Source organism: Coptis chinensis, chromosome 7, assembly GCF_015680905.1.
Source record: "Coptis chinensis isolate HL-2020 chromosome 7, ASM1568090v1, whole genome shotgun sequence".
NCBI classification, from domain to species: domain Eukaryota; kingdom Viridiplantae; phylum Streptophyta; class Magnoliopsida; order Ranunculales; family Ranunculaceae; genus Coptis; species Coptis chinensis.
The window spans coordinates 76,288,697-76,432,875 of NC_141462.1; the positions used below are offsets into that span (position 1 = coordinate 76,288,697).

General features: G+C 37.6%; 7 protein-coding genes, 1 long non-coding RNA gene, 2 other non-coding genes and 4 pseudogenes across 14 annotated transcripts in view; 6 read left to right on the forward strand and 8 right to left on the reverse strand.

The window, feature by feature from the left end:
* The window catches only part of LOC147488960 (cation/H(+) antiporter 15-like), a 2,947-nt gene extending 542 nt beyond the window's left edge, over window positions 1-2,405 (reverse strand). The window contains exons 1-3 of the mRNA XM_086570501.1: window positions 2,055-2,405; window positions 955-1,953; window positions 1-834 (exon numbers count right to left, since the gene is read on the reverse strand). The exon at window positions 1-834 is cut by the window's left edge and continues 542 nt beyond it. Coding sequence (XP_086426627.1) covers window positions 1-834; window positions 955-1,953; window positions 2,055-2,276 — 2,055 coding nt within the window. The 5' untranslated portion in view covers window positions 2,277-2,405. The remainder of the gene's footprint in view (window positions 835-954; window positions 1,954-2,054) is intronic.
* A 678-nt stretch (window positions 2,406-3,083) lies between these two features.
* LOC147488961 (U1 spliceosomal RNA) lies at window positions 3,084-3,240 on the forward strand. The gene has a single exon (XR_015203384.1). It is a non-coding gene; the product is annotated as a U1 spliceosomal RNA (small nuclear RNA).
* A 6,594-nt stretch (window positions 3,241-9,834) lies between these two features.
* LOC147488962 (Protein phosphatase 2C family protein) lies at window positions 9,835-13,470 on the reverse strand. Its single transcript, XM_086570505.1, has 5 exons — window positions 12,826-13,470; window positions 11,098-11,442; window positions 10,897-11,014; window positions 10,548-10,771; window positions 9,835-10,339 (listed from the first exon to the last, which is right to left on the reverse strand). Exons 1-5 carry the CDS (start codon window positions 13,024-13,026, stop codon window positions 9,917-9,919), a joined length of 1,311 nt encoding a protein of 436 aa, XP_086426631.1. The 5' UTR covers window positions 13,027-13,470; the 3' UTR covers window positions 9,835-9,916.
* Window positions 13,471-25,076: 11,606 nt separating this feature from the next.
* LOC147488963 (heat shock protein 90-3 pseudogene) lies at window positions 25,077-26,019 on the reverse strand (annotated as a pseudogene).
* Window positions 26,020-30,145: 4,126 nt separating this feature from the next.
* On the reverse strand, window positions 30,146-34,478 carry LOC147488964 (uncharacterized; annotated as a pseudogene).
* A 3,284-nt stretch (window positions 34,479-37,762) lies between these two features.
* LOC147488965 (immune-associated nucleotide-binding protein 9 pseudogene) lies at window positions 37,763-38,989 on the reverse strand (annotated as a pseudogene).
* A 5,046-nt stretch (window positions 38,990-44,035) lies between these two features.
* LOC147488966 (cation/H(+) antiporter 15-like) lies at window positions 44,036-47,316 on the reverse strand. The gene is made up of 3 exons (XM_086570502.1): window positions 46,976-47,316; window positions 45,476-46,477; window positions 44,036-45,387 (listed from the first exon to the last, which is right to left on the reverse strand). Exons 1-3 carry the CDS (start codon window positions 47,174-47,176, stop codon window positions 44,254-44,256), a joined length of 2,337 nt encoding a protein of 778 aa, XP_086426628.1. The 5' UTR covers window positions 47,177-47,316; the 3' UTR covers window positions 44,036-44,253.
* A 2,251-nt stretch (window positions 47,317-49,567) lies between these two features.
* Window positions 49,568-51,763, reverse strand: LOC147488967 (methyltransferase). Its single transcript, XM_086570504.1, has one exon. It carries the CDS (start codon window positions 51,367-51,369, stop codon window positions 49,843-49,845), a length of 1,527 nt encoding a protein of 508 aa, XP_086426630.1. The 5' UTR covers window positions 51,370-51,763; the 3' UTR covers window positions 49,568-49,842.
* Window positions 51,764-62,320: 10,557 nt separating this feature from the next.
* Window positions 62,321-62,477, forward strand: LOC147488968 (U1 spliceosomal RNA). The gene has a single exon (XR_015203369.1). It is a non-coding gene; the product is annotated as a U1 spliceosomal RNA (small nuclear RNA).
* Window positions 62,478-65,281: 2,804 nt separating this feature from the next.
* LOC147488969 (uncharacterized) lies at window positions 65,282-69,323 on the forward strand. Of its 4 annotated transcripts, none has more exons than XR_015202405.1 (5): window positions 65,282-65,524; window positions 67,136-67,228; window positions 67,371-67,443; window positions 68,102-68,173; window positions 68,299-69,323. It is a non-coding gene; the product is annotated as an uncharacterized LOC147488969 (long non-coding RNA). The 4 variants fall into 4 exon arrangements; XR_015202404.1 differs by having other exon boundaries at window positions 67,371-67,485; window positions 68,283-69,312; XR_015202403.1 differs by having other exon boundaries at window positions 67,371-67,485; window positions 68,299-69,312.
* Window positions 69,324-75,670: 6,347 nt separating this feature from the next.
* LOC147488970 (CASP-like protein 4B1) lies at window positions 75,671-78,316 on the forward strand. The gene is made up of 3 exons (XM_086572623.1): window positions 75,671-76,301; window positions 76,378-76,516; window positions 77,946-78,316. Exons 1-3 carry the CDS (start codon window positions 76,054-76,056, stop codon window positions 78,135-78,137), a joined length of 579 nt encoding a protein of 192 aa, XP_086428749.1. The 5' UTR covers window positions 75,671-76,053; the 3' UTR covers window positions 78,138-78,316.
* Window positions 78,317-91,721: 13,405 nt separating this feature from the next.
* On the reverse strand, window positions 91,722-95,529 carry LOC147488971 (uncharacterized; annotated as a pseudogene).
* Window positions 95,530-125,359: 29,830 nt separating this feature from the next.
* Window positions 125,360-128,458, forward strand: LOC147488972 (uncharacterized). Of its 2 annotated transcripts, none has more exons than XM_086572618.1 (5): window positions 125,360-125,655; window positions 125,742-125,843; window positions 125,933-126,007; window positions 126,092-126,341; window positions 127,951-128,458. In XM_086572618.1, the coding sequence occupies exons 1-4, from the start codon at window positions 125,593-125,595 to the stop codon at window positions 126,254-126,256; spliced, it is 405 nt and encodes a 134-aa protein (XP_086428744.1). In that variant the 5' UTR covers window positions 125,360-125,592; the 3' UTR covers window positions 126,257-126,341; window positions 127,951-128,458. The 2 variants fall into 2 exon arrangements, with proteins under 2 accessions (XP_086428744.1, XP_086428746.1); XM_086572620.1 differs by having other exon boundaries at window positions 127,954-128,458.
* Window positions 128,459-135,708: 7,250 nt separating this feature from the next.
* LOC147488973 (uncharacterized) lies at window positions 135,709-137,802 on the forward strand. Its single transcript, XM_086574536.1, has 3 exons — window positions 135,709-136,176; window positions 136,270-136,980; window positions 137,089-137,802. Exons 1-3 carry the CDS (start codon window positions 135,709-135,711, stop codon window positions 137,800-137,802), a joined length of 1,893 nt encoding a protein of 630 aa, XP_086430662.1.
* Window positions 137,803-144,179: the final 6,377 nt, after the last annotated feature.

The window sequence follows — 144,179 nt, forward strand, 5'->3', positions numbered from 1 at the left end:
GAATTCGTCTATAAGATCATTGTCCAGTTTCCTATTCCTTGCATTGTCACAACCAAAAGCAAGGAACCGAAGTATTGTGAGGTTTACTTGTGGATGTTCAACCATGCGTATGCCGTAGGCTAGTGCTTCTACATCATCAATCCCACCCATGAAGATAACTGCAACACGATAAAATGAACGACTTGCAAGTACTGACAGCGATCCATTTAGTATAGTTCGGTCAACAAAGATTCCTACAGAGCAAGGTGCCTTCTCTAGGATGTTGCGATTCATTGTTCTAATGGAACGATTTTCTGACCCGATCTTACCATCAATAGCCCATTCCTTGTGAAATGGGGTGATAACAAAGTTCACCTTCTTATCAATTGCAAGGTTGCAGATATCATCGTGCATGGTCGCCAAATGTGCAATTGCTGTGTAGGGTTCAACACTGGTTAGCCCTTGATTCTGCATCTCAAATTGTCTGAAAGCATTGACAACGTTCTGAGTGCGGGAACTGCCAATCATAAAATTATGTTGGGGTTGGTGGGACATGAGCATTGGTGCAGAACGACCAACAAGCTTGACGAGTTGGAGTACAACAACACCAATGGGAGTCTCTACCGAGGGATGAGAGATTTCAAGAATATTGATGATACTGGGGACATTTTCTTGTTTGTGAACGCAGACTAGTATGCGAAGTTCTGCATTGCGTTTGGCATGTTGTATGGTGTTCTTCTTTGAGGATACAAATCTTTTTGAAGGATCATAAAGGATTCTCATCAATGGTGATATGATTGCTGTCAGAAACAACACTGACAAAACTGTGAGGGAAAACTCTTGCTCCTTCAAAACCTGTCGCCACAAGTAACAACAAATATGAGTTCGTATATACTGCAAGTTTGTAATGTGGTGTCAGAAAAGAGTGATAAATACATCAATGAAGTAGGTTTAGAGTTATCAAAGTGTCTGTACCCCAGTATCCTTCCAGATGTTATATAGGAGAAGCTCAACTATTCCTTTCGTGTTTAGCGTGAGGCCAAGAACAAAAGATTCACGCCAAGGCATGTTGGTATAAAGACAAGGTAACATAGCGGCCACAACCTTCACTACAAAAGCGAAAAATACAACAACAGCCAAGATCCAGGAAGACTTTAATTCTATAGAAAACATGTCGGTCTTCAACCCGCTGACAGCAAGGTAAACTGGGAAAAGCACAAAAGAAACAAGAGAGTCGAGCTTCTCTACTAATTCTGCTCCTAATGGCGGACCATCCGGCAAGGCTAATCCTAACACTAACGGGCCCAAGACAAAATGTTGTCCTATGGACTCGCTCATGAACCCAAATACTAGGATTCCTACGAAAAGCACAAAGATATGAATCTCTTTCACAGGCTCTCCTACCGGAGTAAGTTTAATCATCAACAGTGCCAATGGTCGGACAACATATACTATAAATCCGACCATTGCTATAACTGTTACTATTCCTAGCACCGCATCAAGAGGGTCAATTCTGCCTTGTTGTAAGGCTAGAGAAACTGCGGTTAAGGAAATACCCAGTACGTCGCCGATCATTGATGAAGATACTGCTAGACGACCAAGATCAGTATTGATGATCTTGAGCTCAGTCAGGTGACAAGCTATAACAATGAACCCTGTTAGGGACTGCGAGGCAGCGATCATAGGAAGAGCGTCTGATAGACTTTTGTCCATGGTGACAAAAGCCTTTAGGATAAATGCCATTGATGTTGCAAAAGCCAATGGAAGTAAAAACACTAAAACACCTATAACTATGCTCTTTTTCCCACATTGCTTTATCATGCCTGGATCTGTCTTTACTCCAACTTGAAATAGAAAAAACATGACACCAAATGTTGCGATTGTTTCTAGTGTGCTGTGGCTTCCTCTTGGGAATAGGTGTGATGTGAAGACGTCACTTTGGCCTAAAACGGATGGTCCAAGAATTATACCTGCCTAGTTCCATGAATAATCAATTTAAAACAAATCATTAGCATCTGTATTTACAAAAGGGACGGCGAAAAAACGTACACAAAGTTAATGAGAAACAAACTCACAAGGATTTGTGAAACGACTGAAGATTGTCCCAAGGGCTTGAGGCAGAAATTAGTAGCATGGGTGATTAAGGAGACAATAGACATCTGTAACATGATGAGAGGTGCCGAGTAGAGCAGTGGGTTATCACCCAAGAACACACCCCTAGAACTCACGGAGATGATCTCACCCGGATACTGGCATACATACGTCGAATTTCCGATTGAATAACTTGGCTTGCTCATGTTTGCGATTACAGAAACATACAAAAGCAACAAAGAGTTGGTGGATGAGAAAGAAAGCAGGAGTGAAGAAGAGAATGGAAATGAGATAACGTCAAGAGACTTGGCTTAGGGAATGGATGGGAAAACGAAACGAGAAATATGGGGAGAACTTATATTAAGCTTAACAACTGCTATTGGAATTGACCTTGGACCAAGGTCCTCAGGTAGTGAGGCGTGAAAGTAGGATCGAGTGTGAATCTCTACATAGCCGGATATTTAGGAGAAAAATTTCTCAACCGAACTGTGTATTTGTAATCTCTCTATTTTATGATTTTAGAACCACCTCCCTTAATTATTCTAATTAGTTTCCTCTTTTTAAATAATTTACCAAAAACTCTCTCACTTTATTGAAATTAGAATTAGCTTTATATTATTTAAAATAATTTACAAAACCTTATTCACGTCACTCAAATTATATTCAACCTCTCTTAATGTTTTATATTATTTTTTAGATTATAACTAGAATTCAAAAAATCATACTATCATAGAGATGTTAGAGCGACATGTTTAAAGATTTGAAAAAACACCGATGCCTAGCACGGTTCGCATACTCGTTTTTATTAATGGACCATATATGCCGAACACCGCCTTACTAATCAATGAACATTACTGGTTGATTTGATCTGCCAGATTGAACAACTGAAGTGATGCAGTCTGAGTGTCTTAGAATGTTATTCGGCTCTTAATGACTTAGTCCCACATAGAAGAGGTGTGATATTTGTAAGGCATAGGTGGATGTACTAAAGGTAATGCCAAATATTGAGATACATACTTACCTGGACTGGGTCAATGGGCGATCAGGAAGGTCTATGGCCTAGGTTAGTGACCTCCATTGCACTCAGGAGGGGCGCTGGCCTAAGATATCTCCAAGTGGGGTAATCTACGTCATAATTTGTGGGGCACTGTTTTTCTTGAACTGGCAGTCTAAGGTGCGTGCCGAAAATGATGTTACTAATCTTAGTATTTGTTTACACGGAACGCGTTCTAGCTGCAAATATGATTTAAAGCATGTCTTTAAAGTAGATATATATCTGAATCAAGCTATGTGAGTTAAAGGTTAAACATCGATGATCTGGCTGCAGCTTGAGAACTGCTCTTTCGAAGGCGCACTAAAAGAAGTCCCGCTGGAATATTTGTACTTGGCTTATTAAATCCATCATGAAAGTGATGAAACAGTTACTCGAAATCATTGAAGTCTATGTCAAATTTATACATTTACTGATCAAAAAGTCAAAAATTGATACATTTTGAAACCAACAAAAGGCCAGGCAGGTTTTAGCTCGGCCTTTCACTATGTTAATAGGAATCAGTCTTGAATCTTGTAAATGCGCTGTTTGGTTCATTATTCCTGAAATTAATTTCAATTTTGAAATATTATTAGCCTAACCTTACAGAGATTAACTAAAACCCCTCCAGATGGGAGTATGGGACTGATGATTAGTACTTAGTTGTGCACAATGAACAGAAAGAGCCGATAGAGTGAACATGGTGTAGTACTTGGAGGATAATATATACCTCCTACCTCCTACCTTGACAAAAAGTTCAAAGTTCAGATATATGAGGAGCTGCTAGGAACTAGCTAGTCTGTGGGTTAATCTTGTAAAGAGTTAGTTGACCAAGTAACTAAAACAGAAATTGTAAGCATCCATTTTTCCCGTGCGCCAAAATTCCAGTAAAATGGTCACTCAAGTGAGGAAGACCTAGTTTGCATTCTCCATTGTCCAGGTCAACGACAGCGAGAGAATGTAATTAGCGTTTAAGAAATTTGAGTCAATGTCTTGAAAACTTTTAATTTCTTTAGTTTTACTGTTCCAAGGAAGTTTAGAGGCTAAATTACCGGCCATTACAGTCATGGCTGTAAAGGCTCGATTTGGTATGTGTTGCAACCAACGCAGAAGCTATCAACAACAAACTACAAACAAAGTATTCAACAACTCTCTAAGCAACAACCCAAATCAACACAATATCAACAACATGATATATAAATATAATCAATAGTAGAGAATAAGATAAAAAATGCACTCACACACAAGACTAGATATACGTGGTTCGACAATGTGCCTACATCCATATGATGAGATCGATAGTTCAACTAGATGAAGAAGAAAATTATAAGAGGAGTTGTTTTGATTGTACACAACAATCAACTCTCAATCACTCACAAAGAATGCTCTCAACAAATTTTCTCTCTTTCTCACTCTTTAGAAAACACTAGAAAAAAGTTCTCTCAACAATCTCACAAAGAAATTGTTAGTTAGGTCAAAACCCTAACTCTTCTTTTATAGTGGGCTGAAATTTCAGTATAGAAAACACAATCTCGATTTACTGGCGAAAGCTTAGAACCTGGTGTGTAGAGGCTAGGGAGCGTGCATGCCTTGGGCCAGGCATATTGGAGCGCACACACGCCTTCTTCTTGACCAACTTCCAGTACTATTGTTTAGCGAAAACTAGAAAAAAAAACTAACTTCTTTTTCTTGGCATGGGCGCGTGCGCCCCTTGGGCAGGGTATATTTGAGCGCGTGCGGACCTTCTTCTCTCAAACGAACCAGTACTGACAGCCAAAACAACATTCTCCTCCTCGATGAGGTTTTAATACATAAAACCGAGCCGATTACTATCCACTATCCACCAAGAATCATTAGTATTCAAATCACATCTCGAACTCGCCGTCAACTACCCCGAAGGACCTTGCCCACAAAGAGTCTTGCCTACGAAGAGCCACCCACAAAGTGTCATGCCCACAAAGGGCTATCTTCACAGAGAGTCATGCTCACAAAGAGCAATAATGCCTACAAAGGGCCATGCCTACGAAGGGTATCAATCAACAATATAAGTAGAGTGACTCCACCTAATGGTGGAACTCAACTGCATAGAGAACCTTCTACAACCCAAATCCCCCAACCCAAATTCCTCTTGCCCTTAGGTAATGAAACAAATTCCCAAGTACAAAACTTGCCATCAGCAATAATGACCATCTCTAACAACTTCTTTGAAGTCGTTTGGTTCATCATCCTCAATATTCAGTGCGTAGGCAACCGAGTCCGGTCGACCATAATGCTTCACTGGCTTATCATGCCCATACTTCGTAACTTGTTTCACACTTCTCTTTGGCTTTGATCTAGCCAAAGCTTGCTGCTCAGGTTGTTGTAGCTCTACTTCTTATTGAATAGTGTATGTATGACTACATTCTTACCCCTACAAACGGTCATCATTGGGTACCAAAGGTTGCACACTAGCACCGCCTACGAATGCGACCGACTCGCATTGCCCACTAAGCAAGCCTATTTTTATTGCCAACGGAGTTGCCTAACTAAACTGGCCTACTTTTATTGCCAACCAAGCTGGCTAACTAAACTGGCCTATTGTTATAGCCAACTAAGTTGGCCGACTTTTTACTGCCCTCTTGTATGGCTAGCATAATCGGCCCACTCATCCTGATATGGCAAATTTTGGTATATACACAAACAAGGCAAGATGTCTTTCTATAAAAAGATCTTAATAAAATTTTAAGGAGATAAACCCACCTATAAATATCTCATTTTTATTTCCAAATGAACTACGCACATTAATACTTGATTCTATAAAATACTCTGGATACGTAGGCAGCCATCAACATGGTTTAGTCTCTCCTCCACTACAATTAACACCTTTTACGACTTCATTAGTGTGTTTAGGTGAAGCATTGCCCAAACAAATAGTTCTTTTATTAAGAATCTTACTCTCTATAGCATCCTCTGACACTTCCATCTCAATTACTTGAGATTCTATAGAATCACCACTATCTCCAGCCTTCTTCACCCTGCTAAAATGTAGCACTGAAGTCTCATCAAAGGTAAACTCACTGCTGACCAGGAACTTGTGGTTCTCAAGACACCACAATCCGTATCTCTTTCCTCCCTTTGCATAGCCCAAGAATATAGCTTTCTTAGCTTTAGAATCAAGCTTACTATCCTTCATGTGGTAGTAAGCAAGATCCAAACACATGCAAAATATCATAATCAGCTGGTTTCCATGTCCACACCTCATAAGGTGTCTTGCAATCTATTGTCGGAACTGGTGATCTATTATACAAGTAATACGCCATGGCCACTACATCTGCCCAGAACTTTTTGCCAAGATTGACATTGGAAAGCAAACACCTAGCTTTCTCAGGCAATGTGCGATTCATTCTTTCTGCTAACCCATTCTCGCTTCTGGCGTGCCCTCAGCATCGATTAATAGCAATACCACATTTATTTTAACTCTTTTGAAAGGATCATATGTATACTCAGTACCATTATCATACCTCAAAGTCTTCACCTTTCTTTCTGTGTGATTCTCAACCATTGTTTTCCACCTTTTAAATGTCTCAAAAAATTCATCCTTGGATTTCAAGATATATACCCACACATAGCGTGTGTAATCATCGATAAAAGAGACATAATACCGGTTACCTCCCTTAGAAGCCACTCTAGAAGGGTCCCCACACATCCGAATGCACATAATCCAAGATGTCTCTTGTCTTGTGCTTGCTTGTACCGAACTTGACTCTGCACTGTTTGTCATAGACACAATGCTCACAAAATTCCATACTTGGTTTCTCCAAGTCTTTCAGTAGCCCTCGATTGTACAACTCAAACAATCCCTTTTGGCTCATATGCCCAAGGCACATATGCCACAATTTTGTGCACTCAAAAATTATCACCACATGTACCCACTGCTACATCGCCTATCACTGTACTACCTAACAAAGTATACAAGTTTCCATATATTTGACCCTTCATAATGACTAAAGATCCAATAATGATCTTTAGGACTCCACCATTTCCCATAAACTTGTGGCCTTTAAAATCCAAGGTACCAAGAGAAATGAGGTTCTTTTTTAATTCGGGAACATGCCTCACATCGGTTAAAGTCCTCACCACACCATCATGCATCTTGGCTTGTAAAGTTCCAATCCCTACCGTCTTACAAGCAACGTCATTACCCATCAAAATGGAACCTCCACTCAAGTTCACATAGGTAGCAAATCACTTCCTATTTGGACACATGTGGTAGGAACACCCAGAATCAAGAATCCACTTATCGGTCATGTGGTCGTCTTGTGTAGACACCGAAAGACTTACATCATCCCTATCGAAACCAGAACGAAGACTTGCTTCACTAACGTCCTCATTCTCTAACTTACTACTCATCTTGTTACTCTTTTTCGGGCTAGGGCAATCACTTAGATAATGCCCCTTTTCCTTGCAATTGTAGCACCGTACATGTTTTTAAAGCTTCTTAGAATAACCCTTCCACTTGCTTGTGGAAGTCTTATCATTCGACCTCACTCTTGTCGTCAATGCTTGTGCTTCTTTCTCAACCTTCTCTACTTCAAACCTTGCATTTGACATCTTGGGAGCTATTTCTACAAGTCACACTAAGCAACCCACAAGAAAACTCACTCAGGAATTTTATCGAACACCTTGTTTACACAAATTTTGAGCACTATGGTTCTTCACCATAAATTAAAATCCTAGGTCAAAAACCTTGCTCTGATACCAATTGTTGGGACTATCGCGGAAGCTATCAACAACAAACTACCAACAAAGTATTCAACAACTCTCAAAGCAACAACCCAAATTAAATCAACACAATATTAACAACATGATAAACATAATCAATAGTAGAGAATAAGGTAAAGAATGCACTCACACACAAGACTAGATATACGTGGTTCGGCAATGGGCCTACGTCCACACGACGAGATTGATAGTTCAACTAGATGAAGAGGAAAGTTACAAGAAGAGTTGTTTTGATTGTACACAACAATCAACTCTCAATCACTTACAAGAATGAATCTCACAAAGAATGCTCTCAACAAGTTTTCTCTCTTTCTGACTCTTTAGAAAACACTAGAAAAAAGTTCTCTTAACAATCTCACAAAGAAATTGTTAGTTAGGTCAAAACCCTAACTCTTCTTTTATAGTGGGCCAAAATTTTAGTGTAGAAAAGACAATTTCGATTTACTGGTGAAATCTCAGAACCTGGTGTGTAGAGGCTAGGGTGCGTGCGCGCCTTGGGCCAGCCATATTGGAGCGCGCGCGCTCCCTCTTCTTGACCAACTTCCAATGCTGTTGTTTCACGAAAACTAGAAAAAAAAAAACTAACTTCTTTTTTTCCGAATGGTATGGTAGGCGCAAGCCCTTGGGGTATATTTGGCGTCGTGTCGTCCTCTTCTCTCAAAAGAAAACAAGATCTTGGCACCAAACCAACAATATGAATCTTTATAAGTCTTGATTGGAGAGGGGAATGTTGATTGTATTTGATTTTGACTGAGTTCGGTTAGATGCGAACTACCTACGTATCAAGTTCTTCTGCTAAACTTGAATCAAGTCAGACGTAGTTCATATTCTTTTATATAGGCAAGATGCCCGCGCTTCCTCCTCTCCCGCGTCAGGTCAAGTTCAGGACTTGATGTTATTTAATGAGCCATGATGGCGAGTTGTAGTGGAGTAATGGAGTGCGCATCTAGAGTTCTAGTCTTGATGGAGACAACTGTGGCATCTGTTACTATTCATTATTCATGAGCGATGGTGGACCTTCTGGAGGTTGCTGTAATAGTCGAACCGGTAAGACGATCTCTATGAAGAGATCGTGCTTTTGGTTCGAGTTGTTACGAAGCGATCTGGATGTACGTGGTGTAATGAAGCGACCTGAAAGAGTGCTTGGTGGAAATCGGCTAGTGGCTTCACTTGTATGTGCTAGACACGTGTATAATATCCAAAAGATGTGGATATTAGTCCCTCACAATGGCAATGGCATGCAAGCTCCATGTTGAGTTCAGTACCTAGCAAGCTCCATATGTAGCGGATGCACGTACAGAAGAAACTGCTAGAAAAGTAGAGAAAAATGCATTTCAACCAATGCTTCAACCTTGTGTTAAAAAAACTAGTAGCAACGATCATACTGCCATTTCCTATCCTCTTCCTGTTAGTTGAATTTGTTTATGATACTTTGCGCTTTTGATTATATTCAACTCATTTGTTTCTCCTTATTCCAATTGATCAATGGCCTAAACAATAGTTGGTAATTTCCTACATTTCCATCTGCTTCTAAACTGTTATGCAATATTAATGAATATTCTGTCTCCATGTTTCAGTCTACAGAATAAGTTTGTGGACAGGCAACTGTTTGTTGTTCACAAGACCTCAGCTGCTGATTGGTGGAGTGGCTGCCCGAAAAAACTGTTTTCTTGCCCAAAAATGGATTTGACCAATAGAAAGGTGTTGTTTTGTAGACAAGTCTGTCCACAAATTCGTTTTCTTCATTCTATGATGCAATTTTCGTTTTGGGTACGTTCTTGACTGCACATTGGTTTTTAATAACTACATATCACCAAAACAAGAAATGGAGCAAAATGCCTTTGGTTTGACATTGCTGGGATTAAGATTGCCTGATTGGCAATGTAAGTGAGAACTGATTGAAGATGGTTGCAAGGCATAGTTTGATTACAAATTGAACAAATGTTGATAGGAAGGCCTTTAAAATCATCCACTGGCAACAAGAATAATTTCTTCCCTTTATTTTTCTGAATATGTGTATCTTCAAATTCAAATTGTGTCTCTAATTGCACAGAACTATGTACCTACTTGAACATTCAGAACCAAATTCTCTTCTTTCTTCTCAGATTTTTCTCTTCGGCTATCACAATTAGAAAATCGAGGAACATTCAACACAGTATTCACTCTACTGACACCTCCAAGAGCACTCCATTCTTCCTTTAAGTCATCAGTCGCTCTCGTCTCTTGAGCTGTATTAATAATGTCGAAACCCGTATCTGTATGTACACTACCATCCTTCAAAACTGAGTTGGCATTTACTATTGATGAGGGACACTTCAGGAATAAGCATACGACTGCACAATCATCATTCTTGCAATTTGGATATTTAGTTTTCCAGGCTTGAACTGCATGCTCAACCAACAACCTAGCCGCCATAGAACGCTTTCTTGCTGAGGCAACTATCTTTACCACAGCCTTGTTCGATAACACGTCCCACACCTGAAATTTACAATGTCAGTACGTTCATGATGTATTTTCTTTGTCTTTTTAACCTTTAATTTAGTTGTTTAAACCCTCTCCGGTCAATGCACCATCTAAGGTTGTTTTTTTGCCTGCAGGCTCAACACCCTCCCTTGCAGAGAAAAAAATATCCCCCCCGCCCGCATACTAAATACCTAGCAACAAAATGGATTTATTTCGTTCTTACCCCGTCAGTTGCTAGGACCACAAATTCATCCATGCTGCTGATTTTTCTGTAACAAAGTTTTGGGGTAGAAATTAAGCCGAAATCTTTGAGGCAGAAATCTCCAAAAGCTCTAGCCATGGCAAGGCCAGGACTATCTTCATCAGGCAACCATAATCTATACACGTTAGGCTCATCATCCATTGCGAAAACTCTACCATTGCAGCTCCTAATTCTTTCAGCTTCACCTGATCAAATTTAAGAGAACGAAAGAAAGAAGAAGAGGGGGAAATTGAACCAATTAAAGCGGTTAGAAAGATCACTGTCATACTACTAATTTAAAACGATGAAGAGATAGAAATTAGTCACCAACATGGAAGGTTTGGCTTTAAGTCGACTGTGAGTTGGACGGGAACGAGTTTGTTTTTCTTGTTTCTAGTACATAAAATTGCACGGGAATCCCCCAAGTTGGCGATCATCAAGTGCTCCGCCTGAGAAAATATGAACTAGTTGAAACTTCACTGTGTACTGGTGTATATCCGTCAACCAACAGATACGCTTCAAGAGACTATACCTGTCTAAGTATGGCTACCGCTGTACTACCACTACAATATGCATCAATGGTGGGATCAACGCTGAGGTCTTTATCAATCTCTTCAAAAGCCTTAACAAAACTCTTTGCCCATGAAGAAATGGGTGGATGAACAATTCCAACCTTATCACAGTTACACTCTTTACTGGTGCTTTTGTCAATGTTATGATCACCTTCAGTATTATGATCGCCATGTTCTGATGATCTCATTCTTAAGGACAGCTTTGATGGCAATACTTCCCGAATGTGGTTTGCAACTGTATGACCAGAGGAACCATGACCATCAAACACACCGCAGAAGATCATATCTGGCTCACCATTGAAGTCCTAAGGATTGAAATTGGAAAAGGAGAAATTGCATTTTCATCATTAGGTCATTAGTTGATGTCATGCTATCGTGTCAATCTAACATGATACTCCAGAAATTATGATAAGTCTATAAGAAATTACAAAAAAAATAGACGAGCCCTCTAAGTGAAAATGTACCAACTCTTTATAGAATTCATTAAAAAATAAAGTATAACATGGAAGGGACAACGCTAATCAAAGCGCCTTGATGAACATCATCTTTGAGACAATGGATCGGTAAAATAAGTGTTGAAAGTGAATTCTTCATTCAGAATCCTACAAATACTTTTTGTGAATCAGATGCTTCAGTCTGAGTTCAATTCAAGCATTTGAACCTCTACTTACCTCTGTAACTGCAGGCAAGCTCTGTACATAAACAGAGTTATGCATAACTAAAACTCTATTGCTAGTTGCTTGCGCAAACATAGTCATTGCTCTTTTTTTATAAAGATCATGGTTAAAACAATTAATTGCTTTGCACATATGGAGAAGTTCTTGATCATCTGTGGCCTTCCGATATGTTAGTTTACATACTTTATCGTAATGGTCTTTCATATATTGAATGATGAGTACCGGGTTATTACACGCCCTTTATGAAGATGAATTGCGCGCTCCTATATAAGTTAAGAAGGTATAGCTCTTAATTCAACTTGTTTGTTTCATCTCTGCAACCTTTGGTATACAAATTTGAACCGAATAATTAGAGTAGCAAGTATTTTGTAGATTAGTTATTTTATGATTATGAAAATATTACATTGATTCAGAGAATATCATATTTCTGAGATACTAATATAGTTATAATATGTTTTATGGGAGGTGGTCAGCTGCTGTTAAACATTGTTTACTAGGATTCTGCTTTCCTAGCATTTTTCGTGTTACATTGCAAGACAAAATAGTAGGAAAATAAGAGAACCTTGATTATCTTAATTTTCAACTTTTTATTGTACTTCAATTTGGTGTAGTTCTTATTTGGCGTATGATGAGACCCCTCACCATTTATTTGTTTGGGAATCACTCGGCAACATTTACAAATGAATAACAGTCAAAATTGAAAGATCGAAACTACAAAGTTTTAATTCTTCCTAAACAAAGTTACGCCAAAAACTTAATTGTAACTCACATGAAAGAAGAACCAAATATGACCTTTTTTTGCAGGCAAAATGTGAATATATTATATATAATAATAAGATTACAAACTAGGGGTTAAGCACCACCCGGGTTGGATTAAGTTCCCACTTTTAAACCCAAAAAATAGATTCCATGAAGGTGATAAATCCTTCATTCTATTGTCTAAACCAAATATGACCTGTCTTAATAAAGATCATGAAAACAGAACATAAACAACATTGATATTTTTCATACCTGCCAAATGGTCATGGCATCTTGATTACATCCTTTTCTTCCTTGTTGAGTGAACATGGATGCTAAGTTACATGACCCTTTCAATCTCACACGCGCTCCCCAATCTCCTGCACACGTTTCCTCTTCTTCCTCATATTCTTCTACTTCTTGTACCTCTTTTAATCCTTCAAACATCACATATTTACTACAACAACCTCCCATATCTAAAATTCCCTCTAACACACCTTAATATATCATAAAAACAAACTTAGAAAAACACTAAGTCATCGGTTTTCGACAATAGCCATCCAAGGAACAAAAGAAGGCGCAATCTGGCAGAAAAACTGTTTTCTGGCCCAGATCTGCCTATACCATATGGTTAGAGACAAAGAAAGAGACTGCAGCAAGATTATCGGTTTGACATAAAGAGCCTGAAAAGAGCATTTATTTGCTATATATGGTCCGCTTTATATTTTTATCATAGAACATGAAGCCCTTCACGATGCATGTCTTGCAAGAATGAGAATTAAAAAAGGATTGTGTTGTTGTTACCTTGTTTGTATCATTGATTCTTTATGTGAGTTGACGAGGTATAGAAAGTTTACTTAATTTTCTCTCAAAAAATAACCATATTAAGTCAAAGCAATATGAGCACATTCCAGCGCTAAAACTTTCAAATGGTTGAAAATGCCTTTAATTCCAGACTTGCTAATTCCCATGATAATTATATGACATATATACCCTCTCTGCAATCGTAATGTGAACTTCGACGCTCCTTATCTTTTACCAAAAGAAAATAGGAAAATCGCCCAGAAAATGAGGATGCTAATAAGGGACATCATTAAAGAGATGCAAAGCTGCCACGCACTCCGATTAACAAACAAATACCAAGGCCATACTTCATTTGAGTAAATTTACTAGAAATAAAATATTGTCGTATGTTGCTCGATCTACGGTTGGCCTCGGGTTGAGGCTCTTTTAACTATCGGATATTCGGATGTTAAGGCATTTTTCAAATGTATCAAATGGTCATAAATGATCATGTAGAACAGTTTATGTTTGTTGTTACATTTTCAATAAAACTAACCAAATGAATGGAGTCCATTTCTAAAATCGATCTACTTGGATAGATTTGAACTCGTAGAACAGTGAAAAAAAAGTGCAAAAGTGCGCACGGTATATTTGTCTGAATGATTGGTGCGGCACTACAGCTTATGCTATAATATATGTATTAACATTCATTTTGCAATTTTGTGATATATGTTGAGTTTTTAGAGATCAAAATTGTATCAAGTGTGACATTTTTAGTTGAGGACTCTAAAAATACTACATATAGTTCTCATTATTCATTAAGGGCAACAGTGTCATTATACGTGACCAAATGGGCTTTGTGGTGAGGTTGAAAGAGGAAAAAATAAAGAAAGAAATAGATAAGATAGCGACAAGAAAGGGAGTTAAAAATGGACAGTGGTGAGAGTTAAATTTAGGGTGTTTTGAGGTTTGGACGTTTGGTTTAGTTGAAGAAACACGCCCCTTCACTTTTTCATCCGTCCATTCTTCGGGTTTTCCGTTTTAATGGGCATCGGTCATGGGTCCCACTCGTCACCACATCTCGTTTCAAACATAACGCCCAACAAAATTTGGTTTTTGGTACATTCCCTTTGTCACACACCTAATACATGGTCCTATTACTGCCGGACCCCAATTTATGTTTGGCGGACTCCCACAAAAAAAAACAATTATTACAAATATGCTATTGATTTCGAAAAAAAAAAAAAAAACAACAACAACAATTATTAAGTATGTTATTGGTCCCTCCAAAAAATTGAATTCGAAACCCCAAACTTAAAGGGACCATTTTGGTCGTTTGGATTTAATTCAAAAACGACTTGGCCACACCGTTGGAGTTATTCCAAATGACCCGCCACACCGGTCAAGAAAGAAAAAAATAGAACTTTGAATTTTTTTTGAAGTTCAATCCTTAACGATATGGCCACATCGTTTTGACTAAGTCCAAACGGTGTGACCATATCGTTGGAGACTTAGTCTAAAACAATGTGGCCATATCGTTGGAGATTTTTCTAAGTCCAAACGGTGTGGCCATTTTTATAAGTCTAAATCCCAAACGACATACGTGGCTACATCGTTTTGGACTCGGTCGCACGGTGTGGCCATGTATCGTTTGGATTTGAACTTTGAAAAAATTCAAAATTCGTTTTTGGGATCTTGACCGGTGTGGCGGTCGTTTGGACTAAGTCCCAACGGTGTGGCCAAGTCGTTTGGGACTTAGTCCAAACGACCTAGCCAGGTCATTTAAGTTTGGGGTTTCGAATTCAATTTTTTGGGAATCAATGACATATTTGTAATAATTGTTTTTTTTTGGATTTTTTAAAACCAATGGCACACTTGTAATAATCATTTTTTTGTGGGAGTCCGCCCAATACAAATTGGGGTCCGGCAGTAACAAATACCTAATACATTTATGCATCCGGTTAAGTTATAATATTTGTCTAAATTATACCAGCAGCAAAGAGTCTCTAGTGTTTGTCTAGTGTTTGTTGTCACATACATAATACATATTACAAAATATTGCAATATATTGCGATAAATATCGAGATTTCAATAAAAGATATATAAATATCATGATATGTTTAGAAATATATAAAACTATAAATATCGGTAATATTTTCAACGATATTTGAAAATATTTAGCGATATTTGGGGATATTTTGTGTAGATTACAATTTTATTCAATGGAGAGTAAGTTCCGTTTATAACACTTTTTATATAACGTTTTATACAATACCCCTTGAAAATATGAATTAAGCATTGATTCTTTGTTGATATGATCTTCACACCATGGAGATCATCTCCACAAAAATTCAGCTCATTTGAAAACTCCTAACTATGAGAAAAATTGCTCTCAACCTATGAATTTTTATCAACGGTCCAAAACTACCGATTTTGTAATTCTTTTTTGGCAAACGTAGAAATGTTCAAAAGACCCGATTTTTTGTGGAGATTATATCCATAGTGAGAACATCTTATCCACAAAAAATTAGCCTTTAAAACATCTTGAAGGGTCCGGTGGGGGGTATTGTATAAAACGTTATATAAAAAGTGTTGTAAACGGAACCTATCTCTTATTTAATATTTACCATTATATTTCAAATAAATATAAATTATATATCATGATATATCAAGAAATATTCACAATATCTACGATATTTATCGATATTTTAGATATATTCACGATATTTGCATATGAAACAATGTCAAATATCTCCAAAGATAGGAATATATCCACAATACATATCCATAAATTAGGAGTCGATATTTTATTATATCCTGATATTTTGTACTATGGTCACATAGCCACATGCAAGCCAAGCCCTTAAACCATGATGTCCTCAGCAGGTCTAGGAAAGAAACTTGTGACAAAATAGAAAAACTCCACATTTCATTGTTAGATTCCTATCAATGCACAGTGTATTGTGAAGATGAAAACATCTACCTTGTACATGTATACCTTGGCTTCTTGCAGTGACTGGAGCATGTCCGTAGCAGTTGATTGCATACCCCGAAGATGGTGTAACCTTTGCTTTGTACTGTGTTCCCTTCTCGTCTGTCTATATTGTATAAAAGTCAAATGCTAATATTTCAAGTCGCGTATGAATGTCAAACACAGTATGCCAGTATGAGAGCCGAACACTACTGCAAACCACGTATGGGACTTGAACATTGTTGCTTCTACCTAAACTATGAGAAACGCATAATTTTCTGAAGTTTTACATGGATTACACATGTTTATTGAAATCTGCCGAGATGTTCTGATTTTTAAGGTGAAATCTAGTATAGATTATATCTGCAGCCAGATTTAAAACCCAAATTTATCAAAAAAATATATAAAAATAACAAGAAATAAGCCAAAAGACTCAATTTCCAATTTTAATCATAGTCTAGGTATAACACCCCGTGTTTTTATTCTTTTATTTTCCTAATAATGAATAATAGATAAAATAATATAGGATAACTATCAGCTTAGGGATAAAAGTCCCGTAAGTAATAGATAAGTGTTGTCCTTGTTTTTCGGTGAGTTTTCTCACGTAAAGTTTTTGAGGGAAAAACACAACGAGAGTTTTAGAAAAAAAAAATGAGTTTTACTGAAAAGATTTTGAACGAGGAAGATCGTCTTTTCGCGCGACAGTCGACGTCGGTCTTTCGGGGTTTTCGCGTTCGGAAAGCTGTTCGGTTTATAAACTGTGGAAGGCAGTAGAACCGCGGCGTTTGATTTGGATTTGTTTCTGGAGCAGTCCGGGAGTTTATTTTAATAGGTCTGATCTTTTTGGAAGTATGTAATAACGTAGTTTCCTATTCATATGACATGAGAATACGATGTTGAGGACCTATTATTCTTAGAATGTTATATTAATGATTTTTGGATGAGAGATAGACTTTTATAAAGTAATAAAGAGAATTTTTGGAGATTATTTTTGCAGTTTACGTTGATTCTTTTATGACATGGTTGTTAGGGTTTTGTATGTATAGTATCCCCCGTCATAGTCTGGGTTTTTAAACAAGTGAACATAGTGATGTTTGAGATATTTATATTTTAAATATTCACTTTGTATTGTTTAGAAATTCGGGCTGTGACATTTTGGTATCGGAGCTTAGGTTAGCCTAGATTTGGAAGGTCTAAGTGATCCTCGGAAAGTGGTGATTGGATGTGCTTGAGTTTAAGATGTTTGGAGTACTAATAGAAGTCCGTTTTATTTTAAGGTGATGGCTGGAGATGACACTGGCGTTACTGGTACTGGAAGTAATACCATATCTGCTGATTTGGGAGCAATATTAACTCAGTTGGTGCAAACTATTCAGAGGGGTCAACATGCTAATCTAGGGGATCCTTTTACTAGGAGAAACAAGGATTTTGCAACTTTAGGAGGTCAGAAGTTCAAGGGAGAGAAAGGGGTCATTGATGCTGAGAAATGGGTTACTATGTGTGAGTCCGTGTTTGCTAAGATGCAACTCACTGAGGTGCAGAAGCAAGAGTTGGCTTCTCACCAGTTGGAGGGGTCAGCTTTATTTTGGTGGAGGTCTATCAAGAATAATGTGGATGTGGGAACTATGACTTGGGAGGATTTCCAGGTAAGATTTGAGGGAAGGTTTGTTCCTAATGCTGTGAAGGAGCAGTTAACTGAGAAATTATTTAATCTGACCCAAGGAGGGAAAACTGTTACGGAGTACGTGACTAAGTTCAATGAACTATCAAGGTATGCTCCTTATCTAGTGGATACCCAAGTAAAGAAGAACCAGAAGTTCATCCGTGGATTAGAGCCATATCTATCGAGTTATTTGATACCCTTTGATTCAGAAACTTTCGATCGCATGTTAGATTTGGCATTAAGATATGAACAATTAGATAATAAACCCAGAGATGAGAAGATTAAAGAGAATGCCCCAAAACAAGCCAGCTTACACCTTATTTCTAGTCAGCCACGTTAAGGGCAGAGAAAAAGTCGGCATCACCCATATAATAGGCAAACAAGTAAGCATGTGAAGAAGGACGCGAGTGCTTCGCTAAAGAGATTTGATGGTAATTGTTTGAACTGTGGGGAAATTGGGCATACTATTCGAAGATGTCCTAAACCAAATGAACTAGTAGGCAAGTGTTATAAATGTGGACAGTTGGGACACTATGCTAAGAACTGCACTGGTTAATGTTAGGTATGTTTGAATTTGTTGTTTACTAGTCCCTTTATTGGTACTTAGCATGTAAGAAATTATCGTATGATTATGAAAATAAAATGCTGGTTGTTTTAACGGTTAGTTTCTTATGAAATTTATAATTGAAATTGTTCAGCATGTTACAGTGTTGTTTTCCTAACGGAGTTTTCTATTTTAAGTAAGTATTGGCTAAAGAAGAAATTGTTATTTTAAAATTTCCATATTTTAGTAATTTGGAAATTTACCCAAGGAATAAAGAAAACCCTTTTGATAAAGGTTGGATTTAAAAGTTTTTTTTATATATTGTCCAAGTTATGTATATCGTTGGTGTGTGATCTAATATACATAACATCTCCTTGTATGCATCGTTGGAGTTTGATCCAGTGTATACATGTACACCGTTGGAGTGTGATCCAGTGTGCATACCACACATTGTTGGTGTTTGATCCTATGTGATGGTAGAGAGTTAGTATGCATCGTTGGTGTGTGAACTAGTGTATACTTACATATCGTTGGTGTGTGAGCCAGTGTGCATGCATCACATTGTAGGTGTTTGATCCTATGTGATAGTGGACATAGTATAAGTCGTTGATGATATGAATCTGTTGAACTGTGAAAGAATGATTTTAATTAAGTGTTGGCAATTGAAGAAAACTAATTACGTTTATTCATTTTAAGGTGTGTATACTTGCGTATACACGTATGTCTCATTTTATATGGGTGTACTATAATTATTGGGTGCAAGCTGTAAATGATGTGTTTAATTTAATCTTCCCTGCTAACATGTTCTACATTATTAAAGTTTAGTTGTGGGGATATAATCTATTAACTTTATACTCTATAAAGATTTATTGTTTGACGTACTGTTGTTTGGTTAATCTACACTCTACCTTGAATCTCGGGACGAGATCCTTTTAAGGTGTGTATATTATAACACCCTGTGTTTTTATTCTTTTATTTTCCTAATAATAATAATAATGAATAATAGATAAAATAATATAGGATAACTATCAACTTAGGGATAAAAGTCCCGTAAGTAATAGATAAGTGTTGTCCTTGTTTTTCGGTGAGTTTTCTCACGTAGAGTTTTTGAGAGAAAAACACAACGAGAGTTTTAGAGAAAAAAAAAGGAGTTTTATTGAAAAGGTTTTGAACGAGGAAGATCGTCTTTTCGCGCGACAGTCGACGTCGGTCTCTCGGGGTTTTCGCGTTCGGAAAGCTGTTCGGTTTATAAACTGTGGAAGGCAGTAGAACCGCGGCGTTTGATTTGGATTTGTTTCTGGAGCAGTCCGGGAGTTTATTTTAATAGGTCTGATCTTTTTGGAAGTATGTAATAACGTAGTTTCCTATTCATATGACATGAGAATACGATGTTGAGGACCTATTATTCTTAGAATGTTATATTGATGATTTTTGGATGGGAGATAGACTTTTATAAAGTAATAAAGATAATTTTTGGAGATTATTTTTGCAGTTTACGTTGATTCTTTTATGACATGGTTGTTAGGGTTTTGTATGTATAGTATCCCCCGTCATAGTCTGGGTTTTTAAACAAGTGAACATAGTGATGTTTGAGATATTTATATTTCAAATATTCACTTTGTTATTGTTTAGAAATTCGGGCTGTGACACTAGGACAGCTAAGTTTTGAAACCATTGATAAGGATATTTTTTGGCTTATAACTCCTAGAAAACCTAGATTTCACATTTTAATTATTGAGGGCATCTAGGGTGCATCACGATGTATGTGTGTGTAGGAATGAGAGCCGTTGATAGTACTTCTTTGTTGCAATACACACGAATCCCCTGCCTATATGAGTGGCCCAGATGCCTGCAGATGGGTACACCCTGTGCACACTAGCTTTTCGGTTAATTATTAATAAGGACAAATTTGACTTTTTTTATTTTTTACTCTTTCCAATTTTACCTTTATATGTTTGGTATGCACTGACATCTGTACATACTTCGCATACCAAGAAGTGGTATGCACTGACACTTGTACATACCATTTTCTTTGTGATGTTTGGTATGCACTGACGTCTGTGCATACCTCGCATACCAAGAGGTGGTATGCACTGACAATTGTGCATACCATTTTCTTTGTGATGCTTGGTATGCACTGACATCTATGCATACCTCGCATACCAAGAGGTAGTATGTACTGACACTTATACATACTATTTTCTATGTGATATTTGGTATGCACATACATCTATGCATACCTCGCATACCAAGAGGTGGTATGCACCGACACCTGTGCATACCAGGGTACTATTATCTTTTTCAGACAAAAGTCAACTATTATCCTTGAGAGTGTTTTTGAAATGAGGGTGGATTTTTCGGTTCGTTATTTCGGAATTTTATACTTTTCAGTTTTGTACCTTAAAAATAAAGCCCAACTAAATCATACTGGAAAAAAGGGTTTAATCTAATTCCAATTTTGCCTAGGTCCTGAGTTGTCTTGACCTGCCGCCCTTCAACAGTAGTTGTCTAGGCAGAAAGCGAAGGGGTGGTTATAGGGGTATAACTGTTAGGGAAAACGATACCAATCGATCCCCTATAAGATAGCTTGAATGAACACTCTATACTCCCATCGAAAAATCTGAACTTTCACTACAACCAACCTAACAAGCCTAACTCTATCAATAACTATCACAAACCAGTAATAATAATGCAAAGAAAGTAAAATGTATCACAACACAAGATGTAACGTGGTTTGGCCAATGATACCTAATCCACAAGAGCAAATCCTTTATAAGATTGGGAAGAAAGATTATAATCATTCTTCACAAGTCTCTCCAACACTTACTAGATCTCTCTTCTACATATCTCTCTCCTTACAAGTTTTATCTCTTTGCAAGGGTTTTTTCTCAATTTTGGTTTATTTCAAAATTGGTTTTCTCTCACTTCTATATTATACTAACATATGAGAGTATTTATAGACTCCCAAGTTCCAATTTTGGTTTCCAAAAAGAATTAGAAACCCAAGTCCAATAGGCAACTCTAATTGGTTTCCAAAACGAAACCAGTTTCCAATACTTCACGAGGTAAGGGACTCAACAATCTCCCCCTCCCAAACCATGAGGGGGGATACCTCCACGCATTTCCAAATCAATAGGAGGAGTCTGCTACCATTCCGGCAGCACAACAAACATCAAACTTACCTTTCGGTAAAACTTTGGTCATCATATCCGACCCGTTCTTGTCAATATGGATCTTCTCTATGCATAATTGCTTCTCTTCAAGAACTTCTCTAATCCAATGATAACGCACATGTATATGCTTGGATCTAGAATGAAAACTAGGATTCTTGCTCAAATGGATGGTGCTCTGACTGTCACATAGAACTACAAAATGTTTCTGTTTTAGCCCTAGTTCATTGAATAACCTCTTCATCCATAGCATCTCTTTGCAACACTCAGTGACTGTAATATACTCGGCTTCTGTAGTGGAGAGGACAACACACTTTTCCAACTTCGATTGCCAAGAAATTGCTCCCCCTGCAAATATAAACAGGTAACCGGAAGTAGACTTCATCGAGTCAACATCACCTACCATGTCTGCATCTGTATAACTTTCAAGCAAGGTTTTACTCCCACTAAAACACAAACATGCCTTGGAAGTGCGCTTGAGATATCTCAATATCCACTTAACACCTTCCTAATGTTCTTTACCCTGATGTTCTTTACCCGAATTTGACAGAAATCGGGTTACAACACCAACGGCGAAAGCAATATCTGGTCTTGTACACACCATTGCATACATCAAGCTACCCACTGTGGATGCATAAGAAATATTTTCCATTTTATTCTACTCATGCTCACTTTTTGGACACATATCTTTGGTTATGTGGAACTGGACACCAAGCGGACAACTGACTAGCTTCGCTTGATCCATGTTGAATCTCTTCAACACCTTCTCAATGTAGCTTTCTTGAGAAAGCCACAACTTCCCACTCTTTCTGTCATGAGTGATCCGCATCCCAAGTATCTGCTTTGCTTGACCCAAATCCTTCATCTCAAAGGACTTACTCAAGTCTTTCTTTAGCTTGATATTTTGTTGATGTTCTGGCCAACTATCAATATATCATCCACATACAACAAGAGCACTATGAAATCCCCATCCAGAAATTTCTGAACAAACACACAATGGTCGGAAGTGGACTTCATGTAGCCATGCTTCACCATAAAGGAATCAAACATTATGTACCACTGTCTCGGTGCCTGCTTCAACCCATACAAGCTCTTTTTCAGCTTGCATACCAGGTGCTCCTTGCTTTTGACCTCAAACCCTTCAGGCTGGTCCATATAAACATCTTATTCAAGATCTCCATGAAGAAAAGCTATCTTGACATCTAGTTGCTCAACCTCTAGGTTCATACCTGCGCCCAAACCCAATACCACCCTGATAAAAGTCATCTTAACTACAGGAGAGAAAATTTCATCAAAGTCAATACCTTTCCTTTGATTGAATCCCTTCACCACAAGGCGAGCTTTGTGCCTTGGATGTGGATTATTCTCCTCATGCTTGACTTTGAAGATCAACTTATTTTTGAGAACTTTTCTTCCTTTCAGTTTCTCAACTAAGTCATAAGTGTGATTCTTATGTAACGAACCCATCTCATCTTGTATGGCCTTCAACCACTTCTCTTTGTTTGTACCTTCAAGAGCCTCTTGATAGTACATAGGTTCTCCATTATCAGATAGTAAAACATACGTATATGGTGGATACCTGGTTGAAGCTTGTCTCTCTCTATCTCTCTTTTGGATCTTCTTACCATATCTTCTTGTGGATCAGGAGGATGCATTTCTTCTTGCTCAGGTGGTGGTTCATGCACTTCATCTGCATCTTATATATCAATAGGTTATATCCCATCATGAGCAATAGGATCATCATCATGAGCTTCAAACTCATGGTTCTCTGCATTCTCAATGCCTTCTACACGTTCCACAGTAGGAACTTCTAGTTCTAAGTAACAAGATCATCAATAAAAGTTTCTAGCTTCTTACCATTCTCAAAGTCTGCTATAGTTTGGTCTTCCAAGAACACAACATCTCAACTTCGGATTACTTTCTTGTTGATCGGATCATAAAGTTTGTAACCAAACTTCTCATCCCCATAACCCAAAAAAATCACTGCTTGGCTTTATCATCAAGCTTGGATCTCTCATCCTTGGGAATATGAACAAATGCCTTGCACCTAAATTTCTTCAAATATCCATAATCAACATCTCTGCTTGACCATACTCTCTCTGGATAATCACTATTCAGACGCTTCGAAGGCAATAAGTTGATCACATGTACGGTTGTACGCATTACTTCTACCTACACTACAACAAATGAGTCTTTTTGCGACGTTTATAAGCGTAGCAATAGAAATCCAAAGCGTTGCAAAAGCTTATTAGCAACGGTTTATAAAGCGTCGATGTGTAGTTGCAATTGATGCGGACGCAGATGATAACCAACGACAAATAAAAGCGTAGCAAAAAGAATATGCTTCAACTACGTATTGAAGCGTTGCTAATGTAATAAAAGCGTCGCTGATTATTTTCTTTTCTTATTTTGATGATTTATATTAATTAATTTGTCCCGACGCTTTTAAGGGTTGCAAAAGGTTCCATATCTGCAACGTTTTCGTAACCGTTGTTAATTGTCTATTTTGGCTACGGTTTACAAGCGTTGGTGATGGGTTCCTATTTGATACGCTTTAGTACCGTTGGTGAATAACTATTTTTTGTACTATTTGCATATGTTGATATTATTCTTTAAATAGTATTAGCAACGCTTGTAAGGGTTGTAAAAGGACCATTTGCATGTAAAATGAGTTATGTATTTACAACACTTTTCAAAAGCGTAGCAATTACACTTTTATATTTGCAACCATTTGCCTGTGTTGGAGAGATCTTTTTTCTGGATATGATTTCCTAATTTACAATTTTCATACAGGGCCTAAAGAAAACTTTACACACTCAAAAACATTTAACTAACAAAATATTTAATTTCATAAGCTCCAAATGTAGAAAAGTGTCACAATATCCAAAATAATTTCCACATAGCCTCGCTAGTATGTTTACAATAATCACATATCCTTCCTAAGCTTGCAAAAAAATATATATATATCATTCAAAATTCTGGGGATAAGTATTGCATTTATGATCGTCTTCGATCATTTTCAACCCCAACAGTCCATCTTTGCAAAGTACTCACGAAGTTGAACCATTATGCAATTCCAAAAAAGAAAATTAGTTATATATGAGGGCACCAAGAAATGGCAAGTAGCGTTTAAGTGACAAAATATACGCTTAAAAATGATTTTCAATTCCACACAACTAATAACTAATAACCAATATTCTATTTAGTCATTTCGAGAAAAACTCGCTAAGAACCTGTGTTGATTTCTAACTATGAAACTAGCTTCCAAAGTTTTTTTTTTCACTAAGCAGACCATCCAAAATCACTGACATTGAGACTATTGTTTCAACACTCCAACAGAAAGAAAGAAAACTACCAAATATCCAAAAAATACTAAATGTCAAGTACAAGAATGAGATAGGTGAAGACTTAATCAACTTCCTCGATCTTGCTTCCCTCGGCATCAACATCCTCCAATGGTGGCATGTCGTGTCGAACCGACAAGATCGGGCCATTTGTCCTCGTCAATGCTCGGACCCAACTTAAGCATCCTGTGAATCCGGTTGCGAAAGTATTGGGCTCATCAAGACCGAACCTGTATGAGAAGGGGCGGTTTCAAAACGAATGTAACCAAATCTTTAATCGACTTGTCATTCTTATCGGCATCGACCCTCTTCCTCGGCTCTTCCATGATAGAGTTTTCGGGTTGATCTCCATGGTCTTCTTACTAGACATGTAGCCAGCCATGCTTGACTCCCCGACGAGTGCACGAGCCTTCATGATCCTCTCCATGTTAGCTGTCCGACCATACTCACCAAATGACCAAACAGCGGGGAGAATCCACAACACGGTCGAGAGACAATCACCTTCTCGACCTTGTCACCTAGAACATCCTTGATCACCTTGCGAGACCCTCAAACTTTTCCTTCAGTTCCTCTTTCTTCTTTTTCTCGTCCTCACTCTCATCTAGCTTCGGACCCTCCTTTGTGGCGAGAGACAAGCTTTTTTGCCTTCAAATTCCTTCAACTGACCCACAAAGATACTCATCAATAGCATCAACCATGTACAAGACCTCAATACCCTTCTTCTTGAGCTTCTCAAGGAAAGGAGAGTTCTCCACAGCCTTCTTGCTTTCACCAATGATGTAATAGATGTCATTCTGGCCTTCCTTCATCCTAGTCACATAATCCTTCAAACTAGTCAACTCATCACCACTCTTGGTCGAAAGTGATAAACCGAGTTTGTATGGTTCCAAAGTTTCCAAAGTTTGTATGGTTCCAATTAATATTTCTAGAATGGTGCAAAATATACCCAACCGCCAATTATCAAAAAAAAGTCCTAGGCCACTGCGGACCATTCTTTCTTGAGTTCTCTGACACGCTATTCGCTAAGTATGTATATTACTTCCTTCAAAAGCCAAAAACAGCACCACACCATCCACACAATTATCTTTTTAGTCCTACGTGCTTACACATCAATCAAGCATATACAACTACGTACTCACCAACCACCACGGACCCTTTATCTCACATAAAGGTTATGGTGAATTGAGGTAGAGTAGACCGATGATCCTGTAGTCATTTGGCGGCTATTGAAAGAAAAAAGCTTGTTTCAGTTTTTCTTGGTTCCGCTATTTACTAAAATGAATCGAGGAGAGGCTCGACTGAAAGGAGAGAAGCCGGTTAACACCCTTAACGGAAGGGGCTGGGGAAGAATTACCCAACGAGGTTTTGAGTTGGACTGACCGATGTTCAAATCTCACTGACACTGAACACCAACCCAATCGAAAGCCCCCCTCCCGGTTCTCTGCCGCGAACTGGGATCGCTCGCCAGCTAGGTCAGATTGGAGCAACATTGTATGAGAACATATTACCCATCTTCGGGGACAGGGGGCGGAACGGCAATTCTTCACGTTTTCCTCAGACAGGGAAAGGCATTCTACAGCTCCCATCCTGCTTTTCTTTTCTGGCGGAAATCCATTGACAACACGACTTTGCTCTGCTCATCCTAGTGAACTTTGGCTATGCCTTTCTAGCTTCATCGGTGATCCCGTGTTGTATTGGCTTCAGTGGCATCCACTGCCTTTGTTCCTTCTTCAGTAGCGTCCAGAAGGGCCACCAAACCTCACCTAGAGGACCGGGATCTTGTCCGCCCCGGAAGGCACTTGGTTGGAACACAAGGCATCTAGCCCCGAGCTAACCTTGCTCGAGGGTCGATGTTCGGTAATAACCGACATATACTGACCATCACAGTCAGAACCACAGGCAACGCCGAGTGGAAGTCCTGGCAACAGGCAAACTTAAAATTTTATATGTCGAGGCTTAGCACCAGGTAAACTCTTGAACTTTGTATATACTTTTACGTATAATTCTGTGAGTTTGTGTCTTCATGAATTGCTTGAGGCTGTAAGACTGAGTGTTACCTAGCTAAAAGAAAAAGAAGTGAAGTTAGAAAACCGTATGATAGGTGGTAACTATCTTGAACGGTTCGGGGGGTAATCGGCGATACTCGATCGTCGGAGAAATCTTTGCCTCTATCGAACATACAGGGAATTGGAGGTGGCATTCCACCGATGTCAAGTCATGGACCAGTTCCTCCAGCCCTTTTTCTATGTGTTGGTGTTATATATGACCGACATAAAACTGGACTTGCTAGATATTACGGAGGTTCAGTGAGCACCATGCCGAATCTCTCTACCATATCCTTCTTTTCCACTGGCCAATATGAGTTCACACGGTACTAGCAGCTTTTTATCGGGAATTTCATCTTAGTAGGAGCTTCCCAAAGAAATATTAGTAGCCACATTAGCAGCGCTTGGGATGATTTTAGGAGCGGCGTATTCCCTTTGGCTATATAATCGTGCGGTTTCTGGAAATTTAAAACCCGATTTCTTCCATAAATTCTCCGATCCAAATGGCAGAAGTTTCCATATTTATACCTTTTCTTGTTGGAAGGGCGACCGTCCATTGAACTACCAAAGAAAAAAGGGTAACCAATGTGATCATGACATTGTAGATTCTTGCGATGGTGCTCACTGAACCAGCTCGACTGAGTGTTACAACCACCCCTCCTTATCCATTCTTTCTTTAGTCTTTAGGGAGCAAACTATGGTACACTACCTGAGAAGAAGATACCCGGGGGCCGAAGACTTGTTGGGTGTAGTGACTTAGATAGAATTCCGTACCGTCACAGTGGAATGTAGTTCCATCAGGGCTACGTTTGCTCTTGGCGCCTTGATGGAACTAACATCTAAGCGCCTACGTTTGCGGGGTTGTTCTGGCCCCCGGGGCGTAGGAGCACACTTCTGTTTTCTGCTGGGGACGAGAAAGAAAGGACGGGGACCATGCATGGCACTTCGACCACGGCTCCGAGGGACAGTTGAACGAGCGACTCATGAATGCTGTCGGGTCGGATGAGCCAATAACTCGAACGCGTTCGGTCTGTTTTTTTAGCAAGAATCACAGCGTTACCTAACCTTCACCATGATAAGGACTCCAAATTCTTATGGCAGAGCACCAGGAGATTTATCATCAATATGATGATGGGAATGGAAACTAGAAGCATGGTAACGGAACGTAAGCATGAGACTTTTTGGTAGTACCAGTGAACCAGATGGCCGCGGCGATGGAATCTGGGACGGAAGACTCGTAGTATCTCTCTAGATCTGGCAAAAGCGAAAGACCCCGTAACGGAATTCGAATAAGGGATGACCGGCCGAGCCCACTCACGGCCTCGCAGGCATCCCCGCGGGGTGCGAAATGGAGCTGCCATAGCTTATGGCTAGAGCAATGGGAGGGGGCTAGAGAGAACATAAGGATAACGAAGCTCCGCCCGCCACTGGCGGTTTCTGCGGGAGCAGCGGGCAAGTGCTTGGTAGGCCAACAGCCCGATGAACCGGGCGGGGCACTCGACAAAAGGAGGGTACACTACACCGAGCAAGTCACGAAATTGGGCCCGCTCGCTTTCTTAAAAGCTAGGACCACTATTAGACGTCAATATACTTTCATAAGCGTAGACAAAGATAAAGATCACCACACTTATATGTAAATTCATACCACGTAAAAAACGGGCCCCAATGTGCTATGAGAAACTCCAATTTAGCTTCAGAAGCCGTTTTCCAATTCTGTAGCTCCTCAACCCTACCCTCATTTTCGTGCAAGCGAGTTGTGAGCTCTTGCGCTTGTCTCTCATACTCCTCAGCCTGTCTCTCAGCTGCCTCAGCTATCCTCCTAAGGTCTTCAACCTCTGGATTATTGTAACTGGAGGATGACAGTGGATCCACGCCGTGTCCAAGACCCATGACATAACCAGGTTTTGTACCTAAGACTTTGTCAGCAATTTCATCTTCAGTCATAGAGGTAGAGCCTTCTTGTAGGGACTGAGTTTGCATCTCCAGCATTTTATCCTATGATTTGAAATATGGCACAAGTATTAAATGAATATGCTCTTCATAAAACCAGAATTGCACACAAATAAGAAAAACCGAACTTGGTCATTACATAATTTTCTTGAGCCACAGGGCCAGACCAGCCTTTGCCTGGGTTATAGTACATCATGCGATAAAATTCAATCCTTCCGGGCTCTTGTTGAGTCTCTGCATTAACCTGTAACAAGCTTAGAAAGATACATCAATATGTTGATACAAAATCTTGAAGTAGAAAAAGTAACAGATGAAAAGAAGGCTACTAAAAAATAATAAACAATTTATACTACCTTATCTCGCTTTCGGTGATTTAGAAAGGACCTCGAACCACCACGGTGATTAACCTTCTTCTGCCCACGATTTGCCTTGTTTTTTGTGCTGAGTTTCTACCATAGGAAATATTTAGTTAGAAATACAATAAAAGATAATTACAAAAAATCATATAAATTACTTTGAATTTTTCTGTTTCAAACCAATCACAAAGCAATTCCCAATCCCCTTGCGCGACCATCCCCTCATATGGCTTCCGTCTACGTTGGTCATTTGGGAGACCCTTGTAATATTTGTGCAGCCTACACCTGTACTCTTTGAGGCGCTGTCCTAGATACTTATTAACACCCTTTTCTACATCATGGCGATGGATATCAATGTCAAAGCTCTTACGAAACAAGTTATGCATGCAATACAATGTTAAAATAAATAAATAAAGAAACAATATAACTAGTAATGATATTTTATTACCATTATATGTTCGTGCATCGTATTAACTTTTGACTTGAACTCCTTCTTCACCGTTCTCCAGTTCAACCAAGAGAGGTGCATACTTATGCAAATTATGCCAATTTCATAAGCAAATTGTTCACTCCAACTCCCTACGGTTTTGACCTCCCCGGTGGAATCTCAATTCTCGGTTTCTGACTGTCCCTTGCTTTATGATTGATTAGAGTTGTGTTAATTGCTTTACCTCTTTTTTTTTTGAGTGGGGAGTAATGGTGTCGAAGCCGCTTATAAGCAAAAAAAAAAAAAAAAAAAAACTCGATCTGCAAAAAAGCTAAAAGTTTTACTTCTTATTTGCTTTACCTCTTCCATTTGTCTTTGTTTGTATGGAAAAAAATTGTCTTACCAAAGACCAGGACCAGCTAGACGATCCTACAGAAACATTGGGCCTAGACTGAGGCAGTGTACTAGAACTTGCAGTACGACCACCAGATTCCATGACTACAAAAAAATATACATGGAGAGAAAAGTTGGAAGTCTTTTAACTCAATATAACCTATAATTTAGATGGACTAAAAATTGATATCATACCACCAAGAGAAGCATCTGCTGATTGGGAGCTTGGCATAGACTGAGGCTGAGGCTGAGGCTGTGCATTAAAGCTTCTAGTGGTTCTTCTACCTGGGCCCATGACTGTAAAAGAAATATATACTTACCAGCAGAAAATTAACAGAAATCATTTTTCAAGTGTAAATAGCTGCATTCAATTCTCCCAAGTGTGGCCTGACACTAAAACTGAAAAAAAACAAAAAACCAAATACAAACAAGTAGATAGGAAGTCGCTCTCGACATTACTAACAAGGAATTCAAAACATAGAGAACACTTTAGAGAACACATTTAAACTTAATCTATGTCGATTATCATCATCACTTGATATGACTTTCTCTTCTTGAACTACAATAGTTTATGAAGTATCATCTTCTTCTACATCGATTCGTCATCAACAATGAAATGATCATCCATCCGGGTTCTATTTATATTGGTCAAGACCACATCCGCATCAACTTCAGTTGGGATCAAATCATCCCTATTCAAAAGTACAGTGCAAGTTCTTCCGTTTGAATATTATCATTGTTACTTTCTTCAAGTGTTTGATCGTGTTGGACAATGCCATCCATCGATCCTGCTCCTCTTCTTGAAATGCGACGCCATGCCTTGCTACAATCTCTTCCTCTCTCGAAGAACGCCATACACATTTCTAGGCTTTATCTTCGGACAACTTGCCAACTACCACGTTTAGTTTAGTATCACTCACATAAAAGACTTGACCTTGCTTGGGTAGCTAGCACAAATCGGTCGCCTTTTTGTACCAAGTTCGTGAGACATTAACACTAGTCACATGGCCATCTGTTTGTATTCCATTCCTTCTGTTGCCGACATCCCACCAATCACACTGGAAAAGATAAACTTTCTTGGAAGATAAATAGTTTAAGACTATGACATCAGTTAAAACACCATAGAAATCAATCTCTTTTGATTGGTGACACCCCTCGACAACAACACCACTATTTTGTGTTCGAAGATTTACTTCTCTATCCTTCGTGTGAAATCTGATCCCATTCACAATGCAGCCACTATATCGAATTACACGAGGATCAGGCCCACAAGCTAATGAATATAACTCATCAGTAGCTTCTGGGGAATTCTGAGATCGCAATTCATGCATCTATCAACAAAATGAACAACAATCAATAGAAAATATAATAATAATGAAAAACAGCAAGGGGTATTTCCTGTGAAAACTTACTCATCGTTCAAACCATTCAGGAAAATATAGTTCCTGCCTCTCTTCCAAATTATGTGGACTTTGCCTAATAAGCTCTGCCCTATGTTCACTACATATAGAAAATGTTGTATATATAAGAAAACATGATAATAATGTGTATATATTGTGTCTTACTAAAAGCTGTACTTACTCAAGGTATGGTAATACTTCTTCAGAATTATTTAAGACGTAATAACGGGCCTTGTCATAATCTTTTAAGCTTAGGCTGATAACTTTAAAAGCCCCCAATGGTCGCACATTCTGTGAGAAAACAAGCAGCCCCGTGGGTTGTTTCTCTTGGCCACCATCAAAATTCCGTTCTTCACGGTTGAAGCGTGTTTCAATATCTTGGAGATACATGGAACAGAAAGTGAGGCATTCGTTATTGATGTATGCTTCCGCAATTGAACCTTCTGGACGCGCCTTGTTTCGGACATACTGTTTTAAAGTGTGTAAAAACCTGTTTAACAAATTATATTAATTGAAAGCAAAACAAAGTATATATTAAAAGTTACAAATGATATACATGTTACCTTTCAATGGGATACATCCACCGATATCGCATGTGTCCGCCAAGCAGTGCCTCGTGTTGTAAGTGAACAGCCAAGTGAACCATTACATCAAAAAATGCCGGTGGAAATATTTGTTCGAGTTTACAAAGTATCACGGCAATATCCTTCTCCATATTCTCGAGCACTTCTAACCTCAGTGTCTTGCAACACAACTCTTGGAAAAACACACCCAACTCAATCAATGCAATTGCTACATCACTACACAAGAAACCACGTACCGCAGCTGGAAGAAGACGTTGTAAAAGCACATGGCAGTCATGGCTTTTCATTCCTAATACTTTACCCTCATTGGCATTCACACATCGAGATATATTTTTGATGCATAAGCATCTGGAAATTTCACAGATTTCAACCATTCGAATGCCTTTTATCGGTAGATGACATTGTATAGGATGCAGCCCGCATGATATACTTATTACCATTCGGAATTAGATGCAACTCCTTTCTAATACCCAATTCAGCCAAATCTAGTCGAGCTTTAAAAGAATCTTTTGTTTTACCATCAATATTCAACAATGTTCCCAACACATTCTCACAAACGTTCTTTTCAACATGCATCACATCAACATTATGACGCAACTCAAGGGATGGCCAATATGGTAAATCAAAAAATACACTCTTCTTTGTCCAATTTAACTCAAACTCGGTACGCTTCCTTTTCTTGTTAATCGGATTCTTTCCAAGTTTTTGTTCCTCGACCAAATCAACTTGTGATAACACATCAGCCCCATCCAAATCCTTTGGTTTTGGTCTGTTTTCAACCTTCCCGTCGAACAGATTTTTACCACGTCTTCGCCAAGAATGTCGTGGTGGCAAGAAACGACGATGGGCCATATAGCATAATTTGTGGCCATTTTTTAAATACATAGAGACCGTGTCTTTGTTACAATTTGGGCAGGCCATTTTTCCTTTGGTGCTCCAACCAGACAAGTTCCCAAATGCGGGGAAAGTCATTTATGGTTCACAATAACGCAGCATGCAACTTAAATGTTTGCTTGGTCACAACATCGTATGTCTCCACGCCATTGTCCCACAAATCTCTCAATTCATCTACTAGAGGCTGTAAATATACATCAATGTCATTTCACGATTTGGGACCAGGAATAAGAAGCGACATGAAAAGGAAAGGATCTTTCATACATTTCCAAGGAGGCAAATTATAAGGCACAAGCATTACCGGCCACATGCTATAAGAGGTACTCATGTCACCAAAAGGGTTGAACCCATCACTTGCAAGGCCGAGGCGGACATTGCGAGGATCATTGGAAAACCACTCATACTCCTTGTCGAAATCTTTCCATGTTTTAGAATCTGCTCGGTGCTTGAATACATTCTCTTCCGGGACTCGTTTTTCTTTGTGCCACCTCATATCTACAGCAGTCATCCTTGACTTAAACAACCTTTGAAGCCTTGGTTTAAGTGGGAAATAGCGCAAAACCTTATGTGGTATTTTCTTACACTTGCCTTCAGAAGCTTTATACCTCGGTTCACCACATACTGGACAACTTTGAAGATCTTTGTATTTGTCCCAAAAAAGAGCACAATCGTATTTGCATGCATGTATAGCAATATACCCAAGTCCCAGTTCTCGCATTAATGTCTTAGCCTCGTGATAGGACTTTGGCAGCGTCTCACCCGCAGGCAATGCAGCTTTAATCAATTCAAGAATCATATCAAATGATTTGTTACTCCAACGATTAATCACCTTCAGATGGAACAACTTCATGAGATAATCTAATTTGGAAAACTTTTGGCAACCTGGATACAAAGGCTGTCGCGCTTCACTCAAAAGTTTATCAAACAAATTCGGATCGTCACCATTACCCCCATCGCCATTACCCCTATTAAGACTAGAAGAGGTATCTGCATGTTGTGTTGTGGCAGTATAATTATCTTCACCCCCATATTGCATGTCTGGCACAGAATTATCCATAGGAGTCGGTCCTCTTAAATAGTGAAGCAAGTCTTCCAACCCATCAAAACGAACTCCTTCATCACTACCAACATCATCATAATCATCATCGTCATCAGCAAGGTGCTCTTCATAACCTTCACCATGATGGAGCCAACGAGTGTAATGCTTGTCCATTCCATGTTCAAGCAAATGATCTCTTACTTCACTGATTTGCTTGTAGTACCTATTATTGCAGATTTTACAAGGGCAGAGAGTCCTACCAGCGCTGTCTGCATGATCAGTAGCAACCACAATGAATGCCTCAACGCCTTCAATAAATTGAGTGTCAAACGGATCTGGCAGATTCATCCAACTCTTGTCCATATTTACGTGCAATTGCTAGACATTGTAAGTGAAAACAATATGTTAATAGCAGTACACACATGTAAGTGGCTTCTCTCAAGAACCTTGAATTGAAAAAGACTACTTGTAAAGGTACTAAGGAGCCCCCCGCTCTCTAAAGGCACTAAGGTACACTGACCCACATTGAACAAAATCAATTTGAATTCAAAGGTGTTCGCATCCAAAACTAGCTAACCAAAACTCAACCAAACAAGCCAAAGGGTTCAAACATACCAACAAATCATACAAAGTATTTATAAGCTTATCTCATTATCACGTGTTAGCCATATCCAAAACTAGCTAAACAAAACTCAACCAAACAAGCCAAAGGGTTCAAACAGACCAACAAATCATACAAAATATTTATAAGCTTATCCCATTATCACGTGTTAGCCATATAGATGATACTATCAAACGTTATCAAGTTTGATGGTGCTAAGAATATAATAATCCTAGATCAATTAACATTCATGAGTTTGTCGCAAAAAGAATACTCAGTCTTATTGTAAACATGGTAAAAAGGAAGAAAAAAAATTATAAAGTGGACCAAACTTAAGTTCATAATCAAATACTTAGATTACTTCTACACTTGCAAAATGGACAAAAAAAGTAGCAATGTCAAATTACAAATCTAGTTTTTGTCCACCAATTTAAACAATATTTTAAAAGAAAACACTAACATTCACTTCTTATTATTGCTATATATTCCAATTTATCGATACAATATGCACATACAATTATACACTCAAAAAAGATTGTCAATAAAGTATGCACTAAATTTCCTGATTAAGTGCCTATAATTTTTCTATAATACTAGGCTGAACCCAACTATAATTACACTAAGAATTATAGAAAATTAATAGAAAATTTAGTCAAAATCATAACTGCAATTATTTAAACTTTTCACATTTTCAACACCTAGTCATGTTAGCTAAACAAGAGAACTAAAAGCATGGGCCGAATAGATGCAAAGCTACCATCTCAAAGTGCTTCATGTGAGAATGAGCAATCTTAGTATTCTAAATTTGTATCTTAAAACTCATCTAGAATAGTATTTACAATTTGTATCTTAAAGCTCATCTTGAATGCTATGTCTTATAGGTGAAGGCTCAATTTGTATCAAATATTTGAAACCTGATACATAATGGGTGCATCAGAAAAGGTATATATTACTAATTTAATGAAAATATCTTGTAGCTCCTTTGACATATATCAAACAGACTAAATTTATAAAATTGAACACTTAAAGTAACAAACGAAGAATACAAGACGATGATCCAGATTTTAAAGCTTAAACAATTTAAGTTTATTTGCAATCTAGTTGGATCACCTACTTGAACTTTTTTTTTTCTATAGAGAATCTCTTACTTGAACCATTTGTAGTATATAGTACGCAAGTTATACAAAGACCCAAGTCGAGTACCCACGAGACCATTTCATCACCCCAATGAGTACATTTTTTTTTCTTCTTTTATATTCTAGTATCTAATCCATTTCTAAAATAAGGGTGTGAGGGACACATGAACAGGAAAGAGGGCATACATATTCAATTAGAACAAACGCAGAGTTGGAAAAGATGTTGGGCATTCTAATTGACCAAGCCAGCACACTACTACCAACATTCAAGGGTGCACGAACTCAAGTTAATCACCGCACTACATTTTTTTTTTCTAATGATGATATATGAGATATATGGCTTTTGAACAATTGTTATCATTAGAAAAAAAAAAATGTAGTGCGGTGATTAACTTGAGTTCGTGCATTATGAGATATATGGCTTTTTCTTCACCTTCTTCTTCTCCATTCACCTCTGTTTCTTCGCACTCATTCTTTGCTTTTCTCGAAACCCAACCACTTAACTATTCTCAAACTCCAAACCCATCTTAGTAATCTCCGTATTTTTATCTACATTGTTATATACAAAGAGTTATATACATAACACATACATGCTTATACATACTAGTGTAGTACAATGGAGTTGAAAAAGTTTCTAAGGTCACTTGGTTTATCGAGCAGGTTTATAACTACAAAAAGTAGAGTGTTTTCTGGTTTTGGTTTAGGAGTTATAGCTTCTGTTCTTTTGTTAACTGTTTTGTTTCTTAACCATCCTTTAAAGGCTTCTCTTTTATACCCTGTTGTTCAAGGCTTTAGTAGTACTAAATCTCCTCTTGTTTCTTGGCCATTCCAGTTTTCAAGTAGGAATAAAACTGCCCAAGAAGGAATTTTCAAAGAAGTGAGTAAAAATTCTAGCTTTCTTGCTTTTTAATGATGGGAATTTAGTTTCAAACAAGTCCCAGAGTGAGAATTTTACTGGAAATGAGAAAAATATATAACAAGAATGGTTGTGGATAAAACTTATCAAGGGAATTTATCTAGAGAAGTAAATAGTCCAAATAGTAGTTTTGTTGATAGGAATAAGGAGAAGAATGTAAATGATAGGGGAGAGAGTGGGAGAAGTAATAATGGAACAAAAGAGAGTGTGATAGAAAGTGGGCATGTGCAGAATTTGACAAAGGAACATATATTAACAAGTTCTTTTAATGATTCTGGGATTACAAGCATAAATCTAATGATGATTATCTGTCTTTATCTCAAAATACAGATTAGATGACTGATAATGGCATATTAATTAGAACGAGACAGAGACCCACCACGCCACAAGCATTAGATTGTTAGAAGATTTGAGGTATCATGAATTGAATTTTCGGTTTTGTAAACATCTTAAGGCTTAAAATATCAAATCTTCCACTCTTGAGACTTGATATTGCAATGTGTTACCAATACATCAATATATAATATGTGTGAATGGTCTAACCATATATATCCATGGACACAGAAAAAAATTGAAAAAAATATAAGAACAATTCCTTATCAAATAAAATATGGGCATGGGATTTCTGAAGCTCTGTACTACACCACTTATACTTTAAATAAAAGGAAAGAACAATTGACTCTCACGTTGAGGGTGGGACGCAGGGATTCAAACCTCTTGCGGGCAAAGGCTACATGACTTCTAGTTATGATCGATAAACAACTCATAGTTAGTGAAAGCCACTTTCATAAAGATTTATTCATTAGCTATATGTATTTTACTAACTTCAGTCGGAATCAACCGGTGTTGGTACCTTTCATCGACTCATTAGACATCAACGTTTAAAGTATGAGCAAAGTGCAAACTAATATACACTTCATAGGTACAAAGATAAGTGTCCAGTTGAGGCCAATTATCTGGATTTTTTTTTATTTAAAAGGACCGACTTGGTCCATACATAAAATCATTTGTGAAAATATTAAGTATAGAGGTCAAACTTGCAAAACACTTTCTGGCATAGGATACTTGACCGAGCAAATCAAGTAATCACTCCAAAGGTTTTCCCCCACTAAAATGTATTGGGCGTGGCAAATATAAATAAATCACAATATAGCACATCCTCCGCTTACGGCTTGCTTGCGCAAGATCTCGGTCTCCTTTTGCGCTCTCTCCAAACTCTCTCTAAGTGCACGGATTTCATCATTAGATTTCATTTGTGCTGCTAGTGCAAACTTTTCTGCCTTCAAACGTGGAGCCTGCTCTTCTGCCAATTGTTGTTCAAGCCTTTGTGTGGTTTCCTTAAGCTTGAGCTCAACCATGTCAGTTATGTGTTTCAGCTGATCTTTATATGACTCGTACATATGCTCCTTTAACTCCTAAATTTCCTGTTTAGAGTAACCCGCTAAAGACTCAACCTGCTCTCGTTGATCGCGCAACTTCACAGCTACATTCTTTAGTTTATCAAAGAACTCATCTGTATACGGCTTCCCACCATTTTCAGCTATGACCTTGTTTACAAGGGATAGCAGTTCTTTGAGCTGTTCATCCTTCTTACTTTCATCCCTGGCCTTGTTATCGAAAAGCACAACACGATTTTTGCACAACTTAAGAATTTCCTGTAAAGGTTTAGGGCACTCACGACCCAGATAATCTTCCAGGGTCTTGTCATTATCCTCAAGTTCATCACCACCAGTAAAAACAACAATCATGTAATCCACAATTTTCTCTCCAAAAAAGTTTTTCAGAGTTTGAATTGCAACTTCTTCTTCCAGTGAAAAACGAGTCCTAACAGAAAAAACAGCAAGAACTGCATGGATCCCATCCTTAGCCAAACGAATACAATTCACAATCTCTTTGCCCACAATGTCAGATCCCACAGAAAAATCAAAGAGACCTGGAGTATCAATAACATTCAATATTTGACCATCTCTTAAAACAGACCTCTGCAATTCACAAGTACTTGTAACACCAGATGAGCTGGCCCGTGACTTAAAAGACTTCCTTCCAAGAATGCTATTCCCTGTAGCACTTTTCCCATTACCAGTACGTCCTACTAAAACCAAAGTACGTACATCACTAGATGGAGCAGTCAACTCCCAATCATCATCTATTGTACTTCCACCCATCTTATAAAAATCAATTCTTTATCTCTATGTATTGAGATCGCGAGTGAGCGTGTGGTTTTTTTCAATTATCTGGATTTATCCTCCACAAAAAGCAACTTTTTACTCTGGATTTTTTAAAACCCAAAAAATAAATTCTAGCGTGATTAGAACAAAAACCCCAAAAATACCTTAGCTTTTGGCGTGATTAGAACAAAAACCCCAAAAATACCTTAGCTTTTCCGCTAAAGAACTGTTTCAGCGAATTTTTCAGTTGCAACAAAGCCTTAACTTTTCTACCTAAAATATCTAAACAAAGTAGTATTCAGTAGACAAAGAGAGCAATTGAAGTATAAACTTGAAAGTTTTGATTTTTAGAGTATTAAAGAAGAAAAAACCCAAAATTAACCAAACCCCATCTAAACAAACTCCATTAAAACAAACCCCACATTATAGCAAAATGAAGCAAACAATTCACATTAGAAAGGTCTAAATTTTCACTACCCTTCATATATCATATAACCAACACTAAGAGAACAAAAAAAAATAAAAAAATTTAAACACCCCAAACCCCAAAACTGAAAACACACGAAGCATAATTTGCACTATACCAAACCCCAGACTATAACAAAACCTAAAATTAGTAACAATTTAAGTCATAATCAAATAATTAAAATACACCTTAATAGGAATTCGAGATAAAAACTTAAGAAATTGTGAAATACCCGAGCAACAATATGAAAATTTGGATACCTGCCAACAGGAAGATGAGAATAAATATTCTCAATTGGAGAGAGAGAGAGGAGAGATATATATAGAGCGAGAGAGAGAGAGACTTACTGGTGGTGTGAGATAGATAGGAAATCGCGAGTTGCAACCTTTTTTTTTTGCTTTTGGTTTTTGTATCGGCGGCGCTGATGAAGTTTTGGTTTTGTGTTGATTTATTTTTCAACTTTCCTTCAAACATAAGCCCGCGAAATATCTGAAATTTTTTCCGCTAAAGAATTGTTTCAGCGAATTTTTCAGTTGCAACAAAGCCTTAACTTTTCTACCTAAAATATCTAAACAAAGTAGTATTCAGTAGACAAAGAGAGCAATTGAAGTATAAACTTGAAAGTTTTGATTTTTAGAGTATTAAAGAAGAAAAAACCCAAAATTAACCAAACCCCATCTAAACAAACTCCATTAAAACAAACCCCACATTATAGCAAAATGAAGCAAACAATTCACATTAGAAAGGTCTAAATTTTCACTACCCTTCATAGATCATATAACCAACACTAAGAGAACAAAAAAAAATAAAAAATTTAAACACCCCAAACCCCAAAACTGAAAACACACGAAGCATAATTTGCACTATACCAAACCCCAGACTATAACAAAACCTAAAATTAGTAACAATTTAAGTCATAATCAAATAATTAAAATACCTGCCAATAGGAATTCCGAGATAAAAACTTAAGAAATTGTGAAATACCCGAGCAACAATATGAAAATTTGGATACCTGCCAACAGGAAGATGAGAATAAATATTCTCAATTGGAGAGAGAGAGAGGAGAGATATATATAGAGCGAGAGAGAGAGAGACTTACTGGTGGTGTGAGATAGATAGGAAATCGCGAGTTGCAACCTTTTTTTCTGCTTTTGGTTTTTGTATCGGCGGCGCTGATGAAGTTTTGGTTTTGTGTTGATTTATTTTTCAACTTTCCTTCAAACATAAACCCGCGAAATATCTGAAAATTTTGGCGCATTTAGTGAAAATTTTGGCCAAATAACTAAAATGGGGGCGACAACATTTATCACAAGACTTACCCTAAAGAAGACCAGCGACGTATACGGAAGCGTGGCCGATGTAATAGAAAGCGTAGCCGATGTTATAGCTGTTGCTACCCTTTATAGGGTTGCTGATAAATATTATCATTATCGACGCTTAAAAACGTAGCTATTGAACTTTAACAAAATATAAATTATTTTCTTTAGAAAATAAAACATGGAATATCTTTACCAACTGTTAAAAGCGTAGCAATTAGTGCCCCACAATGTACACTACCAAAATTTATTTGCTACCTTTAAATTAGTCGCAGATGCTGTATATCAACAACAGTTTGAAAGCGTCGATAATAATATGGTCGCAAAAGGTCCCATCTCTTGTAGTGCTAGTAACTTCTTCATAACTTAGAGTGAGACAACATGCATCTCATCCTCTTTACAATGGTACGGTTCATCCTCTCGGCTATACTATTGTATTGCGGTGTCTTGGGAACGATCTGCTCATGACGAATCCCATGACTCTTGTAATACTCTTCAAATGGCCCAATATACTCACCCCCATTATCTGAGCAAATACACTTCAAAGGTTTTCCTGTCTCTCCTTCCACCATGCTATGGAAAGTCTTGAACACACCAAGTACTTCATCCTTGGTCTTCAAACTATATGCCCATATATTTCTTGACGCATCATCAATGAAAGTCAAGAAGTACAAAGCTCTCCCATGGGACTTTACTTTCATAGGACTACATAAATATGTGTGTACTAGCTCAAGGACATTCTCCTTTCTGTGAGAAGGGAATCTTTGGAGACACTCTGTGTTGCTTTCCAACCAAACAATGAGTACATCTATTTAAATGCGTACCTTTTATGTTTGGCAAGGCCTTTTGCTTGGCAAGCTAGAACTTCCATGCATTTTTCTCCCATATGACACAGTCTCTTATGCCATAGTTCGGAGGAAGCTTCTTCTTGTGCCGCATTTAATTTTGTTTTACACAAACTAGTATGTGTCTTGTAAAGCGAGCAAGTTTTCTTCCCTTTGGCAACTATAATGGAACCTCTGCTTAGTTTCCATACCCCGTTACCAAACGAGTTTTGAAAGCCATCATCATCTAACTTCCTTGTGGAAATTAGGTTTAGTTGAATGTCAGGGACATGTCTTATATCTTTGAGTGTCAAGGTGTAGACGGCATTGGTTTCTACATGAACATCCCTAATGCCTATAATCTTTGAGACGCCACTGTTACCCATATTTACCTCACCAAAATTACTCGATTTGTAGGTAGTAAAGAAACTCTTCTAGGGTGTGACGTGGTAGGAAGCACCTGTATTTACCACCCACTCTGTACCCTGGCATGAAGTGCTCAAGCATAACTCATCACAGTCTGACACAATTCTTACTTCACCTTCTGAAGCAATATCTGTGGCGTCTCTACCGGTGGTGGTGCTTTTTTTCAACTCTAACTCGTCTTCATGTACGGTACTAGTTTTCTCATCCCTTTTCAAATCTATGCATTTATACTTGAAGTGGCCATAGATACCGAAATGATTACACGACAAGTTTTTCTTAGGAGGTCTACTCGCGCTCTTAGATTTTCTTTTGTCATCACCTCTAGAATGAGATGGTTTTCTACTTTTGCCTCTCTCTTGATTTTCTATAACAAGGATCTCTTAGTGACAGGAGCTATTTTGTGCGTCCTTTCTTGTCTTCTCATTCAAGAATGCCCTGGTAGCCATCTCCATGGTAATTATTCCATCCTTAGCAGCTCCGCCAAGAGAAACTGCTAAAGTCTCCCAACTGTCGGGTAGAGAGTTTAATAGTAATAAAGTCTCAATTTCGTCACCCATATCAATCTTCATCAAGTGCAACTGATTGATGGTATTCTGTACTTCATTAAGATGCTCAAGACATTAAGGAACCTTCTTTGTACCTCGTGTTAGCAAAATTCTTAATGAGAAGTACCTTGTTTTCGGCCGACTTTCTCTCATAGAGATCTTCGAGTTTCTTCCACAAGCCAAAAGCGGTAGTCTCTTAGGATACATGGTGGAAGACACTGTTATCAATCCACTGTCGAATGTACCCAATTATTTTTCTGTCAAGCTTGCTCCACTCAGCCGCTGCTATTGCGTCTGGTTTTACTCCTTCATTCTCAATGGGTTGTGCCAAGTCCTTGCAATAGAGCAAGTCTTCCATCTTGACTTTCCAAATAGTATAGTTATCTCTATTCAGACTAGTAATGCGAGTGTTTATAGAATGGTCTATCTCGATAAGTTATTTCAACTCAAACCTTCTCTCAAGAATTTTATCAAACACCTTCTGGACAAGATTTGGATAACTATCTTCTGTGATTAATATAACCTGTCTCTGATACCACTTGTTGGGGAAAACGATATTATACAAATCAATCCCCTCTAAGTTATCTTGAATGAACACTTTATACTCCAATCGAAAAATCTAAACTTTCACTACAACCAACCTAACAAGCCCAACTCTCTAAGCAATCAACAACTATCACAAACAAATAATAATAATACAACGAAAGTAAAACATACCACAACACAAGATGTAACGTAGTTCTGCCAATGATACATAATCCACAAGAGCAAATCCTTTATAAGATTGGGAAGAAAGATTACAATCACTCTTCACAAGTCGATCGATCTCTCCAACACTTACTAGATCTCTCTTCTACAAATCTCTCTCCTTACAACTTTTATCTCTTTGCAATGGTTTTCTCTCAATTTTAGTTGTTCTCAAAATTAGTTTTTTCTCACTTCTGTGTTATACTAACATATGAGAGTATTTATAGACTCCTAATTTCCAATTTTGGTTTCCTAAAAGAATTAGAAACCCAAGTTCAAATAAACAACTCCAAATGGTTTCCAAAACAAAATCAGTTTCCAATACTTCACGAGGTGAGGGACCCAACAATAACCATTACGTGGCTTGTGGATGTATATTGCGTGCCTTTGTCACACTTTTTTGGGGAAGTTGGCTGCGTCTTTAGCCATTGATGACCCGCAATAACCTTGTCTTATGAGTTAATCTGACAGAGACTTTGGAGACCAATTTTTCAACGAAAATTTTCTCTGAACCGTGAATCGTGTATTATAAAGTGTTAATTTTGTTTCATTGTCAATTAATTATTTAATTGATACTCAATAAGAAAGTCTACATTTTTTTTTGGGTCTTTTAGACAATACACCCCCTTCCCTCCTTTATAAGCTAGTTAACATTGTTTTGGTTGGAGAGGTGTCTTGCTTGACAGGATTAAAGGAAAGATGAATTTGGTTAACAATAAAAGAACGAAAACAATCAGCATATATTCTGCTGATGTGCATAACTTACCTAGTAGAGTGAGTATAAAAGACATACTGATGAGATTTACACAGGTTATTCCATATATGTGCAATTCTAACTTTCTAAGTAGAGAAGTGCTTTCTCCTCGGCACTTAACAAGTACTTCTAAGAAGAAGGATATGAAGAGCTATATGTTACAATTTTAAGAATAAACAAAATGCTTTACAAACATCCCTGTGCCTCATGTTGAAGTGTCTAGGATTTCTTGCTGAAGCTTAGGGAGCGTGCTCAAGGTACTGCATGCCCCATACCCGGGCCTGCTGTTGCACCACCAACACAGAAGGAACACCTCTGAAATCGGATGTGGCTAGTATATCACCTACTATTCCTAGCTCTGGATGTTCAGTCCATTCTGTTAGCCCAGATGTAAACGGAGACTCCACGTGACGTCTCCCGACCATAACAAGGTCATAGCCATTCTGTATTAATCTAAGTACCTTCATAAGCGCAGAGCCGTCTGTCACCACTTCTTCCTTGGACCAAACTCTCTCGTTGTGCAAAGTTTCGTTCTTGAATGCAGTTAAGACCTCAGTATCAAGAATCTTCATCTTCTCATCATCATACACATTGTGTTTCGAGGTGAACCTAAGCAGGGTGAGCCTTACACTTGGATGTTCTGCCATTCTTGCAGCATATGACAATGCTTCTCTATCATCAGCACCACCAAAGAAAAGTACGGAAACACAGTATAATACCTTTCTTGGCATGAGAGTTGCACAAGAACCCACGTACCTGTGGTTTACAAGAATTCCTACAGAGCAAGGTGCCTTTTCAAGTACATTGTAGTTTAGGTTCCTCATGGCAGTAGAGGACTCTACAGCACCCTCAGCCACCCATTGCTTGTGAAAGGGAATAATAATGAGGCATGCTCTCTTATCTAGAGCTAGTGAGCATACGTCGTCGTGCATTGTTATAAAAGGAGAAATGCTCGAGAAAATATCCACCCAGACTAGGTCTTTTCTATTTTGCTCATAATACCTAAAAGCATTGATAATGTGATCCGACTGTGTGAACCTCGCAGAAGCCTTCCCATTTCGTTGATGCTTGACCAGTATAGATGATGAGCGGCCTATAAGCTCAACAAGATGGAGAACACAAAGATGAATGGGGTTCTCCTTTTTTGCACTCGATATCTCCATGAGTTGGATGATGTTAGGCACATTGTCTTGGGTGTGGACACAAGCAAGTATACCGAGTTCCGTATTAAGATTTGAGTGTTGGATTGTCCTTCTCTTGTAGGACAGGTACCGTCTTGATGGATTATAAAGACATTGCACAAGGCGCGAGACAAACAGAGTTGTAAACACAATTTGGATCGTCATTGTGGTGAATATTTTCTTGGTGAATACCTGCACAGAGTAGCATAATTCCTGTATGTTACACCTCTAGAGGGAGAATAAGAAAACAAGAAAGGGGCAAATACAGAGCTTTAAGTACCTGATCCTCCAACCACGTATTATACAAGGCTAACTCAACTATGCCTTTGCTGTTCATTATCAGCGCAACTACGAAAGCATCGCGAATGGGCATTTTACAATACAGATTAGGCAACATTACCCCTATGGTCTTTCCAATGAAACAGCTTAAGATGACAACTTGAACAATCCACACATTCCCATCAAGGGTAAAAAAATCTGTCTTCAATCCACATAGAGTGTAAAAGATTGGCATGAGCAACACTGAAATAAAGCAGTCGAACTTCTCTTCAAATGCAGATCCTAAAGGTGGTCCATATGGTATAGCCAAACCGAATATAAATGGTGCCATTACATAACCTTGCCCAGTGATCTGACTGACAAATGTAAACGCTAGCAACAGCATAATAAAACTACATAGGTAAATTTCCCTGACTGGTTTTCCTTCTGGAGTCTTTTTGATGACCCATAATGCTGCTGGCCGGACCAAAAACACAGCAATGGCTAGCAAGAAAGCAGCTGATGTTATGGATCCTAAGGTATTTGCAAATGCTTTTTCGCCTTTGAGCATGAAACTAATCTTAAAAATTACAATAGAAACCACTGAACAGATATCAGATATTAAAGATGAAGAGGAGGCTAGACGACCAAGCTCCGAATTGAGAATCTTGAGGTCACTGAGGAAGCAAGTAATAACAGGGAAGGCAGACATAGACTCTGTACCAACTACAATGCTAAGCACTCTTGATACGTTAGTGTCAACATTCACACAGATTCTTAGGACAATAGCTGCTAAAACACCAAATGTAAAAGGAATTATGTATCCTAAGATACCTATTGCTATGGCTCTCCTTCCAGATTGCAAAATAATGTTATGATCCATTTTTACTCCAATAAGAAATTGGAAAATTGTGAAGCCAAACAATCCAAAAGTTTCAAGTACAACTTTTCCTCTGTCTGGGAATACTATTCTCGTGAACTCCTTACTCTGACCGAGGAATGAAGGACCGAGCATCAGACCACCCTGAAAACATCGACAGAAATAATAATGTCAGTAGCACGTACATCGTAGACTTAAGTATACTTTTTCTAATTGGCTCATCTAGTAGGGGTGTAATACTAAAAAATCCTACTTTTCCTTTTGTTTTGATAGTAACGCAAATTTATGTGCCTGTGTTTTACTATTTGGCCTCTATATGCCTTTTGACTCGATTGGATTTGTTTATTTCTGGTACACAGCTCACAGGGTGAGATTGTTAAAGATCTCTACCACTGGAGCTAACATTGATATTTACTATCATCCATGTTTTAGTTTCCCAAAATGATCATATATATTCTCTCCTTTTTGTAATTCAAAACTATCCTTTTAACTATTTTATCAGGACAGGATAGAACTGCAATACTCAAATATGTTAATCAAGTCATTTTAAGGGCCTCACATCGTGCGCCTAGATTACTCTGAATTATAATATTTACAAGAACAAAATGTACTAAAGAGACAACTCAAAAGAATTTTACTGACGAGAATTTGAGATATGATTGCGGGATGGCCAAGAGGCTTGAGAAGAACGTTGAGGATGCTGGTGGTAATGCACATGATTGGGAGTTGGAAAAAAAGAAGATCAAGTGCATAGTCCAATGGATGATGATCATTAAGCCACAATCCCCTTGTATGTATACCAGGAGTGGGAAAACATCTGCTTGTTGGATCAGATACTTCCATATGTAAGCGCTGGAAAATATGTAGACCACCTGATCCACTACTACTACTACTACTATGAAAGTATTTTCCTTTAAAATATATCTGTGTTATTTATCACAAATAACATTGCAAGAAGAAGAGGAAGTAGAAGAAAAGAGAAGAAAAACCACTTGAAATTTGTTGCATGAATGGACAAGCGAGATATAGGGGGTGACAGTTGACTCACTATGGATAATTATTTTCTGTCCATGCAAGTTTGAAGGCTTGTCCTTCATACTCGGTATATGAAAAGCACTTCTTTAGCACACTTATCAATCAGGGGTCCGATATATATATTGAAATATATCGATATTTTAGGCCTTGGTACAAGTATAGGGATGCTACTTTTGCCCAAATTTCCCATTTTTCCAAAACCCATTCTAATTATCTAACACTAGCTTTATGCCACATCCCAACATGGATGAGCCACAACACTTTTTTTAAAATTTACAATCAAGTTAAATCACTATTTTTCCATCATGTGCAAGCTATTTTCCCAAAACAGGAGCGTATTTATGATAAGATACGTTTCGATTTCGATGTCGTTTTGATTTTCTAAAAAACCTATATATTAATAGTTATTTGCTCAAAAAAAAAAAAAAAAAAACCCAAACAAACAAAAGGCATAGGGGCAATTTTCCTGTTCATCAGCCCCACATTTTTATAATATAGTAAGATATCCAATTGACTTATATAAATAATGAATTTCCATTTTTTCAAATAAAAATATATTAGACTTCAATATTCCAATTTTAAAGTCGTTCCTAAAATCTTATCAATCCAATATTTCTGAAAAATCTCCCGCTTTCTTTTACGCTGTCTAGTCCTATGAGTCTATGCCCCTCAAATTTCCAGTCAAGATTGAGTAGCAAGCAACAGCCAACCCCCAAGTAGGACAGTGCAACAGGGGCAAGGGCATAAGAATAACTGAATAAGTACAAGTGTATAACCATGTTTTAGTGAATGAAAAATGCTCCACTGGCACCAAACAACGCATTCAATTTCCTTGTGCTAATTAATTATCAACTTCAATGCGCTGGATACCATGTGCAATAAATAATGAACCTCGTCATCTCTATCAGATCTTGTTTTCCTCTTCCTTATGATTAAGATTTCAGTTGTGAGAACGGATCAACTGGTCCAACAGTACAACTACCAGAACAACTGCTGCATTCATTTCTACCCTTAAAAAAAAACAGAGACCGTCTATCTCCTGCATTTCTTTTCTAAACCAACAACATTATTGCATAAATATAGTAGCAAACAATCAGTAAAATTGGGCGAGCGGGAGTGTAAAATAGAAGCACTAGGCCGCAAAAAACAAGTGAACAGAATCTAACCTTGCTAATTACTAAATTTCATCAGTCCAAAAATGAACCATCTTCAGTGAAAGTTTGAACTAGTTGACTGACAAGTTAACTAAATGTGTAAAACAGTCAACTTACACTGCAACCTACAATTCACTTAAGTTTCAAAGTCCTGAGGTGTTAGGATTATGATTTGATGAGATACGTACAACAGAAGACACACGACCCGTTCAAAAGTTCAATAAATATGAAGCTTTATGCCAATGTAGCAGTTACAGGCAACTCTAAATTGAGTAACATCCTCAATCAGATTCAATGCCTCCAATGCATATATCAAAAAAAGCAATTTCTTAATGCCTCCAATGCATATATCGCTTTTAGCGGTGTAAATGTTTGAGCAACCCCCCCCCCCCCCCCAACAAAATCAATGAGCAAGCCAAGCTGAAGACTATTGCCCTCTGATAGCAGACCCCTTTATTGGGCACTGAACTCAATCTGAAGACATAACTTTAGTGCCATCATAATAAGCAAATAGGAATGCTACAAGTAAACAAATATAATTAAGCAATGCTCAGATACTTATCCTTTATCTGAACAATAATGCTAACTCAATACTAAATCCATAGTAACGAAAGCAACAAATTCCAAAATCTTTTTCCTACACTCAACCTAAATCTCTCCCTTAACTAGGAACTCATGACTCCTAACAAAACATCACATAAATGCCAGACTGCAAAAGCTAATAATGCCAAACTGCAAGAGTTAATATTCCATGGATGATATTGAAGGTAACATGGATGATAAACATACAGGACCTCTGTTTATGATGCTAAACCACAAAAGTTAATAACTAAATGCAAAAGACACTCGAATCTAACTGAGATCAAAGATCAATCCTAAGTGTAATCACTCAACTCACACCCGGAATCTACATTTTGATCTTCACACCAATTGTATAGCTATCAGAGATGCAATAGAACATGACAGAAACATTACAAAGTAGGTAAATGAATAGATGAATAAGCAAAATACACCATCACATCCACTACACATTATGAGTAGAATATTGATGCAACAATAAATTCTGACCATTACTTTAACATGAAACTAACAACATCGAGAACTACAAGTTAATGAAAACTTGAACAGCACCAACTTTCATTTTCTCGTAACATATCCAAGACTCCAAGAGTACAACAATAACAAAGACAATTGATAAAACTAAACACTAGCTACTTTCAACTTTGACTCTTCGACTTTTCTTTTTGAAAAAACAAAAACGAAAAAGACAACTATGATTAAAACGAAAATTTTACAGAAGATGTAATGAGTTCTAACAATTTACCACCACTGATGAACAAGAACTCCACTCTCTCTGAGAGATGAAAACAGCTCCAGACACTGGTCATAAGTTTTCTGATACTTTGAACTCCTCTCGCCCGGACAACATTTTTGCCACCTATTGTAATGGCATTCAAGAAAGATTTCATCAATCAAGCAAATCGCTCCCGTCTCAAACAACCTTGGAATTAAATCAAATTCTGTCCCTTCCACATCCATCTTCATCACCACAAAGTCCTTCTCAGTAACCGTACTCCTCAACCAATTTGCGAAGTCAAAACCCTGAATTTTATCCACATTATTCAAAGAACTAGCCGATGATTGAACGGGCTGAATTCGACCCATTCCCCTGCCCTTTGCTTCAACTTCCTGACCCGGGTCTCGATTAATTTCAAAGAACAATGTCTCATTCTTTACCCAAGCAGCGTAAGGCAATAGAGTAATCCCTTTCTTTGTTTTATACTCTTCATAAAAAGTTTTATCAGCCTCAATTGCATATATATCAAAAGAATTGTTCTGTTTCGGGTAATGCTTCTTAAACCAACTGTAAATGCTTGAACCATAACTCCTCGCGCCAACATCAACATACACATACTTCTGCTTAAAGCTAATATCAACCATAGAAGCAAGATACTTAATGTTCTGTATATTCTTCTTCAAAGTAATCCACGGTTTCAATGGCTCCTTTAATATCAATGGTTCTGCATTCCGTACCAAATCAAGCTTATACCCCGGTTTCCCACACTTACCCTTTGTATTCTCCTCCACATTCTCATTATAAAGCTCAATCCCAAACTCTTTTTTCAATACAATCTCACGAATCGAGGGTACCAAAGGGTCTAACCCCTCGATATCACGCGACCTAACCAATCTACAACAATTAAACAAACCAATAAAAGAATTGAAACTATACATATCTTTCCCTGAAGCCGTGTGAACAACTAAAAACCCTTCGGGTTTAAGTGTTCTACAAATCTCACCACCATAATCATACGGACTAACCAATTTATCAAGACCACCATTCCCCGAAAACACGAAATCAAACTTATTATCATCAAATGGTTGGTCATAAACCTTACCGGATCGAACCAAAGGCTTAAACGCCTTCTTGGAAATCCCAATCGCGTCATTAACACCAATCTCTTTCAATGCAAATACTTCCTCCCCTTTAACTGTTTCTAAACACAAAGCTTTTGAGTCAGTATTCAAAATGTTCTCAGAAATCAAATCTTGAAATATAGATGAGTAAAAATCAACAGTTTTTCTCCATTCTTTACTTGTCCATAAATCACCATTCTTTTTATCAGTAGTAGATACCGATACTGCACTTATTCTCACACCCATGCCGGTATTAGTACCGATATTTATATTATTACCCTCTGGCATGGAAAAGAAACACAAGTCAGTAGCATCACAAGTTCCATCATTTACTGTAACAACATAAACAAAACGGAGAATTGAGACGAATGCTCCTAGCAAAAGTATACGTATGAACAAGTTTCTTGATTTACTCAAAGAATGGTCCATTTTGTAAGTTTTTTTTGGTTTTTAGGACAAGGGGAAAAAAGAGGGGTTGTTTTGTTTTGTTCTGTTGGTTTAACGAGAGCAAAAACGAGCGGAGGTGTGGTTGCCACCGATGAGGAAAGTTTGCTTTTTTGAGGAGAAGAAGAAGTTGTTGGATTGGAAATAGAAAGATTGTTTGAGGGTGAAAATGGAAATCATGATTTGTTTTTTTTTTTTGCTTTAGGAAAGCTTCATGGAAGAAGAAAGAAGAAATGAGGAAGAGGAAATAAAAAGAAGGAAAGGAGACAGAGTTTTTTCTTCTTTATGAGAAGTTCACGCGGTGTGGGTAAGTAGACCGGAAGAATAGGTTTACTTACATGCTGCTCTCGAAGATTCTGATTAAATGACCAAACTGTCCTTTGTTAGTCGATAGGTGGGAAATGAAGATCCTGTCTTATTGGTTCTGATTCTTTCCTTTTCATGTTTTGACTTTTGAGCATATGAGGTGTATCCGTGTATGTCGAAATTGTCAATAAATTTTCAGTTTCAGAGTATTAGAGTATTGTTATCGAGTTGAACAATATGGTATTAGCATTTGTTTTGAACTTTTAGTAAGGACATAGAGAATTATAAATAACACATAAACTGGACTAGTACTTTTCAGTGTTATATACTCGTGTTGTAAATGAGACATACAATAAATTTAGAATGTGGAGTCGATATGTTATTCATCATCTAGTCAGTCTAATTTTAGAAGTACCTCTTAACTAGTTTTTAGTACTAGTAAATTGCTATTCAAACTAGTGAGCGGAGTGAGAAAATAATGTTTTCTTTTTCTTTTTTTTTTTCGATTTTTTCAACAAGTTCAACATGAAAGATGGTGAGAAATCGTGATGGACTCTTCTCAGAGAAAACATGAATTAGAAAAGTAAAAAGGGTTAGACGAGCTCTTTGTTTCATGTGTAATTTTTTTTTTTTTAATACAAAATACAAAAAATTCACTAGGCTCACGGATAAATATGATTTTTTTTTTTTCTAATTGAGCCGAGTTGTGAAAATCTTATGCAAGCTGGTCGGCTAAAAGTGTCAAATTTTGGGGATAATGTCTATGGTCCGTAATCATAGGCTAACACACTTCCACGCCAGTAAAAGATTATAATAAAATACTAAAACAGAAGATTGTGGGTTTGACGGTAATTTTTGGGTGAAAGAGAATTTGGTTCAATCGAGAAGGTATCAGTTATTCGGTATGATAACGGTCAACACGTTCATTGAGCTGTTTGATCGGTGACCCCACTATCCTTCCTGTCACAACTCACAAGTGTGAAAAGCCCACCGTGTCGAGAAAAGGACTTGTGTAGACTATAGAGCCGTTGCATTAAAAATGTCTTAAATACTAATATGCCACCATCGTTACGTGAGCTGATTCTTGGCAATCAATAAATATGCCACGAAATATTAATAAAATTTCACATAAAATTAGAATCAGAGTAGTTAAAAAAACACCATGCATATCTTAAATTGGGATTCAAATGCAACAAGTAGATATGGAGATTTGAAGGTTTAATATCATAAAATTTCATGTACTGTGCACACTGCACAACTTGCGAAAATACTGAAATAGAAAGGTTCACATTATTGATAAGCATAATTAATTACCAGACCTCGTCTCTTGGCTTTATTTGGCTATTAAAGACTTCTAAATGATTAAGTGCATACAACAATTAAGATGACTACGATTGAGTGACTGATACGTATAGATGAAATGTACCTAATCGGATAAATATATTGAATTGAGTCTTTATCTTATGGGATAAACGATGTGTATGAATCAAAATTAGATTCGATCTTAGCTAAAACCTAACAATATTACAAGAGAAAGAAACTTATTATTCTTTTCTTCTTTCCATTTTTTTAGTTACGTACGTTCACAAGAACAAATAACATATTCATGATATGATAACCACCAATTTCAGACAAGTTGAAACCCCGGAATTATTACGGAACGTTTGATATTTCTCAGGACTTTCAAGTACTTTCCTGGACTATGCTTATTTATTGGATCCCTGAGACAATGTAACCTTTGTAGGCATACTTTGCGTTCATTAAATATATACTATACTATCGATCTGCAATGGAGAATGGTTGTTCATGTGGTAGATACGAAATTCGCGAGTATCTCGATCGTAGTCCCAAAAGCTCATGTGCTCACTCGAAGGACTTCAATTTATTAGTCAATACGTTGTTAACATATATATTTGATAAAGTACTCATGTTTAAATTATCTATTTTTGACATTGACGAACAGGTATACTGTATAGTTAAGGTTGAAATATCATAATATGTTATTATGGGGGCGGGGGTTATGATTCGTCATCATTAATCAAGATATAGTAGAAGGTTGGTTTAGATTATTAACTTTTGTCAAGTGGCTTCAGGCATTTAGCTAGAATTAATGGAAACTGCTAATCAAGAAGTCAGTTGGATGGTTGGGGAGTGGGACCAGGCATAAGTCCATAACTCTGCGATATTTTAGCCAAAGTTGGAGCAAGTTTACTCATCACTAGGGGTGGGTCAAGATAATTGGAGGCTCTAAATAAAATTTGAATGCCAAAAGACACAAGGAATATTTTTTTGTTGGAAAATGACCGGGGGGGGGGGCGTAGAATTTGTTTAGAACTAATGTAATTTTCTACTTTCCACTGTAAAAAACGTTATCTAACTATTAAAATAAGGGGCTGAAAAAAAGTGGTGTGAAAAACAGTAGTGTGCTGACAAACAATGGGCAGGCTGAATTATATTGGGGCCCCTTGGGCTACAGGGCCCTAAGCAGATGCATATCTTGTTATGGGATTGAGCCGCCCTGCTCATCAGGAAGCCGAACACATTGTAGGCAAGCCTGCATTGATTCACAAGTGGGAAAATCCATTTAGCAATTAAGTTTGTTAGATTTTGCTAGTGTTGTGTTCTAAATTTCTAATAGGGAATCCAACTGTTTGGATGTCCTCTATTGAAAGAAAGCTTGTATTTGAGTATTGGGTTGTCCAAATACTCATAAATTATTTTGTATTTTCTTTTCTTTTAAGTGATTTGGACACAATCATAAAAATATTCCAGTACCCATAACTAATTTAAGTTTTTGTCATACCCCAATAACCACCTCAATCCAATAACATCTCCTACATTAAAAATTAATTTGAGATATTTTCAATAGGGACAAAATGATATAAAAATAAAAATAACAAACAACAACACGTTTTTTGGGTATTCGTTCTTTTGATTGAAAGAAGAAATCAAGAACATTTTTTTCTTTTGATTAACACGAAGAAAAATAAGATATATTAACATGTTTTTTTTCAGTTACAAGTGAAGAATGTAGAGTATCTAGAATGTAGTACGTATGGAGTCCCACAATTTATATGAAATAAATGATTTATTTTGTTTTGGGTACACCTAATAAAAAAAATAGTAATTTAGAAATCTAAATGTGTCTAAAATTATTTTATTTATTTATTTTAAAATTAGGATATGGGAGTGTGTTTTATGAGTGTCCAAGATCACTATTTCTTTTTTGATCTTTTTAATATATTTAACTTATCCAGTAAAAAAGAAGAAGGCATAAGTACAGGCGTACAACATGATCCACTTAACCCGTGAATCCGTGATGGGCGAAGATGGCATGACTATATTTTTTTCGATAACGAAGGCACGGCAAATTAAGCTGCTGCTGATGAAGTATGATGCCATTTTTCGACCTCTAATATTGAATACTTTTATCGCATTTGTTGTCCTTTTCCATTTGCCAAAAAAATGCACCGTTGCTTTCGGCCTGAGCTGGACTCAAACAATATGGGTCCGTTTCTGCTATAATGATTTTTAGATTTTTTCCTTCTCATTGATATCTTCTTCAAGTCAAGAACACGTCATTTCAAGATTGTATATTGAATTATTGATTATTTTGACATACACTTCCAAATCAGATAAAAAGACAGACATTATTAAAAATAAATAAAATAAAAAATCCGAAATCAGACACTGACCAACTGATCTCAAGCCGTCATTTTTGTTGAGGTGGTGTTGCTCAATGCCTTGATGTCAGGATGATGAGTGTATGCCGATGAGTTGAACCCCATGAAGTTTTGCATTTGATCAATATTTCAGCTGGCAACAGAAACAGAAAAAGAAAAATTGGTCAAAATCGTTGGACTATATCAAAAAACTTTAGGGGCTGTTTGGCAACTATTATGATAATCTATTTTGTGATAAATAATCTATTATAAATCGTATAATTGATTTTGGATATAAAAAAAGTTGTTTGGTAAAAAGATTTTTAAAAACATTATTTCATTCTCAAAATGAGAATATCCATTTTAAAAAAAAAAAAACTTAAAAGAATGATAAACAAAAATTATAGAGTTTTTCTCTTGAAATGACTTATCATATTTTAATCTTTTTCCATTTTTGGTAATTTCTCTTTCTATTTTTGATTTGTTCAATAAATCAAAAATTGATTTACATTTGGTTATTTGGTATAATTTTTACCAATAAGAATTTATCTCAAAACTAAAATTAAATTAGAATTGATTTTAAAAACATAACTATATTTCTACATATAATGGTTCCAATCGGCCCATTAATAGTGGACCTGATATTTTGAGTATTATTTTGCTTTGGGAGTCAACTTCATTAGTATATCACTGCTTAAAAAAGTGATGGACGAATTGCAAAACACAAAGATTGTGTTCGTACGCAAAATGAACTCAGTGTTTGCTTGCTTGATTGCCTGACCACATGCCCTGTATTTAAACCATGGACCAAAATATCGCCGATATATCCGATATATATCAGTATTTTGGTACACCGACATCGATATTTCCGACATATATTCACCGAATATATAATTCTTTTTTTTCCGATATATATCGGAATTTCCGATATGAAACTTTACATCGCCGATATAATCGATATTTCGATATAATCGATATATATCGGTTGACTTTTTGACCATTTTAAAATATAAATCCGATATTTCCAATATATCCGATATTTCCGATATTATATTTCCGATATTTCCAATATTTTAAATAGTTTGGACTGGTTACCAAAAAAATGGATATATCCGAAATATCCGATATATCCAATATATATCGGTTTTTGGGTACACCGATATATTCATCGATATCGATATTTTGGGCCTTGCTTTAAACAACCATTCATCATTAAAGCAATGAACTGATTGGGATTTGAGAAGAATAACGATTTAGAAGACACTTCTTTTTGTCTTTAAACTACAGAAGGCAACAAAGATGCAAAACAATAAATGAATAAAAAGAAAAATACCGCTATAGGTTGCCACAACCCACAAGAAACCTTTCTTAGAGCATCTCTAGTGTACGCATTCGTGGTCGTATTCTTCAAATTTGAAGAAATGCGTCGGAATTTTCCGGAATTCTAACTCTAGGTGGTCGCATTCGTGGTCGCATCACCTGCTTGTTCGCATTCTTTGTTCGCAAATTTGGCAATTTGGATGCGGATGCGGAGCGACAATAGTAATGTGGCACACCAATACTAATGTCGCTTTTTTGACTTTGATCACAACAAAGCCGCCATTACCACTGTCGCGTGCCACTACTACTACTACTGGCGTGGTCCAACGGGCAAAAAACGGCCGGATTTATACCTTCTATATCTACACTCATCTCCTTCTTCATTTTACACATACTCAACTCAAACATTTGTATCAAACAACTCAACCATTTCACATCAATCCTTAACAAACAACACACACATTGTGAAAAAATGGATCATAAAGTATATGAGATATTTCCGCTTCAATCTTCATCTTCATCTTCATCGTCGTCTTCTTCTTCATCTCCTCTAGCGGAAGACTCGGTAGATAGTCTTGATGAAGAATTTGTTAACGTCATGCCCCTTATGAAACACACTTTGGCTGTACTTGCACAAGTACAAGTACATGCTCCGAAGGCACCACATGGTGGTTCAAAGAAGGGTCGAAAAATTAAACATAGAAAATATGCTTTGACTTTGGAAATCTTGAAGAACAACTACTTCGTCGATCGTCCTGTCTTTCCGAAAAAGGATTTCAAACGGCGCTTTCGTATGAAAAAATCTTTATTTCTTCACATCTTCAACGATATTCAGACTCATTTTAAGTTTTTTCAGCCTAATGTTAACAATGCTGGTAAACTTGGTAGATCCTCTGGTTAAGGTGGCTGCAGCTTTGCGTATTCTTGGTTATGACACAGTGTCTGATCAACTTGACGATCAATTATACATTTTCGAGCAAAGTGGAAACCAGGCGTTGAGGCATTTCTGTGATGCAATTATCAAATTGTACGGTTCAGTCTACTTGCGAAGGCCAAATATTGCAGATACAAAACGCTTGCTTGCACATTCTTCCACACGTGGATGGCCAAGTATGTTGGGAAGCATTGATTGTATGCATTGGGAATGACATAATTGTCCAACTGGATGACAAGGTGCTTACAGTGGTCGTTCTGGAAAACCATCTGTTATTTTTGAAGCTGTTGCAACCGAAGACCTGTGGATATGGCATTCTTTCTTTGGGATGCCAGGGTCACACAATGACATCAACGTGTTGGACAACTCGTCAGTATTTGAGCATGTGATCAATGGTACTTCTCCACCTGTTTCTTTTGATGTAAATCAGCATAGCTATAATATGAGTTATTATTTAGGTGATGGTATCTATCCTGACTATGCGGCATTTATACAAACAATTTCAAACCCTAATGCTCTAAAGACGAAGTGGTTTGCAACGATGCAAGAAGCTGCAAGAAAAGATATTAAAAGAGCTTTTGGGGTTTTGCAAGCTAAATTTGGTATTTTGAAGAAAGCTTGCAAATTATGGCATGTGGAGACAATGAGTACTGTTATGAGAGCATGTATCATATTGCACAATATGGTAATCGGAGCTAAGAATAAAAATTATGAAATGAGGAGGTACATTCCTGATCCAGAAGGGCAACCACAGATCCCACCTACTCGGGAACACTACATTGAAGGGACTTTACGAGTTCAATAAAAAACTATGCATGATAGACTTAAAAGCGACCTTGTCGAGCATCTATAGAGCATTAGGGGTGACCGACATTGATTGTTGTAATCATGTATTAGTTATCTTTTATTTATTTATTAGATAATTAGAGTAACTCTAGTAGTATGTAATAAAATGGTGATATGTAATAGTTATCTTTTATTTATTTATTTTTATTTTATGTTTTTGCAATCATGTATTAGTTGTCGTTCTATTAATAAAAATTGTAATTCATTTGCTAAATCAAATGAAGTAAATTCTAAATCACACAACATAATAATAACCACACAACATATCACACAACATAATAATAATCACACAACATATCAAAATGATCAAATGAACAATTCTAAATCACACAACATAATAATAATCGTCATACAACAACCTCCTAGACTATCCTACATATGCCTCCTCTGCTGTGAACTCCTCCTCGACTGTCCTTGTGCTGAACTCTCCGTCTGTCAATGCCGTGATGAACTCATCCTTGTGCGATCAATTTGAGCCTGTAACTCATCAATCTGGCATTGCAAATCGTCATAATCCACATGAGCCTGGGAAAGAAGTCTCTCTCTCTCAACACTGTAGGCGAATACTGAGGAGCGCAAACCATCATTTACACGAATGCATGTCTCATATCTCATGCGTAGGTCATATTGAAATAATTATTCATTAATAATTTATGACATTTTCATAATAAACCAAAATAATAAAACAAAACCAATAAAAATAATTACCAGAGATAGATGTCCAAGGTCGCTCTCTAAGCGTATCGGCCGAGAGTGGCATCAATAGAAGAAATGGGCTGGTAAATCGTCTGGCCACTCGTATCGCTCAAACTGAAAACCCAAGGCCACTCTGACTGAGGGGGATCTGGCGCTGGAACAAATGTGGGCACAGGTCTAGCCTGAAACGTTGGTTGTGACGGTGGCCAATCTGAATTCACGTCGACACCCAAATTGCTAATCAGATGAATGTTGCAGACGACCTACGGCTGGGGAGCAAATGACCAATAGACACCCTAAACCAATGCGGTAGTCTTTGCTCATAAGTCCGCAATGTAACTAGGTCGAAGCCCTCAGAGCCAAGTCCAATGCACATTACTCTCGATGACTTGCTCTAAGGTCATGTCTTTAGCCTCGATACATGAGTAGGCGGATCGGAGGATACCAAAGCATGGTGTGGTATGCCCGTAACATCTATCCCCTAAATACCACCCCATATCACTCCCACAAGTGAATACCATCCTCCTATGAAAATGAACAATGCATATCTACAAATATTCGCCCGATGTGCAGATGTCCTCCAAGGCCTCTAAACAATAGAAGCACGTGGTGCTAAGCTCGATCCGGGTTGGACGAAGTTATGTTATGACCGATCTCACCGGGTCGACGAAATTCGACAAGGTCCGTGCAAACCCCGAAGCCTAGGCTTCTCATCGGTATACTCTGTGAGGATAGGATTTGCAGCACGAAAATACTCATAAAACCATACCTCTAAGAGAATGACAAACCCTCCCATCTGGGGACTACTGACAACACCAGTCTGTCGAGAAGCCCTATCTAAATAACACAACAAATGATAGTATATGGCTCCACCAAAATCAATACCGCCCAACTCATGCAAGTGCTCAAAGTTAGCTAGATATCCCAAGTTAATCGTGGAATGGCTAGAAGGAAAAAAGAAGACACCCATCAAATACATACAGAAAGCTCTTACATACTCATCAACATGTGCTTGACCATCATCGGAATCAAGTGACAAATAATCTATCAAAAACTGCAATCCTGAATCAGTAGTCAACGGTGTAATGTATGCAGCCTTGATACCAGAAATCCTAACACCACCACTGTCATATGACTCCTCGGTCAGACAAGGGAAGAAAGTCATCATTTGGGCACAACTCTGGAATTCAGTGCTACATCTCAACGGATTACCTAATCCTATACTCAAACCAGATATCATGCAAAAATCTAATGGAGTGAAGCCCAACTCTTCTTGAGGGAAGTGAAAAGTATGTGTACTATCCCACCATCTCTCAACTAAACCATTAATAACTCCCTGAATGTCAGTCTTATTGTAAGGGATGTCAACTAGATGAGCAAAGGGAGTCACTAAAATTGCATCTCTAACATGGTCAAGTGCACCGACTTTCTTAATATCATCCCACCACGTCTTAAGCGCACGTGGAGTATACCGAACCCGATACATAACACATCTCTGATGTACGCAAAATGAAACTAAAATAAAAAAATAAAAATAAAAATATAATGTATTGAACTACTAAAATTAACTACTACTACTACTAATTTATGAAATTAAAATACATACCGTTGTTCAAGAACAACTCTTGAGACATGCCTATCATGAAACCTCTTAGACACCGGCTTAAGATGGCTGAAATCAATAGCCTCCGCAGGAAATTCAAAATCGACTTGCTGATATTGAAGCAGCAATGGATCGTCAGCCTTAGCTCCTTGATTTCCAGCTCCATAAGTGGTTGGTTCATCATCTAGATCACCACTGGGATTATCCCAAACGTATACACTGTTTTCTTCTTTCTCACCGCCACCACTCCATCGTGTTTGGTTATTATAGACGGATTCGTCGTCGGAACTCATTTTTTTCCTATTAACTAGAGTGACTGAGTTGAAAAAAAATTTGTAAAATGACAAAAGTCCGACTGTCGCGCGACATTATATAAAAAAACCGCGACATTGATTATCGGGCGCCACACCATTACTAATGTCCGCCAATGAGGTGGCCCAATACTAATGTCGCCGGGGGTGGAGTCCATTAAATTTATAACCACCTAGAGTTGGTCAAAATTTGCTACCAGATTCTGTGGTCGCATTCTTCAAATTTGAAGAGTATGCTACCACCACCTAGAGATGCTCTTAGCCTTATTCTATTGCTGATATAGTCTGATGTCTAAATGTGTTCTTGTGGTGTTTTGTAGTGGTGCATAAATCTATCCTATTCAACTTGATCAAATCTTCACTACCAATATTGTGAATCTAATTATTTCATTTTAAAATAAGGGCAATTGTTCCTTTCTCTTGGCTACAATTAGGAAATATTGAAATAGTATCAAATGTGAAACTAGTGAATGAAGTTGATTTGTGTCCAATTAGTTAAATGAAAAAGACAGAAGAAATTGTAAACAATGACGCAAATTTTGTAAAACTTAAAAAATTGATAAAATTTGGTTTTTTTTTTAGCTTACTTGATATATATGGGTAAAATCTATTTAAGAACTTAATGCAAGTAAGGCCGTAAGGGTATGCCTAACCCAAAAACTTATTCAAAAAATAGTACAAACTAGCATTGCAAATCTCTACACTATATGATAGCCGGATATTTAGGAGAAAAATTTCTCAACAAACTGTGTATTTGTAATCTCTCTATTTTATGATTTTAGAACCACCACCCTTAATTATTCTAATCAGCTCCCTCTTTTTTAAATAATTTACCAAAAACTCTCCCACTTTATTGAAATTAGAATTAGTTTTATATTATTTAAAATAATTTAGAAAACCTTATTCACGTCACTCAAATTATATTCAACCCCTCTTAATGTTTTATATTATTTTTTAGATTATAATTAGAATTCAAAAAATCATACTATCATAGAGATGTTAGAGCGACATGTTTAAAGATTTGAAAAAACACCGATGCGTAGTTTTTATTAATAGACCATATATGCTGAACACCGCCTTACTAATCAATGAACATTACTGGTTGATTTGATTTGCCAGATTGAACAACTGAAGTGATGCCAGTCTGAGTGTCTTAGAATGTTATTCGGCTCTTAGTGACTTAGTCCCACATAGAAGAGGTGTGATATTTGTAATGCATAGGTGGATGTACTAAAGGTAATGCCAAATATTGAGATACATACTTACCTGGACGGGGTCAATGGGCGATCAGGAAGGTCTATGGCCTAGGTTAGTGACCTCCATTGCACTCAGGAGGGGCGCTGGCCTAAGATATCTCCAAGTGGGATAATCTACGTCATAATTTGTTGTAGAGGGGTACGCGTTCGCCCCCCCGCAAAAATCTGATTTTCAAATTTTTGTGGCACTGTTTTTCTTGAACTGGCAGTCTAAGGTGCGTGCCGAAAATGATGTTGCTAATCTTAGTATTTGTTTACACGGAACGCGTTCTAGCTGCAAACAGCTTGAGAACTGCTTTTTCGAAGGCGCACCTTGGCTTATTAAATCCATCATGAAAGTGATGAAACAGTTACTCGAAATCATTGAAGTCCATGTCAAAGTTATACATTTACTGATCAAAAAATAAAAATTGATACATTTTTCTAACAATGCGCTGTTTGGTTCATTATTCCTGAAATTAATTTCAATTTTGAAATATTATTAGCCTAACCTTACATAGATTAACTAAAACCCCTCCAGATGGGACTGATGATTAGTACTTAGTGGTGCACAATGAACAGAAAGAGCCGATACAGTGAACATGGTGTAGTACTTGGAGGATAATATATACCTCCTACCTTGACAAAAAGTTCTAAGTTCAGATATATGAGGAGCTGCTAGGAACTAGTATTAAGGAATGAAAAGGCTTCAGCATGTCCGAATCCTTGGACTCCAAAATTCTTGTCTACCTTGAGAGTTGAAAACTTGAACTATGGTAACTTTGAACTGGAAAACCTTTATCAGCTGGTCGATTATTCTCATCTTACACAATTTTAATATATTATTTACTTTTAATAAATTTGCTTATGTTGTCACGCAAGCTGGAGAAAGGGGCCTGGTTGGACTGTACTGAGCATCTCTGCTAGGAGTTTCAACGGACTCAAAATGCGCAGTGAGTTTGGTTTCGACGACTTTCGACTACTACATTTCGAGACGGTTCCCACAACAACGGAGCCCAAGAGCTCGATCAACATTCATATCCTCAGGAATCGAGCAGAGCATAAGAAATTATTAGGGAACTCGTGGTGGACCGTGGATTAAACATTTCATTTCCTGAAAAGAAAGATTCTACTCCGACTACTTTAAAGGCCTCCGATCCTAATTGGATAGTGTCGCCTCTACGCTGAAATACATGTATGGAACGATCTGAATAGATTATCTATCGGATTATGTACAGAACATATCCCTCTTGTTCACAACAAATTTCAGTTAAGCCAAATAATACTGTGGTGGCATGGCCAATGAAAATAAGGACAAGACCTTTCATTTCTTTCCGTAACATTCTTTATTTGCTTTAAAATCACTGTGCTTTTAGTCTACTTTTAAGTCGCTATGTCTATCGTCTATATAGTATATATAGCCATATAGTGATGGTTATATGAATTTCACATTATAGTGACTCTAAAGTTATTCTACTCCTAAAAGTAGACTTACAAGATAAATTAAGGGCTAATTTTTTGTAGAGATATACATTACATGATGGAGAATATCCCCACAAAAAATTAGCTCAATTGAATATGTTTAATTTTGTCAAAAATTGCTATGAAATTAAAAAAATCTGGACCGTTAGATAATTTCATAACATTCTAAACGATTTTTTGACTATGTTGTACATCTTCAAATTAAGTGATTTTTTGTGAGGATAATCTCCATTATGTGGGAAAAATCTCCACAAAAAATCAGCTTTTAATTCATTGTACTTAGTGGTAAAGTTATTTTGGAGTCACTATAAAATGGAGTTCATATAACCATCCCCTCTATATATAATTGCATTTGTGTGTTCAAGTAGTGTAGAACTAGCTTTATAACTATCTCCTTAAGGCTCTGTTTGGCAGCAACAACAAATGACACAGTATAAGGTGGTCCCTAATCAAGTTTGGAGTATCCAATTCTAATAGTTCATGTTCTAGCTTTTTCTCAAAATTTATCGCACCCCAATTATATAGCAACAAAAAAAAATCGGAAACTTACCCAAAATAATCCGAATCGCTTTAAATGGAAAACTCAATACAATTAAATCTAAAAGGGCAGAGTTGTTCATCAAGATCCAAAATTAATTTACAAAGAAAACAACTACATACATATTTCTATTTTCTTGAAAAGAAATTTACAAACAAAATTTACATCAACTTCTTTGGTATCAACACCAACAATTCTGAAATCACCAAATTCAAGTAGGTTTGATCTTGTATCTTCAAATTTGGACTAATTCCGTCTTTTAAATTTCTTAAAATAAAAAACTTTGAGTAATCGAGAGATGTTGCATGTGAGGAGGGAGATTTTCAATTTTGAAAATTCAAGGATTTTATTGTGAGATGACAATAGTGGTTTTGTTTAAGGGTTGACTTCCCCTTTTAGTTTCCAAAAAGAGAAAGGTGTGGAGAGAAGATGGTGAGGAAAAAGAGAGAAGAAAAAGGCGTGGAGATTTTTTACCTTTTGAAGTGGAGATCAATCATGTATCAATGAAGAAGAAGGGAGAGTGAAGAAGTATGACTATATTTTTCTTTTATTTCTCTCGGTCTTTTCTTTATTTGTTAAGATGTACATCGAAATCCTAGCTTTCCCCATAGATACCGTTATCAAGATTTTTTCACGATTTTGGGCCTCCACTATACATTAAGTTACACCTGCAAACCACAAAAAAAATGTACCAAACAAAAAATACACTATCAACCCTCTTATACAGTGTACATGCTTCTTTATCCAGGGTGCTAAACAGGGCCTATGAGAAATGGGGAGTACTAACATGTTGTCCAATAAAACAAAATTTTTAACTAGCAAAAAATTTGCATTAACATCTTTACTACTATATAGAAAAATATGGGGTCTAATGAACAGTATTTTTCACTTACGTCACAGGGGTAATTTAGTCTTTTCACTTTATATTGCCGGATTATGTTGGTCTTTTCGCGATCTAAAAGAAATTAAAAGAAAATTTCTCTACTCGGTCTCTCCTTCCTCTCCCCTCTTTTCTGCTGAAGCTGCAATCTCTCCTCCTTATCTCTCTCTCCCCCTTTTGTCTCTACTAAATTTTCACCAGCTATTGTACTTTCATAGTAACAAAGCTTATGCACATGGTTTACATACTCTAAATAGAAGCACAATCTGATATTCAAAACACAGGACCCTTGCTAGCTTACTGAAAATGTTAAAAGGCTAATCACAAGTAAAGTGATGCTTCAATTTTTATTCATCAGTTTTGTTTTTTTATTTCTTTTGGGGGCGTTGTTTTGTTTAATTCATAATTATATTGGAGCTGCCTTCATGTACATGAATTTTGGGGAATTTTGATGGTCGATCTAATTCGTCTATATTCCTTGGGATGATTTGCTTTATATGTGGTTTGAAGTGTGTTTAGAATCCAATTACAACAACTACATATCAGTTTTGAGGCAATTGGTTGTTGGGATTGAATTTAATTGTATTACTTTTCTAATTTCAGTCTTCAATTTATTTGATACATAAACTGTAAAGTTTAAGATTGTACATCACAAATTTTAGTGGATGGCAAAAACATGCTAGCTTACTGGCATGGTGTCTGTAGAGTATGGAGAAGGAAACTGATTCCAGACTCAAACATATCGATCAGTATGGTATTCATATTACTTTTATGTAGTAATTACTTGAGGTACATACTTGTTTCTTTGATTTCTTCATTATAGTAGTGCAAGTCTTACTTTCGTAGGTTGTATGTCAAGGGAAAAAAAATAAAAAATGGCGCTTACAACTTAAAATATAAGGGTTGTTAGCGAGCATGCGGTGCATATATTCGTCTCTATTTAGAATATGATATCCTATTTAGTTCATGTTATGATCTATTCAATGTCCTTGCTTTAATGTCATAAATTCTCATCTCTATTACAATACCTCAAATTAGCTTATCAATCTGCAAATCTCATAAAGGGTTCAGAGTTTCAGACGAGTTGTGGGTTTAATATTCTTATATATATAGTTCATATGCTATTCTGGGTTAATTTGGTTTGGAGAGGAGGAGTTCATTTGTTGCCCAATTAGAAAAAGTTATGTGATGTGCCTTAACTTCAGTTTGATAACTATGTGATCAACATACTTTCTTTGGCTCTTTTGATACCATTTTTCGGTATATTTCTCTTTTATCCATTTTTTCCCTTGTTTGAGTACTTTGATCCTACGTCAACTATGAACTACCTCACCAAATGTGCAAAATTAACTAGGCACTAAAATTCAAAAATTATGGAATGCAAATAGTATTTTCTATGCACATTTCCTTTTGAAGTGTAGATGAATGCTCTAAACTTTAGGGATTCAATTGCTGGAGCTTAAAGGGGTTTAGGATTTAGGTGGTGTTATTGAACCACGATAGGTAGCACTTTATGACCCTAGAATTGAGCTTTTAGAATTCATATATATATATATATTCAATTCTTCAGTTATTATTCAATATATAGTTTTTTGTATTATAACCCAGGTTAGTTTCCATGGTTCATGGGTTCCTCCTATTATTGTTTTAGATATTGTAAGGGTTCTTTGTTGTCTATGTTTCTAATTTAGAGCAACAAGTTGGTAGATTCAGAACTTAGGACAGTGTATGACACTTGATCATGTTGAAATTTTTAGAACGGTAAATCACCCAAATTGAGTCATAATACTAGGATTTGAGCTGATAAGAGATCGGGTTTCGAGATGATTCACGAAAAGTATTTGCCTTGGAGAAATGTTTAGAACATATAAGGAATGATGGAAGTTTAAGGTGGAATTTAGCTAACAAAAATTAAGGATTTACTTCTATGCTTTCCAGGAGCTCAAGGGTATCATTAACATTGGTCTTATGCACACTCAAGATGCAACACCATTAACTCTTGGGCAAGAGTTTAGTGGCTACTCTATGCGAGTACGTAAGCTTAATTTTTTGTTTGCAGTGTGGACATTTTGTATTTATTAGTTTTCTTGGAGATTATATATGATAAGATCTTGGTGTCTACTCAAGCCAAAACTTAATTTTGGTAAGAAACTGATTAGCAATTTGTTTCCAGGTAAAGTATGGAATTGTCATCATGTGTACTCTACCTCACAGTGGCAGGGAATGGATGGCATCTTTGAGCAAATGTATGCACAATATCAACACTTCATTGTTAATGCAGTATTTAGGTATAGTTGCTCTTCTAAAGGTGATTTAATTTGCCGAGATAAAAGGAATCTCTCTCTCTGTATGATACTGTTTCTGCCAGTAATCTATTTTGACAAAACGGTGAGATTGTATGTTTTTTTTTTTTTTTTTTTTTTTTTAATTACTTACTTAGATTTTATTGTTTGTTTGGTTGTAGTTTAGTGTTGTTTATAAATACTGTTCGGATTGGATGCAATCTCCTGCCCACCATATAATTCAAGAGTTTGTTTTTAATCATTTATTTATAATTGTTTAATCGATATATTTAGTTATTGGTTAAACGTTTAATCATGTTTTATTCATTTTAGCTGTTGAGGACACTACTTCACAAGAAGATTTATCCCCAAAAGTCTTCTACAATCTTAGTAAAGAAGTACTTGGGGGATAGACATAGCTCAAAAAATAACAAGGACGATCAATAGGAAGAGAAACGAGATACTGGTTGCAAATGGGTCAATACAGATTCTAAATCTAAAGTTTTTCTACTTCACCTCCTTATCGCATACATAATGATTTCAGTAGAGATGTTGTTAACATGACGTGAGAAGATATACACATTCAAATTCAAATAACATTGTTTTCGTTTTGTATCTGCAGATATTGTTCTAGAAATATAAAAAAACTTGCCGCCATTGTTAAATTACTATATATAGTTTGGAAGAATGTGAGGTAATATTAACTATTCAACTAGCAGTTTAAGATTGCTATGCTTATGTGCTTTTGTTTCTCATTTATGTGAAAAAGGTTTACTAACTCCATGCATATATGATCCAATAAGCTTTTGATGTTGTCAGAAATAAAGAACAAAGGTTCCTACAGATGACAAGGTACGTTTGAAGGGAATTTACATTATTTCTAGGTGTTGTCTATGCAAAGAGGATGAAGAAATAATGCCTCATATGCTCTGGGAATGTAATGCGACAAAGGAACTATATATGGGACTGGCTGTCAGAAATCTTCAAGGTACACCCACTTTTAAATTTGCAAGGAGTGATTACTGCTACCACCAATCTCAGTCCAATAAAGGAAGAATTGTGGAACTCAGCTGTTGCACAGCTCATGAATCAAATTTGGAAAACAAGAAACGACATTTTCTTTGATGATAAGAGACTGCATATCCCTTTCTTCAAGAATGAGATCATTAAGGTGGTCAAAGCTGCTGGGTTAGTTGAGTCGAACACAGTTGAAGATTTATCTATTCTACATATATTCTTTCAACATCAGTAGAAAACAAAAACCTTTCGGCGGTTTATTGGAAATCAATTGGCTGGCTACCTCCGAACTTTGGTGTCATCAAAGCAAACACTGATGGATCATCCATCGGAAATCCTGGTATGGGAGGAGTGGGTATTATCTTCATAGATTATCTATGCCAGTTCTTAGGGGTGCAAGTTCATGTACTTGGAATTACGACTAATTTTGATGCTGAATATGAAGGCATTGTTATGGCATCAGAAATAGTGGTATCCAAAAGATGGTTGCACTTGTGGATTGAAAGCGATTTGATGGCTGTTGTAAAGGTGTTTACTAATGGCAAAGTGTCGTGGACTCTCAAAGCTAGATGGATGTGGGCAAAGCAAACATTAGTTCACTGGACAATCACGTACATTCACAGAGAAGGAAACTTTGGTGCTGAAGCAGCATAAAAAAAAACTAAATCAAATTGGAGTTCTACAAAGCCAGATTATATCAAAAACTTAAAAGGGTCCTAACCTACTATAGGTTTTCTTAGGAATGATCTTGTGCTTGATTGTATATAATCTTTTTATATTATATTAATAATATATCCAATAATATATCCCTACTTGATTGAGTGCAAAAAAAGGATTGGCAGATATTAAATATGCTTGCATGTTTGTTTGTTAGTATCTCTCTGTTTAATACAACGTGTGCGAGCACGTGCATGATGCTAGTAATATTGATAGATAATAGGAGAAAAAATGCCTTAAAAGGTAGGAGAAATCCATCAAAATGAGAGTTTATTTTTTTGTTTTGGTAAAGATCAAAATGAGCGCTAGTTACAAAGAAAGTATAGGGGAGTATACACTGAAATCTTATTTTAGTAGGAACTTTTTCTTCTCACCAACTCTTCATCCAAAATCTTCCACTTCTAGGGACTAATATAAACTTTCCCACAAGTCAATTGTTTAGTGGTTAAAACTTCAAAGTTCCCACAAATAATAAACTGACAAAAAAAAAAAAAAAAACTTTATCCAAACTAATTACTTGTAATAATAAAAACAGAGGCTAGTCGAATCCATAGTATGTCTTATGTCTTGACAAGACATTCAATAGCTGGGACGAAGTCAAGCATAGTAGTTCTCCATAGGCAGTCTCCTGTACTCATGACTACACCTTTTTCAGCTGCAGAGCCGTCGGCTCCAAAGTTTAGTTTGCTACTTTGCTTCTCTTAGAGTATGAGTGATCCATCATTGTTCCATCTGTAATGTTGCACTCTGCTATCGTGTTTTCATAGTCTAAGGTCGAGTCACACTTTTAACCACCAAACCCACAGCCATAGAATCATTCTCAATCCACAACTTATTCCATCTTTTGCCTACTGTCATTTTTTTATTTTGTTTTATTGGTAAATCTGCTTTAAATGAGATCAGTAACTCTTTGATGCTGGCGGGGTTCGAGCTCCAGACCTCTGGTATCATCACCCAAAGTTTTACCGACTTTACTAGTCGGCACCTGTAGTACTATATATGAGCAGTGCATTCAGCCTCAAAATCACCTAGTCCATGGCTCCAATGCTCCATACACTTGTATTCCCAAAAATTCAACTTGTGAGTTCCTAAAAATGACACCTGCACCTCCAACACCTGGGTTACCAATAGAAGAGTCATCAGTGTTTGGTAAAGATTAAAACGAGAGCTAGTTATAAGGAAAGTATATGCTGAAAAGCCCGAAATCTTATTTTAGGAGGAACTTTTTCTTCTCAGCATCAACTCTTCGTCAAAATCTTAGACTAATATAAACTTAAAACTTTCTCACACAAGTCAATTGTTTAGTGGTTAAAACCTAAAAGTTCCCACATATATATAATTATATAATTAGGGGTGGAACTCGGGTGGGTTGGATCGGATTGAGGCCTAACCCGAGTTCAACCTGAGCTTCAAATGTTTCAATCTAAGCCCGGGACCAAGCCCTAGTTGGTCCTTAAATAATCAACCCAACCCTAACCAAAATATGTCAACCCAAGCCCAACACTGGTTGGTTGGGTGGGGTGTTTTTTTTTTTTTTTTTTTTTTTTTTTAATGATAATGAAACGAAGTTTACAAATAATTAGGACAAGCGGACAAAGCAACAAGTCGCTACCCAAGTCCCTTTCTCGAATGGCAAATCCTATCCTCCTAAAAACAAACTCGTTATAACCAACTGTCATTACGTTGCAGTCCATAACTTTCTGCAATCTCTTAAGGAGCTCAACAGACTGTTGTGCCATGAAACCAAAAGTGTCGAAACTGAAAGGAATGAAACAATGCGGTTAGCTCTACAAGCCTCCTCGTGTTTCTCAATTTTCCCGCGCCACGCTTCTCTATTAGTCAATTTCTCCCACCTCAAAGACTCCATTCCCAAGCCCTACCAATGGAGATGCTCCAGTTACATCAACACACGATGCCTCCCCTCGGACCAATCAGATCAATACATCCACAGGCCGGTGTCGATCTCCCTCATTCGGATCGTTGAGAAAATTCACGGGAGCCTCCTTCTTCACTTGTACCCCACCTCCAAAATGCATCACATAAAATATCTCGACATGATCATGTCGGTATTTGAAACCCTGGAAATAACTACAATGTCGGTGCATGGTCCCCAAAAGCATCTAGTCTACTCTTTTTGGCAAACGGGGCATAGACCATCATCGAGTACAAAGGAACTATAAGACGGTACCGGAGAATATAACGATACTCTACCGGCCGACATCATATATCGTCCAAGTCCCTCCATCGGAATAGCAAGTAAGAAATCCTTTGCATGTTCTGACTGTAAGCATCCAATGACTACTTTCTGACGAGCAGATAACACAAACTCCCTCTCAAGACCAGCAACAATCTTACCATAGAACGCTTCCGCCAAAACTTTTTGTGGTTTTGAGGGGACGGTAGCACTCACAGCCATAGAACTGAGGTCAAAATCGGGTAGACAGAGACTCAATGCACTGCTAGCAACATCAAGAATCTCATCCAAAGGTACTGTGCCACAACTCCTAAGAATGTGGTTCTGAAGCTCAAAAGTCTAACAGCGGGAGGCCACAAAAGCAAATGTAGAGACATCAGTGGCACAATAAATACCTAAACCGCCTAGACGTAATAGGAGTGTCGATAAACGCCATCAAAATCACCGGGCCGGGACCATCGAAACCACAATACCACGGAGAACATTGCGGAGATGCCGATCAAAAGTCCGAAATCTGAAAAGGATGGTGGACAAGTACGAATCGCGAAGACCAACTTAGAGAGCCCAACACAAGCTCGTAAGAGCGCTAACTCACACTGTGGATCTTCAAATACAGCCAAACGGTCCATCAGAGTCATAGCCTTGTCAATACGCTTGCGAGCAAGACCCATGACAAAAGATGCATCAGTGCTAACTGCACCTCCAAGCAACCTGACCCCCTACTGAGGATGTGACAAATATGAAGGAAATAGACTAGGAGTAGAGCGACGTGGATCTAGTGATGGCCAAAATATCTCACTTTTAGCCACATTAAGAACCAACCCATAAGAAGGTCCTTCTTCTTAAATCATACCCAAAGCTGTCACCACCTGTTCTATATCCCCGACCAGAGTCCCATCATCTAGGTACCACCAGAAGCAATAACCCAACAACCGGATGGATCGTAGAATAAGAGGATGCAACACCAGTGCAAATAGAAGGGGACCCAGAGGGTCGCCTTGCTGGACCCCAGTAGTAGACCATATGTAGCCATCCCCCACGTATAACCTCGCAAGCTGACAATACAAGTACTCGGACCTAAGGGGCAATAGCTGGGCATCGGATACGAACCTCTTTCAACATGATGGTGCGATCAACCATGTTAAAAGCATTCTGAAAATCTACCAGCAGCATAGAAAGAGAGCTATTGTCGCTGTTAGCATACACCATATGGTTGATAGTGTGCAAAATCGCCTCTGCTCCACTAGAAACACCCACCCCATACTGGAAATCCTGTAAGTACCCAACCACATCTCTGGAAACTCCTCTCATTGCAATCTTAGAGACCAGATGAAGCCAAACCATGCCCACAGCTATAGGACGAATACTGTTATCCGGCTTAAGAAGTGGAGTAAGCGGAGCACTCGCTATGAATTCGCTTAACGGTATGGACATCATCCCTCAGAAACCAAAGATTCACCACAGTCAATGCATCTAGCAAATTAGACGATATAGGCTGCAAAGACCACTCATAGCATCTAACAAATGCCGAGCTTCGGAGACCATCACGACCACAAAGAAGTGCCTTTCGAAACGAACGATGCATGACAAAAGGGTCTCTCTCTACAAATAAAAGGAGGCTCGCCAGAAGGAAATCGTGGACTCACGGTGGTTGTCGCGACCGGTGTTTCTCCTCTAATGCTTGGATAGTCTCCGCCGAAGTTAAGGGCGACCCATGATGATGACAACACTTTTACCGCCGGTAAAATGTCCATCGACAACCTTCTATAAGCATTGACGATTATCTCCGAGTAAAACAGATCGGTGGGGTGGCCGGATTGAAGGAGGCTCTACAAAGAGACTCTAAGAGCAAAAAACCCACCGGGCTCGTTCAGATCGTCAACGCATGGTGTATCTGTTTCTGCTGAAGGTTTTTCCTAGTACCAGATCGACGTTCCTGACGATTCTGTGGTTGAAAAACCTGTAGAGTGCAGCACGGGAGAAGGAGAAGACGAACCCATGACAAAACTGAATTAGGATCAGCCGTAATATCCCAGAGAGCAGACTTCAATGCACCAGAAAACCCCAAACGATATGCACGTGGTATACTTTTCACAGTGCGAAAGGGTATACGGAATGCCCTATCAAGTAACGTCTCATCAAGAGAGGGAACAACACCTAGAGGCCTCAGGATAGCACTAGCGTCTCCTTGTCATGAGAGTGCATATTGCATAGTCATAGGAATAGGTGGTGGTTTTGGTATACCGACAATAAGGCATCCCAACTCTCCATTATCAGTCATTTCCGGTGGTTTTGTGATGCCTCCTGAATGACGACATGGTATGGTTAATGCATGCATGCTGAGACAGTGGCCACATATCCATTAGTTCACCGTTTTCAAAAAGTTAAGAAGGGATAAATATAAACTTATGTCCTTCTTAATCTTATCCCGCAGGCTATCTATATCTCCCTGACCACCCAAGTGCTGTTTCTTAATGTGAGTTTCGATATACGAAACCGCAAAGCCACCACCACCATTGGCCCCATCTTTACACTTGTCAAACTCACGAAAAGGACAATGCACATGCTTTTATGAGAGAGCATGATAATAACACCCTATGCTCGAACAAACCCAAAAACAGACGACACCAATACGAAACCACAACAAACAAGAGCACTACCATAAATCAAACCCAACCAACAAACATAGCATCAAAGCAAACCCAACTCCAACAAAACCAACCAACAAACCTAGCATCGAAGCAAACCCAACAACCAACCAAACCTAGCTAATCAATTAAACAAACAACAATTTAATTTAATTTAATTTATTTTAAATTAAATTATTTTTATTTTTATTTTTTAAGGTGCTGGTGAGAATTATGGGGATGTTTTTCGTTTTTGTTTGGAAGCTGGGTGGGTGGTGGGTGTTTGGATGTTGATGGATTGGGTAGGTGTTTGAACTGGTGGTGTGGTGGAAATCGGTGGTTGCAAAGTCTGAGAAAGGTGTAATTCGGTGGGTACAAGGTCTGAGAATGGTGGTTGCGCTGTTGCTGCGAGGTCAGGTTTTTGGTGTGGTGATGATGGTGGTGCGGTGCGTGGATGGTGATGGAAGGGGTGGGATTGGGTGGCGGTTTGAGCTGGTGGTGCGGTGGAAATCAGTGGTTGCAGAGTCTGAGAATGGTGGGAATCGGAGGGTGGAAGGTTTGAGAATGGTGGTGGTGGCTTTATTCTTTCGTGGAGGTCGGGTTTTTGGTATGATGACGATGGTGGTGGCGGTGGGTGGTGAATGATGGGGATCAAAGACGAGTGGTGTTGCTTTGTGTTTTGACCAATTTTGGTGGTGGTGGTGGTGGTCTTGGATGGTGGATGGTGGTGGCGATGGGTGGTGGATAGTGGGTGTGGTGTATGTCCTGCAACGGTGGTGGCAAAGGGTGGTGGACGGTGGGCGGTGGTGCAACACAAGTAGTGCTGCGAGGGTCGGGGAGAGAGAAGGGATAGTTTTTTTTTTTTTTTTTTTTTTTTTTTTTTTCTAATTAAGATGTAAATAACACCGAAATTGCAATCTTCTAACAGAATCAAAGGGGTTTGATTATTTGAATGGGAAACTAACATAATTGAGTCCATTATTCTCTCTAAAATGAATGTTCTCAACTTTATTTTTTACACGAATAGAAAGAATAGAATATATACATACATATATGCACACAGGCTTGGGTTTTTCGGTTATTTGATATTTTAACTCAAGCCCAACTCGAAACCGAATTGGGCTTTGATTTTACAAGACCGATCCTAAACCACATATCTGAAATGTTAGCCCAAGACCAACAAAAGTAGTGTTTTAGCCCATCGGGCTTGGGCTAACCCGACCCAAGTTCCACCCCTACATATAATAAAATTTATCCAAACTTTTTTTTTATTGGTAATTTATCCAAACTTACTTGTACTAATAATTACTAAACCGCAAATTTGGTACAATTTTGACCTTTTGTTAATTGGGTACCCATTGTCAGTTTGGCAGTGTAGTTCTAAGTTTAATGACTCTAAAACTGTCCAAAAACTAGTTGGAAAATTCCATATCTATTTCATAACCTCTGAAAAGCTAGGGCTGTCAACGGGCCAGACCTGAACAAGACACATCTAAGTCTAGGCCTGGCCTAGAACATCTAAGTCGGATTCGGGCCACGCCTAAGTCTGTTAGCAATACATGGAATTTGTAAGTAGCCATAGTCAAACCCTCATCTTTTGTGTGGCCAATACAACACTAACCACCAGTCCACCACTGCTTTCAAATTTCTATGTACACTATTTGTAAATAACTATAAAATACACAAATCTACCATAGATTTTGGACCGAGCCATTATCGGACCAAACAAGAATATGGACTAAATATAAAATCGAAGTTATTGTATTATTGGTTCGGATTCAATCGGCCTTCCGGCTTTGTCCCAACCATTGACAGCCCTAAAAAAGCTTATGGGTGGACAGCCTTGTGCATTGTCCATTTGTCGAAAGCACATAAATTTACAACCCATTCTTTCCATATACAAAGATGTCTTAGTTGTCACTCTACACTTTCATTTCGTGTCCTTGAAACATTCTACATACTTCTCCATCAAAACTTATCTTCTTCTCTCATTAGATTCTTTACCTTCATTTCTAAAACATGGGAAGTTCCGAGGACCCGGCATCAGAAAAACCTGTGACGGCACCTGCAGCCGATGTCGAGGCTGAATCATCAAGTACTGTAAGAGTTCAATCAATTGTAAGAAAATGGAAGAGAGAAGATTTATTAAAGAAAGGGTCCTTGGTTCTTAGAGGTTTAGCCTTGGTATTTTCTTTGCTTTCGTTTATAATCATGGCTAGCAACAAACATGGTGATTGGAAGAATTTCGACAGATATGAAGAATACAGGTGATCATTTGATTTTTTTTTTTTTTGCATCTAATTTGATTTGTTGTTAATGCATTGTTATTTATGTATGTGGCAGGTATTTAGTGGCTATAGCTATTCTTTCTTCTCTATACACAATGTTCCAAGTTTTCGTTCAACTTCACCAACTTTCGACTGGAAAAGAATTGGGGTTGGCACCGCGAACATATGGTTTAATAAACTTCTTTGGAGATCAGGTACGCATTTTTAATTTTTATGATTAATCTCAATATAATTATCATTTTAATTAATTGTGCCTCAATATTCTTATTCCGGTTACTTTTTCTTTTTAATTGGTATAAATGGTTATTTGAGAAACAAATTATGGTCTAATGGGCACTCTCATAATGAAAGTGATCAACGAGCTTAGCTTTGCCTAAATATGCAAGTCTTGCACTCTTGCCAGATATGCTATTGCATATTTGCATCATCAAGGAAGGGCATGGATAAACGCTGATTTTTTTATTTTTTTTCATATGGTTAGGCAACATTGGGCACTTCGCCTAACCATAACGTGCATTGGTAGATAAAACAAGTATTATTGTAGAGTTGATTAATTCTGCTTGGAGCCTTGGACAAAGAAAGTGACAAGAATATACAAAATTGAAGAACCCGAAAATGGGTGCTCTGAGTTGAACTATAGTTTGGGTTCTCTTCTTAGGTGGTTTATGGGCCAGCTTAGCGCATAGCACACATTGCCATGGGCTAAAAGTCTAAAACTATGATATCTTTCGCTTTTTATGGTTCTAAAATTAAATTTCATTGTTCTTACTTGTTGAAGTACACTGTATAGGGTTTTCAGAGATCTCCAAATTTGGCCAAACAGGCATACTATGGTTTAGCAAAGCCAACCTTTCCATTGAAGGTGGTCGATATTGATATGTCATGACTTTGTTGTGATACATATATCAGAATGTGACCAGATTCTACCTCCTTCTAGCACATGTTTTCTCAAGTCATGAATCTCCATTTCATTATGGATTCCCCCCTATCACATACTTCAGAATTCCCATCGTATATGAAGGCTTTTAGAGAGAACAGAATATAATGTGTGTTAAATATTCAACCGTGACAGCATTCCAATTTGTTTAATAATATCCATAGCATGTGACCAACCTAAGCTCAAGGCAACCAGAGTATTGCCAAAAAATCTCACCCGGACTTAACCCAAAATACAGTTTCCCTAAGCCAAATTTGATTTGGTAAATGAGGTTGATCAGTTTGCATTATCCATCTAATTTGCTTGTGTTTTGTCATTTCATCAATGATTTGGTACTACGAATCATGTGATTTGTAGGTCTAATTCTTTCAAGAAAAGAGGGTTAAACGTGATGTCACACTTATACAAGGCCGGTTCAGGTTAATTTGGGTTTCTAACATCCTAACCTGATGTGCTTTAACCGTTGGCAAATAGTTTGCTTTAGTCGTTAGCCTGCCTAAGTGGAAGCTCTGCTTGCTATTAAATTACTCAAGTTAAAATTGTCTAGACGAAATGGCAACTGTAAGAGGAGACAATTCTATCCAGAGAAAGAAGTTATACATATTCTCATGGATTGTTTATAAGCATTTTTCAATATTTCATTATATGTTCTTCTTTCGCCTGGACTAAGTAAGGCTACGGTGCAGATTGTGGCATACCTCTTGATTTCAGCTGCATCTACCGCCGTTCCACGAACAAATCAGATGAGAGAGGGGGCAGACAACAGTTTTACAGATTCATCTGCTGCATCAATTAGCATGGCTTTCTTTGCATTTTTCGCTCTAGCAGTGTCTGCTATGTTATCAGGATTTAAGCTCTCGACACAAACATATATCTAAGCTTCACCTAATAACCTATAGTGCGTGGTTGATTTCTTCATTGCTTTATTTATTTATGATGTTTTCCCTTTCATCAATGTTTAATGTGGATGATGGAGAATGTAGAGCAAGGTTTGTAAAGGAGATACTGACGTGGTTGATTTGATTATAAAAGTTCACAAAATGGTCATACATTGAAATCTACGGAGTTTTCTATTTTTTATTGTTAGGTCCACAGATCACAATACTCGGACCGGATCAAGCTGTGAGGTTTTTTCATAAAAGACCTAGATGCTAGTATACAGATCCGACACTTTATATTTAGTGATTGCTTCATTTATTGGCGACGTGGGACTGATGTCGGTCCACACACCCCAACATTTACTTATGTGGTTTTCACGGATTTCTTATAATCTTATTTTGTGTCTGTTACCAGTAAATTTAGTGTGCAACTGTGCATGTTTCTTATGACGTTAAGAGGTCATCCCAAATCAGTTTCCTTTATGAACCTCTTGGGGGGATGTTAGAGCAAGTCCAATGGAAGGTGTTATAATGGGTTGTTAAAATGTGTCACATAGGCCTTTTAGCAGTCCTAGTTAAATTTGGCACCCGAAAATCCAAAAACGAGTCCAATAGGACTTTCTTAGCAACTGTTAAAATCGGGATATGGACGGTAGAGTTTTTTGCAACAGATGGCAGAAATTCTGCCGTTCGTATAATCCAGACGCTAAAACACACAATTCTCTTCTCTTCAGTTATAGACGGCAGAGTTTCTGTTGTCCGTCCATTTAATTAAAATGAGAGACAGACGGCAAAGTTTCTGCCGTCTATCCACAAATTACCAACAAACGGCAGAAACTATATCGTCCGTCTCCCGAAACTTATTATGGCAGCTGCTAGCGAAAGTCTTAATTTGGACTGGGTTTATGACTCCTTCCAAATTTAAGAGCCTTTTAGCAGCCCCTTTAGAAACACATTTTGATAATTGGGTTGCCTTTAGTAGCCCATATAGCACCCCATTGGACTTGCTCTTAAGCGGAAGCATGATAAATGACAAGCAAGATGCCTCCTGGTTTTGGCAAAGATTGCTACATATATATAAAAAACTCGTCATGGATTATTCGATCAAGCAAGTTGGTTCAAGTATTACCATAAATATTTGGGAGGATGCTTGGATCCCAAATAATGTACATGGTAAAATCCCTCCATCTTCTGTGATATATGACAACTATATTTCTATATCTCAGTTAATTAATCATGAGTCTAGAGCATGGTGTTCTTAGACTATCACTCCCTTATTTGACCCGATCACAGCCAACAACATCACGTCTATATACTTACCTAGAAATAAGATAGATGACACCATTCATTGGAAACTCAGAAGGAAAGGCATTCACTTTGTTAAATCAATGTACCACTTTATGAGTATGAAGTCTTTGCCCCCACAATCTTGCCAAAAACAACTCTGGAATAGTAAACTTAATCCTAGACATATTGATACGGAACTAAAAGAAATTTAGAAGAAAAGATGCGGAGATTTTCAAAAGGAGAGAATAGATTTAAGGAGGGAGAAGATTAAATAGAAGAATTGTAGAAGTTAAGGAAGAAAAGTATAATAGGTTTTAGAGATTTGATAATTTGATAATTGATAATTGAATGAAATAACTATACTAAAAATGGTATATTTATCTTATATATAATGCGGATAAGGGATTTTCCAATTAGTTCCCGTATTCCCAATTTTACACCAAAATTTTTAATGAAAAGGGTACCGGAAAGTTAGACAGCCACATTATTTTTGCTCTTCACAGAAAGGGTAAAATCGTATATACACCTCTCCCTTCCATCACTAAACTTATAACGGAAAAAAACCCCAAACAGACGCACCTTTCCATCTCTCCATAAATCACAACGAAAAAAAAAACGGCACACAAATTCTCTAAACTCTTTTTCATCGTTATCCCAACTCTCCTCATCACTCTCTCACACACAAATTCTAATTCACAAATTATCTTCAACGCTTTTTCATCGGGACTCTCCTCCTCATCCGAAACTCACTCACCCAGAAACAAATTAATGTTCGGTCTTCTTCTCTGGGCAACGAATCTCCATCACTTCTCTTTCTCAACTCTCTTATTCTGACAAACAAATTTATCCACATTCCTTTTGAATGTCAGAGGTACGTTTTTTTATTCTTGGGTTTTGAATTAAATCGGTTTCTTTAAATCTTTTCACACTTCAATTCGTTTTTCTGTTTTACAAAATCCAAATCTTTCGCAACGGCATCACGAAAACGGGCGTAGAAGAAATGTTCCAGAAAATAAACAACAAAAACAGAATCGTTGTATTAATCATAGAGAGATCGTTATCAAAGGCAGATCAATCAACAACAGTTATCTCCTTACGTTAATGAAGGTTTGTTTGAAACTTTATTCTTTGCCTCCATTTGGTTGGCCATTTTAATCAGAGACCCATCAATAGTCTATTCCCACGAATACGCTCTAGAAACGGAAGCAAGAATGCCAGAATTCTTGATGTTCCTCACCATCGTAAACTTAGGTGACATTTACTGCTATTTTCATGGACACTTTTTTATTATAATTTTGGTTGTTTATTATCACGTACATTTAGCATGGAGATGTTTTTAACTGTATATGTATGCATATGATAATATATTTTACAACTGTTTAATGAACTATTCTATCGATTTCTTATTTAAGTACACTTAACTTATTGTACACAATACATCTCGATGAAGGACTGCTCATAAAATCTTTTTTTCACAAAAACGCATCGGTGTTATGAACTATAAGGTTCTCATGAACTATAAGGTTTTATGCATTGAGATGGGATGAAGCTATCTATTTTTCCATGTCGGTTTACGCCTTTAAAGGTTAACTTGCGTTATCCTCCAACTTCTCTTTACGTAAACATACATTGTTCATACACGAGAATGTTTTTATTGGTATGCACATCTTTCTTATTCATAGTTGCTCTAGGCTCGAAATCCAAATGTCACGGTCTTTATCGATTTTAGAAAACCCTCAAAATCTCGAGCTTAGGTCCAAGGTCAAAGCCATTTTTTTTTTCAATATCAAGTCATTGTTCCTATGGATGCTGACAATCGAATACGGCTCCATGTGCAGTTGACTTCATACTTGATATACGTCATATTAATATAAAAAAAATGTCCAATATCTCTCGTTTTCTGCCCGTTTCTCACAAGTGTACAACTTTATGTTCAAATTTAAAATCTGCAAATGACGAATATATATACATCACTTTGTGCAAATGACATTTGTATATGTATGCCACTTTGTAACAACGATGGTGATGCTCTTTTGTTTCAGTTATACCGTTCCAAGTCGATTTTGTTGTTGTCATTTCTATACATATCATGATCTACATTCTGTCCTTTTGAGGTTGAGTTGTGAAATGTTAATAAAATGAGTTGTTCTTCTCTGGCGCATTTTTTGGAATTAGTTTGCTCTAATTGTGAAATTTGAAGACAATAATAAGTGATTTTTTCAACACTATCATTTGTTTCAGTTAATATAATATGATCGAGTAGCTGCAATTTATGCAGGATAGCATCTTTTTATTTCCTTAAAGTTTTTAATAATTGAGGAAAACAATTACATAGCATGTGTGTCAAACACTTTTTAGTATCTTCTACATTCATCTCTTTGATTGGCTTCCTTTTGTTTCACCAGCCCTTTTGACTGCTCATAACAAATTGATACTTAAGACTAAAAGCTTAAATAGATTATGCATCTTTACTCAATCTAACAATATGCTGGTTTCAAGGAGTAACAGATCCATTACGCATATAATGCCAACACCTCTTCCATCCACAAGATCGTCAAGGATAAGCACTGGGCTTTACAGCTGCGCAAGGGGTTTTGTTCTGGATCAAAACTTCGAGCCTTACATGTTGCCCGAACCCATAATTTGTGACAACTGTGGAGCTAAACAATTCAGTCACGAGACCTCTAAGATATGTTTTTATTTGAAGTTTTGTGTATATTTGACAGTTTTAGGGTGTGCTTCAATTCTGGGAAACATTTTTTTGAAATACATACATCAATTCAAAACTCAAAATATTGCTTTCAATATTCCAAAAAATAGATTTTCTAGCAGTATTTTCCATCAGTCATAAGTGTATAAAGTCAAAATCAGTTGAGGTTCCTTGAGAATATCCTTGAAAGTGGAATTAAAAACTGCTTTGTGAAATGCAAGGGGAGATTGCAAGACTGTTATGTTTGTTCAAATTAGCCCAAGTTTTGCGGACTCGATTAGAGACCCTCTGTTCACTGATCTTTCTTGAGTTGAATTCGAGGAGTTGAACATGGACCCGCACATAAACAAGCAGATATACGGGAGTTGTTCTGGTACAAGCAGATGGTATGCTTCTGATATCTTTACACTAACAATATCAAAAGGGTCGTTCGTATCGAAGGTACTTATTCTTGATGGGAAGTAATGAAACTACAAAACAGCTTGCAATCATTGTAGGTGAGGTTTGCTGCTCATGAACAACTCTGCTTCTTCAAGAGAAGGTAAAGATAACGACTTCAGCACATCAATGAAATTATTTTTTATTTGTGATCTAACTAAAAGTTTTAACTGCTGCTCTTGCATTTTTGACAGACACGGGATCTCGAGAGTCAATTGGCTAAGGAGATGAAAGCTAGACTCCAACATGAAAATAGAGTTGCTGCTGCTTTAGCTAAACCCTCTTCTTCATTCGCATTTTCATACCAAAATCCGATAGTCTGGACACAGAAAAAAGCCGCCACTTGGACCCTCCAAGTTGAGGCCTCCATTGAGGGGCATAACTAACCTTCCTTCAATGCCTAAGATCGATCCCCTGTAAAACAGGCACTGCCAATCGTACCTCACCATCAACAGATGAAAAAGAGACAATATTTCTGGGACAGTGAGAACAAGCAACACCAAAACTCTGATGCAACCAAGGCGAGTCTCAATTTCAGTGTGGCCTCCTCAAGCTTCAACTCAGACTCACACATGTTATCTACAATGAAACTGGTTGATTATTCGACTATTTGGACCTTGATTCCCCAACCCAAAATGCGGGTCTCAATTATTTCTACCCTTTGCCCAGAGTCACACATGCCATCCACGGTGAAACCAATTGATTATGCAACTGTCCGGACTTTAATTCCGCTGCCCAAAAGGCGGGTTTCTCTTGCTACTGAGCGTCCAGGGTCATAGTTATTCCCTACAATGTCACCACAGAACACCTTAAAATCTCATATTGATACTGGTAGTGTAAGGGGTCAACTATCATTTGCAAGGGAGTCAAGAAAGATATCAAAGCTATTCCCACCAATACCAGAGTTGAAGTCGACACCAGAGGGAGAGGTTACTCCTGTCACCAGCAGAGAAGCAAGTACTTAGATAGTCCATCAATGCAAGTTGGCTCATGGAAACCGAAGCACCAAACAATGGTTGCATTGCACAGGAGACATTTCGTGTGGAGCCTTCTCAAGCAAATAAATCAAAAGAACAATAGGAAGTCAGGAAGTCATTGTTGTCTTCTAGAACCTCATATTACTAAACGTTGTTTGAAGTTTCGAACTGGTTTTCACATTCACCCACGCATGTAATTTATTGTCTTAAACATGTAAAGCTCCTTTGCTACATTCTAACTTGAGTATGTACCTGAAAGTTATGATCAATAGGTTTATCAACAGTATTAATTAATGCATAGTTCCTTGATGGTTGTTGAAATTTGATGCTTCTCAGGTCCAATGTTTTGGAAGCTAATTAATCTACATTCAGGCATGTGTCTTTTGATAATCTAGGTGACACTGAATGGATTGAATCTTCTCAGTTCAGGTTCTGAAAATAGAGGAACAAGAACCGCAACTATAGTATGCATACTCAAGTTGTACTGGGCCTCTGAAACAATGATTTTGACGTCTCCATACTATTCAAATATATTATTTATTTGAATCGTCGAACAACAAACTAAACTCAAATTGATTGAAGAGGAAGCTCAACACTTTGGAAAATACACTTAGCGTGTCGAAGTTGGTTTATGAATAAATTACATTTTTTTTTCAGTAACAAATTTGATAATAGTTATATCAATTTACACTTTCATTTCTTTTTTCAATCCCAATTGTTTCATAGAAGTAATGTTGTTTTAGATTTCTACTACAGAATTTATTGAACACAAATAGATGTAATATATATACAGACAAACAATGTCACTATTCCAATGTACTTGCGTTCCTTTTATTTTATCCACAACATTTCTTTAGAAAAAAAAATGTTTATCCCTTACTTATATTTATTTCGTAGTTGCACGTGCCCGTTAAAACCAGTAAAACATGCTCAAATATTCCTATGAGAATAACATAAACTACCCAAGAAACATCATAACCTATGCAGAATAGAGTCGATAAATCTTTGCAAGATACCATGTATCCTTAAACCCATTCTTTTCATATAAAACCTCTACTTCTTGCCCTTCTTTAAACTCCATTCTCCTCTCACAAACTTCTGCATAATCACACTGTACTTTACAAACTGAATTTTACTCTTAGAATAAACAAAACCCTTTCTGGGATCATTTTATTTTATTGGTTTTAACTATTATTGTAGACTTTACATCCAGGACCATCCTAGAACCTCATATGAGTATGGCAGCGACTACGCTATAGACATCTCTGTTAAACTAGCATGTAAGTGCATCTATCTGTCAATCTCTTAAAAAACGGCCACACTTGCCAAGTACACTTTTTCATCTTTGTATTATAGGAAGAACTCTTCTGATTTCCACTGACTTTTGTGTTACCCATGCCATTCGATGGATGCTGGCATTCATGATTGTGCTGCAGTTACAAATGGGCTTTTATTTAAAGTAAGATAATGAATGAACTGCTTACTTGCCATCTATTGGATTTTGGTTCTCTAAACATATGTTCATCCTAACTAAAACGTTGGTATATGATCTCATGACCAGGATCCTGCTAGGCTGAAAGCTAATGGAATAATTGTAGGATGGGGACAACAAAGATTGCTGGACTATGTAAAACTAAATTACAAAAATCCTGCAGCTATAATCCATGAGAATGGTAATACCATTAAACTTCCCCACAACGCCCCGAACCTTGAATTTTTTTTTTTTCACTTAATAACACTAATATGCTCGTGGATCCAGATTGAGTTTTCACATGTTGCACCTTTTAATATTGCAGGACTTCCAATGACTAGCGATGACTCATCTAATTTAGCACCAAATGACATCAGAAGAATTAAATTGTTACAGATATATATAAAAATTTGCATCCATCCATAAGGTATAAATTTTGTTTTGCAACACACTAACACACCTACTCACTTCCTTTAAAAAATTTGCCTTAGTTTCTATTTTATGGATGTTAGAGAGCTTGGAAGCATGGACAAAACTGAAGCATTATCCAAAGACTACCCTTTTCCTAAGCATAAAATTTTGGTACCTTGGTAGATCAAAAAAGTTTCAAACATGAAGTTACAAACACGCCTTTAATTGTTCACTAATCAAACCAAACCAAATTTTGCTTATAGCTTAGCATATTTATTCGATAAACTGTTGAGTTATTACCATTTTATACAAAGAGTTAAATCTATTCAGTCAATAAAAAACATGTACCAAAGACGTAATCCAGGACCTTCACACTCTAATTTCTAAATTTTTATTGCAGGAATGGATCAAACCTCGGGGGATACTTTCTGTGGTCCTTTCTTGATGTTTTTCAAGTAACGGGTGGTTACACTTCTCATTTCGGTCTTTATGGAGTAGACTTCCATGACAAGGAAAGAAGGAGGTACCCAAGGCAGTTAGTTGAATGGTATTCCACTTTGACATAAATTGCATTTCTTAAGAATGAAGCAGATCCATGATTCCATGAATCGAATATGTCCCGCCATTGGTGAGCAATATTTTAATAATGAGTTAGTACATAATGGCCCAAACCAACTAATTGTTTTACAATACTCAATCCTGAACAATATATAAAATGGCCCAAATCAGTCCATCATGAAATGCTTAATATATGGTTGACCAACTGATTATTATTTTGAAAAAGTGCATAGAATAGTTATTCAATCTAGGGACTAGGGAGGCAAACAAATATACAAATGAAAACCGTTAACTATAGTTATTCATGAAATGCTCGAAATTGAGAAATCCACCGCAGATATTCACTTCTTGCTCTTTTATCGATGGCTTTTCTATTTGCTTACTTTGCATCAGTTGTTCATCTACGAATAGCATAGCCGCTTGACAAACTGCACTCCTTCAACATGCACTCTGCACCTTCTTCATTATCTTAATCAAGTGGAAATCTGAAACCTGCCAAAGTTATGCATGCACATCAAAGGAATGTGCAACTAACAATAGAGTGAGACAAATAAAATAACACTCCATTATTTTAATCATTCAATCTCCATACACATAAAATAAGTTATACATTATATGGATAGCTTTGAAATGGTTATCTTGCCACGTAGGCATCTCCAGGAGATCTATTATTTACACATTCAATTCACTCCACCTATTATATCAGACTTAATAGATCTATAGAACAAATATTAATAGTGTCCAATATATTTTTTCTAATAATTATATATTGACTAAATTACAAACAATTAAATATCTCTTTGAATATATTTACTTGCAACATACAAGAGCATCAAATATTGAATCGTACAAATAATACAACTAGCGTATTGAAGTGTTTTTTTCCTTATTGTAGTTTTTGGTTAGACCTCGACCTATATTAATCTAAACCCTATATATGCCTTCATTCTTTTAGTTTTCTCCACCCCAATTTTCTTTCCTAGCACGTGCAACGCACGTGCCCGTTTACTAGTATAGATAATTCATACTTGATTAACAATGAAACTAGACTTCTAAATCTAACCTAAACTTTTAAAGCTAATTAAACTCTAAATAGAAAATACTAAATATTCTAAATTCCTAATAAGTAATCATTCTAATTTGAAAATAATAATCTTAGCACCAGTAGAAGGAATTCTGACAAGAAAGAAGGGCTAGTAATCCTATATCATTTTTCCCTTTTTTGAAAAACTCGACCTCGAGTACATTGATGATAAGAAAAAATAACCTTGTTTTGTCAAAAACAATATTTTCACAATCTTTCCAACGCTTCTTTCAACTTCTTGGGTGAAATTTTCGTAGTCTTTTGCTTGAAGTAAACACATGTCCAAAAGAAACTTCAAACGAACTTTTAACGAATTTCTTTCGACGACACTTCTTACGATATTTCTTGTGCTTCTTTGAATAACATGTAACCATTGGAGAAGAGAACAATGCAAACAAATCTTCATAAGATGGAAAGATAACAGTTTGTGTGCACTCCCCTTCTTGAAAAAAATTCTATATTTTGAAAAATCTCATCTTTTTGTCCAATTTGTAGACTTCGAAAGTTGGAAATCTTCATAAGCAATATGTAGAGTGTAACAACCTGCCCTATCCTTGATGTTAGGATTTAGCGGATCAATTACTTAAGCCCAAAATCTTGAACAACTCCCTAGATGGTAGAATGCATATCTGGCGCAACCATCACCCCATAGGCTAGGCGCCTTTCTAGATACCTGATGCAACCTCTCTCCACGGGATAGGTGCATTTTCAGTATATCCCCATGGGATATTACATTCTCCCCACCTCAAGAGAATGTAATATCCCATGTCGATATTATCCTCACTTAGTCACTGCAGATATCCGACAGTGTGGAGAATGTGCACCTACTTCCCATGAGGTCACCCATCCTTGGACTACTTCTGTTCGAGCACGCTTAACTGTGGAGTTCTCACCAACCCCACAGCCAAACAATCTGGAAAAGGCCTCGACGTTAGGATTTAATGGATCAATTACTTAAGCCCAAGATCTTGAACAACTCCCTAGATGGTAGAATGCATATCTAGCGCAACCGTCACCCCAAGGGCTAAGCGCCTGATAAGCACCCAAAAGTGTAGTTTAAACCCCTTAATAGTATTCTATTTATGCTAATTATATTTATAATAAATAAGAGTTAGTAATGTTTACGTGTTTTTGAGTATTCTAGGTCTTGAAGCTGTTTATATGCCTAAAGACGCCATTTTGCATGAAAAAATGAGTCAAGATGATTACTGAGAAAGTTCTACATTTAAAACCCAAAAATCATGAAGAAAAGCCTTTTTCAAGTCCAGTCAAAGCTAGGAAGTCAAAGTCAATTCAGGTAGAAAAAGAACAGAAAAGTCAATAAAATCTCAAATGGGCATATTTTTGGACTCGGGCCTCAGAATTGGGCCTGCATTATGTCAAAACGACCAACTTGGAGTAAGATTTCCAATGGACCTAGCCTTGCCCCAATTAAAGCTGTAAAAGTAGACAAAAAGGACACTAAAGTAATTTCCAGTATAATTGGCCCTTTTAAACTTAACCTAATGGACTTTGGGCTCACTTTAGAGGCCCAAAATGTAACCCTAACCCTCTCCTATATAAAGAGGGTTAAGGCTAAACTTATTCTCTCCTTCCTCCCTTTAGTCTCTAATTAGTTTAATGTAGTTGTAGTTTAGTTTAGGATTAGAATTAGTTTAGTTTGTAGCCACCATTAAAACCTTTCAATAAAAGCCTTTAGTTCTTCAATTTAACTATTCTCTTTACTTTAATGTCATTAATTTACTATTTTAATATAGATAATCCAATGACACAAGGCTAAAATCTCTATTAGAGGGGGTTAATGACGCCACGTGAGGATGATTGCTTGTTAGAATAGTTGTTGTTTATAATAAAGTTTCAAGTTCATTGTTGTGAGTGTTTAGAGATAAATCTCATAATAATGAACTAGAGTTTAAAGCTACCACCAAAGAGATTTGTGGTGGAGCTAAACTCTCATGCTAGTGAAACCTTGATCCGAGAGGACTTGGTATTCACTAGGGATCAACAAACGATTCGATGACTAAACTAATAGCCAATCGAATCGTGTGGTGGATTATCCCTCTCTATATCCTTCTCTTATCATTTAAATCTACTATTTTTGCAATTATATTTACTATTTTCTTAGCCTCATATCACTCTCTCATTAATTAATAGTTGTTTAGTCTAAATTCATTACAAGTACGTACAAGCAAGAGTGAAAAACACGATTACTCTTCCCTATATCATATGATTTAGAGAGTACAAATATAACTTGATTAGAATGATTTTAGCATGTTAGAACTATGTTTTTCACATCGAATTTATTTATCTTGTCAAATGGTGCCACTGCCATCTTGCTTTGTTACGTATTGCATGTTTAGAATACAAAAACTGTTTTCACTATTCACTAAAACAACACTGAAAAAACTGTTCGTATTTTTTCACAATTTTTCTACTACTGTTCGAGAGCATATGAGTTGTTCAACCAACACTACGTCAAAATGGGAAATATAGTACACGGGCTACACTTGAGGAAGGACGGTTAGTAACAGTTGTATTACTATTGACGGCCCAAGAAGTGAAAGGGACGGCCCATCACAGTCTTAATAATCTTGAACGACTTCAATCAGCCGATCATTTCCGCTCCAAAATGTTCATCCCCAAAACACTTGTTTCCCTCTATCCCCGCCTCTATTTCATTTTAGGGGGAAATTAAAATTTCACTCCTCTTATCTTAATTCTTTTGTTCAACAAAAGAAATTAATCATTTTGCTTTGGTGTTGGATAAAACTTTTAGCTGGGGTATTGATCTTTCTCTTTTTATTAAAACTTTTCAAACTTAAATATTTATGATTATTTTGGCTTTCCTCTTCATCTTCCTCAACTGAATCGTTTGTTTTTATTTTGGACAAAGACAGAGATGTGGAGTTACAACATTTGAAGCTTGTGACTAGTTGTTTGTGACTCTCCACATAGTTAAAACTTGTAAGTATCAAGCTATTTGGTAATTTTATTTGTGTTAGTTATTTCACTCTATACGATAGGAAATGTTGAAGTTTGTATCTTTAAATGTTGAAGCTTGTTTTTTTTGGAGTTATAACAGGTCAAGGTGCTTGCAAATCATCTGACAAATTTCTTAAACCATTTTCACTCAAATACGGAAGATTAAATCATATAGTGGGTTTCCTAATTTTTGTCTTTACTTTTTATTGTCAAGTGAAATATTCATGGATCATATGTTTTTGTCCATGTCTGTGTTTGTGCTCTATGATTATTGTAGCTGGTTTAGAGAATTGAATAGTATTGCTTTGTTCAGGCTTTCTCTTTAACGGACATGTTTGAAGGCATCTTATATATAGTGTCTTGAACAACCTGTTCCTGGGCAGCTTATATATGACAATGTTTAAGCTGTGCACGTATGACAGATAAGATAAGGCATGCCGACACTATATATAACAGAAAGTTTATATACGACAATGTATAAGCTTATATACGACAATGTATAAGCCGTGGCAATCCACAATCAGATAAGTCCGGCCCACAACCTGAAGCACACACTTGCAGAGAGAATCATATGTTTTTAACATATCAACACACCATCCTTGAATTAGAAATTATTCATAGTGATAGAAAAGTAATTAAATTTGGTTGTTTGCACATGTGGCAAGTTGGGGCAGCTTGGGCAGCTAGTATGGAGTAGCACTTGATAAAGCAAATCAAGCTCTATATTTGACCCCCAAAATGGAATGTAGTGAGTTGTCAACTTGATATAGAGTATGGGTTGGCGTGGAAAATTTGAGCTGCATGCCCACTCTACACGTAGGACAATAGAGTAGCATTGAAGATGCTCTAAGGTATCATTGAATGCCTAGTTAAAACTTAGGATTCGATCTCATTTATTCTTTTTGTGAGATTGCCAGAAAAGGATCTGACCACCTTGACTTGTTTGACTCGTCTCATGGTTCAGTGAACATGTGAGGTGACTACATCTGCAAACTGAACACACAATTAAATTTGTAGGGCGTGGTATATATTATAGACAAACTATAGAAGTACAAAGTATAGATTGACTATATATAAAATTCTGAAGTTCCAACCCCTTGCAGAATTTTACTCCATACTAATCATAGTTTATGTTAATTTGTTAATCGGGTATGGTACTTGGTACTCACTACAAAAAAAAAGGCTTTATATCACTGTTAAAAACAGTCACAAAAAGTCTTTTGTCACTGTTTTTTTTTTCCCAAAACCGTGACGGAGTGAGAGTCATTTATTTTTTTTCCAAAACCGTCACAAATATTTGTTCTAGACTAGCCTCTCTCTACCATAAAAAAACGGTAACAATCGCTCAAAACCGTCACAACAAATCATATAATTTGTGACGGTTTTAAATAAACGGTTACGCATTCATCTTTTTCTAACGGTCATAAAAGCACAATTAGTCATGACGGTTTGGATAAAACAGTTGATATGTATATATTGTTTTCTTTTATTAAAAAAAAGAAAAAAAAAACGGAATATATATAAAACCTCCAAAATTGGGGCCCCGCAAACACTCATAAACTACATATCCGAATATAATCCATTAAATTTCAAGTAACACTCATATATATTGCTAATTCTGAACAAGTATATTATTCCCAAAAAAAGGTGCCACAAGTGCTTCCCCTCAATTTCTTTTGTGTGGAGGCTTTAATGGTAATTCCAGAGCCTCATCCCGTTGTATTTGTGCAAATTCTGAACTCAAAAAGTATACATCAGTATAGGAAGAAATTTATACTTCTAGAGAAACTATAACTAAATCTCATTTTCAAGACTGCAGTAGTAGATGCAGAGGAGATGCAAGTCTTAACCATGCATGTCAACATGTTTTCTACGTACAAACAGAACACATGAGAAGCCAAACATGATAAAAGCTCACCAGCTCCATCAAGAAAGAGGCCAAGCAGACAAGAGAAAGGTACAACAAGCCAAAGATGAGCAAATCAAAGTCTAGCCTTTTCATAAGATCCTGGAGTATGGTGTTCTACAAAAACAAGAAAAGGAAAAACAGCTATGAGCAATTCTTCTATCGTTGTGGATAAACAAATGTACACAAAAACAAAGTACAGTATCATGGTACTATGATGCCTAAACACAGCTTAACGCAACACTACACTTGGGTATGTCATTTAAAATTGCAAAAAGTGGGGAAAGTTGTTATCCAATTTCCTATTAAGATAATCAGGTACAACTGCGACAACATACAATACCTTCTTTAGCCTTTATAGCTTGCCCCATGGACTGAACGACATCTTGAAGCAATGGTAATCCCATGTGGTAGTTTATTGATTTCCCATAACCCTTCAATATAAATACTTCCAAGTCATCCGTCCACTCCAATAGAGAAATATGTATATTCATCGGAATTCTCATCAGCAATATACTAAAAGCAAGAAAAAATATTCAAAACAATTAAACTAAGCATCGCCCATACAAAACTAAACAAAAAAAGGAGCAATAAATGAGACATGAGAAGCAAAAGAAAGAATAGTGATATTCAATAGTTGAACCAAAATGCATGAACAACAGCACATAAATGCTCATGTCAGGGTCTTGCCTCTATCAAATGAATACTAAATAACCAACGTTACGATGATCTACCACCGTAACCCATTCACGAAATAATTATTGAATGAATAAATATATTTTGACGATCTGGTTGAATGAGCTTACTATCATGCCATTTTTATGCACAAACATTTTCATGAAAAGAAAAACAATATTAAGACAAAAAATTATTTGATAATAGAAAGAGAGGGAGGGCCTACGCATCTGCCCTTTCAAAGAGGGTGAGAGCCTCTCAACATGGCAACAAAAGGAACATAACAAAATAGTCAAAGAATCAAAGAAGAATCCACCGGAATGAAGCCTCTATTTTCAATGACACAATCTAGCACAATTGCAAAACTATAGTATATACTGAAGTAGACAACTGAAAATGTAGCTGGTTTTATAGGTACAGATTTGAAATCTCAAAACAGCCAAAAAATAGGACTAAGGTAATACACCAAGTTGCATGAGCTAGGTAGATTCGGAAAAATTGAAAAGACCACGAATTCACCATGTAGCGAACCTAGAGACTTAAAAAGGGCTCGCCAAATGACAGTCTCAATGCAATATTAGGTGATACGCACCAAGCTTTGAAAACAATAGACTCGATTCAGATGCTCATTCGAGCAAAGTGTATGACAACAAAGAAAAAGAAACATAAAGTAACAAACAAATAAACAAACAAACAAAAAGATAAAAAAACAAGTGGTACACAAAATGGAAATAAATATCCTTGTCAAATACAGATACCTCATAAAGGGGAAAACAGTCCACAAGCTCGACGGTTGTGTTCAACAAAGATGCTTCTGTCAAAGGAGAAACAGAAGGGTTAGTATGGCACATTACAACGAAGCCTAGAAATATGATAGTTCATTTACCTAGATTCGGAAGAAGAAAAATAAGACATCCGTTTTTGCACAATTTTGCTAATGAAAGTCGTAAATATCTAGACCTATATCGATATGTTAACTCACTTGCTTGCACAGAAACCACAAAGTGAAGAAGTCTCATGTCTTGTAATATTAAGTGGGTACCGCCGCTAAAAGCTGAGGTAACTTCATCTAGAATAGGTTCCTTCAGTTTTTCAACTGCAGGTTCCTGGTTTTTCCTGTAATCCTGCAATTATGTGATTAGGTTAAACAAATGAATTTAGAGCCAATTTGCTTATATTAAATTAGAATGTAATCACTCTCACCAAAAAAGAAATTACTCTAAACTGTGTACCTTGTAGCTTGCACAAGTATCAAAAAACCTAAGCAATGTATCACTTGCTCGACTCTCACTAATTACAGGAAAAGCTCAATGCTGACCCGGTCCTAAACTTCCTTTCCCTTGAAACAGTCCCATCCCAAATGACACAGCACTAGCTGATGCTCGAGGAACCTGTCCAGTTGAACAAAAAGGTAGTACTAACTTTTTAAAACTAACATAATACAAAGAGAAGCTACTCAAAAACAATTGTATGCATTTAATAAAAAGTCAAATAATGTGAGCACAATGAAAAGATACTCAAAAAGGCATGCAAAAAGAAGAGACTTTACAAAGAAATAGATCAATATTTTCATTCCCAAAAGAATTGTTACGAAAATGTAAATACAGGCCCTTAATGTCTTCATAAATTAACAGTTCCTCTATTAGACTTTCTTATGAATGTAATGTGTATCAAATTATCGAAGTCCATTCAATCTGTTGCATCCTTAACACCAATTAATCTATGCGAAGATATGAATAACAACAAATAATTAAAAGAAATAAAAAATAAAAATGTACACGGTAGAGGTAAACATAACACTGCAGTGGGTTTCCAGAACTACGATTTGGCTACATTGCTACTTATATCAGTGTTGCACCCAACATAAGTCCTTGTTAATATATTTACTAAATTAGGTAAATGAAATATGAACAAATGACGACCTAGAAAGTGAGACTGTAATCCAAAGTCATGAGCCAATAAACGGGAAGGAAGCCAGAAACATCTCTTCTTTAAACTGACAATGGATCGAACAACAAAATATACAGAGCAGGGTAACAAATTATACATCTCTCGCTTATCGTGGTTGCGTGATTCAAACCTCCCATCCTTTCCAAGGTTTTCCTGCTAACACTTCATTTTACTTCAACAAATTCAACTTCTTGTGTTTGTCTTAGGAACACCAATAGACGAACTAGGGTGCCAAATGGCATGATCCTAAGAAAAGCCGCATGCACAGATAAAAGGTTGTGGTAGCAACGAATTAGTCATTGCACCAAACTCTCTCCATCACTTTCCTCCTTGAACTTATATGTTTTACAGAATTTTGATTGCCCAATTCAGGCACATTCATGAACCAGGTCAAACTTAATTAATGGGTCACCAATGAGAGATCTCTTAAAGTAATCAGGGAAATGAAACTTGAATCAAAGCTGGTGCTTATTTCTCATTGCAACTTTAGGCATGATAAAGATATAGACGAGGGAGACAAAGGTAGCAATAATCAGGTTCATTTGGAAAAAATAGTGTCAAGAATGCAAGTGCCAGCAACATGATAAAGGCATGAAGGATATGAACAAGACAAAGAGCCCAAAAGACTGCCTGAAAGCTAGTTCAGATTCCCTATATCAGACCATATGCCTACAATGTAACTATTACAGATCCGCATCAGATTCTCCTTGGTAGAATTTGAATTTATTATAGTACCCTCTAATTTGGTCTCACAAGATTAGACATAAACAAAGATATACACCCTTTGAACCAATAAAAGAGTTTAGCTCCAGTTACGAGTAAAAAAGCTAGACCCTTAGAAAGTCAGAATAAATTATAAACCATGTTGCAAGAAAATCTAACAAGCTAGTAACTTGGAATAGTGATGATAAAGACTTATTTTTTCATATTTTACCTCTTTCATTTTTGTATTATTTTTGTTTCCCTATTCTCAAATGGTAGGTTAATCTATTTCGTAATACACCCATAGCAAGTGACTAGCTAAATTGTTTCCTAATGCCTTAGTTTAATTTACGGCAGCTTAGGATTCCGCATTTATGGTCTGGGCAAATTCAACAACCTCATAGTCAGAGGTATAGTGAAATGGAAGCTCCTTCGAGTCCTGGGTATTATTCGCCTAGGCATCATGGTGGGCGCCATGATGCGAGGCAGGTGCCTGAGTTTCAACTTTCTCCGCCTTCCGGGTCGACATCGTATGGGATTTGGGGAGTTTACCGATAGGGCTTCAAAGGAGGAGTATGGGAGGCAGATCATTTAGTCATCAACCACAGCCTACAATTTGATAATCGGTCACCTTTTGTCGATAATGTGGTCCGGGTTCCAAATTTGAACAATACCTAGTGAGAGTGGTGGTTTTCCGCTTAATCTTGGTCACCCTCGGAATGGTTTCAAAGGGAATGGTAGTAGGTGTGAGCAGTGGATGGCTTTGCAAAGGAATCAAACTCCAATTGATAATGAGGTCGTTACCCTCGATCCTAGATGGATCGCAGCTTCAACCTCATTTGGAACCACAAAACCGTATGAACGAATTCCATCGGTTTGGTAGTCCTCCTCAGGCTTGAAAGTGCAACCATAGAAGGAAGGCTTACCATTTTAATCCGAAGCAAATTTGGAGTCCGAATATACCCCAAGGAACTAAATGATCCTCGTAACCCATAGTGAAGCTCATAATCACGAGTGAGGATGGATCCAAAGATCACCACTTGAACCCCCAAGAATTAGTTATGGTTACATTCAATATATTTTGGGTATAGTTAAATATTTCCTTTTGTTCTAGCTTGAATCGACAAAAGGACTCTTAATTACTAATAGAATGAAGGCAAAGCACCAAGTAAATTCAAAATAAAAAATTGCACCTTTGAAGCAAGAAAATTAAAATCGAATTGGCATCAACCCTAGTTTAGCAATGGAATCCCTAGGATACGGAAAACATAATTCAAAGTGAAAGTTGAAGATTCAATAGGTACTTACTAAATCGGCAAGAGAGAGAGAAGATTGAACAAATAATCAAAAGAGACCATTGAGAAGGAAACCTAAGTTTAGAAGAAGAAGTGTGAGAAAGAGATCCGGTCCAAGAAAATAATTAATAGAGCGATTTTGTGTTCTCCAAATTTCGGTTGTTATGGGTTTTGATTTGCAACCCTTTCCACACGGTTTGGTGCAATTAATAAGTGTTACAAATTAATTTTAGAAAATCAACCGAATTAAAGTAACACTCAACTAAGCGTGAACGCTTACCAACCACAAAAGAGTGTTACAAAACAAAAAGATGTGTGTTACAAATATCATGTTATGGTGTAGTGTCACCAAGATGATGATAGTTCTTCTTTGGTTGGGGAGTAAAAAATGAGGGATCAATTAAAGATGTGATGATACGCTTTTGGATTGAGAGCGGTTTTCGCTCGGGTTTTGAGAGTGGTGAGTGAACATTTTGAGAATGTAGATCGTGGACTAGAGAATGCTTCATGGATGGAGGGTGAGTGAAAAGAGAGTCGTGAGAGATTGAGGTTATTTTTTTTTGTGTTCATAAGAGGCACGAAGAGTGAGTGAGAGTGAACGGGCTGTTTTTTGAAGCGCAGTTTTTTAATGGGTCGAGTCAAGGGGGACCAAAAATGGATGGGTCGTCACATAAAGGCGGGGAATATGTAACTGTTTTAGTAGAATGGTCACAAATATTACTCCATACATATGCCCTTACTTAGAAAAAAAAAAAAACATTTGTGACAGATTTCTCGATTCGACCGTCACCAAAAACTTTTTAAAACAAATACAAAACACTTTTCTCGCCATTTATGACCGTTTCGAACAGAACAGTCACAAATAACATTTTAAAACAGTCACAAAAACCCTTTTTTCTACTAGTGACTTAAATGTGTATGTGTCATTCTTGCTTTAGAAAACTGATTTTGAGCTAACGGAACTTGACTGTAAAACTTGTTTTTATCTGGTGTATGTCTTTTATATATATTCTAATCAAAGTATTGTGCTTGAATGTGTTAATTCTTCTATTTATGTGCTATCCTAGCTTCGTTTTAGATGTTTATGTGCTTCACCTTGTTCACTGAAGTGTTTACTGCTCATGTTTGAGACTATTTTATTTATTTTTTCTTGTTGTTTATCTACATTTTGGATGTGATTAATGTGAAATCTAGTATTTGTATCAGTTATTGATAAGAGCCCAAAACTGTAGTTTTAACCCCTTAATAATCATACTGTTAGACCAATTATGTGAATAATAAGTAAGAGTTAATACTGATTACGCGTTTTTATGCATTTCAGGCTTCAAAGTCCATTATGTGCAGAAATGTGCCATTTTAGCGAGATAAAGGAGCAAAAAGTCGCCAGAACTTCCGAATGCCATATCTTTGGACTCGGACCTCTGAATGAGGCCTACCTTATGTCAAAACGACCGCTCGGAAAGAGCTTTGCAATGGTCCAAGCCTTGACCCAACCAGAGGAGCAGAAGTGGACGAAAAGTCTGTGGAAGCCAACTGCAGCTGAAGAGGCCTTTTGATCGAAAGACTGGGTTTTGGGCCCGATTCTCGCCCAAAACATGGCTCCAAGCCCATGCACGATTTTTGGATCTGAATGTATAAGAACAAAAGCTTAACTCAGTGTTAATGGCAGTTAGGTTAGGTAGATAGCTTAGAATAGAAAGTAGCCATTAAAATAGCTTCTAGATCTAGATTTAATTTTTTTATTTAATTAGTTTCAAATCCTTTATTAGATTAAATCTTTGGATCTTGTTCTTCATTTGATTAGATCAATAAAGTAGTGCCCTTTATCAATTTCGTTTTTGTCATTTACAATTTATTAGATCTAAATTCAATTCTTGTTACCATTCAATTCTTAGTTATTAATTAGATTCCATTATTGTTTAATTAAGTAAATTTCAATGCTTTATATTATGTTTAGTTTAAATTTAAATGGAAATGATTGTGGAATGATTCAAGGCTAAACCTCCATTAGAGGGGTTGAGAAGCCTTGATGAAAGCTTGATTCCGCTTAACGTAGAAGTCGCCGTAATTTCTATTCCACGCCGAAATAATTAGTTCACCATGAGAATAGGTTTAATTGTTCACATGCTAGTTATAAATTGGTAGAAATGCCATGTGTAATTAGGGATTAGGAAGAACCGATTGTTCGTAGTAGCAGTTCAATTCGATTACGATTAATTTAATTGCCGCTAGTGGATTAAGTTGAGTTAAGGTGGAATCAATCCCCCTCTAAACTCCTTATCATCGAATCAACGTAGCATTCCCTTAGTATTTTGATAACCGACTAGTGCATTTCGTGGGTAGTTGCATCGTAGTCTAGTCCCCTTTTCGTAAAGCTCTCATTGACTTTAAGTAGAGTATTGAGACTAGAAAACAAGCATACGGAAGGACTAAGAGTGGAACGAATCACTCTACTCCACTATATCTCATAGGATTGAGAGTAGAAAATATCTTTGATAAACAAAGGCTCACAAGTCTAATAGTAGTTTTAGTTTTACTTGCGTTTCGAAGTTTAATCGCTTTATCTCGTAGGTAAAACTATTCAATTTTACTTTTATCAAATGGCGCCGCTGCCATCTTAGTTTCACTTTCGTATTGTTTTCGTAGTGTTAATACTGTTTTTAAAGTCCCATTTCACCCACCCACCCTTGTTGAATCATACTGTGGTTGTCCATTTTATAGTTGAAAAATTTCGGGCAAAATTTACATCGAAGGCCAGCAGGCTCTCCTGAGCCATGACCAGCCCTATGTTACTAGACACCGAAATGACGACCACCTAAAAACACCGTAATTTGAAAATTACTCTGAGCCGAAGCTACGTGTTAAATTTTTCGGATTTCGGCTTTGATTCGAACTTTGCTCTTTCATATTTTTCAGTGTTCTAACCTCGCTATATACACCTAACAAGCGTAAACAAGACGCTATTCATAAGCCGGGCAATGACGCAATCAGGTATTCCTTTCTTCCACACCTCGCATCTCCTCGTTAGAGTTTTATACTAGTATATCGAATTGTTTGGAGTGTTGCATGTTTAGTTAAGCTCGACTTAGTCTTGCATGAGATTAAGGTCCGGTAGAACAAAACACCAAACGTAAATACACAACAACAAAGAACAAACAAGTCTATCTAGTATACCACACACTACACCTCTAGCTACTATTTCACACACACCACCGATATAATGGGGAAGAAAGAGAGACTCCTCTCTCGACTTCTACAAAGCCTCGAAATGATAGCCCCAAATCTTGCATCGCTCTAGCAGACTCCAAATGGGGATTTTAAATCCCTCAAAATATTTTTAATTTGTTACTGCTTTTTCATGGTTTAGACCATGACTAACCTTATCATCGACACGCGTAGGATTGAACAAGTCTTAACAACATTCCACCATCCTACGGTTGGTACGAACAAATTAAATTAAGTGGTATTCCCTTTCACCTTAGCCGATAAGGCTGCCTTGGTTAACTTAACGCCCAAGCTAATTCGTGGGACTCGTGGGCTAAACTTGTTCACCGCTTATGGAACATTTTTACCCACCCCTAAAGACGGATGAGATGCTTTCCAAGATTCATTTCTTTTCGACAAAATCCTCATGAATCATTTTCGAGGCTTGGAATCGCTTCACCGACCGCTTATAGAGTGTCCACACCATAACCTAGCAAAAGACACGCTAGTTCGTGCCTTTTTTCAAAGGACTTCAACATCACCATAAAGAAGTCCTTGACATTATGAATGGGGGTAGTTTCTTAAGTAAAGGAGCCCCTGAGGCTTATAAATTTTTAGAAGACCAAACTGCTTAAATAATAATTGGGGGTAGTGATGATATCCCCCGCCAGCCTAGTTCTTCTTCAACAGCTTAAGGTCACCGGTATGTTTGAAATTAAACACGATTCCGAGCTTAAAACTCTAATCGAATCACTCACTAAAAAAGGTAGAGGCCATTTCGTACAACAAAAGCCTATCCCCGGCCATGAATGTAAATTCAAACCCATGTAGTTTCTGTTTGAGCCCCGAAAGCATCCCGATTCACACCGGCCCTATAGCCTATGAACGGAGACTTGTTCCATTAATAGTGAACCTAACCCCTTGAGACAAAATCCCAACTTCGGTTGGAGAAATAACCAAAACGTCACACCTCAAGGGTACAATAATCAATATGTTAGGCCCCACGCAAAGCTTTTAACCAAGCCCCACTACGACAAGGATGTGGTCGTGGTAATTTTAATAATTATAACAACCAAGTGCAACCTCGACAAGGTCAAGCACAAGGTCAAGGTAATTATAATAATTATAATGCTAATAGAGGTATCGCTCCCAGAAATAATAACTATCAAAAAATCCACCAATAAAATAATTCACGGAAATAGTTCCAAAGAACACCACCCGTGAACACTACACCCACCCAACCGGATCGCCTTGACACCTTCATACAAGTGAGCCAAAAAACTTTTCCAAACCATGGCTCAATCTAACCAACAGCTTCTACAATTAATAATAATTTAACCCAACAAATGGCTCAAGATAAAGCCCAACCCAAAGGTGTGTTTCCAGTAACGCAATACCTAATCCTAAAACAACAAACACAAATTCTTTGAGGTAACCGATAATACTAGTAATGAATATGAAAATGTAGGTGAGATAAATGCCATCACCACTCTCCTTAAGCGCAGCAGAGTGGTTGATAACAAGGTAACTATGCCTATAGTTACCCCCACCGTAGCCCCTACACCGCTATTTTACTAGATAATCAAATAGAAACCAAGAGCCTACCACCGTGAGGTACCAGCCACAACACAACCTAAGAAACAAAGCCACGGTTAAACATCCAGTGATACCATTGCTAAATATAGACGTAAACCACCGCTTCCACAAAAATTAGCCATGTTAACTAGGGGATACAAATTACGAGGAGATTAGGGACGCCAAGAATCTAACTATAAACCTTCCCTTCCTCGGCTATTAAAAAGCTACCACATCATGCTAAGTTTCTTAAGAATTGTGTACTACTAGGCGAAGACAAATATACCAAAAGACGCTTTTTAACGTAACAATTCCCAACCTTATCCAACATAATGGAATTGTTAAGTACAAAGGACCCCGGTCGCCCTATCAGATAATGCACCTTAGGAGATTCCTATCCTATTTAATCGTTATTAGACACGGGGCTAGTGTTAACTTACTCCCATTTTATTTGTATAGACAAATAGGTCTAGACAAGATGCAACCCACTAAAATGACGCTTGCAATTAGCTGATCGGTCCTATTAAGTATCCTAAGGGTGTAGTCGAAAAATGTGTTGGTAAAAGTTCGATTTCTACTATCCCATGATTTTGTAGTCCTCGATACGTAAGTCGCTAACGACTCGTCCCGATCATTCTAGGGAAGCCCTTTCTTGGCAACCGCCAATGCTTCCATTAATTGCCGTGGATGGTTCAATGTCCATGTCTTTTGGCCATCTTGTCGTTGAAGTTAATGTTTTTAAACAAGGACACGCTTATCTCGATTAGCCTATGGATGGAGAGGTTAGCATGATCGAGAGCTTTGCTCGAGATTATTTCAACAACACGCTTCCTCGATAGTCATATGCCCAAAATTCTTTCCTTTGGGAAGTCGACTCCAACATTTTCATCCCTACACTAGTCGATACACGTATTATTGATGAGGAAGGGATAGAGGATTTTCTCAAAGATGTAAAGGACTACCATAGTAATGTGGATATGACCAATCTAGATGAGGAATCGATGAGTTTCTTCGAAAGTAGGTGACAATTCACCCTATCAAGAACTAACTTGCACAACATCCACCTCGACTCCCCTCCTTCCACCCTTTCAAAGGAATCTCGAGTTTGCACTCGATCCTTTTGTTTCTCCTGTGCTTCATAATTTTTTAAATCCTCCTAGCAAATAGATACTTCAGAAGGACAAACTATTTGACACCTTCATTTTCAGAATTGAGACAGTCCCTACACACACAATGAATGAGTTCGGTGCTAAAACCACATCCTCATTGTGTACAAGCTGTCTTTCTACAACTTATCCATATCCACCATATTCTCCACACCCATTCACTTTTACACACTTATTTACTAGAACACCCACTCATTCAAAAATTAAAAAGAAGGTGCATGATAGGTTACACAATAGGGTAATCCGACTTCCCTTTCATATCACTAGGTTGAGTCATAGGGAAAATTGGTGTTTGATTGTGTTTGGATATGTTTTCTGTGATATTTATTTATGGAATGATCCACAACTATTTCGGTTGTTGATATATGATCAATTGCATGTTCATACATATGTTTTAGATAAAGTCTCGAGTATCTGACTATAAACGACTCAATTTCTGTGTTTGGTGCACTTCCTTACACTTTAATATATTGGCGAAAGTGCACCATTAAGGTAACCGGCCCTCCCTATGGAGTGTGTGGCTGTAAGTACGGATCCTAAGTCCACGGTTCACATAGTTCACGCTTTCCACTTTTGCATGTTTTTCTCGGATTTTTGAGTCATGTTTCTCTATGGTGTGAATTATGTCTTTATTGCTTACTGTTTTTCTTTCTAAAATAAAATAAAAAATAAAAAATAAAAAAATAAACATAGTAATCTAGGAAGTCTCGAATCGACTTTAAAAAGACCTTATCGCTAAAACAAATTTTCTAAGCTTCATGTAAAAATTTGTTTGGGGGGTGTGTTAAATGTTTCCGTAATAAATGTTTTATGTCCCATTAGAGTTGCTTAGGCCGCTTTTATTGTATTACGATTTGGATTGACATAATCTATTAATTTAGAGTTCATTCGCTCGCGATAACTTACGCCATGCACGACTTCGGTATGTTTTCCACTATCTCGTATGTCATCTGAAGTCGGAATAGAGTGTTTTATGGATCATTGATAGGAAATTCTCTCCTGATCATTTCCATATCTCATTCGCATAAATCGGACCGGTAACGGCCGGGAATTTTGATTTGAAATTCGCGAAAAAATCGAAAAATCAAAATTTCGATTTTGGGCTTGGGCCCAACCCAGCGCACGACCAACGACATGCGACTCGCTACATTCTCAGCAAATAGTTCATCGTTTTTCCACTCCATTCCGCCATTAACAAAGCTCAAAACCCTAACAAAAATAAAAATTAAAAAGAAATACCATAAACTCACGCCAACCATCAAATTTCCAAGCCAAATCTCTTCTAAAACTAAAACCAAACCACCTCCACCAATTTAACCCAACAAAACCACCAAAAATTCAAAATTTGGTCTTTGCATACCACCACACCGCCACCACCACCATCTTTCAGTCGGTCAAGCTAAACCACCACCACCACATCATATTTAAACCCCTCACTCCATTCCAAACACTAGATGGCTCAACGCCAAATTATACCGAGCAAGTTTTCATCGCAGACCATTTCGCCGCTTTACGGTGACGAAATGGCTAGTAGAGACTGAATAGTCTCGGTACTTTCGACCAAGCCTTCTACCACGAAGACTTGGTCCGACGCTTCTACAACACCGGGAGTTGGGGGAGTAGGATTTTTGTGATGGTAAGGAAGAAGAGAAGCGGAGTTGACCATCGGGTTGTTGGTCGAGATTCTAGGCATTCCGCCTAGAATCCATCCGAGGCCACCTTTACAGAGCCCCAGCTTTGATGGGTGGAGCCATTGATGGGCGCATCGTCATCAATGGGAGCTACAATACAAACTCCCATTGTGTTCGCCAGGGCATCCCTCGTGACCAACCAACCGCTACTGACCCGGTGGATTGGTCGGAATGTCCTAGGGAAGGACAAGGTCGGCCGACATCGGTCCGACCTGCCTCCATCGTCCTATGGATACTCCAGAGCGTAAGTACGATTTCAGATCCCGAGTTTTTGCCGAGCATGATTAGGGGGTCGGAAGGTCTTTGGCACCTCTTCCCCGTGTTAATCACCAAGATCATGCCGAAGATGAAAGCAGCTCCACGTCGAGGAGGATTTACATTACCCCTCGCACCGAACACGCTGCGATCTATAGGGAGTGTGTCCAACAAGTTTGGAGGAGGGCGGAGGATAGAGAGGAAGAAGAAGAGGATGGTGGGGCTAGGAATGAAGAGGAGGAGGATGAGGATGCCTCCGAGGATGAGGAGGTCGGACCTGCTTTGATGCAGATGCCTTCCGTGAGGTGTTGTCTGATGCGTAACGCATGGCTATGCTTCATAGGGGCATCGCTTCACTAAACACTATCTGCAGACCTCCGGACTCGACAGCTTACTATTCATCACAACTTCGAGATCCGCACCCGAGAGAGGATGAGAGATGGGAGCAGCGAGGGCGAGATGGAAGCCCAAATGCTTTTAGAGTGGATATGCTTGCACGCTTCCCACCTCATACGACTCTGCCCCGAGACACAACTATTTAGGCATGAGCGCCGTCGACGAAGGATCGACTGCTTCTTTGGACCTTCGGAGCCCGGAGCCACCACTAGAGAGTGTGCCCTCCGCCACCAGTGGGCGAAAAGTTTAGAGAGTCCGAGGATTGATAGTGGTTGTTGTTTTATTTACTTTTGTTGTTTTATTTACTTTTGTTGTGTTATTTTACTTTGTGTTGTTTTATTTACTTTTGTTGTTTTTATTGTAATGTAATTTTTATTTCGTAATTTGAATATTGTAGTGGGTACTCCAAATGAAATTTTAATATAAGGGCTTATTTTCATTATGCATGGTTGTTTCATATTGACCCCACCTTCCCAACTTGTTTGGGGGTGGTTTTATCAATTCAAGCATTATTTTTGTATAACCCTCGTGATTAGAATTAATTCGCGAGTCAAGGTGAAAATATGGTTGTTTAGGCAGAAATATGATTAAGTATCATTGTAGGATGAAATCTAGATTAAATAGGTACATTCTATCATAAAATCAACCTAAAAAGATACTTTGGGTTTGAATTAGAATCCGGGATATGAGTTGTTTCCGCTTTCGAGTTTGGAAATTTTAGGATTTCCTGAACCCGCCGTAATTAGTTTTGGCAACTTTCCGATCCTTTTTAGCAACTTTAAACCTATATAAAACTTGATACAAACTATCCTCACAACTCACACTACACCTAAACTCCATCACTCACCTTTCACACCCGCGATTCCCACGCTTCGACTTCATTTTCGCGAAAATCGCAAACTCGAGCTGCCAGCCCCAGAGTAGCCAGCCACCACAATCTACACTTCCGACAGAAAATTTTGTCGAGGCCACCAGCTTCAAGTCAAAGCGCCTTCGCTAAAAACACTGGAATTCCAAAATACTAATAGCGCGCCACGCTTCTCCTTGAAGACTGACTCAGCCTCTACTTTATCGGAATTCCAAAACACAAAGAGCGACCGACTTCGGCGCCACGGGTTGAAGCTGCTTCGCACCTCGACTTTGCGGGACCAGAAATTTTCCAGTTTTTCGCAGTAGTATCCGGATCATTCGCAGCTATCCCAAAGCGTAATTTTGAGATGACATCTCCAACATTGATACCGAACAGTCTTTCAAAGATTTGTTCCAAAGCACTACTTACGGTGCTTGGTTTCATGAGGTGATCACATATGTTGGTCGAAACCTCTTATGGTAAGACCGGGCTGAACTTTATTCTCCAAAGACTTGCATCTTATTTTTATAATAACCGTGCATTTTCTTTGAGAGACCGGATGGAGAACAAGTGTTCTCCATCAACATTGACGATGAACCAATGGAAATTACCGTGTTCTTGCTAGCATTTGTTCTTGGACTTGCTATGCCCGTTGAGATACAAGACCCATGGTGCTATTATTGGTCGATAATATGCATGTCTACACTTACGAAGTCTTTGCACGAGGCTTATGGGGCGTGGCATTTTCCAGATTGAGGACCAAGGGGACTATAACGCTGTTCTTGGTAGCCCGGTCCATGAACATAGGAACTGTTATGTTTTGGATTATGCTAAACATTTTAGGGGAATGGCGCTTTTTCTTCAATGAATGACGCCACTTGCAGCCGTTTTCCTTGCTTTAGCCAATGGACGCCGGTTCTATGACCTTCCCGAACTTTGATGTCTAGTTTAGCACGAGCCTATACAATGAGACATAAGTACCTTCTTATGCCCGTTCTAATTTCACGATATTATGCTATATTTCTTTCCTGTTTTTGTACACGCTTCACGGATTGGATTAGGGTAGACACGGTCGACCCACCAATAGTATTATTCGATCTTTCCGCAAATGACTTGGCAAGGGTGGCGGATACAACCTCACCAGGTTGCACCCTACACCCCATCGGACCAAGTGGCACTTAATAGGTTAGCAACCATAGATGATAAATGGCGTGAAGCCCGCAAATTATCATAGCATGGCAGATCGCCGAAGGAGCCTCACTTTTTATAGAAGTAGAGGATGACGAAGATGACGAATAACAAATGGGAGTGGAGGTAAGTTTTAGTTTACTCATTGAGTGTCTCGCTTCGTCCCAAGCAATTTAATTCTGTTAACCCCATAATGGGTAGAACTTCAGATAGAGTTGTGTCGGTTTTATTTCCTATATTAGTATCGCTCTAACCTTGTTTTTTTACAGATGTTCCCTCGAATTTCACGCCGCTTCAATGGTATTTTTCCTACCCTCTCTATTTAAATGCTTTGAGGACAAAGCATGCTTTTTTGTTTGGGGCATAGAAACTCGTGTAATTAAGACATCTGTTAGGATATAGATAGACATAATATGCATTGTTTTCTAGTTAAAATTTCAAAATTTAAAAAATATAAATAAATAAGTCATGCTATACACTTAGGAATATTGGTATTGTTTCTTTCTCCATGCTCTTAACAATCTAGAAGTCTCACATAGCTTTTGCATCAGAATAATTGTTAGGAACTTAGGTTAATATGTAGGTAATAATCTTTGCATCTATCTATAAATATATTACATGAGTATCTATGATCGTTTGGCAAGAAGTTTCAAAATCTAGGCTAGAGTACTTATTCTACAAATCCTGTGAGAATATAGCCTAAAGCCTTATATGAGCGAAACATTTGAGAAATGACACAAGGGAGAAGTAAAATCCGGATAGAGAAATCACACGTCCACTTGCTTGATCACTAAACCATATCCTAAGCGAGAATTTAGGCCCTTTTTGGATCGATATAGCCAGAAATTCAAACCCATGAATTATTTTCCGCTAGTCGCCCCTCTGAGCCTTTCATTAGCCCTTCCATAAACCACAATTCCTTTACCCTGTTACAAAAACAAAAAAAAAAATTAAAAAAAATATATATATATATATATAATAAATCAACCTACCCAATGAAGATAAGTCTGAGAATAGAATGAGTGAAGAAAGAAGAAGAGAAAAACCTGTGTAAACAAAAATTAGTTAGTTGCTTCAAAAAAAAGAAGTTTCCATCCAAGGAAAAAAAAAAAAAAAAAAAAAAAAAATAAAATAAATAAAAACTCCAAAAAATAGAATAAAAAGCCAAAGAAAAAAAAGCCAAAAAAAAAAAAAAAAAAAAAAAATATGGCTAAGGATGGAAACAAATTGTAGAAGCAAAAGTAAATAACAAGGTTTTCTCTAGTTACATAATATGAAGACTCTATTATCTCTCGGACTTGTCCTTTAGAATATCCATTTCTTTCCTTCTTAAACCATCTCCTAATCCCGTAACACCTAATAAAGACCTCTAGCTCAATTAGGAATAGGTTAGTGTGATAGTAAGTGGCGATGTGTTTGATCGACTCCGGCTTCCTGTGTGTCATTGAGATTATAAGGTAAAGTGTGCCCACCGTGACAATTGGAGTAGCTTAAACTTGAGTGAAAAATCGAGTGTTGTTTCTTGACTATTATTGTGAGAACCTACTTAAGGACGCTTATTCCGAAGTTCTCGAGAAACAAACCCGCTAAACATTTTATAGTACTACTCATTGTGTATATGTTTATTGTAGATGCTAGATTATTATGCATATATTAGCTTAGGTTTTGACTTGGTTATTCTTGTTCATAGCTAGTGAGACGATATAGATAATTTGGAGCATGAATAAGGAAACAATAGTTTTATTTTCTTAGTCGTTGTAGTATAGATGAAGTTTGTGAGTACCTTCATCGAAAACTCTCACGGTTATAACTTCGTCCACTAGGGAATTCCTAGTGGTTTAAGGCCTTGTTGCATATGGTCAATGCAATCGCGACTCAGCAGTAAACGAGAGTAGTTAGAACTCCATTTTGGTCACTTATTCTAATTTCTCATCTTTGCTTGAGGACAAGCAAAATCTTTGTTTGGGGGTGGTTTGATAAGAGCCCAAAACTGTAGTTTTAACCCCTTAATAATCATACTTGTTAGACCAATTATGTGAATAATAAGTAAGAGTTAATACCGATTACGCGTTTTTATGCATTTCGGGCTTCAAAGTCCATTATGTGCGAAATGTGCCACTTTAGCGAGATAAAGGAGCAAAAGTCAGTGAGAACTTCCGAATGCCATATCTTTGGACTCGGACCTCGAATGAGGCCTACCTTATGTCAAAACGACCGGCTCGGAAAGAGCTTTACAATGGTCCAAGCCTTGACCCAACCAGAGGAGCAGAAGTGGACGAAAAGTCTGTGGAAGCCAACTGCAGCTGAAGAGGCCTTTTGGATTTGAAAGAATTGGGTTTTGGGCCCGATTCTGCGGCCCAAAACATGGCTCCAAGCCCATGCACGATTTTGGATCTGAATGTATAAGAACAAAAAGCTTAACTCAGTGTTAATGGCAGTTAGGTTAGGTAGATAGCTTAGAATAGAAAGTAGCCATTAAAATAGCTTCTAGATCTAGATTTAATTGTTTTATTTAATTAGTTTCAAATCCTTTATTAGATTAAACCTTTGGATCTTGTTCTTCATTTGATTAGATCAATAAAGTAGTGTCCTTTATCAATTTCGTTTTTGTCATTTACAATTTATTAGATCTAAATTCAATTCTTGTTACCATTCATTCTTTAGTTATTAATTAGATTCCATTATTGTTTAATTAAGTAAATTTCAATGCTTTATATTATGTTTAGTTTAAATTTAAATGGAAATGATTGGAATGATTCAAGGCTAAACCTCCATTAGAGGGGGTTGAGAAGCCTTGATGAAAGCTTCCGATTCCGCTTAACGTAGAAATCGTAATTTCTATTCCACGCCCGGAGAAATAATTAGTTCACCATGAGAATGGGTTTAATTGTTCACATGCTAGTTATAAATTGGTAGAAATGCCATGTGTAATTAGGGGATTAGGAAGAACCGATTGTTCGTGCGGTAGCAGTTCAATTCGGATTCTGACGACTTTAATTGCCGCTAGTGGATTAAGTTGAGTTAAGGTGGAATCAATCCCCCTCTAACTCCTTATCATCGAATCAACGTACATTCCCTTAGTATTCGATAACCGACTAGTGCATTTTTCGTGGGTAGTTGCATCGTAGTCTAGTCCCCTTTTCGTAAAGCTCTCATTGACTTTAAGTAGAGTATTGAGACTAGAAAACAAGCATACGGAAGGACTAAGAGTGGAACGAATCACTCTACTCCACTATATCTCATAGGATTGAGAGTAGAAAATATCTTTGATAAACAAAGGCTCACAAGTCTAATAGTAGTTGTTAGTTTACTTACGTTGTGAATTCATCACTCATTTCGTAGGTAGACTAATCAATTTTACTTTTATCAGTTATCTAAATATCTAGGACTAATTGTGAAGTAAGAGAATTGAACGTTTGTTGTTTTAGCATGTTATTTTTTTTTATTGGCAAGCTTGTTTTAAATGAGATTAGTAACTCTTTGATGCTGGTGGGGTTCGAGTCCCAGACCTCTGGTATTATCACTTAAAAGTTTTACCGACTTTGCTAGTCGGCACCTGCTAGCATGTTAATATTTTATTGTGAATATTTATAAGATGCTTTTAGACTTAATACCAAGATATATACATCGTGGTTTCATTTTGTCCTTTGGAAAACGCTAGTAGGGTAGTAGGGTACTCATCTTAAGGGACAAAAATGTTGGAGTTATCCCTCACATGAGGAGAGAAAACAGAGCTGGAGAGAAACGGGCGAATTCGGCGTTGAAATGTCGAGGCCCAAGGCTCGGATGGGGAAGCGCGACTTCGCTTCAGAGTTCCGATAGAATAGGGCGACCAGCTCATAGGGGGTGACCAGCTCGATCTCCGGTACATTGGCCGCCAGCTCAAAGAGGGGCCTTCATCCAGTCTAATTTGGTTTTTTGGAGATAAAAACCAAGATCAAGGTTTTGGAAAATCTAACCTAACAAGTCAGAAGGATTGGAATCCAGACTAAAACAAAGAGAGAGAACCTTTACAGAGATACAACCCTGTAAAGAGATAAGAGTGATCTAGTAAGGTGAGAGACTGAAAGGAGAGATTGTAATCTTCCTTCCCATTTTATTAAGAACTGGCTCTTGTGGAAGTAGGCATCATTGGCGAACCACGGTAAATCTTTGTGTTGTGGTTTGCTTTTACTGCTTTACATTATTATCTGTTGTTAATAGTTGTTTAGCGAGTTGGGCATGTTAGTATAGGTTGTAGTTGATATTTAGATTTTGTCCGGAGTTGAATTGTGTTCAAATACAAGTTATCTGTGTAGTGGGGGAATCGATTGGTATTGATATAATCCCCAACAAGTGGTATCAGAGCCTTGGTTAGAATAGCCTAGGGTGTTATCCGAATCTTGGTCAGAAGGTGTTTGTGAAATTCACGAGAGAAGATTTGAGGTTAAATAACTTGTAGAGATGGACCATTCCGTGAACACTCGTATGATGAGTCTGAATAGGAAGAACTACACCATCTGGAAAGCCAAGATGGAAGACTTGCTATACTGCAAGGACTTGGCACTTCCCATTGAGAATGAGGGAGTAAAACCGAAAAGGCCCGATGAGGCCGTGGAAAAAGCTTGACGAAAAGCGATTGGATACATTCGACAAATGGATTGGCGGCGGTGTCTTTCACCATGTGGCCCAAGACTACTACCCTTGATCTATGGAAGAAACTTCGAAGACCTTTATGAGAGGAAGTCGGGTGGAAACAAAGTGCTAGTCGTTAAGAAGTTTGCGCATTAACCGAAGTACCAAGAAGGTTCTTCAATGTCTGAGCATCTTAATGAAGTATAGAATATCATCAATCAGATGCATTTGATGAAGATCAATTTGGGAGACGAAGTTGAGGCTTTGTTTCTATTAGGCTCTCTACCCCGAAAGTTGGGAGACATTAGCAGTTTCTCTACATGGAGCAGCCAAGGATGGAATTGTTACCATGGAGATGGCTACCACGTCTTTGTTGAATGAGGAGACTAGAAGGAGTGCAAGAAGCAGCTCTTCTCACTCAGAGATCCTTTTCACGAGAAACGGGGGAGAGGTCGAAAACGAAAAAACCATCTCGTTCTAGAGGTGATGGCGTAAGTAAATCTAGGGTGAATCTAGAACTCCTAAGGCGGAGGCAATGTTACTATTGTGCCACCAAAGGCCACTTCGGATATGAGTCTGAGAACAATCAAGAGGGATGAGAAGAATAACCGTACATGAAGACATGGTGCGAGGAACGGAAACACAAGGCAGAGATACTACCGCACTAGTCAATGACCTGAGTGGGGAATTGTGTCGATGTGGTGTGTCTTTGTCTTAGTACCTCATGTCGATATCTGAGTGGGTGATAGATACGAGGAGCATCCTATCCGCGCCACAATCGCCACAGGGATTCTTCACTACCTACGGTATGGTGAATATGGTGAAGTAAGGATGGGTAACGATGGAGTCTCAAAGATTATAGGCATTGGAGATGTTCATGTGGAAACCAATGTCGGCTACACCTTGACACTCAAGGATGTAAGACATGTCCCCGACATACGGTTAAGCCTAATTTAAATGGGAAATTAGATGACGATGGCTTTGTAAACTTCGTTTGGTAACGGGGTATGGAACCGAAAGCGAGGTTCCATTGTAGCAGCGAGGAAAGAAAACTTGCTCTCTTTACAAAACACGAGGCTAGTTTGTGTAAAAGCGTAAGCGAAATCTGCGAAGAAGCTTCATCCGAACCGCGGGCACAAGAGAGACCGTGGTCATATGGGCATAAAAGGGATGGAAGTTCTTGCTAAGCAAAAGGCCATGCCGGACATTAAAGGTACACATTTAAATACATGTACTCACTGTTTGGTAGGAAAGCAACACAGGTGTCTTTCCAAAGATTCCCGTCTCACGAAAGACGACAATCGGCCTCGAAGCTAGTGCATACGCACTTATGTGGTCCTATGAGAGTAAAGTCCCACCGTGGAGCCGTGACTTCTTGACATTCATTGATGATGCGTCAAGAAAGATATGGGCCTATAGTCTGAAGACCAAGGATGAAGTACTTGGCGTGTTTGAGAAATTCCACAGCATGGTGGAAAGAGAGACTGGGAAGTTGTTGAAGTGTATTCGCTCAGATAATGGGGGTGAGTACATTGGGCCATTTGAAGAGTATTGCCAGAGTCATGGGATTCGTCATGAGCAGACCGTTCCCAAGACACCGCAACAGAATGGAATAGCAGAGAGAATGAACCGTACCATTATAGAGAGGATGAGATGCATGCTATCTCACTCTAAGCTACCTAGAAGCTACTGGGTAGAAGCAATCATCATGACCGTGCATGTGATCAACCCGTCGCCGCAAAGCCTCCGAATAGTGATTATCCGGAGAGTATGGTCAGCAGAGATGTTGATTATGGATACTTGAGGTATTTGGGTGCAGGGCATTTGTGCATATTCCGGGCGATGAGAGATCCAAGCTTGATGACAAAGCCAAGCGGTGCATTTTTCTGGGTTATGGAGATGAAAAGTTTGGTTACAAACTCTATGATCCGATTAACAAGAAGGTAATCCGAAGTTGAGATGTTGTGTTCTTAGAAGACCAAACCATAGCAGACTTTGAGGAGGGTGAGAAGCTACAAGCTTTCACCAATAATCTTGTTGATTCAGAACCAGAAGTTCCTACTGTGGAACGCGTCGTAAGGCATTGAGAATGCTGAGAACCATGAGTTTGAAGCTCATGATGAGAATCATATTGCTCATGATGGGATAGAACCTATTGGTATAGAAGATGCAGATGAGATGCATGACCCACCACCGAGCAAGCGAAGTGCATACTCCCCGAGGCACCGCCATGGGGCAAGGAGGTCCGATAGAGGAGACTAGCTTCAACCAGTATCCACCACATAATGTCACGTGCTACTTGTCGGATGGTGGAGAACCTATGTACTATCAAAGAGGCACTTGAAGGTACGATAAAGAAAAGGTGGTTGAAGGCCATGCATGACGAGATGGATTCTTTGCATAAGAATCACACTTATGAAGTTAGTTGAGAAACCCACGGGGAGAAAAAGTTCTCAAGAATAAGTGGATATACAAAGTCAAGCATGAGGAGAACAATCCTTACCCAAGGCACAAAGCTCGCCTTGTTGTGAAGGGATTCGGTCAAAGGAAAGGGATTGACTTTGATGAGATTTTCTCTCCTGTAGTGAAGATGACTTCTATCCGGGTGGTATTGGGTATGACCGCAAGTATGAACCTAGAGGTTGAGCAGCTAGATGTTAAGACAACTTTTCTTCATGGAGACCTTGAAGAAGATGTCTACATGGACCAACCAGAGGGGTTTGAGGTCAAAGGCAAGGAGCACCTAGTATGCAAGCTGATAAAGAGCTTGTATGGGTTGAAGCAAGCACCGGGCGATTGGTACATAAAGTTTGATTCCTTTATGGCGAAGCAAGGATACAAGAAGTCCGGCCCGATCATTGTGTGTTTGTTCGGAGATTTCCGGATGGGATTTCATTGTGCTATTCTTTGTATGTGGGTGATATGTTGATAGTTGGCCCAAACATCAACAAGATATCCAAGCTGAAGAAAGACTTGAGTAAGTCCTTTGAGATGAAGGATTTGGGTCAAGCAAAGCGGATACTTGGGATCGCGGATCACTTTCGTGACGAAAAGAGTGGGAAGTTGTGGCTTTCTCAAAGCTATATTGAAAGGTGTTGAAGAGATTCAACATGGATCAAGCCGGCCCGATCCGGTTGTCCGCTTGGGTGGCCAGTTCCGCATGACCAAAGAGATGTGTCCTAAGGGTGAGCATGAGCGAGTCGATGGAAAAGATTCCTTATGCATCCGCGAATGGGGCGTTTGATGTATGCCATGGTGTGTACTAGACGATATTGCTTTTCGCCGTTGGGGTGGTAAGCGATTTACACAAATCCGGGTAAAGAACATTGGGAAGGGGTTAAGTGGATATTGAGATATCTCAAAGGCACTTCCAAATCATGTTTGTGCTTTGGTGGAAGTAAGCCCTTACTTGAAGGCTACAATCGATCACGGACATGGCGGTGATGTTGACTTCGATGAAGTCCACCTCCGGTTATCCGGTTTACTTTTGCGGGGAGCGGTTTCTTGGCAATCAAAGTTGCAAAAGTGTGTTGCCCTCTCCACTACGAAGATTTGTATATTGCAGCCACTAAGTGTTGCAAAGAGTTGCTATGGATGAAGAGGTTCTTCGACGAACTAGGGCTAAAAAGCGTAAACAGTTTGTCGCTCTATGTGACGATCGGTATTCCATTCACTTGAGCAAGAATCCGAAGTTTTCATTCTAGATCCAAGCACATACACGCGTGCGTTATCATTGGATTAGAGAAGTACTTTCGAAGACAAGCATTTGTGTATTGAGAAAATCCATACCGACAAGAACGGGTCGGATATGATGACCAAAGTCTTACCGAAGGTATGTTTGATGTTTGTTGTGCTATTGCGGAATGGCGACACTCCTCTGCTGATTTGGCAATTGCATGGAGGTATCCCCCTCACCGCTCGAGTTAGGGAGATTGTTGAGTTATCCCTCACATGAGGAGAGAAAACAGAGCTGGAGAGAAACGGGCGAATTCGGCGTTGAAATGTCGAGGCCAGCCAGGATGGAAGCGCGACTTCGCTTCGAGTTCCAATAGAATAAAGGGCGACCAGCGCTCATAGAGGGGCGACCAGCTTCGAACTCAAGATATTGAAATACCCAGCCAAAGAGAGCCTTCGCCACTTCAGTCTAATTTCGTGGGCCTTTGCTACAATACCCGCGAATTTGGTTTTTGGAGATAAAAACCAAGATCAAGGTTTTGGAAAATCTAACCTAACAAGTCAGAAGGATTGGAATCCAGACTAAAACAAAGAGAGAGAACCTTTACAGAGATAACCCTGTAAAGAGATAAGAGTGATCTAGTAAGGTGAGAGACTGAAAGGAGAGATTGTAATCTTCCTTCCCATTTTATTAAGAACTGGCTCTTGTGGAAGTAGGCATCATTGGCCGAACCACGATAAATCTTTGTGTTGTGGTTTGCTTTTACTGCTTTACATTATTATCTGTTGTTAATAGTTGTTTAGCGAGTTGGGCATGTTAGTATAGGTTGTAGTTGATATTTAGATTTTGTCCGGAGTTGAATTGTGTTCAAATACAAGTTATCTGTGTAGTGGGGGAATCGATTGGTATTGATATAATCCCCAACAAAAAATAATATTCAGCCTTGATTGGTAGAAGCTTTCAGGGTGTAAGGAAAACTCAACATTACAACTCCAGTCAACCTATTATGGCTGTGAACTACAAATGAATAGCATAGAAAATGTGAATTTAATACACAAGCCAATCTAGTTTACAAGTATGAGCCTTGCCGTTATAGAAATAATTCAGTACACCTCTCTATCTAACAATGCACCTTTCATGTTTGGAAACACCTCTATACCCAACAACTCGCTTTGTAGTATATCTAATTTTCCTAAAACCTTTATAGTTTTTACTTGCATATTTCATCTGCTTTCATATTAATATTTTTCCTTCCTTTTCTTTGAATTTATTTAAGTAGATAATGTCTTCGACAATCCCAAGCAAGAACTAGATGAAGGAATCGACTTCATCTCCTTCATACCTTAAAGGCGTTATCTCATTCATTCAGTTCACACAAGACAACTTAGGAAAAGAACTCAATTGGTATTGTTGTCTTTATGTAAATTGTCGTAATCTTGGAGGGAAAGCAACAGCAAGTGGTATTGTTGATCATTTGGTATGTGACGGTATAGATGAGTCGTATACAACATGGGTCCTATAACACCCCGTTTATTTTCTTTATTTTTCTCTATTTATTAGGATTTAAAAAGTAATAATAATATTAAAAAGAAAAAAAAATGATAAAGATAAAATAAGATAAGATAAAAACGTGGGAGAGTTAGAGGGGTTTGGTTACAACCGAACTCTCATTTTTGTTAGTTTTTTTGGTTTTTGAAATAAGGAAAAAAAAAAAAGAAAACAGAGATAGACGTACAAGAGAAAAGAAAAATGAGTGTTTACTGGGAGAGAGTGCTTGAGTGGAGAGAGAGAGAGAGAGTTTTACTCAAAGAAGAAATGGATGTTTCTTGCTGGGGGATTTGCTGGCAACAGAAGCGTATCACGAGTGAGTAGACTAACTTTATATATACAATTGATTGACAATAATTGTTTATTCTAGTTATGTGTTTACAGACTTGAAAGTTTTATCAAGCAATTAAATTCCTTCTTCGTGGAGTCACTATTTTTTGTTATAGTTTAAATGCTCTCTGACATAAATGGACTGTCATAATATAGATTCTACAAAAGTACAAAACAGTTATAAAATCCAAGAAAAAGTGTGTCCGTATAGATCCAAGGAATTGATTACATGTGAGTATAGTTTTACTTCTGGTCTGACATGGATTCTCTCTACACTCTGGTATATATGGGTTTGCTTGTATTGTCGTTGGTGGTCTGTAGGGCATTGATTATTTGGAAGCCCTTAATATATATTTGAATCTTTGATTCTTATGAGTATGTAAAAGTTCGGTATAGCTATAGCTGATGTGAAAACAATTATTGAAGGTAAGAATGGATTTGCTGAAATTTTAAGAAAGGTTAGCGCTGGTTTGACTTCGAGCTCAATTTTGGTTTAGTTAGAGTTTGAAATAGTTTTATTTTAAAACATGAAAAAGTAAGGTCTGGAAGTCTGATTTCCAACCCAATCGACCTCGTTGCATTCCGAGGTTTGTCGATATGGTTACGGTGTTCGGAAGTTGGCACATCAGAATTTTCTGATTTCGGAAATCCGGTCTGTGCCTGGTTTGGAATCGAGTTTTCACATAGTTAGAGTCAGATTCAAACTCTCGCCAAAACATGAAAAAATAAGTTTTATGTGTCTGTTTTTAACCCAATTGGCCTCATCGCATTACGAGGTTTGTGGTGATAGATATAAGGTCTGGAAGTTTAGTTGACATAAAATAGTGCGACAGAAATCAGTTTCTGCACACTGTGTTCAAGTCCAGTTTTAATTTAGTTAGAGTTTGAACTAGATTTTTATGAAAACATGAAAAAGTAATATTTGGAAGTCTTCTTTCTATTCCAATTGGTCTCATCACATTCCAAGGCCTGTGGAATTAATTATGGTGTATGGAAGTTTGACTGGCAGAAAACACTGCGTCAGAAATCAGTTTCTGTGCACTGTGTTCGAGCCTAGTTTTGGCACATTTAGAATGAGATTGAGTATTTTTGTAAAACATGAGAAAGTAAGTTCTGTGTGTCAGCTTTGCAACACAAAAAGCCTCGATGCGTTTGGATACCTGTGAAAAGAGTTGTGTCATTCAGAAGATAGTCTGTCAGAAATCTAGTTTGCTGAAAATTAGGATTTTTGCCGTTTTCAACCTAAGTTTTCTTCTAGAGGGGCTGAGGTTGGGACTTCGAATTCTACATGAAAAAGTATATCTACATACCCTAGTTTCTAAATAATTAAGTTACATGTCATTTGGATGAATGTAGGAAAAACTATAGCATTGACTATATGGCTGATAAGAACTACGAAGGCTTGATTCCAATCTTAAAAGATTTGGATACGTAGGCAGCTTTGAGCAAAAGTGTAGCCACTACACTATATCTATAATATATATATATTAGTTGGTGTGATAACTATGTGATTGTGTTAGAAATTACTGTTGTTTTGAGACTACATAAATATATATGTGTGAGATAGAAGTTGAATATGAATATAGACTTTAGTATATGTGGATCTGTTTTGGACATTAGTGTGTGTGGACTTGAATTTGGGCTAATGAACTATTTGTTTATGATATTGTGTATATGAGTGTGGTTATGTAAATTGTATTTGTTTAATTATAAGTCTGTTTACATTCAATGATATTTAAGTGTTTGATTTGCCTTGACGCGTGAAAATGACTCTCTGCATGTGTGGTCTGTTTTGACATGAGTAATGCTAGTATAATTATAAGTGATAATAATGTTTTAATGTCGCCCACATCTTTAGAACTCTCCACGCCTTAGGATTTGGTAATGAGATATTATGACTTGTGATATCATGTGATAGATGGGTATTCATTGAATGTGCCATGAATGACTCGGGTATTCATTGAATGTGCCATGAATGACCCAATAGTTTGGACTGCCCTAGAGAGGAACTAAGGTATTTGCCTTGCCGGTTGGTCGTATTCCTTGAATGTACGGGAATGTAGGTTTGGGTATTCCTTGAATGTGGTGGGAATGACTCAGGGCATTCATTGAATGTGCCATGAATGGCCCGTTAGTGTTATGATGGGTATTCCTTGAATGTGGCAGGAATGACCCAAGGTATTCATTGAATGTGCTATGAATGACCTGAGATTTTATGGCCAAAGAGGCTGTGATTATGTGTATGGAAAGCTCAGAGATGGCTGTAATATAGTGATACTCGGTGGGAGAGAGGCACACGTGTATGTGTGATTTGACAAATGTGTAGAGTGCAAATCGTGGAGTAGGAACTAAAGGTTGGGTTGAGTCTGTTTATAAATGAGTCAACAAGATAATTAATAAGCAAAGTAAAATATTAATTTTTCGTATGAGTGAGTTAGTGCCTATGAATATTTATGTATTATGATGTATATGCTTTCTTACAAAGAAATATAGATGTGGTTTGTGTGAGGTTATGGATGTGAAGTGTGACTGGGAATAATATTATTGAATCTTGTGATCTTTTCTGTGATTGTAGAATGACTCTAAAATGATATGTTATTATGAAAGCATTAATGACTTGTAATAGTCTGAGATATATAGTTATGCACTTGGAAACTTTATGACGTAATGATGTCATGTGAATGACTACCCTTGATATAGGTGGTATGATAAGTAGTTTTCCCTGAATATACGGGATGAACTATGTTGTATTAATTAGACTTCAATGTCTTAAATGAGGTTTGATTATTAATGAAAATTTGACTGGCTGAGATAAATCCTTTTATAGTGTTGTCTAACCCTGTTTTTGCAGGAGGGTAGGATCTATTAATCGTTTATGCAGGGACGTAAATATCCTACCTTGAGACGTTGTGCTGGCTTAAAGGTAATGTGTATCAAACTAATATTTAATTAAATTATCATATGTGTATGTAATAAGTGATATTTCTGTTGTGAGTTATCTTATAAATGTATATTGGGATTGAAATCTTACTTGGGAAGAAACTACACGCTGTTTTGGAAAAAGGAACTATATTGTCTTCCAAGTTGAAATTTTTGGTAATGTTATATTTATTAATTTGAAAGATTATTATATATATTTTGTTGTTAGTCTACTCATACCAGCAAATTCAATTTGCTGACCCATGTTTGCTTTGTTTTGCAACGTGGGTGTATTCTTAGGAACATAAATGGTGGAATGCAGTGGATGGAGACGCTTGATTGGGATTCGCTCTTGGAGTCTTACTGGTATAAATTTTATGAAGTATAAAGTCTTGATTTGAAACAGATGTAATATAGTGGTTTAGTAAATTCTTGAATTTGTAGATTAAGAGTTGTTCGTTTGGTTGTAATTTGATCTCATATTTTAATATCGTGGTTGTTAATGGGTTATTAGAGTTTTGTTTCATCCTAGATTTTCAGAAGATGGAATAAGGTATAGATAATTCCCTATTTTTAAATTTTATGGAAATTTGGGGTGTGACAGGTCCACCATGGGGAGTCATTTTCTAGGCGTGGCAGTGTTGTAGCTCCAACTACTTCAAGTAGTAAGGATCATAAAGGTATTCAAAATAGAATGGAAGAGATGTTAAATGACACATTTCAAAGAAGTCATCCTACTGACTTAGATGCATGTCTTGATGAGGTTGATGCTAGAGATAATGGTGGAGATGATGGCCAAGTTCTGAATGGTATTCAGCAAGATATTCAGTATACCAAGTTGATGGAGGATGCATTAAGACCGTTATATCCATCATGTCAAAATGAAGATTCGAAATTGTCGGCGACCATTGAATTGTTGAGCATGAAGGCCAAAAATAGGTGGTCTGATAGTAGCTTCACTGAGTTGTTGGTATTTCTTAAAAAGGTATTACCAGAAGATAATAGAGTGCTAGAGAAAACCTATGAAGCGAAAAACTTGATCAAACCTTTGCGTATGAACTGTGAAATTATTGACGCATGCCATAATGACTGTATTTTATATTGGGGAGATAAATATAAGAATATGGCCAGTTGCCCCACTTGTGGTGAAAGTAGATGGAAACCGGTGGATGACTCAAAGTCGAAAGCTAAGCCTTTACCTTGGAAGAAGCTAAGGTATTTTCCTATCACTGAAAGGTTGTAAAATGTATAGCATTTCGTGGATTACAGAGAGTATGGTATGGCATGTCATGTGAATGACGTTTCTTATCAACGTTATATGCGTCATACGGTTGATTCATCTTGCTGGAATTCATCTTGTTTATTTTCCTATCACCGAAAGACGTAACATTTGATTAGGGATGGTAACAGATGGATTTAATCCATTTGGGAATAAGAATAACTCTTATAGTTGTTGGCCAGTTATGATTACTCTATATAATTTTCCTCCATCATTATGTGTAAGGAAAGAATTTACCATGTTATCACTTTTAATTCCGGGTCCAAGTGGACCATGTGATAACATAGATGTATATTTGCAGCCATTGGTTGAAGAACTAAAACAGTTGTGGGCTGATGGAGTTAAAACCTATGATTCCTACACCAAAAAGACATTCACAATGAAGGTGATTTGCTTATGGGCCACACATGATTTTCCAGCCTTTGCCCATCTTTCAGGTTGTAAAACTGCAGGGAGGTATGCTTGCCCTGTTTGTAGTGAGAAGACAGAATCCGTTTGGCTAAAACATGGAAATAAGTTCTCGTATATGGGTTATAGGAAGTTCTTAAATGATCCAAGTCATCCTTTTAGGTTCCAGAAGGCACAATTTAATGGGAAAGAAGAGCATGGTAAGCGTCCTATTCAGTTGAAAGGTTCTGAAGATTAAGCTGAAAATGAGTACAATTGAAAATTTGAAACCATATATGGTAAGGTGCCAATTGGAAAAAAAAAAACTCTAAAGACAAGAAAAAATCTGCGAAATCAAGTAAAGTGCCGGTGCGAGATAAAAAAAGAAAGAGGTCTAAGGAGAAGGGAAATTCTGCATTTTTGAAGCAATCCAACTTGTTTGAGCTGCCATGTTTGGACGTATTTATTCAATATTTATTCCATAACATAATATAAGACATTTATGGTTTTTTCTCTTTTGTAATAACTTAAATTTTTTACTCCTATAGCATCTACCTGTCCGTCACAATCTGGATGTGATGCATGTGGAGAAAAATGTTGCTGCCATCCTATTTGCAACAATTATGGATACAAAGGGAACCAGCAAGGATGGTCTTGAATCCCGTTTGGACCTTAAGGCTATGAAAATGAAAAAACACTTATGGGTAGTTGAGAAGAATGGCAAGTTGTCCTATCCCAAGCAAGGGTTCTTTTTCTCTTTCTCGTTTAGAGAGAGAAATGATTTGTGAGACCTTACACCAATTGCAGGTTCCTATTGGATATAGTGGTAACTGGAAGCATAACGTTAACTTAGATGATTTTCAACTCAAGAACTTAAAATCGCATGACTATCACATCCTTTTACAACATTTATTGCCTGTTTTGTTGATGCACGAATTCAAGAAGCACAAGCCATTACGTGAAGCTATTCGGCAGCTATCGATATTCTTTAATGTTTTATGCTCCAAAGTTATTAATTGTGTGGAGCTTTTAACCATGAAAAGACGTGTTATTGAGACTCTATGTGTCTTTGAAAAGTATTTTCCTCCTTCCTTCTTTGTTTCAATGATACACCTTGTTGTGCACTTAGCGGAAGAAGCACAAATTTGCGGACCCGTTAGATACCGATGGATGTATCCTTTTGAGAGGTGAGTCTTATTTTTTATATAAAAATATATATTTTTGTTAGTAGGTTTTGTATTAAGTACTATTTAGCGCTACATGAATAGGATGATGAGAACATATAAGGGATGTGTAAGAAATCAGACTTTTGTAGAGGGTTGCATTCAAGAGCAATACCTTGTGGAAGAGGCAATGATGTATTGCATGGAATACATTCATGGTGGCGACAAATGCAGCCATAAAAAGGGGCGAAAGGTGATCATGGATGACGACATTGAAGATGCATACCCCTTGGATAAGAAGGGCAAGGAGCACATTCTTTCAAATGTGGAGTATCAACAAGTGCGCAAATGGGTTTTGAAGCATTCTCCTGAAAATGATGATTGGGAAGAGCAAGTATTGTAGGAGTTCTTTTGATTATTAACATTTAAGTTCCGACATTCATATGTTGCATTATCTTGAATATGTTTGATCCTTTATAGGAAGTACCAAAAGTACGTGCAAGATCATAAATCAACGGGTAGAAGTCGTAAGGGCAGTCAACCAAAAGAGCTAGATTATATCCCTTGGCTGAGACTTCAACTACAAAATGAAAAAGAATCTGCATTTAAGAGGATTGTTGATGGTTCATCTTTTAAGGCAATGTCTTATAATATATATGCAGTGAATGGGTATGCCTTTTACACGGCTAACTATGAAAAGGGTACAACAACGCAAAATAGTGGGGTCTCCATGAAAGCTGTCACTAGTTACAGATCGAGCAAGTGCCAAGGATAGGAACCTTGTAGACGATGAACCAACTTACTATGGAGTAGTCCAAAAATTCTTGAACTTGATTATGAAGACTTCAAGCAAACGGTATTCTACTATGATAGGGTGCGTATAGAAGACAAAAAAAATGGATGCACAATTGATCCAGAAACAAAATTGGTATTTGTGAATCTTGGGAGGTTCAAGAGAAGTACAAGTGAAGATGATAAACCGTTTATTCTTGATTCTCAAGCTAAAAAAGTCTTCTATTGCAAAGATTTGAGTAGAGATAATTGGCATGTTGTGTTGGATGCACCAAAGAAGTTAAGTCAGGAGGTTGATGCTTATGAAGACCCATTGGTCTTTGATTCCAAAACAAGGGAAGACTCTTCATCCCTAAACTTATTGAAGGACATTCTAGTAGATGATAATGAAGAATGGATTTGATTACTTTGTCATTTTGGTCTGTTTTGGTTACTCTATAGACATGATGTACTTGCGCTAACTAATATATGAATGTGTTTAGTTGTCATTTCTTCACTTTGTTAGTTCACATTGAAATCATATAATTGTTTTAAGCTATTGTACAACATCTCTCTTAGTTATATGTATTTATTTGTGTTAAATCCGTTACCTTTGTTGCGCGTCTAGATAAAAGCAACTCGTATGTCACACGGATCGGACCTAAGTGACCAGCTTGAACAAGGCGAGTCACCTGATGAAGAAGGTAGTGTGACACAAGAACGAGGTAAACCACTACTCATTAATTCTCTTATGAATGATTCTTATTGATTGCTAAAGTGTTTGTTTTAATTACCAAGGTCCATGAAAACTAGTAGAATTCAATGACGATGGACAACCTATTGGAGAGAATAAAGCAAAGTATGTTACAGCTATAGGGAAGGTGGCTAGAACACATATACCAATAACATGCTACGATTGGCCTACTCTTGATACTATTGATAAGAACCTCAAGGATAAATTGTGGGATTGCATCTTGGTATGTACAAATCTGATCCATATCATCTTTTTAATTCATATTATTTTTTTAACTTGAAAAATTATTGGGTCAATTTGAGATACCCCTCGTTTTGAAAATCGAGAGAGATACCCCCAACTAATGTCTCCCGTCAGTGAATTAGTTTCTACTGACCAAAACACCCCTATGTCCATTTGAGGAGTTTGCCAACGTGGATTAATTGTCCACGTAATCATTTAAGCAGCACCATTGATCTAACCGACGGATGTGATGATTTAAACGTTATAGAGTTTTACAGGGGGGTATCTCAAATAGTTTTACATTGTCGTATATAAGCTTATATATAGTGTCTTGAACAACTGTTCATGGGCATTGTCGTGATATATAATGACAATCTGCCCATGAACCGCATTGTTCAAGACACTATATATAAGCTTATATACGATAATGTAAAACTATTTGAGATACCCCCCCCCCCCTGTAAAACTCTATAACGGTTAAATCATCACATCCGTTGGTTAGATCAATGGTACTGCTTAAATGATTACGTGGACAATTAATCCACGTTGGCAAACTCCTCAAATGGACACAGGGGTGTTTTGGTCAGTAGAAACTAATTCACTAACGGGAGACGTTAGTTGGGGGAGGGGGGGGGGGGTATCTCTCTCGATTTTCAAAACGGGGGGTATCTCAATAAAAAAAAACTTCTCAAACAGGGGGGTATCTCAAATTGACCCAAAATTATTAAATTCACAATATCATTTATCAACTAGTACCCTTCTCATTTCTAATTGCTTTCTTTTTTAGGAGGAATTTGATCTTCCACCTTGTCGGAAAGGCACCACTTTGCATAAGCTTAACATAGCTTGGAAACAAAGAAAATCCAGTCTTCGTTGCAAGTGGTATGACAAGTTTCCTACAGATGTTAAACAAAAGAGAAATATACCACCACTTGTTAAAAAGGAAGATTGGGAACAATTTGTTGACTTGTGCTCCACGGAAGTAGAATAGGCTAAGCGAGAAAATGGAAAGTTTTCTAGGATGAAGATGAAAAACAAGCATACAACTGGTAGAAAGGGCTCGGCTTGTGTGATTGAGGAGTTGGTAATTTATATTATATCTCAGCTGATATAGTCTTATTTTAGTTTAAAATTTCGTTTTGTGTTTAAAAGTCGGATTCCTTTCTGTAGAAAAAGAACAGTCTTACAAGTACAGTTACTCGGTCGGAAGGATTTTTGGGCACCCACAGAACAAAGGATGGCGGTCTCTTTCTTGATTCTCTGGAAACTATGGTAAGAACTATTTTCCTTGTTATATGTCTTGTTTATTGTTAAACTAATAAATAATCAGGATATGTACTTGAATATAAATTCTTTCATAGGAGGAAATCAAGCGACTTACTAGCGTCAACCCATATCTGGTGGAAAAAGATTTAGATAATGATCCAGTTGCTTTGGTGTGTATTGATTACCATTATCTCGTTGTATTTTCCTTCGTAAGAAATATTTTATGAAGTGCAACTTTTTAATGCTTGATTTAGGTTTGTGGTCGTGATGGGAGGGGGCGTACTCGAGGCCTAGGCACTGGAGTGTCAAAAACTTCGTACCATGCATCGAAGCCTTACAAAGAGATTGCTCAAAGAGAGAAAAGAGCTCGTGAGACAACTGATGCAAACTATGTGACCGTCATATATAGAACGACTTAATGAAGAGTCTAGTGCTCGAAAGAAACTTGAGGAAGAAGTAGCAACAATGCGGCAAGAATCTTCTACTAGGGGCAGTTCATCTCAAGTAAATTATATATTATTTGTACTACTAGCTTAATTTTGTCATAATTGCTTAACAAAAGTGGACATTGGATATAGCTATCTTATAAAATAGCTTGTATTGTATGTGTATAGTCTTGGATATAGATATTATGTGATATGAGGCTTCTAGGATTGGGAATGAATACAAAGGCATGTGACTACTTTAGCAAGTCATTTGAAACAAGGCATAGTTCTCTGGTATGTGTAGATGGGTTGGGCAACAGATATGGAGTTAGTTTCTAACCAAATGTTTAGCCAGTTCTTAGCTTGTGACTAGGCCCAGACCTTGAGTGTAGATTCCTTTAAGATAATTCATCTCTGAAAATTAAGCCGAGTCCAAAGATTTGCTAGTTTTCTAAAAAAGGAGAACCATCGCAGTATACCTTGATTGTGTCATTGTCAGTGGGATCCAAGTGACTTGTTTGATGGTAGTGCCTGGTTTAGGTCTGCATTCAATACCAAGCTGATGAAAATGACAAGATCATGAACTGAATTGTTCTTGGTACCTTGACTTTGATCTGCATATAGCCAAAAACTAAATGTGCTCGATCTCTGTCACCTTTATTATCTAATAATAACTTACATAAGCAGTTTTATTGTATAACTAGTCATAAATTTGATATTAAAAAACTGGAACCAGTCAGAGTAACAACTTTAGTAAATATATAGGTTAGAAGGTAGATTTATAGAACTACTGAGTAAGGTTGGTAAAAACTAAGGCATTGGAAGAAAATTAAATATTTTTTGCTCTTGTGTATATGTGCATCTTCGCTGCTGAACCTAGCTAGCTGCACTCTCTTTTTTCTTTTTCTTTGGACTTCAGGGCTTTATTTTGTGGGCTGAAAAATGGAAAAAGGGGGAAGTAGGGTTTATTTTGTGGGCTTTATTAGTTTGTCACTCAAGTGATCTGGCACTTGTCAATCCTTCATTTATGAGTGTATTTGAAATATGTAGGGTTAGATAGTTTTGTTGAGGTTGTTCTGGTAACGTGGAGATGTATGTATGTTAGTTGCATTGTATAAGTCGTGTATTAGGGTTTCTAGGATGTTTGTATATTTTATAGTTTTCTTCTTATTCGAGGATTGGTTACTTGACTTAACTGGCATTGGTCGAGATGGTTAAGTAGCCGGTTCTACGAATCAGTATATCTTTTAGTAGTTGAATTTACGACTGAGGTATGAGGTTTTATATTTGGTTTGGATGTATTCTTATTAAATTTTCAGGTTTTGACAAATTTTATATTTATGAAATGTTGAAAATACAGAGAGGACTCTGCCGAAATTTTTCTAGGAAAGTCACGTATATTAGGTATGTAGTTGCTTGAGATTTGGGGCATTACAGAGGTGGTGTCATGACTCATGACATGATTATGTTGTTCTATGACATGTTGTAAGATTGTTATCTGTCTTAGTTGTTCTTGCTTCTTTCTTTCTTTATGTTTTTGATTGTGTGGGGATGTGACCACGTGCCGTGTGGATTAAGTTAGGAATTAATAATAATATAAAAATACTTTGCGGCGTGTGTATCATTGTATTGAATATTGATTGTATATTTGTCCTTAGAGAGTTATTGTGTTATCTTAATGTATGCAGCAGCCAATGCGACGTCCACCAGTTCGTGAAGAGTCACATGTAGACCTTCCTCCATTCGCTAGTTGTCTAGTGAGAAGTTTTGTAACAAAAAAGGTGGTAGCACTTGGACAAGTTTGTACCGATATGGCATCATCTGCAGCTTCCTATAATATCCGCATTGATGAGATACTTGACTACGATAGTCCGCTTTATGATGGAGATGGAACGGTAGGAGATGTCGAGCCTGGTGATATCATAAATTGGTCAAGGTTGTATGTACTTATTTCTTGATTAAGCCCCTTGAAGCTCCTACCATAGAAGTGAGTTTATTTGGTGCTTTTATGTTACTTTTGAGACGTCAAATACATAGGATAACTATGGTCTTGTGAAGGAAAAAAGTATAGATGTAGTGCTATGGAACTTATGTACGTAAGGCTGTCACTTTAGAGATTAAACAGCTACTAGCTAGATCTCTATTTTTTTGCTATCAAGCTTTTGAAATATATATATATGGAAGTTTTTGGGAAAATGAATATGTTGTGAAGTTGTTTTATATGTGATTTTCTGCCGCAGATATACCTATCAGGTTTGTTCAGAATTTTTTTGAAACGCAAAATTTTAATTTAAAAAAAAAAAAAAAAAATTATAGAAAATGACGGCCACTAGCAGTTGTTTCCCAAGTTTTAAATATCTTTTCCTGCAAATAAAAAATACAGTCAACAACGGCCACTAACCGTCGAAGATATATCCAAAACCACGGTCCTCAACAGTTGTATAGATTAATATTAACTACGGCCCACAGTTGTGGTTTATTAACTCCGGTCAATAGCCTTGGTTATATTTAAATAATATTACGGTTAGTAGCCGTTGTATTTCGAAACGACTTCGATTTTATGGACGACCTGTGCTACGGCCAATGGCCGTTGTTTTAGGAACAATACAACGGCCAATAGCCGTCCCTATATTGTTATTTTGACGTAGTGTAACTCCCTACCCTCCCGTGGCCTAACCCTAAAAATTTGAAACCCTAGTTTTAACTCACTAGAGCACGCGCCCTAAAATTGCCTTCACTGAGCGCGACCCACCTTCCACATATTAAGCGTGACCCGCGCCCAATATAACTAAACTCTAAGCACGCACACGCCCTAGGTTAATTAGCTTAAATTAAATTTTTAATATTATTTACATTATTATCTCAAGAGTACAATACAACACTCGCCGTATGCTAAAAATTACAAAAATTTTAAAAAATATTTTTCTCATTCTAAACGGTGTCTAGAAAACTCAAAGAATTGGGGTTCTCTAATTAAGGAGTGTGCACACACGGACAACCTCCCTTAATTCTTAGATGGCCTGGCCGTTGGTTTGATACAAAAATACAAAAAAAATAAAAAATAATAATATTAAGTTAAGTTAGGAAGCCCACCCACTACCAAAGCTTGTTTCATAGGCCTAACATCAAGGCCCAACACGAAGTCCATAGTAATTAGCTTAAATCTTATTCTTAAACGTAAACACTAATAAGGTTAATCTTTTTCACAGGACTTCACAATCCACATCGTGTACTAGAACCAATACTCGTATAATTGTTCAAGTAACATAGACGTGTTTCAAGGCTGTTGAAGACGCTATTTATATGCATAGCAAGGACGCTCCAGGTAACAACTATATACATCCTCGAATTTACTGTCAGAGGATTCTATTTCTAGTAATAATCAGGCTATTTTTGCATGCTCGTTAGGAATTGCCTATTAGACTTAAAACTTGCATGAGATTAAGATCTGGTACACATAAACCTGCCATATTAGTTTATCGTAGACGCAGAAATAATCGCCTATCTAGAAATTCACCAATCACCACACACACCACCTACACCCACCACCACTACATTTGTAGCAATGGGTGAAGAAATAGCAGAGAGACCTCCTCTGATTTTTATAAGGCTTTAAATGATGGACCTAAGTCTTGCATAATTCTTGCAGATACTACGGGAGATTTTAGAATCCTCCCCAATATATTTAATCTACTACCTGTTTTCCATGGCTTAGACCATGAGAAGCATTATCAACACTTACGTATAATACAACAAGTTCTTACTACATTTCATCATCCTAACGTAAGACCTGAACAAATAAAGCCAGGGTGTTTCCTTTCACCCTAGCTGACAAAGTAGCAGCTTGGCTAACAACACAAAAGCCAAACTCTGTCGACACATGGGAAAAAGTAGTTGAATTATTTTTGGAACAATTTTACCCACCACAAAAGACTAATGAGATGCTATCACATATTTATTTCTTTCGCCAAAAGCCTAAAAAATCCTTTTCTGAGGCCTGAAATCATTTCACTGATCTTCTAGTAAAATGTCCCCATCATAATCTTGGTAAAGACACACTAGTTCGTGCCTTCTTCAAAGGCATATCCCAACTCCATAAGGAGACATTATACATCATGAACGGAGGTAATTTCTTAAGTAAAGGAGCCATAGATGCTTATAACTTCTTAGATAATCAATCCAAGAAAAGTAACGACAACTGGGGAGGTAACGATTACTCCTGCTCCACTTCGTCTTCTTCAACAATTAAGGCAACTAGTATGTTTGATGTAAAACAAGATCTTGAACTTAAAACATTAATTGAATCCTTCACTGAAAAGGTAGATGCCCTCTCTGTTCATAAACAAGAAGCGATACCCACTCCAGTCATGAACATCAACTCCCCTCCATGTAATGTATGTTTTAATCCCAACCATACCAATTCCTTTAGTCCCTTACTCTATGGTTCACCACCACCACAACCCGTAGATATATAATTACACTTTCACCAATCCTAACACACAATGGATGCAAAAAAATAATTATAATCAACAACAATAACCTACACCCCTAGGTATTAATTATCAAAATGTTAGGTCCACTACAAACTTCCACTAATTTAACCAACAACTAGGACAAGGACAATTAGGTGACCATAATAGAAGTTTAGTGCCCGAAACCTAGAACGATCAACATCAAGACATGACCACGCACCAAGCCTTAGTTCCAGTCACTCCACCAGTTAAACCATCTATAAAGGACATAGTAGTAACTTTGCTACAACATCAGAACCAAATCATGCAACAAAACTCAAACTTGATGAAGGAACAAAATGAACAAAAATCTAGATTTATGAAAGATCAGCATGATCAAAATATTAACATGCTACAACAAACGATATGATGCAAATGATGCACTCTTTGTGCCAACAGGTTATTGACCTGTCTGATAACCAAAATAATAACCAAACAGGCATGTTTCCATGTCAAGTTGTGTTTAATCTTAAGTCAACAAATACTGCCTTCAAAGTAAACAATATTCAATGTAATGGTAATTGTTCCGCCCCCACAAATGTGGCCCAATAAAAGCCCAATTCAATACAAACTCACACTCATAGCTCACTTTCAGAACCAGCCTACTTACCTACCTACAATAAAGTCCATGCTCAGAGCCTAAAAAGTCCAAGCTCAAAGCCCATGCTCAGAGCTTATCTATAAAAAAGCCTACGCTCAGAGCCCATGTTTAGAGCTTATCTACCAAAAAGCCCACGCTCAGAGCTTATCTACAAAAAAGCCCACGCTCAGAGCTTATCTACAAAAAGCCCACGCTCAGAGCTTATTTATAATAAAGCCCACACTCAGTGCCCATGTTCAAAGCCTATGCTCAAAGCCTACATACCTACATGTAAAATCAATATCAATTGCGCACATATTTTGCAAGTCAAACAACTTCCACAACTTCGTCCACATTCAAGATTCACTTCCATCAACTTCATATCGTGTGGCAATTCTCCCGCCAGTTCTCCAACTTCATCCCACGATTGGACAATTCTCCCACCAGTTTTCCAACTTCATCCCACGATTGGACATTCTCTTGTCAGTTCTCCAACTTCATCCCATGATTGGACAGTTCTCCCACCAGTTCTCCAACTTTATCCCACGATTGGACAGTTCTCCCACCAATTCTCCAACTTCATCCCACGATTTGACAGTTCACCCGCCAGTTCTCCAACTTTATCCCACGATTGGAATATTGGAGAACGAGGAAATAACTATCACCAATCCTACCTATAAAATCCAACCTTCGTCATTTTTCCAGAACTACGCCATCGAGACTTGATCCCAAGCAATATATTTGGGTATGTTGGCAACTTTACACTGAAGTCCAGTCTTATCTTTCCCCAACAACCATCTCCAAAAACATTACTTCCGACCCTCAACTGGTGTGTTTTGGCAAATCTTGTTGAAACATATTTGGTGCCGTATGTGCTCCTACCCTCTACCACAAACAAAAGTTACGTCAATGGCTTCTCAAAAACAAACAATGGTGAAACTTTCCCTTTTACCGCACAAGTTCAGCACTCCCCTTCTGTTGGGAATTCACTTTCCAAGCCCGATGGTCCTTGGCCATATGTGACTGAGAGAGTAGGTATTCATGTATCCGATCCATCAACTCAGGTCGACGGTCGTCTCCGACAATTGGAGAGCAAGAATAACAATCTGAAAAAACAGCTGCGTCAACTTCTCGAAGATGATTCAGGGTCCACAACAAAAAGTGTTTGGGATTGTTTGAACACTAAAGCATCTCTGTCAAAGACTCCAAGTACAAACTCTCGCACCAAGAGAAACCGTGCGAGTCACTTACGAAAGCCTTCGCGCAAATAAAATGTGCAATGTCGAAAGCTAACACTTTCCAGTGTAATCGTAAGCGAATCCACAAACTCTTCTGCCGACCTTGATGCCGACCACCCTGTGAGGGATCACCAACTCACAAAAGATCTCATGGCAAAAATCGGTTTAGCTGATTCGAACCTTACTAAGGGAGATCGGCAAAATATCTATATCGGACGGCAAGGTAGACTACCCAACCAACGAAAAACCAATGAAGTTCCTACCCCAAGCTCTAGGGGGTAGGCAAGCCACTGCAACTCCTCGTTGTAATAGCAGTATATGCCGATCTCGACAGCAGCACTATTCACCAAGCAGTTCAAGTTCACAACCTAGTCGCTCAAGTTGTAGTCCCAATCCAAGAGCTCATTGTCGGCCAAAGTATGTTGACAATGGTAATCATGGAGATGGAGACTCACTTGCAACAGGTCAAGAAAATGGTTGTGACAGTCCAGCACTCCGTCCATATTCTCCCGATGTTCACCATAGGAGACGAAGGAACCGATCTCCACTACTAGCTCGGTCACCTTCATCTGCATGGATGGGTTGACGAGAACTCACTCCACCTCCTCCAAAGAAATCTTGGCCAAAACGTCCACAATTTGGTCGTGACCATCGTCGAGAGAATGTTCCATTTTCTGAACGACATCTCCATGAGATGATACTGAAGGCTGTTAATAATAAGGAGTCACGAGAAAACAAAATACAAAATCTTGCTATAGAGAGTGGTATCGATTCTCCCTTCTCTCTCCGAATCCAAACAACCGTTTATTACAAGGACTTCAAGCAGCCAGAATTTGAAAAGTATGATGAGATCCTTTGATGCATCTTGTTAATTACATAAACAAGATGATCTTATGGACTTTCGACAATGCTCTTCTTTGCAAGTTATTCTCGTCCACACTCATTGGAATTGAGTCAATGAGATGGTTTAACATGCTTCCAGAAAGATCCATCCACAATTTTACTGATCTTGCTTACAAGTTTGCTGAGCATTTTCGTCACAACTGGAAAGAACCGAAAAATATTGATTCTCTATTCAGTATTAAACAACAAAAGGACGAAAAGCTCAGTAAGTTTGTTACAAGATTTTGGAAAGCGGCTGTTGAAATTCCAGATGCATCTGATATTCTTGTCATTTATGCTTTCAAGGAAGGCTTTAATTATGATAGGGACGGCGTTTACAACTTTCTAGTAAAAGACGTCCCAACAACTCGTTATGAACTTTTTGCTCGAACTCAACAGTTTATTTGAGTTAAAGATGATGCATCGGCATGAGTTCACAAAGATAGGGATTGAATAAGCAAGCTGCAGGAACAAAGTCAAAACCGAAGTTTTAACAAACAACCGATCAAAAGTCCAAGAGTGATAGTATGCCACCATAATGGAACAACAAAGAACAAAAGAAACTTTCCAAGTTAAAGCTTACCACCCTCAACGAGAAGTATCTTGTTATCTATGAGAAGATTAAAGGAAAGAATATCTTATCTCCACCTTTTCCTCTCTCCGAAGATACTAAGGCTACACGTGACAAATCACTGTGGTGCAAATTCCATGATGATTTTGGTCATGAAACTGAACAATGCCAATCTCTAAAGGGTAGAATCCAAGATTTGATCGAGAAGGGTATGCTCTAGGATTATGTGATGGGTAAAACAAAACAAGCTTTAGTCGTGACCGCACACAATGTAATCAAAGTCGGTCATGCCAGAGTTGATTCAATATCTAACACCCAGTACAAGAATTTTAATCACTCCAAGATCACTGATCTCAGCCACCACTATGTTTATAGTGGATACGATTTTCTCCACGGTATGGGTACTGAGACTTATGAGGAAGGACCTCTCTGTTGAACTGACAATGATCTGATAGGAGTGCAACATCCTCATTATGATGTTGTTGTAATACAAGCTTTTGTTGGAATTCATCGTGTGTAGAAAATCATAATCGATACAGGTAGTTTGGCAAGTGTGATTTACAAGCGTTGTTACAAAGGACTCAATCTCCCCGAGAAAATGATAGTTCCCGATCCAAATCCTATTATTGGCTTCGATGGGACAACAACAAAATCAATTGGTAGATGCTCTCTTCCGGTGACATTAATGAACAAGGAAGTTACAATTGATTTTCTTCTCATGGATTGTAACTCCTCCTACAATGTCATTCTGGGAAGAGATTGGATCCACTCAATGGGAACAGTCGTTTCTACTTTCCATCAGACTATCAAGTTCTAGTGTGATGGTATGGTATGAAAAGTTCGAAGTGATCAGATAGCAGCTTTGAAGTGCCATGAGTATATACTCGAAGATTATAAAGATTCGGAAGTCAAAGGCAACACCATCCTAAATGTCAATGGGGTAAAATAGTAATTACAGAATTCCATTGGCCGGGTAAACGCTATGGAGTAGCGTTTAGGTGGCCCCTGACAATCGACAGGCTCCTCGAAGTACAGATCGGGAACAAGGAAGAAGAAACCACTTTTATTTCTGCGGAAAGTTTCAAGAAGGTACATGATGAACTCATTAAGCTTTTGAAGAAAAATTGCACAGTGTTTGTGTGGACGGTTGGACAAATGCCTGGAATTGATCTTTCACTTGCATGTCACATGCTAGATATCGACAAAACACAAAAGCCAGTGCGTTAGAAGCCTCGCCGAATGGCTCCCGATCGGAAGCTCAAAGTGAAAGAAGAGATCGACAAACTTCTAAGTGTTAATTTTATTAGGCCTATAATATATCCGAAATGGATATCCAATGTAGTAGCAGTCCCTAAGAAAAATGGGAAACTTAGAATCTGTGTTGATTTTACTGATGTCAATAAAAATGTCCTGTTCACTCGTATCCCTTGACCTCATATTTCTGAAATGGTTGATGCCACTTCAGGGTTTAAACGAATTTCTTTTATGGATGCCTCAATGGGATTTAATCAAATTGCATTAGCTAAGATGAACAAGAACTTACAACTTTCATAACATACCAATGCTTATTTTGCTATAAGGTAATGCCTTTTGGTCTAAAAAATGCACCGGCAACATATCAGAAATTCATAAATATATTATTTTTAGACTTCTTAGGAAAGTTTATGGAAGCTTATATTGATGATATGGTCATCAAGTTGCATGAAGAGTCTTCACATCTTCATCACTTGCAAAAATATTTTGATCGGCTGGTGCATATTCGAATGCGTCTAAATCCATCAAAATGCACATTTGGGTTAGTATCGGGTAAATTTCTTGGATATCTTATGACCAAACGAGGCATTGAAGCTAATCCTGATCAAATCCGTGTAATTACCAAAATGCCCTCGCCAAAAACCAAGAAGCAAATCCTGCAACTTACGGGTAGGATAGCCGCTTTGGGTAGGTTTATCTCAAAATATTCAGATCGGCTCCACCCCTTTTTTGAAGCCATTAAGGGATCCCCACAATGGACAGATAAGTGTGACGTAGCTTTTCAGAAAATGAAAGAATACCTAGTACAGTCGCCAATTCTTGCTAGTCCGACCACCGGACAAACAATTGGCATCTATTTGGCAACATCAGAAATAGTTGTGAGTGCCGTCTTATTCATTGATGATGAAAATGAGCAACCAATTTTCTTCATAAGTAAGACCCTTACAGCTCTAGAAGCAAGGTATTCACAGATTGAGAAAATAGCTCTCTCACTTGTCTATAATGCACGGAGATTGAAGCCTTATTTCCAAAGGTGTATCATCAATGTCTACACTGAATACCCCTTAAGAAAAGTTCTTCGGAATGCTGATTCGAGCAGATTAGCAGAATGGGAAACATATTTGAGTGCCTACGAAATTATCTACAAAGCCCAATCATCTGAGAAAGGCCACACAATGGCATCACTTATGGCCGATTTTCTTGTCGATGACATACCGACCATGGAAGAACAGTTTGAGGAATCTCCTAATCCACAACAAGGATCGGCCGATTCATCCACAAGTGCCGGCCTTTCTTTATGGATTCTACACATGGACGGTTCCAAGAACAAATCAGGTTCAGGTCTTGGTTGTGTTTTGATCCAACCTGATGGCGAGAAAATTGAAAAATCTGTTCGCCTTGGATTTTGCGCATCAAACAATGAAGCTGAATATGAAGCGGTTCTTTATGCAATGAGAACAACACTTGACCTGGGGGCGACAAAGATCGAGTTATTCACTGACTCAAAGCTTGTTGCAAATCAATTTGGCGGATCTTTTGTTGCTCGAAATGATAGGATGGCTGCATATGTCCAAAAAATGCATGAGCTATCCATTCATTTCAAATCCATTGCAGCTCACCAGCGCTCTCACAATGATAATCGTCATGCCGATGCCTTAGCCTATCTCTCTGCCGCAGTTAATGTTAACAATGAAAGAAAAATCTATATTGATTTCCAACCTTTTCCAAGCATAACTGTTATAGAAGAACATGTTCAAAACTTATATATTACTCATCTATGCTATTTCCAGACGACATCTCGGAATTTTGAATTTGAGCAAGTAAATGTCATAACAACAAGGAAAAGAAAGAGAGAAGAGCTAGCTCAATCGGCCGGCACAAGTTCAGAATCTCACTCAGAGGAAGCAGCTCAAGAAGATTTAGCTGACCATCAAGATTTGGCTGATCATAGTGTTGAGAGTGATTCTTCACTCACACATGATGCCGACCAAAGCAATGTTGATATGGAAGATGAGTCCCACGAAGCAGATAATTCTCCAAAAGTACCACATTTAGATCTCCAATCTATCGACGGTGATTCTTCACCAGATGATTGGAGACCTACTTATTTAGAATTTCTGCAACATAGAACTCTACCTGAGGATTCATCACTTTCCTACAAAAGTAAAAGAGATGCCTGGAAATTTGTCATAATTCCAAATTCTAAAGGCAAGCTCCTACTTTATAGGAAGGCAAACAATTTTAGTCCTCTTCTCAGATGTCTTTCCAAAGATCAAGGTCATCTAGTTCTAGAAGAGATACACTCCGGACTTTGTGGAAACCATTCTGGGGGACGTAGTCTTGCACATAAAGTCATGACTCAAGGATACTGGTGGCCTAGCATGCAAAGACACTTAGCGGAATTTGCCCAAAAATGCATATTGTGTCAAAAACATGCAAATATGGGCAAACTTCGAGCAACGGAACTCCACCCAATTCTAAGCCCTTGGCCCTTTACGAAATAGGGCTTGGATATTGTGGGACCCCTACCAAAGGCTCCTAGAAGTGTACGATTCTTATTGGTTGCGACTGATTATTTCACTAAATGGGTAGAAGCTCAACCGCTTGTCAACATCTCAGTAATAGATGTACGACGTTTCTTATGGAAAGACATTGTTTGTTGCTTTGGAATTCCATCTAACATCGTCTCTGATAATGGTAAACAATTTGATGCGGAAGAAATTCACAAATTTTGCGCCTCACTAAAAATTCAGCATAATTTCTCCACACCATATTATCCACAAGCAAATAGACAAGCAGAAGCAACCAATAAGACGATTCTCTCGACTTTGAAGAAGAAGCTTAATGAAACAAAAGGAAATTGGGTTAAAGAGTTGCCAGCAGTGTTTTGGGCTTATCGCACCACTCCAAAGCATTCTACCAATCTTTTCCCTTTCAACCTAGCTTATGACATGGATATTGTCCTCTCGACAGAATTAATTGCACCAACTACAAGGACAGAAGAAGTACAAACTGGAAACAATGATGTTGCTCTAACTTCGGTGGCAGACTCAATTGATAAAGCTCGAAAAGAAGCTTTACAATGTCTAATAAAATATCAGGCAGACATGAAACGCAAATATGATAGAAAGCTTTGCCTCAAAAGTTTTGAACCAGAAGATTGGGTACTTAGCCGAAAATAGAAGCTCATTGAATCTGGGAAGCTGTCAGAGAATTGGGAAGGACCGTTCATCATTAATAGGCTAGCATCTAAAGGGTCTTATTTCCTTCAAAATCATTGGAGAAAAATTTGCCAAGCCATGGAATGCTTTTCGTTAGAAATTTTTTTATCGTTGAATGTTTGTTTTTCATTCATTGTAATCATTTCATAATTCAATAAAATTTGATCCATCTTTCGTTTTAACTAGAGATCAAATATCCCAAATTTTATTATCATTACACTATGGGTACAGCGTTATCTCAACTTTCAATATATAATAATTACAATCTGGGGGTGTCACCTCAACTTTCATTATCATTACACTATGGGGGCGGCGACACCCCAAATTTTATTATGTTATCATTACACTATGGGGGCGGCGACACCCAAAATTTTATTATGTTATCTTTACACTATGGGGGCAGCGTCACCCCAACTTTCAATATATAATCGTTACAATTTGGGGGCGTCACCTCAAATTTCATTATCATTACACTATGGGGGTGGCAACAACACAAAATTCATTAAGTTATCATTACACTATGGGGGCGGCGACACCCCAAATTTCATTATGTTATCATTACACTTTGGGGGCAATGACACCCCAAAATTCATTATGTTATCATTATATTATGGGGGGCGGTGACACCCCAGATTTAATTACGTTATCAATACATTATGGGGGCGACGACACCCCAATTACATTATCCTTAATTCTTATATCTATTTTACCGACCTATCTCAAGGCCAAATTTCCCAACTCTTATATATTTTTGACCGACCTTTTATATTTCGATCTATTCTGATTACCAATATCAAATAAAAAACAAATAAAATACAAATATCATGAGACCGTGCAAAAATAAACATAATCGAGAAATAAAAAACCGTAACCTAATCTCACATCATCCTAACAATAAAAAACAAAAACTTCACTCAAAAAGTTGCGGCATAATGTTATCCTCCATTGGAACTGGAACACCTTTTAGATCCAACGGTGATACATCTTCCAACTTCCTATAACACAGTATAATAATCTGACAGCTGTTGCAATTTTTCCCGTTTCTCAGAATCTCTCGATTTCCAAAGTCCAACACTTGCCAATGTTTCACGCAACAACGCCCCAGATTTCTTAGTTTCAAATGCATGCTTCTCAATCATGTCATCCTTCTCTTCACACCCAACCCTAAAATATTCCACCTTCTCATGATATTCATCTAACTCCTTCAAAAATGCATTCTCTTCCAATAGTACCTTGTAGTCTCCTCTAATCCCCTCAACCTCGCAAACTCGTTTAGCTAATTCCCATTTCTCATATTTTATTATCTCAACTTCATCACTCAAAACTTTATGCTCTCTAAGAACAACAATTTCTTGATTCTGTTTAGACAATTCAGCTTTCATGATATTTATTTTCATCTCATAGTCATGCAAAACTACTTCATTTCTCATAAGTACTCCTCTCATACGTTCATTCTCCTGAAAGATGAGCTCTCTCTCCTTCCAAATATTTCTCAATCTCGTATATTCACTAGTTTTAATCTTATAATTTTCTTTTGTTTCTAAGATTTCTTTAGCACAATCCCCAAGATTTGACGCCTAAGAAAATAAAAAATAATTTGTTACTATAATTTTTTAGCAACCAAATAAATGAAATTCAAAACACACACACACACACACACTACCTCTGCAAGTTTTGAATTCAATATATTAACATCTTTTACAAAATCTACACTTCGTTGATAATCCAAACACAACAACTCTGGATCTGAAATATTAGACAACATAATTTAAAATAATAATATATAATAATAAGTAAATACAACAAAAAATAACTATTTAACATCTAACCTTCAATTGCCAAGGCTTGCACGTTTGGAGTGATAAGCACAGGCGTTGCAGAACTGCCGCTCTTCCCTAGCTACAATGAAGAAGGTACAGTTGGGCCAACAATGGTGTTGGTGCTGACCACAATTAACAGTTCTGTCGACACACTAGCATTGGTACTATCAGCAAAAGTTGACTCTTCCGCATTAGTGCCAACAATAATAGACACTTCTGGATTTGTACCAACAATCGTTAACACTTCTGTTGACACACCTGCATCGGTGTCAACAACAGAAGTTGACAATCCAGCATTAATGCAAAAACAGTTGATACTAAACTCGACACACCAACAATGGTGCCATCAGCAGAAGTTGCTACACCAGCATTGGTGCCAACAACAAGTATTGGAACTCCAAAATTACTTCCACCAAAAGGAGTTGGCACTCCAAAATTGATCCTGACAACAGAAGATGAACCAATTCTATCTCCACCATAGTCAACATTTTCTATCTACATTAACAAAGGAACCATTAAACAATCAATCACAAAAATAATTCTAAATCACAAAAACTAAGATCAACACTAACATCAAGTTTAGATATACTGTTAGTCATCGCTTCCCCACCGATATCATCATCATCATCAATATCATGCACATCAGTAGTTTTTTATGTAGGAAGACAAAAAACCTGTCATAAGGAAACATCATTCCAAAACATATTATAGGTATTACATATATTATATTTTAAAAGAAATATTATATACATACCATTTCTCGATCCTCAATCCCTTCCTCAATTTTACTTGAGTTATCCCAAGTTTTCTTTTCCCTCTTTTTTGGACGTACACTTCTTTTCTTCTTTATAATAATTTCTTGTCCGTTATCCTCAAAGTCATCTCCTTCTACTTCTTCATCATCTTCATTGTTATCATCTACAATAATAATTCCCTAGGCTTATTAAGCAGTCCAATTTCTATATCATGATAATAATCTACAATATCGTCTGGAAACGACAGATCATAGACATCTGCATTATGACTAAACAAACTAACAAATTTCTTTTTTATCTTCTCGCTGCTAAAGATTGATATATTTGGAAACTTTAGAATATCCCCTATAAAAAAGAACAAGATATTCAAAATGTGATGCTAACTAATTAAAATAATAATTATAAGAATATTGAGTTAACATCTTTACCTGATATATTGTTAGGATAATCAATATTCTCGAACCTCCAATTGCCTTTGATCTTAAAACCATACAATTTCGCATTCTTGTAGTTCGAAGGCATCCCATAAAACCGATAATTTTGGTTGTGATGAGTATGATATCCCAATAAATAACTTTTAAAAGAAGCCTTGTTTTGCCGCATAGGCTTCAATAACTAAAACAAAAGGTCTGAAGACATACTCCTTTGATAAACCTTACAAATCCTTGCTACACGGGCAAAGATAGCCCAATAGTCAGGAGATAATTGTAAAGGATGTAATCTCCATCTAGCTAATAACTCATAAACTGATTTCCGGAATGGAACACTACAACCAAGCCAAAAATGTGAAAACAATAAAATTATTTCATCCTTTTCACACTTTTGGTCAATATCGCTACCAACATACTCAATAGATATATCATTACCAATATCATAGTTTGCTCTCAAACTATCTACTTCAATACATTTCACCACCTTATTCATATTAAAATCCCCTTTATCACCCCATCTTCTCTTCAAGTTATAATTCCTCTCCATTAAACAAATATTTTCAATACTGTCAAAAACTAAACAAAATAAAAATCTAGCCTTTTCACAAACCTCGATTCAATTGATCAAACCCGCAAGCATGTAATCACCTTGTTAAGCACTAGAATCTCCAATGTACTAACCTTTTTATTAGAGAGAGAATAAAACACAAATAAGACTAATAAGAATCAAATCTCTTTTTTGTACTGGTTTATATAGTTTTGCTTTGTCAAAGTGTTTTGCAAAAAATACAACTCTAGTTTCTGTACTGGTTTATATAGTTTTGCTTTGTCAAAGTGTTTTGCAAAAAATACAACTCTAGTTTCACTTCGTCAAAGGGTTTTGCAAAAGATAAAACTCTTATAACACAACTTGACAAAAATATCAGATTTTCACCGCTATATCAAATTACCGTATCTACACTGCTATATATGATTTTCGGAATCGGATTTTCGTTGTCAAATTTTGAAATGCTATCATACGAGAATATATATGTTAGCTTGGTGAATTTATATGGGTCTACAGTTTCTTTTCCTACTACAGTTTAGACAGCTGTTTTTCTAGCGATCGTGAATCATTTTCAACCTTATCCAAGTCACCAAGTCACCGATTGATAGAAAATGGGTTAGTCAATCAATTTATAGCCGCTCGAAGAAGTGCCAATCAAGTTGATAGGTAGAAATCTTTTGGTTTTTGTCGATCCTTTGAGATTGCCGCTCTATGCTGTTAAATGAGTTGCCAGTCCTGTTAATTGCCGATGTGTTTTCTAACATATGAAGTTAAATTGTACTACTGTAAGGGGCCCAATAACAATGGAAGTATGAGTCGCGCTTGATTCTTTGATCAGTTTGCTATTGATGCAACAATAAATATCAAAGATTAGCATTCGCCGCTGTATTGGATTGCGTCTCAATAAATATCGGTTCTTTGATCGGTTCCTTTTGCTATGGTTTTCCAGAGTCGCTTTGGAGAATAACTGAAGTTGCAATACTAAGCATCGAGAAGCATAGAGTTTCAAGACCAAAGATGCAGGAAATAGCATTGGCCATACAAGATGCAATCAAGATCGAGAAAGGAAGCAGACAAGGCAACTTACGAATATCTTCAATTTCTTCTACAATACAAGTCTCCCAGCGTAAGATTTTCTTGAATTGCCACTGCTTGAATTACCAGCTTCAGATTTGCCTGAATTGCATCTAGTTGAATTTGCCGCTGCTTGATTTGCCACTAGTTGAATTTGCCGCTGGCTATACTAATTGAATTACCGCTATTCTTCATCAACTTTTCTCACTGGAGTTTCATGCACTTTCTGTAAGGTCTATGCATCGGGTGGGGCTAGTAGTATTTTGTTGAAAGATGGAATAACTAGAGCACCTATTGTTAGATTTGGAACTGCTAAAAGAGCTGCTGAGCTTAAATTCTTTGTGGAGAATCTGGCTAATTTTGATACCTTATCGGTTATTTTTAACAGATGTAGTAGATTTGCTTGTAGCACTGGTGACGTAATGGGGATGAATATGGTGTCGAAAGGTGTTTAGAATGTATTTGATTTCCTTCAGAATGGTTTCCGTGACATGGATGTCATTAGCATTTTTGGGAAATTTTGTTCAGACAAGAAACCATATGCTATGAATTAGATTGAGGAAGAGGAAAATATGTTGTTTGTGAAGCTATCATTAAGGAAGAAGTGGTGAGAAAGGTCCTCAAAACCACAGTTCCTACATTGGTTGAGCTTAACATGCTCAAGAATCTCACTGGCTCAGCTATTGCTGGTGCTTTTGGTGGCTTTAATGCTCATGCTAGCAATATCATTTCTGCTGTATTTATAGCTACTGGTCAAGACCCAGCACAGAATATAGAAAGTTCTCACTATATCACCATGATGGAAGTTGTAAATGAAGGAAAAGACCTTCATATATCTGTAACTATGCCTTCCATTGAGGTGGGTACAGTTGGTGGTGGGACTCAGCTTGCATCACAATCTGCATGTCTTAACCTTCTTGGTGTTAAGGGTGCAAACAAAGAGGCACCAGGACCCAATCCAAGGCTTCTGGCTAGTATAGTAGATGGTGCGGTTCTTGCTGTGAGCTATCAATCCTGTAAGGTCGCGCTTAAT

Bases quoted from the DNA above. Each gene is read 5' to 3' on its own strand.
- LOC147488962 (XM_086570505.1), bottom strand. From the start codon at position 13,026: ATGGGAGGTTGTTGTAGTAAATATGTGATGTTTGAAGGATTAAAAGAG. The intron at 11,015-11,097 runs GTATAGTCTCTT...ATATTTTCTCAG, and splicing joins CGGTAGCCATACTTAGACAG to GCGGAGCACTTGATGATCGC. The intron at 10,772-10,896 runs GTTGGTGACTAA...AAATTTGATCAG, and splicing joins CTTAAAGCCAAACCTTCCAT to GTGAAGCTGAAAGAATTAGG.
- LOC147488966 (XM_086570502.1), bottom strand. From the start codon at position 47,176: ATGGAAGTATCTGATCCAACAAGCAGATGTTTTCCCACTCCTGGTATA. The intron at 46,478-46,975 runs GTCAGTAAAATT...CGATGTTTTCAG, and splicing joins CAATCATATCTCAAATTCTC to GGTGGTCTGATGCTCGGTCC. The intron at 45,388-45,475 runs GTACTTAAAGCT...TACTCTGTGCAG, and splicing joins ATACGTGGTTGGAGGATCAG to GTATTCACCAAGAAAATATT.
- LOC147488967 (XM_086570504.1), bottom strand. From the start codon at position 51,369: ATGGACCATTCTTTGAGTAAATCAAGAAACTTGTTCATACGTATACTT.
- LOC147488970 (XM_086572623.1), top strand. From the start codon at position 76,054: ATGGGAAGTTCCGAGGACCCGGCATCAGAAAAACCTGTGACGGCACCT. The intron at 76,302-76,377 runs GTGATCATTTGA...TGTATGTGGCAG, and splicing joins GACAGATATGAAGAATACAG to GTATTTAGTGGCTATAGCTA. The intron at 76,517-77,945 runs GTACGCATTTTT...GCTACGGTGCAG, and splicing joins TAAACTTCTTTGGAGATCAG to ATTGTGGCATACCTCTTGAT.
- LOC147488972 (XM_086572618.1), top strand. From the start codon at position 125,593: ATGAAGATGAAAAACAAGCATACAACTGGTAGAAAGGGCTCGGCTTGT. The intron at 125,656-125,741 runs GTAATTTATATT...TCCTTTCTGTAG, and splicing joins CTTGTGTGATTGAGGAGTTG to AAAAAGAACAGTCTTACAAG. The intron at 126,008-126,091 runs GTGTGTATTGAT...TGCTTGATTTAG, and splicing joins ATAATGATCCAGTTGCTTTG to GTTTGTGGTCGTGATGGGAG.
- LOC147488973 (XM_086574536.1), top strand. From the start codon at position 135,709: ATGGAAGCTTATATTGATGATATGGTCATCAAGTTGCATGAAGAGTCT. The intron at 136,177-136,269 runs GTGAGTGCCGTC...AGGTATTCACAG, and splicing joins TGGCAACATCAGAAATAGTT to ATTGAGAAAATAGCTCTCTC. The intron at 136,981-137,088 runs GTTAACAATGAA...TGCTATTTCCAG, and splicing joins ATCTCTCTGCCGCAGTTAAT to ACGACATCTCGGAATTTTGA.